Source organism: Hylobates moloch, unplaced genomic scaffold (genome assembly GCF_009828535.3).
Source record: "Hylobates moloch isolate HMO894 unplaced genomic scaffold, HMol_V3 SCAFFOLD_9, whole genome shotgun sequence".
Lineage (NCBI taxonomy): Eukaryota > Metazoa > Chordata > Mammalia > Primates > Hylobatidae > Hylobates > Hylobates moloch.
In genome coordinates, this window is record NW_026652284.1 from 83,723,007 (window position 1) to 83,867,185 (window position 144,179).

General features: G+C 38.5%; 4 protein-coding genes, 1 long non-coding RNA gene and 1 other non-coding gene across 48 annotated transcripts in view; 4 read left to right on the forward strand and 2 right to left on the reverse strand.

The window, feature by feature from the left end:
• Positions 1-209: 209 nt before the first annotated feature.
• Positions 210-11,369, forward strand: CTHRC1 (collagen triple helix repeat containing 1). 2 transcript variants are annotated; one of them, XM_032760233.2, is made up of 4 exons: positions 210-536; positions 4,467-4,688; positions 6,770-6,986; positions 11,212-11,369. In XM_032760233.2, exons 1-4 carry the CDS (start codon positions 387-389, stop codon positions 11,352-11,354), a joined length of 732 nt encoding a protein of 243 aa, XP_032616124.1. In that variant the 5' UTR covers positions 210-386; the 3' UTR covers positions 11,355-11,369. The 2 variants fall into 2 exon arrangements, with proteins under 2 accessions (XP_032616124.1, XP_058299867.1); XM_058443884.1 differs by lacking the exon at positions 210-536 and adding an exon at positions 2,282-2,311.
• On the reverse strand, positions 6,819-43,918 carry SLC25A32 (solute carrier family 25 member 32). 2 transcript variants are annotated; one of them, XM_058443883.1, is made up of 7 exons: positions 43,765-43,918; positions 36,538-36,688; positions 33,695-33,780; positions 32,082-32,242; positions 30,856-30,969; positions 30,434-30,579; positions 6,819-6,944 (listed from the first exon to the last, which is right to left on the reverse strand). In XM_058443883.1, the coding sequence occupies exons 1-7, from the start codon at positions 43,916-43,918 to the stop codon at positions 6,896-6,898; spliced, it is 861 nt and encodes a 286-aa protein (XP_058299866.1). In that variant the 3' UTR covers positions 6,819-6,895. The 2 variants fall into 2 exon arrangements, with proteins under 2 accessions (XP_058299866.1, XP_032616123.1); XM_032760232.2 differs by lacking the exon at positions 6,819-6,944 and adding an exon at positions 27,568-29,464.
• On the forward strand, positions 13,680-13,786 carry LOC116814072 (U6 spliceosomal RNA). The gene has a single exon (XR_004371157.1). It is a non-coding gene; the product is annotated as a U6 spliceosomal RNA (small nuclear RNA).
• Positions 43,919-43,971: 53 nt separating the features above from the next.
• On the forward strand, positions 43,972-71,947 carry DCAF13 (DDB1 and CUL4 associated factor 13). Its single transcript, XM_032760231.2, is given in 12 exon segments — positions 43,972-44,076; positions 44,078-44,498; positions 49,183-49,382; positions 49,894-50,001; positions 54,974-55,063; positions 56,013-56,168; positions 59,581-59,658; positions 61,665-61,747; positions 64,632-64,796; positions 69,126-69,261; positions 70,448-70,611; positions 71,778-71,947. Coding segments are annotated over 12 exon segments (1,794 nt in total). The 3' UTR covers positions 71,866-71,947.
• A 3,785-nt stretch (positions 71,948-75,732) lies between these two features.
• LOC116813503 (uncharacterized) lies at positions 75,733-130,684 on the reverse strand. Of its 2 annotated transcripts, none has more exons than XR_009214816.1 (3): positions 130,242-130,684; positions 119,668-119,788; positions 75,733-76,729 (listed from the first exon to the last, which is right to left on the reverse strand). It is a non-coding gene; the product is annotated as an uncharacterized LOC116813503 (long non-coding RNA). The 2 variants fall into 2 exon arrangements; XR_009214815.1 differs by lacking the exon at positions 75,733-76,729 and adding an exon at positions 109,198-115,292.
• Positions 130,685-131,968: 1,284 nt separating this feature from the next.
• RIMS2 (regulating synaptic membrane exocytosis 2) overlaps positions 131,969-144,179 on the forward strand; it is a 748,462-nt gene continuing 736,251 nt past the window's right edge. For 6 of the 40 annotated variants that reach the window (XM_032760178.2, XM_058443850.1, XM_032760182.2 and 3 more), the window contains exon 1: positions 131,973-133,178. In XM_032760178.2, the coding sequence (XP_032616069.1) occupies positions 133,003-133,178 (176 nt within the window). In that variant the 5' untranslated portion in view covers positions 131,973-133,002. Of the gene's footprint in view, positions 133,179-144,179 lie in introns of all 40 variants that reach the window. The other 34 variants (XM_058443861.1, XM_058443856.1, XM_058443855.1 and 31 more) reach the window with 11 other exon arrangements.

The following is a 144,179-nucleotide window of genomic DNA, read 5'->3' on the forward strand; positions in this document are numbered from 1 at the left end:
GCGCTGTGTTCCCTGCGAGAATCCCCGACCTGCGGCTCCTGACCACGGGCCACCCCACCCCGACCCTGCAGGCGGGCTCTCCACCGGGGTCTGCGCGGGCCCGCGGGGGTCCTGACAGGCAGAGCGACTGCAGTAGGAGGGGGCGGGCCTGGCTCTCGGTCCGCCCCACGCCGGGCTCGGGGTGGGGGCTCGGGGCCTATTACGGGATGGAAGCTCCGGGTGTCGCGGGGGCGGGAGGAATTAAGGGAGGGAGAGAGGCGCGCTGGTGAAAGGCGCATTGATGCAGCCTGCTGCGGCCTCCGAGCGCAGCGGGGCCAGACGCTGACCACGTTCCGCTCCTCGATCTCCTCCGCCTCCAGCTCCGCGCTGCCCGGCAGCCGGTAGCCATGCGACCCCAGGGCCCCGCCGCCTCCCCGCAGCGGCTCCGCGGCCTCCTGCTGCTCCTGCTGCTGCAGCTGCCCGCGCCGTCGAGCGCCTCTGAGATCCCCAAGGGGAAGCAAAAGGCGCAGCTCCGGCAGAGGGAGGTGGTGGACCTGGTGAGTCCGAGGGAGCCGAGCCGGGACCGCCGCGCTGGTGGAGGGGACCTGGCCGCGCGCCACACGGGCAGGGCGTCAGTCTGGCTGTTGGGGGTGTCTGTCTGTACAGCTGTGTGTCGTGTGTCTTGCTGCGCCGGGGTGTCATGCTTTTTATTTACAGGTAAAGAAGGACCTGGTTATGCGTGCAGTGAGTCTTGGAACTCAGAGGGGAGACCAAAATGGGAGGCCATCGTGGAGCGGACATGCGATATGGGCCCGGTGGGTCTCCCCGAAGTACAGGGAGTCCCCCAATAATTTCTGGCCTCAGGGGGACCCCTTGGTAAGGGTGGGAGGGATAGGGCAGCAGTGAGAGTAGAATGAGGAGCTTGGATAAGTCCGAAGTGGACCTGGGAAAAACCCTGGCTTCTCTGATCCCATGGACCTGGGCCTGGGCCAGGGCGGTGCAACGTGTCCTTTGTTGGGGCTGGTGGCCACGTCTGCCTGCGAGAGAGAATAACAACCCCCACAAAGCATCAGTCCAACTCTTTGTAACTTGAAGACTATGAGTCACGTTGGGTCATCTTCCTAGGGAGTATGGGCTGCAATTTGCTTTGTTGGACAACCACAGCTGGGGCTAGGAATGGTTCAGAGGGTTTAAGGCCGGAAGGGAGATGAAGGGGCCCGGCGCTAACCCTCTAAGGACCTGTTTTGCTGCTTCTGTTTAAACCAAATGGGCAGTCAGTCATTACACACACCTTCGTATGTGGCCGCCAGGTAGGAGCATCACAGTCAAGCTATGGGAGAAAACAGTTTCCAGGAAACTGGAAATGAACGTCCCGAGTGCTTTCCAGGGGCTCTTCTGTGGGAATAATGTTTGCTTAAAATCCTTCCCTCTAAAAATCAACAAACCCAGTGGAGGGCGGAGAGGTTCTCTGCCCTGTGGTATGAGGGCGCCTTTCAGAGCTACCATAGTCCTTGGCATATCATAAACTTCAGTCTCACTTGCAGACAAACATGATTTACAGGCATTGCAAGACATAAGTTGGGGCATTTTTTTTCATTAAAAAGAAATTTTTGAATTTGTTAAGCTGCCATTTTAAACTGAGCTAATATACCAAGTTCCCTGGCAGCTAGTTCTATATTGGATTCAAAAGTGCTGGGGAAAAAAAATCCCCCCATTTCACACAGCACTTTTTGGTGGTAGACTGTAATTTTGATCCACAAAAGGGGACTATGTGTTCAGGCAACAGTTCTATTTTAAGTGTCCAAATTATTAAAACTGTGCCAAATGAGTATGGTTCATGTGTAGTTTGCATTTTATGAGTTTGTAGTTATGATACACAAAATACCCATTTTTCCTGTGAAGCTTGCCATTTTCCCCCCTTCAAGGATTTACAGTACCTGTGGTTTCCCACAACTCTAGCCAGACTTGGAAAAGATTTTGCAGTCAGGCTCAGGTGCATCCTGTAGGTTGGATTTGGTTTTGCTGACAGAAAAAGTCCACAGTCATTAAGGTTTCAACAGATTCTATAAAGCAACTTCTTTGTATAGGATCTTTCAAAGCGTTCCTTTCAAGCTTCCACCAAGCTCTGCCCCCTGGTGGCCAGTGAAAGAAACAGGGGCGTATAAAAGTGCGTTTCCCTTCACATTTTTTTTTTCATTCCACAGACATTTATTGAGAGTACTAAGCACGTGTTGGGTTAGCATTTTAAAGTAGAAGAAGACTGATGTAACACCTGCGGAATCGAGTCAAGTAAAGTTATATAGTCTCTGAAATGTATCTTTTAGATGAAAAGGTGAATAAAAATTCCCAATATGGCACAATGGACATGTTGGGCCAGATAATTCTTGTGGGGACTGTCCTGTGCATTGTAGCATGTTTAGCAGCATCCCTCGTTTGTACAGACTAGATGCCAGTAGCAATCCCCCTCCCAAGTTGTGACAACCAAAAATGTCTCAAGACATAGCCAAGTGTCCCGTGGAGGACAAATTGTCCCCAGTTGAGATCCACTGTTATATAATGAAGTAAAATTTAGTCTGTGTAGCATCTTGCCCTGAGGGGAATAATAGTGAAAAAAATCAAAGAATATCAGAAGCAGTCTTATTCCCATTTGAAATGTATGTCTAAACATTGTATATATCTGCTTGTGAAAGTGAATTAAATTACTAAAATAAAAATAAAGGCTAAAACACACCAAACTATTTTGAAATATTTTGCACTTTTAAAATACTTTATTTTGTGTGTCTTTGAATACTTTTGTAATTGTTAAATGCTTTTTCTTTTTTTTAAAACGATTTCTCTGACAGTAAATAAGTAGTAATGTCTTTTTCTTCTTACAGTCAGGAAAATGGCAATGTCAAAGACTTAAAAAATCATTTTTCAAACCAAAACTCAAACTGGCTATGGAGACACAAATTGATTAGCAAACACCAGTCTAATTATATAGGATTCTTCCCAGACAACTATTGGATTTTATCATCCAATCCCAGATACTGTAGTCAAAAGATAAGCTTTGAAGTTACTTTAATATCTAAGAAACTTTGTTTTTTGTTTTCACTGGAAAGTATAGTTATACAGAATAATACTAGGCAACTTACACAAATAGAGGAAATGTTAGAGTAAACATTTAAATGGATTGCGTTGGGTTTCGGAGTGTCTAATAAATGGCACCTTTATTCCTAGCTGAACCAATTCAGGTGTAGACACAGGAATTAGACAGGTGGGGCACAGGATATCACCTTTACCACTGATCATACAGCATTGGCGTGTATGGCTTATGTGTGCTAGGCTGGTGGGTTTGCTAATGCTCTCTTCCCCAGGTCTAGACCCTGAAAGGTCCACCCAGGGCAGTAGACACACTTACCCAGAGTCGCGGCCTTGCACTGGTCCTGGGGAATCATAGGAATAATAATGGCTGACACATGCAGTGTTTACTGTGTTCCAGGCATTGTTCTAAGCACATTTTATATATTATTCACTTAAATCTCATACAAACCCTATAAAGTAAGACTAATTATCCACATTTTACAGATAAGGAAACAGGCACCAAAATGTTGAGTAACTTGCCCTGTCTCACAGAGCTAATGTAAGGTGGAACCGGGATAAAATCCAAAGAAACTGGCTCTAGAATCCATGCATTTAAATGCTACAAGGTATCCTTCTCCAAAAGAAACAGAGAATCGTAGTCCTTACAGACAGTTTGACAGATTGTGGATGGTTCCCTATTGAGAACTAATGGTCACTTGAAACTAGGTCACTTACTGCTTCTCCTTGAGGAGGAGGGGTGGGATGAGAGGCCAGAAATGTTATCCAAGCACTGCTTCCCCCACTTAAAAACAGGGAGAAGCAGGGATTTTCATATCCAAGTTGGAGATATTGCCAGTACAAGGTAATTATTGACTCTTAAGATTTTATTTTATAATTATGTCCCTAGGAATTTATCTTAAGGAAATAATTCAAAAGAAGAAAAAGGCTATATGGATATTTTCATTACAATAATATTCATAATAAAAAAAGTAGAAATAAACTATGTATCCAAAAATAGTGCAATGTTTGCATAAAACTGTAAAAATCCAGGTCCCTTTGCAAGATACAGAGTTAGAAGAAAAAAGCAGAATATCAAATTATTTCCACCTTGGAATACAGCTATTTAAAATTGTATATGCTTATAATGAGCAGTAGAAGGGAGCAGGCAAATGAAATAATTTTGTCCTCCTCTGATGTGTGTGTGTGTGCGTGTAAAGTTTGTGCACTAAAAAATATGAAAGAAATCACAATATTTTAGAAATAATTTGAAAATGAATTCTCTATAATAACTCATCTAGAACATGGGCATGTGGTATGATGGGATTCTTGACTCCAAGGGCTCAAAATAAATGCATTTCTAATCATACTGAGTCTTTGACTCTTAAGTGGTGAGAGTTTTCTTCGCCTTTTCTTTCTCATTATAGTATAATGGAATGTGCTTACAAGGGCCAGCAGGAGTGCCTGGTCGAGACGGGAGCCCTGGGGCCAATGGCATTCCGGGTACACCTGGGATCCCAGGTCGGGATGGATTCAAAGGAGAAAAGGGGGAATGTTTGAGGGAAAGCTTTGAGGAGTCCTGGACACCCAACTACAAGCAGTGTTCATGGAGTTCATTGAATTATGGCATAGATCTTGGGAAAATTGCGGTAAGTAAAGTTTGAATTATTTTAAAATTGAAGCAAGATTTAAGGGTTTTCATATTTTAGTGTTAATTTTTAGGTGACATTTTATTATCATTTTTTAACTAAAAGACTTAAAAAAAAAGAAGTAGGTAGCATGTGACTTTTAAAACTAATGAAAAAGTTCATAACATTTCAGAATTAATTTCATAACGATATTTCTAAGACAAATGCTTATCATTTTAACCATAGTATCTAAAATAACATACTTTTTAAAAATGCAAACAAAAGAGAGCATATGTGTCTGTGTTGGACAGTAAGCAACTTTCCAATCTTATCCTAAAGTAAATTTAAATTTAGTCTAAGAAATTCTGCCCTGGCTTCAGACATAAAGGTGGGAAAAAATTTCCAAGAAATTATCATGTTGATCTGGAAGCAGAAGTCCATTGGTGTTTGTCTTTATTTAGGTAGCATGCCCAGCTTAAAATTGCTAAGCCTAAGAGAAGTGAAATGGGTTAGATGTGAGGTACTACAGCGATTATTTTAAGTTATTTTGCAACATTAAGGCTGAGTGGCAGAGAATTACTCAAAATAGCCTGTCTGGTCATGTATTTTGACTAATGTTTCAGTCACTTTGATTAGTGTTTGCTTCAAAAGTAATTGGCAAGTCCATTGGGATGGAAGAGAGTTGAAGAAGTTGATGCTATTTATAAGCCTCTTTTCTCTTGTTGACAAACTCTGTACATGGTTCCATATTCACAACATATTCATGATTTTACTGCTACCATCAAGTAGTTATAAGAAATTTTGTTTCATAAAACTCTTAGATTTTAAGATGCACTCTGTATATAATCCCTGTTCCTTATCTCACTCTTTCTGCTCTATTATCTATAAGAGTTTGAGACTGTCTTAATTGTTTTGTGATAGAATTTCCATGTAGCTTCCATAGTTATGATGACTATGACCTTTTCTGTGTTCATGTGTGTTTCTAGAAAGCATTTTGTTAAAATGTTCCCTAGTTATTTAAACATCTGACATTGATAGACTGGTTGTTTATTTATAGTTGTTCATCAAAAGTTACTGAGTTCTTTCTAAAAGCTATCCTTGTGGGTTCTGAATTATTAATATGTTTTCAAGTTCCTTTTAGCAATGGTCAGGATGGGTATGGGAACCTTCTACGAGTAAAGGATAATAGGTCCATGAGCCAATAGACAGACAAATTTGCAAAGACCAATGAGAAAATAAGCAAACAAGAAACGTGGGCCTTATCATTGTGTCATATAGATAAAGACTAAAAACCTTGCCTATCCTTTACTCCCCATACTGTTTGCTGTTGCTCAAAAAGAAAGGGGTCAAGAGTGAATACGAATGGACAGTACTAGTCTAGAATGTAAGTTCCATGAGGGTAGGGATTCTGTTTTGTTAACTGCTCTATCTGTACCATTTAGCACATAGTTGGGGCTCAGTAAATATTTTTTGAATGCAAAAAAAAGAGGAAATATATAAATTGATTTTATCAAAAGTACTGAAGGCTAGCCTTTTTTTGTAAAACTGAAAGATACCCTCAGTGGGGTGAAAAGTTCTAAGAAAGCTGCAATTTGATTTTCTTAGAGTTCCTGTATCAAAATCTCTTATCTAGCTTGCAGAAAATCTCCCTCCCTCTATAAAAGTTAAGCTTTATTTTTGTTTGTTTTAATTTTTTTGAGACAGAGTCTCACTCTTTTGCCCAGGCTAAAGTGCAGTGGCACAATTTCAGCTTACTGCAACCTCCACCTCCCGGGTTCAAGTGATTCTCACGTCTCAGCCTCCTGAGTAACTGGGATTACAGGTGTGCACCACCACACCCAGCTAATTTTTTGTATTTTTAGTAGAGATGGGTTTTGCCACGTTGGCCAGGCTTGTCTCGAACCCCTGGCCTCAAGTAATCTGCCCCCCTCAGCCTCCCAAAGTGCTGGGATTACAGGCATGAGCCACCACGTCCGGCCGAGTTAAACTTTTTAAATACATTTTGGGGAAAAGGATAGTTAAGTAAAATTCACCAGTCTCAAAAGCTCCTTTTAATTAAAATAGAAAATGTTAATTAAATCCCATTTCTATGTTTGTGACAGGAGTGTACATTTACAAAGATGCGTTCAAATAGTGCTCTAAGAGTTTTGTTCAGTGGCTCACTTCGGCTAAAATGCAGAAATGCATGCTGTCAGCGTTGGTATTTCACATTCAATGGAGCTGAATGTTCAGGACCTCTTCCCATTGAAGCTATAATTTACTTGGACCAAGGAAGCCCTGAAATGAATTCAACAATTAATATTCATCGCACTTCTTCTGGTATGTAAAATTGTGACATTGCAAGATGTGCCTCAGATCTAAGTAAGATTAGTTTTGAGTCCCACTATCATATTGGTTCACTAGCCTACTGTAAAGGGACCTCTAGCAAGTTTTCAATGCATGATTCTCCACCCTGGGTTGTACTTCTGCATTACCTCTCGATCTTTTAAAAATACATAGATGCCTGGGCCCTATCTCTGATGAACTGACTCAGAATCTCTAGCAGTAAGACCACAGCTTCTGTGTTTTTTAAAAGATCCCCTGGTGATTCTGATATGCCCCAGGCTTGAAAATCAGTGGGTTAAATGACATGGCAAATAGCCAGTAATGCCATAGAGCAGGGATCTTTCAACCTTGGCTACATATTGGGCTCAGTTTAGGAACTTTGGGAACTTTAAAAAGAAATGCCTATCCCACCCTTCCAGGGAGTCAGATTTAACAGGTCTGGGTGCAGACTTGGCAATGGGACTTTCGAAATATCTCTTGGTAGGCCGGGCGTGGTGGCTCACACCTGTAATCCCAGCACTTTGGGAGGCTGAGACGGGCAATCACTTGAGCCTAGCAGTTTGAGACAAACCTGGGCAACAGGGCGAAACCCCATCTCTACAAAAAAAATACCAAAAAATTAGTCCCAACTACTAGGGAGGCTGAGGTGGGAGGATGGCTTTAGCCCAGGAGGCAGAGGTTGCAGTGAGCTGAGGCTGCCCCACTGCACTCCATCCTGAGTGATGACAGAGTGAGATGCAGTCGCAAAAAAAAAAAAAAAAAAAACAAAAAACTCCTGGTCATTCTAATGTTCAGCCAAAATTGAGAACCACTGGCTCAGACTAATACGAAGACTGACTGATTTTTCTGCCTTATCCTTTAAAAGGGTGGATACTGTCTGCTGAATTTGTAAAATAGAAAATTTTTATGCTGTTTCTGTATTCTCTTTCCACCTAGTATGAGAAAAAGACATTCAGTGGTCACTTAAACTGTCAGAAAAATATCATTGGGTTGTTTTATGTACTTATGTATTTGTTTGTTTATTTATTTATTTTCGAGACAGGGTCTTGCTCTGTTGCTCAGCCTGGAGGACAGTGGCAGGATCATAGCTCACTGCAACTTTGAACACTTGGCTTCAAGTGATCCTCCTGCTCAGCTTCCCAAAGTGCTGTGATTACAGGCATGAGCCACCATGCCTGGCCTGTTTGTTCTATTTTAAGATTCATTAAAGAAAGTTTAGAAAATACCAGAAAATAGAAGAGTTAAAAAAAAAAAAAACTATTAATCTCATCCTCCAGAGACACCACTATCAATATTTGGTTGTCAGCCATTTTGGTTTCTTGAGTTGCAGTGGATGGCACACCATGACAGTACAGCCTGGTAGCATCAGAAAGTGTACATACTGTTATATTCATATGCCTTTTCATAGAAGAAAAATAAGAAACTGTACATATGGTTAGCATCATTTCCTTGATTTCTTGAAGAGATTTTTCACTAATCTTATACTTAAAAATGGTTGAGGGGAGGGAGGAGATAATTTCACTCTTCCCTTCCCTCAAAATAACATTTCAGCATTCTTTGGGGCTCCAAGTCAGATACTGAACCCCAAAACCAATTTATTCCTAAGCAATCAAGGGCATCCCCTCCACATTTTCCCTCAGATCCCCACAATATCCTTGAAACATAAAGAAGAGATTTTAACCCCTTCTCTTTGCATATTGAGAAACCCAGGGAAATACAGCGTCTTACACAGGACAGTAGAATCAGCGTTCAGGAGAGCAGAAACCAACGCCCTGTTCTCTTGGCTCCCAGTTCTCTTTGTAATCAGATTAAAAACCCTCTTCACTAAGTACTTAGTTACATGTGCTGGAAAGGAAGAAGTACTTCCCATCTAAGAAACAGTCTTTAAAATAAGAAGAATCTAGATATTAAAAATAAAATTTGATTAGGAAGTGATATGTTTAGACAGTAGTTGATATAAGCAACTTACATTCTATTCTGTTATCTTTAAGGTGTGTTAATATTTTGCTAATGTAAGCCCTTAGGCCCAGGAACTGTGACCTATACATACATATACTTTATAAATAATTTAACACATTTCCCAACCATTGTGTGCAAACTCATTTGGTGTGATCAATTGGGTGGAGTGTCACAAGTAATTTGTTATTAATAACAGCTTTTGTATTATTGTGGATTAAAAGTTACCTCTGTAACAGAATCACTTTCTCTGACATACTGATAGTCTCTCTTAAGGGAAAGGAAAGGGGTGCACTTATAGTTAGCATATCAGAGGATGGCTTAAAGCCTTGATATGCCCATGGGAGTTTGACAAACAGTTGTCATCTGTTACATGGTGTAGGAGGAAAACAGGTCGATAACTCCCAATCCAACATACCGTTTTTACTTAACAAGCTATCATACTACATTATCACAGCAAAAATGTTCATTCAACATTTTTTCATCTGCTAAAGACCATGAAGTGACCATTTGACTGTCTTCAGATGAGGCTGATGCAAGACCCAAGCTTGTCTGACGTCCTTAGGCCGTAGGGGGAAGTGAACAAGTTTCTAGGCCATGGCTGTCAAGACCTTGGGAAAACATGAGCATTTGTAGGCATTTCCACTTGGCATGGTACTAAGAATACCAGATTAAATGGGATTGTGGGCCTACTATTTAGTTCCCCCAACTTGGGAAGGGGCCTGAACCAGAGACAGGTCCCTGGATTCTGAGAGACTTGCCCTGGATTTACTCCTGTGATAGTTTATGTAAGCAGATTGCTTCAGATCTACATCCCTGGGTCTCAGCAGGAATGCACTAACCTCAATCAAATAGGAAGCCTAACCAGTCACATGAAGTCATCCACTACAGTGCTTATATATCAGGATTCATTTTCTTTTTTTTAATTATTATTATACTTTAAGTTCTAGGGTACATGTGCACAATGTGCAGGTTTGTTACATAGGTATACATGTGCCATGTTTGTTTGCTGCGCCCATTAACTCGTCATTTACATTAGGTATTTCTCCTAATGCTATCCCTCCCCCAGGCCCCTACCCCACGACAGGCCCAGGGTGTGATGTTCCCCGCCCTGTGTCCAAGTGTTCTCATTGTTCAATTCCCACTTATGAGTGAGCAAACTATCACAAGGACAGGAAACTAGGATTCATTTTCTTATAGAATCTGCCAACCTACAGTTTCTTCTCTAGCTTTACACATACATCAAAGGTACCATGTCTTTTTGCCTGCTAAAATGACACTGAGGGATTTTTTTTTTTTTAATTTAGAAGACTTTGGTAAGATGGAATGCAACTTGTATTGTTAGTAGGTGAAAGTCCAGAGGACATGTGAAAAGGTGCATAATTATAATGCATAAAAACACAGAGGAAAAGCAGGTTTTTTTTTTTTTTATGTTTTTTCACTATGAGGAAATTCTGTGTAAAATGGGATTCCCAGATTGAAGGACTGGTGTAATGATTATGTAGAATTTCTTTTAATGTTATAAAAGTTATTTCTTCTGGCTGGGCGCAGTGGCTCATGCCTGTAATCCCAGCATTTTGGGAGGCCGAAGTGGGCAGATCATGAGGTCAGGAGATCAAGACCATTCTGGCTAACACGGTGAAACCCCATCTCTACTAAAAATACAAAAAATTAGCTGAGTGTGGTGTCGGGTGCCTGTAGTCCCAGCTACTCAGGAGGCTGAGATGGGAAAATTGCTTGAACCTGGGAAGCGGAGGTTGCGGTGTGCCGAGATCGTGCCAGTGCACTCCAGCCTGGGCGACAGAGCGAGATTCCATCTCAAAAAAAAAAAAGTTATTTCGTCTACTTGTCTAACCTCACTTATCAGCAGATAAGTGTTGGAAAGGGCTTTCTTTTTTAAAAAAAGACTTGCATATCAAATGAAAGTCTTGGCTTTTAAAAGTATATATAGCCTTTCTTTGTTTACTCAAATAAATTGCTTTTTTGTTTTTAACTATACAAATTCTGGTTTTATGCTTGAAACCTGTAAGAACACTGCTTGTTAAACTTATATCATAGAATGGATATGTATACACGTTTTAAAAATATTTATGTACCAATTTAGAAAAAGAGGACATTATAAAAACCTTATCATGTATTAAAATTTTTAAGTAGCATTACATTAAACAGAATTACAAACTAGCTTTCTAAAGTTATAAAATTTAACTAAAGGATTTTGCTCTTTGTTCTAAAGAAAGATGTAACTTTCATCTTTGTCTTGCAGTGGAAGGACTTTGTGAAGGAATTGGTGCTGGATTAGTGGATGTTGCTATCTGGGTTGGTACTTGTTCAGATTACCCAAAAGGAGATGCTTCCACTGGATGGAATTCAGTTTCTCGCATCATTATTGAAGAACTACCAAAATAAATGCTTTAATTTTCATTTGCTACCTCTTTTTTTATTATACCTTGGAATGGTTCATTTAAATGACATTTTAAATAAGTTTATGTATACATCTGAATGAAAAGCAAAGCTAAACATGTTTACAGACCAAAGTGTGATTTCACACTGTTTTTAAATCTAGCATTATTCATTTTACTTCAATCAAAAGTGGTTTCAATTTTTTTTTTTTTTAGTTGATTAGAATACTTTCTTCATAGTCACATTCTCTCAACCTATAATTTGGAATATTGTTGTGGTCTTTAGTTTTTTCTCTTAGTATAGCATTTTTTAAAAAATACAATTTTTGTACAATTTGTAAATGTTAAGAATTTTTTATGTCTGTTAAATAAAAATTATTTCCAACAACCTTAATATCTTTAAATTAATTGCCACTAAAATTGGAGTTTCTAGTACTGTATATTTGAAAAGTTTAACATAAATCCAATTTGTATTTATTCATTTAACATTCTTTTATTGATTTTTAGTACATGTATAATACGGTTCCATTTTTAAAGGAATACAAAGAGAAAGTGGTATTTATATGTCAGGAAATATATCAGCACTTTAGGAATTTTATCTTTATTTAACAAAGAGTAACAAAGGATGGATTCTATCCTCAAATTCCTTACCATTTGGTAGAGAATATCAGACATATATAGAAATAACAATAAAAGGTTAATATGTTGGTTACTATAAAAGTGTTGAAGTGGGTGATGTGGTTCAAAGGAAGAGTAAACATTTCTGGCTGAGGTGATCAGAAAAAAATCCATGAAGGCAGCATATATGTAAGATTGGTGAAGTTAAGTAAATTCTCGGCTCGAATTGGAAGTACTGGTATGAATTCATAAAGTACTTTATCTTAAATAAAGCTACAAAACAGTAACAAAATCTAGCTTTGTTTACTGAAAAGGCCCAGAAACAATTACCAATCCAGTAATGCCCAGAATGTGATCTCTACACTCCCATTTCCTACTAAAAGGAACTAAAAATCCTTGAAGAAATGGGAGATTTCACCTATGGGGCAGGAAATGTACAATATGAGCATGCAACATTTTGTCATACTGGAATACAAGGCAGCTATGAAAAACAATTTAAAAGGATCCAAGAGCCAACATTTGAATTGGTTCTCACTGTTAAAGATGATACAATTTAAGCATCAATAAAGAGAATAACTGCAATGGTTTAAAACATCAAATATGTTTAAATACATGAGTTCATAATATATTAAAACAATTGGTCAACTTACAGTATGCCAGCAAACCAACTTGTTACTCTGAAAATTGGTAAATAGAACCAAACATTTCTTCTGCTTTCTCTATCTATACTGTATCTCTGAGTAACCAAATTGTTGATGAAGGGAAATTTCTCTTTCTAAACGTATATATATATATATATATACACACACACACAACATTATATGTCTTATAGTAACATCACATGTTGGTGGTATAGCTTGTAAATGAAGAAAGAATGATGAAATTCCAATATTACCTTTTTTCAACCCCTCATGAAGGGATCTAGTAATGTACATCAATGACTGATAACATTCCCAAAAGAGATAGACCAGCTATGTGCCTCTAATGAGAGTATATAACAGCACTCAGGAAGTAGTTTTCCAAGAAACAATCAAGCCAAGATCTGATTTAGCCTCTAGTTCTCACCATTAATTTGTGGGAAATACAGGGGATAGAAGAACATGTTCATTGACACCACAGGGATATAATCAGCAAAATCCAGACTGTGGGAAACTTGAAAGACAATTTGGTTTCTTTAACAAATAATTGTAAGAAAAGTGAGGGAGAAAAAAACTTATAGATTAAAAGAAAAGATCATATCCACCAATTGCAATGTTTGAACTTTATTTGGATACTGATTCAAGCAAACTATAAACACAAAAACAAAACTTCCTTGAGATAGTTGCGGACATGTGAACATTGGCTGGATAGTTGATGACATTAAATAATTATTATTTATGCCTGATAACGGTATTGTGGTTATTTTTAAATAGTGCTTTTATCTTTTAGAGATACTGAAATATTTAAGATAAAGTGATGTGACATCTTGAGTTTGCTTCAGAATAATCTAGAAATGGGAAGTAGAAGGGAAGTCTAGATGAAATAATATTGCAGATAGGTAGATGTTAACCAAGATGGGTAAAAATTTTGACAAATGGGGATAGTTGTTAACAATAGTTTTGGTAGAGGCAAGAACATTAGTAAAAACACTGGGGTATTAATAAAATAGAAATTATATTTTTAGGTGGGTTGAGCTTAAGTAATGTGTGTAGAAACAGTAAGAGACAAATGTGGTGTGCTCATTTCAGCAGCACAGATACTAAAATTGGAACGATACAGAGAAGATTAGCATGGCCCCTGCGTAAGGATGACATGCAAATTCATGAAGCATTCCATATTTTTGCTGGTACCATTCCTTCTGAAACCATTCCAAACAATAGAAAAAGAGGGAATCCCTCCTAACTCATTTTATGAGGCAAGCATCATCCTGATACCAAAACCTGGCAGAGACATAACAAAAAAAGAAAATTTCAGGCCAATATCTCTGATGAACATCAATGCAAAAAATCCTCAATAAAATACTGGCAAACCGAATCCAGTAGCAAATTAAAAAGCTTATCCATCACAATCAAGTAGACTTCATCCCTGGGATGCAAGACTGGTTCAACATATGCAAATCAGTCAACATAATCCATCATGTAAACTAAACCGATGATAAAAACCACATGATTATATCAACAGATGCAGAAAAGGCCTTTGACAAAATTCAACAGCCCTTCATGCTAGAAACTCTCAATAAATTGGGTATTGATGGAACATATCTCAAAATAATAAGAGCTATTTATGACAAACCCACAGCCAATATCATACTGAATGGGCAAAACATGGAAGCATTCCCTTTGAAAACTGGCACAAGACGAGGATGCCCTCTCTCACACTCCTATTCAACATAGTATTGGAAGTTCTGGCCAGGGCAATCAGGCAAGAGAAAGAAATAAAGGGTATTCAAATAGGAAGAGAGGAAGTCAAATTGTCTCTGTTTGCAGATGACATGATTGTATATTTAGAAAACCCCATCGTCTCCGCCAAAAATTTCCTTAAGCTGATAAGCAACTTCAGCAAAGTCTCAGGATACAAAATCAATGTGCAAAAATCACAAGCATTCCTATACAACAATAACAGACAAACAGACAGCCAAATCATGAGTGAACTCCCATTCACAACTGCTACTAAGAGAATAAAATACCTAGGAATCCAACTTACAAGGGATGTGAAGGACCTCTTCAAGGAGAACTATAAATAACTTCTCAAGGAAATAAGAGAGGACACAAACAAATGGAAAAACATTCCATGCTCATGGATAGGCAGAATCAACATCACGAAAATGGCCATACTGACCAAAGTAATTTATAGATTCAATGATATCCCCATCAAGCTACCACTGACTTTCTTCACAGAATTGGAAAAAACTACTTTAAAGTTCATATGGAACCAAAAAAGAACCCACATAGCCAAGACAATCCTGGGCAAGAAGAACAAAGCTGGAAGCATCATGTTACCTGACTTCAAACTATACGACAAGGCTACAGTAACCAAAACAGCATGGTACTGGTACCAAAACAGATATACAGACCAATGGAACAGAATAGAGGCCTCAGAAATAACACCACACATCTACAACCATCTCATCTTTGACAAACCTGACACTAAGAAGCAATGGGGAAAGGATTACCTATTTAATAAATGGTGTTGAGAAAACTGGCCAGCCATATGCAGAAAACTGAAACTGGATCCCTTCCTTACATCTTATACAAAACTCAACTCAAGATGGATCAAAGACTTAAATGTAAGACTTAGGATCATAAAAATCGTAGAAGAAAACATGGGCAATACCATTCAGGACATAGGCACGGGCAAAGACTTCATGTCTAAAACACCAAAAGCAATGGCAACAAAAAACAAAATTGGTAAGCAGGATCTAATTAAACTAAAGAGCTTCTGCACAGCAAAGGAAACTATCATCAGAGTGAACAGGCAACCTACAGAATGGGAGAAAATTTTTGCAATCTATCCATCTGACAATGGGCTAATATCCAGAATCTACAAAGAACTTAAACAAATTTACAAGAAAAAAACAACCCCATCAAAAAGTGGACAAAGGATATGAACAGACACTTCTCAAAAGAAGACATTTATGCAGCCAACAGACATATGAAAAAATGCTCATCATCACTGTTCATTAGAGAAATGCAAATCAAAACCACAATGAGGTATCATCTCACGCCAGTTAGAATGGCAATCATTAAAAAGTCAGGAAACAGGCTGGGCACGGTGGCTCATGCCTGTAATCCCAGCACTTTGGGAGGCTGAGGCGGGGGATCACGAGGTCAGGAGATCGAGATCATGCTAGCCAACATGGCGAAACCCCGTCTACTAAAATACAAAAACTTAGCGGGTGTGTTGGCACGTGCCTGTGGTCCCAGCTACTTGGGAGGCTGAGGCAGGGGAATCGCTTGAACCTGGGTGGAGGAGGTTGCAGTGAGCCGAGATCACGCCACTGCACTCTAGCCTGGTGGCAGAGGGAGACTGTCTCAAAAAAAAAAAAAAAAAAAAAAAGTTAGGAAACAACAGATGTTGGAGAGGATGTGGAGAAATAGGAAGGCTTTTACACTGTTAGTGGGAGTGTAAACTAGTTCCACCATTGTGGAAGACAGTGTGGTGATTCCTCAAGGATCTAGAACTAGAAATACCATTTGACCCAGCAATCCCATTACTGGGTATATACCCAAAGGATTATAAATCACTTTACTATAAAGACTCATACACACGTATGTTTATTACAGCACTATTCACAATAGCAAATACTTGGAACCAACCCAAATGCCCATCAATGATAGACTAGATAAAGAAAATGTGGCACATACACACCATGGAATATTATGCAGCCCTGAAAAAGGATGAGTTCATGTCCTTTGCAGGGAGATGGATGAAGCTGGAAACCATCATTCTCAGCAAACTATCACAAGAACAGAAAACCAAATACTGCATGTTCTCATTCATAAGTGGGAGTTGAACAATGAGAACACATTAACAAAGGAAACATCACACACCAGGGCCTGTCAGGGGGTGGGGGGCTAAGGGAGGAATAACATTAGGAGAAATACCTAATGTAGGTGAAGGGTTGATGGGTGCAGCAAACCACCATGGCATGTGTATATCTATGTAACAAACCTGCACGTTCTGCACATGTACCCCAGAACTTAAAGTGTAATTATATATATATACACGAAAAATAAATGTATATCAGTGCAAAAAAAAAAAAAAAGAGTCAAAGCTGGTAAAGGAGGTTGAGAAAATACTGTGGAGGCCATGAATGCCAGAGTTATCTGTAGAGCCGTGGAGAGCTATTGACAGTTTGGTGTAGAATAACATTATATAACAAAAACTCATTCTAACAGCCGAGTTAAAAAACAAAAGTTAGAGGTACAAAGAGTAGAGGAAGGCCAGCTAAGAGGCTGTTAAGACAACAAAAAGACAAACTACTTAGTCAAAAGATGTGCAAAAGAAATGAATAGGCATTTTTCCAAAGAAGATATATGAAGAGCCCACAGACACATGAAAAGACACTTAACATCATTAGTCATTAGGATAGTGCAAGTTAAAACTATATTGAGATACTACTTTACATCGACCAAGATAGTTATAATCAAAAAATGGAAAATAAGTGTTGGCAACGATATGGAGAAAATAAAGTTCTGATACATTGCTAGTGGGAAATGTCAACACAATCCAAATGTCCATCAACTGAAAAGAACTGATAATCAAAATGTGGTGTATGAATACAATGGAATATTATTCAGCCATAAAAAGGAATTAAGTGTCAATACATTCTTACAGCATGGATGAACCTCAAAAATATTACACAGACAGACAGAGAAGGCAACATGTGGTATGATTCTATTTATATGAAATGCCCAGAAAAGGCAAATCCACAGAGACAGAAAGCAGATTAGTGATTGCTAGGAGTTAGGGGAGGGAAGAATGGAGAATGATTGCTTATTAGGTATGAGATTTCCTTTTGGAATAATATAAATATTCTGGAACTACAGAGTGATGATGGTTGTACAACACTGTGAATATACTAAATGCCAATGAATTGTGCACTTTAAAGTGGCTAAAATGGCAAATTTATGTTAGATATGTTATCCACAATAAAAAAAAAAAAAAGAGTTACTGGAATGGTATGGGCTTTGGTGATGACCAAAGGAATAAAAGAGAGAATAGATTTGAGAAACGTCAAAAGCGCCGCTCTGAAGAATACACCTCTGCCTCCTGGGTTCAAATGATTTTCCTACCTCAGCCTTCCCAGTAGCTGGGATTACCAGTGTGAACCACCACACCTGGCTAATTTTTGTGTTTTTAGTAGAGACCTGGTTTCACCATGTTGGCCAGGCTAGTCTCAAACTCCTGACCTCAGGTGATCCATCTGCCTCAGCCTCCCAAAGTTATTTCTTGTGTAATACCCTAAAAGCACAGGCAACCACAGCAAAAATGGACAAATGGTATCACATCAAGTTAAAATGCTTCTGCACAGCAAAGGATACAATCAACAAAGTGAAGAGACAACCCGCAGAATGGGAGAAAATATTTGCAAATTATCTATCTGACAAGGGATTAACCAGAACATATAAGAAGCTCAAACAACTTTATATAAAAAAACTAATAATCCAATCTAAAAATGGGCAAAATAATTGAATAGACACTTCTTGAAAGAAGACATACAAATGGTTAACAGGCATATGAAAATGTGCTCAATATCACTGATCATCAGAGAAATGCAAATCAAAACTACAATGTGATATCACCTCACCCCAGTTAAAATGGCTTTTATCCAAAAGACAGGCAATTAATGAATGCTGGTGAGGATGTAGAGAAAAGGGAACCCTCATACACTGTTGGTGGAAATGTAAATTATTAGAGTCACTATGGAGAACGGTTTGGCAGTTTCTCAAAAAGACTAAAAATAGAACTATCATATGATCCAGCAATCCCACTGCCAGATATATAACCAAAAGAAAGGAAATCAGTATACTGAAGAGATATCTGCACTCCCATGTTTATTGCAGCACTATTTATAACAGCAAAGATTTGGAATCAACCTGTGTGTCCAACAACAGACAAATGGATAAAGAAAATGTGGTACTTACACACAACGGATCCTGTCATGTGCAACACATGGATAGAACTGGAGTACATTATGTTAAGTGAAATAAGCCAAGCACAGAGAGACAAACTTTACATGTTCTCACTCATTTGTAGCAGCTGAAAATTAAACAACTGAACTCATGGAGATAGGCAGTAGAATGTTGGCTACCAGAGGCTGGAATGGGTAGTGGGGAGTGGGGGGAGACTGGGGATGGTTAATGGGCACAAAACATAGAAAGAATGAATAAAATCTAGTATTTGATAGCACAACAGGGTTACTACAATTAACAATAATTTATAGTACTTTTAAAAATAACTAAAAGAGTATAATTGGAATGTTCGTGACACAAAGAAATACATGCTTGAGGTGACGGATGCCCCATTTACCCTAATGTGATTATTACGTGTTGGTATGCCTGGATCAAAATGTCTCATGTACCCCATAAATATATACCTACTATGTACCCTTAAAAATTAAAAATTTTTAAAAAGTGGTTCCCTGAGATGGAATCTACTCCTGGTGAAGATGCTGTCAATATTGTGAAATGACAACAAAGTATTTGGTATATTACATAAACTTAGTTGATAAAGCAGCAGCAGGGATGGAAAGGATCGACTCCAATTTCAAACAAAGTTCTACCGTGAGTAAAATGCTATCAAACACCACCACAAGCCACAGAGAAATCTTCCACTAAAGCAAGAGTCAATCGATGTAGTAAACTCCATTGTTATCTTATTTTTAAAAATTGCCACAGCCACCCCAACCTTCAGCAACCACCAACCTGATCAGTCAGCAGCCATCATGAGGCAAGATCCTCCACCAGCAAAAAGATTGCAACTCACTGAAGGCTGAGATGATTGTCAGAATTTTTTAGCAATAAAGCATTTTAAAATTAAGCTATGTACAAGGTATTTCTAGACATAATGCTATTGTACACTTAATAGGCTACAGTATAAAGTCAACATAATTTTTATATACACTGGGAAATCAAAAACTTCACGACTCATTTTATTGTGATATTCACCTGGTTGCAGTGGTCTGGAACTGAACTATAAAAATATCTCAGACATCTCAAAGGTATGCCTATATACCTATAAACCTCTTAATAAATGAGAGGAAATTTATTAGGGGAGTTGGCTCACCCAATTACGGGGGCTGAGAAGTCTCACAATAGGCCATTTGCAAACTGGAGAACCAGGGAGGCCCATGGTGTAATTTTCAGTTTGAGGCCGAAGGCCTGGGAACCCAGGGCAGGGGGTGTGCTGGTATAAGTCCAAGTCCGAAAGCCGGAGAACCTGGAGTTCTGATGTCCAAGGGCAGTCAAAGAAAGGTGTCCCTGCTCTAGAATAAAGATCACATTCACCTTCCTCCCTGCCTTTTTGTTTGAATGCAGCCCTCAGCTGATTGGACTGCATCCACCCACACTGAGGGCAGATCTTCCTTACTCAGTCCACTGATTTAAATGCCGATCTCTTCTGGAAACACACTCATAGATATACCTAGAAATAATGCCTTAAAAGCTAACTGAGTAACCCCTAGCCTAGTCATGTTGACATCTAAAATTAACCATCACGGACTTATCTCACTATTACACCTAATAACCGGCTTACAGACTTTTTGCTTCCTGTCCTGGCAACTGTGAGTCTGCTGGTTTGGAAGTCTTAGTACCCATGAGGGGAACAAAATAGTGGTTCCACTGAATTGTAGGATGAGACTGGTTATCAGTTTCCTATTGGTTGCATAACAAATTACTACAAATTTAGTAACTTAAAACAACACAAATTTATTTATCTCATGGTTTCTGTGGGTCAAGGGTCTGGATACAGGTTAGCTGAATCCTCTGCTCAGTGTTACCAGGCTGAAATTAAAGCATTGGCTGGGCTGTGATCTCATCTGAGACTTAGAATCCTATTTCTAGCTCATGTGGTTGTTAGCACAACTTGCAGTTGTGATTAAAGTTCTTGTTTTTTTTTACTGTTAGCTGAGGACTGCTCTCAGCTCCTAGAGGTCACCCTCAGGTCCCTGTGGTCCCTACTTTCACAACAGGCTGTTTTTCTTCCAGACCAGCAGGATAACTCTTCTGCTTTTAAACAACTTGCCTAATTAGATTATATCTACGCAGGATAATCTCCCTTTGGATTATAGTCAACTGATTAGGAACCCTTTGCCATACAGCATAATCATGGAGGTGCTATCCAATTATATTTACAGGTTTCAACCATGCTCAAGGGGAGATTACACACGGTGTGTATAAGAGAGGGAAAGTCACGGCATTCATCTTAGAGTTCTGCTTATCAGACTGCCACCTGGTCTTATAACACTTAACTAACGGATGAAAAAGAGGGGGTTAATTTATTGGCTGTAGTGATTGACCTCAATTTCCAAGGTAAATTGGTTTGCTTCTACAAATGGAAGCAAGGAGGACTTTCTGGAACCCAAGAGATGTTCTAAGGTGCCTCTTAATACTTCCATGTCCAACTGTAAAGGTTAAATGGAAAGCCACAAGAATCAGAAAAGGGCAGGATGATTGAGGATTCAGACCTTTCAGAAAGGAAGGTTTGAAGCACTCTACCAGGCAAAGAACCCAGAGCAGCTGATTCTGACTGTGGGAAAGGGAAATATAGAGGTAGTTGGAGGTGGAAGCTATAGATATCAACCATAACTTTGTGACCATTACAGAAACAAGAACTGTAATAGCTCTGCATATTTTCTCTTTGCTTGTAAGCATGTATTTATTTTTATTTTCTACTTTCCCATTCTCCCTATTTTTATTATACAGGTTGCTGAAGGTCAACTTTACAATTCAGTCTTAACAGAAAATTAGGTGGCATGATGACTGAATTGAGGAGTAATTAATACAGCCAGCAATGAATCCAATGACTGTTGAAACTTTGTGTCTTATTTTGGGGAACAGCAAGAGCTTCAGTTATCAGGATAACTGTATCTTGCTAGGCCAAAATATAGTTAGTTGCTCTGTTGTTGTGCAGGAGTTCAAATACGTGTAGAAAGGTGCGTATGGAAGCTGAGCAGTCAAAGGGGCTGACTGAGCCCCCTTGTCAATTTATCACTTCTCAGCTCCAAATTAATCCTTCAGTATCTACTCTGTGGTAACAGATTGAACAATAAGCATTTCTCCTTTAAAATGAGAATAAGTAGAGGACGTTGGAGGGGCACTGCAGGAGGAAAGGAATTTCTCTTCCTAGTGTTGGTGTGCTCATTTTTTTTTCTTTTTTGCTCCCACACAAGGTTAGTGGTGTATGCATCTGGTGGTGTTTTGCTCCAGCTGCACACAGAATATACAGTCCACCTTGCAGTCCCAGCCTAGGAAGCCTAGTGACCACCTTGCTGCAGCCCTCTTGAGATGCACCCCACATGCTCCTGGCCTTGTACCTGTAGCAGTGTCCTGACTCTGTATGCCCACCCGTCAATCTCAGCTTTCCTTTCTCCTAAAGGTTGGCTTCTGAGGTCCTTCCAATGTGTGTAAGTTCTGCCCCAGTTTCACATCTGCAGAAATGTCCTAACTCTCTCTGCAATCTGCTCACTAGCCTTGGCTTGCCTGTGTCCCAGAGGACCATTTCCTGTTTATCAGACAATTCTAAACCGGCTCTGGCCCGAGGCATGCCAGCAAACTTACACATCATCCAGTGGTCTGCAGCCACAACTTCTCCAATAAAGTCTGAACACCAGAGGGGACTCTCTTCCAACTTCGCCCTTCTTTGGCTACTCACCCTCAGCCCTAGAATAGTTGAGATTCTCTAAACATATTTATATTGTTCTATCACAGCATCATAATCCTTTAAACTTAGCCTATTTAAATTACGGTGTGTTCTGTCTCCTGGTTGAACCTAGATTGACAGATGTAATTGACTTGATTCTTAAGTTTGGGATAGGGAAGTGAGCGTGAGTAGCACTTTCTTTCCCTCCTCTCTTTGGAAATAAGCTGCTTACAGAGAAAATGCATTCTGCCCCATTCCTCCTTGCTGTAACTTTAACAAGATCAGGCCATAAAATAGTCTTAGTTCAGTGTTGCCTGAGGTTAGATGAGTATATGATTCTGGGGCTTGGTATAAGGAAACCTACTTTTACACCTGTATAAGCCTCATTCTCTAGTTTTAGCTTTATCATTAATAAATGCAATATCCCATGCTCCCTCTACCTCTTGTCTATGTCTGGATTGGCATGGAACTTGGGTGGGAAAGAGATCAATGTGAATCACTTAACAAAAACAGCTTGCTGCTTTTCCTTTTGTTATGTTCAACGTCAACTGGTTTTATAATTTCCTAGCCTTAGAGTGGTACAAGTCCAATATCATAATATTGAAATTTAATACTACACACAATTCTGGAATATTAGATCTCAGAAAATCCACCAGGGAGAACTTACAAATCATCCAACTTTTGTACAGTTGGACCTTCCACCATAAGCATATTTTATTTTTCTATCAATCTTCTACCTTTGTGCTTTTCATGAGCTGAATAATCTCTTTAACTTATATAAATATCAAACAATGTTTTCCTATAAAACTGAACACATTTTAAAGAAACTATGTGACCACACAAGGGTCCCAAAGTGTTCAGTTTTCATAAAGGTGACTTCAATTTCCACAGAAACAAGAGTCCACCTAGATCAAAACAGCTGATGGGGAAGTGACATACAGAATTCAGGGTATAACAGATTCTGTGTCATCCGGGAAGTTTTCAGTTGCAGCAAGTGATAGAAAAACTAAACTGAGACTAGCTTTAAAAATACAGGAAGTCGGCCGGGTACAGTGACTCACAACTGCAATCCTAGCACTTTGGGAGGCCAAGGTGGGCAGATCACTTGAGGTCAGGAGTTCGAGACCAGCCTGGCCAACATGGTGAAACCCTGTTTTTACTAAAAATATAATAACTAGCAAGGTGTGCCGATACACGCCTGTAGTCCCAGCTACTTGGGAGGCTGAGACAGGAGAATCGCTTGAACCTGGGAGGCTGAGGTTGCAGTGAGCTGAGATCATGCCACTGCACTCCCACCTTGGCGACAGAGCGATACTCTGTCTCAAAAACAAACAAGCAAACAAACAAACAAAAAAAGCCCCAGGAAATCTACTGGGTCACCCAGCTGAAAACTCCAGAACTACATGCTACTAGGGGTAAGGGTTTATCCAGAATCCCATGCAACACAACAAAGTACCTAGTTCATTTCTTTCAATTTCTTATTGTTACTTCCTTGGTGCTGACTCCATTTTGGACAAACTCACTCTGCTTAATCTATGATTCTAAATTGGCTTTGAGAAGCTCTAAAAATTAGCTCTAAGTTCTTTCACCTTGAGTATAGTGACATAAATTCTCTCTTCGTTGTTTCATGAATGAGGAGGTTCCTCTGTCACCCCTAATGAGGATTCACAAAACAGCAAAGAGAGAATTTATGTCACTATAATCAGGGTGAAAATGTCTTTAAGAGTCACTCCGATCAGACCAGCTTAAGTAACTATGCCAATTCCAAACCACTCATTATGAATAGAGATGGAACATCCAGGTCGGCTCTGTTTATTAGGGCCTATCTCTAGCGCAGGTGAGGGTGATCCCATCTAAATCACAAAACTGAGAATGGAGGGAGGGGGTAGGTTCCAAAAAGAAATTCAGGGGCCAGGTGAGGTAGCTCATGCCTGTAGTCCCAGTTATGAGGTGGGAAGATCCCTTGAGTCCAGGAGTTTGAGCCTGCAGTGAGCTATGATCACGCGATCACGCCACTACACTCGAAACTGGGTGACAGAGCGAGACCCTGTCTCAAAAAAAACAACAACAACAAAAAAAGAACTTTAGACTACTACTCCAAGAAGGAAGAAGAGACACGGATGCTGTGCAGCCAATTAACAGGTATTCATTACAGGTACTTCCAGAGTTTTTCTCCTATTTAGTCCTTTAGAATGAAATTTAAGACTTTAACCCCAAACTTGACATAATTTCTGCATGTTACCTAACACATCTTTTGAAAACAGGCGTAAAGGTAACTAAATCATCTCACAGGATTTTCTTTCTATAAGCTATTTTACAATAGCTAAAGAGACCTTGTTACAAAAATGGTAATAATATATACTTCATCTGGAGGATTTTATATTAAGTGAAGTGTCCACATTCAAAAGAAAATATTAACTCTGATGACTCATAAATTCCAACATACTTTTTAGTTGATATTCCTTTTTTAGTGTGTTTAGAAGACATGACTTTCTAAATATTGTCAGACTACAAAAGCATGTATTGAAATGTGATAGCCTTCTTTTCACAAGGCATAGTACCCATCATTGTCCATTGACTTTGATTACATTCTCTGGTGCACAGCTCCAGCAAGTTGGGTTTTTTTTTTTTTTTTTGAGACGGGAGTCTCGCTCTGTCGCCAGGTTGGTGTACGGTGGCGTGATCTCAGCTCACTGCAACCTCTGACTCCTTGGTTCAAGCTATTCTCCTGCCTCAGCCTCCAGAGCAGCTGGGATTACAAGCACGCACCACCACGCCCACCTAATTGTTGTATTTTTAGTAAGTTTCACCATGTTGGCCAGGATGGTCCCGATCTCCTGATCTCGTGATCCGCCCGCCTCAGCCTACCAAAGTACTGAGATTATAGGCGTGAGCCACCGCAAAGTGCTGGGATTATAGGCGTGAGCCACCGTCCCCATCTCCTTAGCCTGTATCTTTATCTTCAAGGGTTCTCCCTACCGCCATGTTCTGGTTTTCCCTTTGTCAACCTCTCCTACCTACACTCCTTCGTAGAACTGCAGTACCTTTACAAGCTAAAGTTCTTTACCCTTCCTTTCATGTGCCAAAATCCAGGAAAGAAGAGCCCATAGTGAAATAAATACTTACAGTCACCCCATTCCCTAAGTTGCTTGCAATGTGTCATTAGCCTCTATAATTTGAATATGCTTTATCAGTGGCATCCATCTTCATCCTACTGAAATATCTATTGGTTGACTAACACCTTCTGTTTCGAATTTGTTCCTCCTATCTGACCAGTCTTCCTGTGTCACCCCTAAGCAGTAGCCATGTCTCTCTGCTCTAATTACTCTTACTTCTCTTTTACCCAATAAAGCCCACATAGGCTGTCAGGCTCCGAGAGTTCTCATGTCCTGGTCCCAATCTTCCAGCTTTCTCTTCCTTTTCCTTTTATTATCATATTAATTGACAACTCACTGTTCAAGGAAGGTCACCTGTGCTTTCCTTTTTCCATGGTTCCCTCTGGAATCTTCATTCAATGCCCAGCTTAAATGTTTCCCCCTCCATGAACCCTGCTCTCATTCCCCCAAGCTATAAATCACCACTTCAGACTCCATCAACCAGGTCCAAGCTGCCACCTGCTCATGACTCGACATTTGTAAAAGCTTCCTAACTAGTATTCCTGCTTTTTTGCCTTTCTCCTGTTTCCTCTATACAATCACCAGAATGATCTCTCAATCGAAACTCTTCACCATGGCCTACAAGGCCTGGTCTCTGCTAACATTTATTGGCCCAGGCACACTAAGCGCCTTTTAAAAATTCATTAATTTAATCCTCTCAATAATCCTACAGCTATGTACTTTTAATATCCTCATTTGCAACAGATGCTGTTGGTGACTTACCCAGACCCCTTTTACGGGACTGGTGCACCCATACCCTAGCTGCTGTAGGTGTTAGCTGGTAAGAGCTGACACCTCCGCCCTTATTTGGAGGATTGGCCTTGGCTGACGAGAGGTACCCAGTCACTCCTCTATCCTTTCTCCCTGTAGCCAGTGGTCAGTGACGGCCTGACGTGGGAACCTAATGGCTCAGCCCCTTCACCTCTGGACAGGACAACGCTGTGGCCCAATTCATTCAGCAGAGTGCCCTATGAGTCAGGCTGAGGCTACACTACTCCTGAAACTCTTCTTCCCCGGCCTTATCCTGCTTGCTTTACTCCATTACAGATTTCTCCTGAAAGTGCTCCCTCAACCACTTGCCCAAGAATCCCCATCTCCGGCATTGTTACAGAGGAAGTGATCTAAGACACCATTTTACAGATCAGGAAACCTAAGACAAAGAGGGCTGGAGTGATCTGCCTAAGGTCAAACAGAAAATGGGAAAGCTGAATTTTGAAGCCAGAGGGCCTGGCTGTCCAACCTCAGCTCTTTCCCACCATAATGCAGTGGCCACTTCTCCAACCTCCTCTCTCTCCTCACCCATCCCCTCTAGCCAACTTAATTCCTGCCTCAGGCCCTTTTTACTTCCTATCCTCTCTGCCTAGAATGTTTCCTCTCATTGTGGCTCACTTCCTCACTTCTTTCAAAATGTTCCAAATACTATCTCAGAGACCTTTCCTGACCCCAACCATACTACCTAAGATAGCGACACTATCCCTCAGTTCCGCCGTAGTTTTATTTATAGCATTAAATACCTGAAATTATATTATGCATATATTTCCTTTTCTGTCACTTACACCAAGATGAAAATTCCCTGAGAGCAGGAATATTGTCTGGCTTATTGCTATATCCTCAGTGCTTGGTGACATACCTGGCAAAGAGGAGGAGTTGAGTGACTATTTGTAGTTGAATGACTGAAATTGAGTTCTCTTCTCTCAGAACTCTTACCAGGCTTTGTAAGATATTCCTTACAAGTTCTTTTTTTTTTTTCTTTTTTTTTTTTGAGACGGAGTCTTGCTCTGTCGCCCAGGCTGGAGTGCAGTGGCGCAATCTTGGCTCACTGCAAGCTCCGCCTCCCGGGTTCACGCCATTCTCCTGCCTCAGCCTCTCTGAGTAGCTGGGACTACAGACGCCTGCCACCATGCCCGGCTAAATTATTTTTGTATTTTTAGTAGAGACGGGGTTTCACCGTGGTCTCGATCTCCTGACCTCGTGATCCGCCCGCCTCGGCCTCCCAAAGTGCTGGGATTACAAGCGTGAGCCACCGCACCTGGCTCCTTACAAGTTCTTAATCTATAGCTGTAATTATTTAATGCATATTTATCTATCACACAAGCTTGTATGCTCTCAGAGGACAAGAATTATGTTTTATTCATTTGGGAGTACATAGGCGGTATTTAAATAATGGTGCTATCTTAAACACCAAATATCAACTGCAGTTCATTTTTTCCATATGGGGACTAATATCAAGATTCCATATGAATTATAGTATAATCCAGAAGTATGAAAAAATACATCACATTTAGCTTATAAAGCATTCATCTGCATGTTACAAGATATTACAGTAAATACAATTAGGTACTTATCATTTTATCTTTACTTTAAAAACAATGCCTTTTCCAAAATATAAAAAAATAGACCTATTTTTAAAGAACTATTTAAAGATGGCTTTGAAAACAACACTGTTTTATTTACAACAAATAGATGGTAGTGCAACAGCACTCGTGGATGTTTACAATAAATAAAAATTCTAGTATTCTGGCATCCTTTGGGAACAGGCCCTTTTATATTTATAGATGTCTACAATGACTCATAAAAGTAAAATCAATAAAGGCTATTAATTTGTATTTCAACCTGAATTTGAGAAACCAATGAAGATTAATCATTTATTTGGGATCTAGATCCATATATCTGAAAACTAAAGTATAAAGTTTCTCATTTCCATTCACTTTGTCAACAAACACATCCCAAACATTTCAGCATCTGTAAAAGGTTATCTATTTAGCATCTGTAATAAGTGATTTATAGCTATATATGCTAAATAAAGGTTGACACAGCTGGATCCTAGAAGTTCAGATTTTATAAATTTAAAATAGATTAAGTATTTATGCCAAAAAACAAGAACTGGATCTAGGATTTTATTTTAAATTATGGAAGTCTCTGGGGAAAAAAATTAGCAATGGAATGACAATAGATGTCAGATATTTCTCTGAGAAGTATATAGTTTCTCAATTTTCGCTAGGTAGTGCATCCCAATTGAATTAAAACTAAAGCATAGTTACAGTGCATTTTTTCTCACTAAAATTTCCCAATTCTAAAATGGTCTGGCCAGGCACGGTGGCTCACGCCTGTAATCCCAGCACTTTGGGAGGCCGAGGCGGGCGGATCACGAGGTCAGGAGATTGAGACCATCCTGGCTAACACGGTGAAACCCCGTCTCTACTAAAAATATAAAAAAAAGTTAGCCGGGCATGGTGGCAGGTGCTTGTAGTCCCAGCTACTCAGGAGGCTGAGGCAGAAGAATGGTGTGAATCCGGGAGGCGGAGCTTGCAGTGAGCCGAGATCACGCCACTGCACTCCAGCCTGGGCGACAAAGCAAGACTCCATCTCAAAAAATAAAAAAATAAAATAAAATGGTCTGGATTTGGTCAACATCTTATTCAGTAAATCCTTAATTTACCTTGAGACGCACAAAGACATTCTTTTAAGGAGCCATTTTCTTGGTATTGCACAAAGGTTAATTTTAAAGCAATCCAGGCAAGTAAGCTCACAAAAAAGAAGTACATTCATCTAATCCATTTAGCAAATGTTGCAAATCAGCTTCCACCAATAAAACATAGAAATCTGTGAAACTCTACACTTCGTGTCAGTTTTAACATTGTGTTGATGGCAGCCATTTCAGGCAGAGGTAGCCAAGTTCCATATATATGGGGAAGGCAAAAAGCAGAAAAACATTGCAGAAGACTTAGCAGTTCTCTGGTTTCTAATGACTATAGACCAGTTTCGAATATGAGCCATGTTTCTATGCAGAATTCTTCTTTTATGCCTTAAACACAAAACAGCTTGTTGCTGCCTTGGGCAGATATACTGGAATTGTCCTCTTTGAGCTTACTTTCTCTTTTCTCTAAGGTCAAGTAAAAAATATGACACGTTTTCATATACCACAAAGGTAATACAGCAGGCTGGAGTCACTCTAATCAAATTAGGAGCAATTCCCTTGTAAAATCCACCGATGCCTTCTTTCCTTTAGAGGGAAAAATAGATAATGCTTAATGTTGTATAGAGCTAGCTTGAAAACACGAAAGTTTTAACTGACACAAGGCATGGAGCAAGCAGCAGTCAAACCTCACTCTGACTTAAGTTCATGTTTTCAATGCCCTAAAGTAATGTAGTTTATAAGCCATTTGTAGGGATTTACATTCCTTTTATGGATGGACTGAATAAGAGAGGGTAGGGACATCTCAAAACTGAACTAAAAAGTGCTTTCAATTAGCTATCTTTCAAATGCTTTTAAATGTATGAACAGGCAGGAATTTTAATTGACCTAATGTAGGCATTAAAAAACCTCATAGCTTGGATAAATGCTAGCCAACATTAAATACAGACATACAAATATAAAACTTTATTTCCTTAATGCCAATAATATGGAATATGGCCTAGAAATTTGTTACTTAGGTGCTCATTAAATATTTATTGAATCGAATTAAATTTAAACATCCTAAATGTTCTGCTCTGTTCCTTTAGAATTAAAGGGAAATATGGTGATGTCTGCCTGTAATAATTTAACTAGTCTCATACTGAAGAACAAACATCTCTTTCATATATGGAAACAAGTATTTGCAAAAGTTATGGTGGCAGTAGCAGGTGTGGAGCCTTCTTGAATGTATTAAGCTAGGCTTTTGACTTCTTACATTCAATACCATTCAGGTATTTTATAACACCTAAATTTTATTTTCCAAAACATTTTCACACATTTAATTTGATTCTTATAACAACCTATTAGTCTAGAAAGTCTTACTTTACAAATGAAGAAATTAAGCCTCAGAGAGATTAAGTCCATGGTCACATATGTAATAATTGGGAAAGCAGGGACCACCAATCATGTTTTCACCACAGCAACTGGACTTTGCTATAAAACTAGTATCAACAGGATGGTCTTAAGATATGCAAGGTAACTTGTCAAAGCAATTTTTGATATAGCACATGCTCTCACCTCCATGTCTTTGTGATTACGTCTATTACACCACTGTAAAACATGTGTTGATCCTGAAGACGAGCTCTTACGACTTGATATGGGTATGTTGCTGCAACAGCAAATATTTTGGATAGTGCTGCAACAGATATATATTCTACTGTGCTCTAAAATGGCAACACAAAACAGTTTTTTCTTTAGACAGGATTTCTTTAAAAATACAGAAGTTAAAATTCTATACAAAAAACATTTAAATGAATCTTTAAGGGATTCTATTTTTGACATTTGTGTGGCTTTGGCCTATAAATATTTAACTATAAATTAAATCAGTGGCAGAGCCAGTACTCATCATCATAGTACTACCACCAAAGTAAGCATGACAAAAAGTTCTACCTATTAAATATCCATAAAAGGAAATGATATTTTTACAAGAACCATCTTACCAACTGGGCTTCTGGTAATCTATTGATATGCTGGTTGTACTTCAACTTCAGCAATTCATATGCCATAAACTGAAGGGCACCGTGTGATGTTCCAAACAGCCCAGGAACAAATCCCTACAAGGGAATTATTTTTAAAAAGCAAAACAACATACATTTGAAGAACAATATATTTAAGTAAAATACTTTCTCTTCTCTCTCATTACAGCATTTTAAGCAAATTCATTTAATTTTGCACAAATCACATTTTTAAAATATGGGGTTAAAAACTTGTAGTAATATAAAGAAAGGGTAGTATTCTCTTCTACTTTATTTTTAAAGGTTTGGATGTTCATATATTAGTTTTTCTTTAGACAGTATACATATAAAGAAGACCCACACTGTCAAGATTTGAGGTGTGAGTGGGAAACTAAATTCCGTAAAGTTAAGAAACTAAAGGTAATGGTAAATCAATGAACTCAGCATAGGTATTCTGAAAGAATAAGGCAGAAAGTGATGAAAAAACATAAAATTAAGTAATATATTTATAAAATTCTTGCTTATAGGTCAGTAAAATCATATCAGCCTTAAAATGATTTTAAAAGCTATTACTCAATTCTTGAAAAACAAACTGAAATTCAATGTGTCTAATTTTGATTTTAACCTATGTATGCCTAAAAATTTCTTTATGGGCATAAGCAATAGATACGAATAGAAGGTAGAAAAGGGGAAAATAAAAAGGAGTTATAAAATCAGAAAACCGATCTGATACTAGGAAGAAATTTTTTTAATATTACAACAGGCAAAAGGCTGGGTTTGATTGTTTTGTTATTTTTAAATTTACGTAAGATTTGAGATGAATAAAAAAACTCAGTAAAATAAGATTCTGTTAGAACTGCTAATGTCTTCTCCAGTCTACATTATCCCAGGTTCCCAAGAGACCACAGCTTCCAAAGAATGGAGTAAGGAATAAGTGACCTGGTTGTGTAACTTATCAAATAGAAACTTGACAAAGTTTTAGACAGATCTCATGCCCACCAATGTCATGATGATACATCCTATGTTAATGGGGACAAACAGCTTAAAGTACAATTTCAGTATTATTAACTATATTTCAGTTTTCATTAAATTGTTTTTTGCCTAAGTGTGGCTTCTTTTTAGGACTTACTACAGGTCATTCAGAACTAAGGCAACAGAGCCAATGGAAATTCAAATTTTCAGTTATTTAAAATATATTGATAATTTGTTACCTTATATAATCCACGTACACCTTCATACTTATATATTTTCACAAGTGTATCAAACATTCCTTTATATTGTCGGTGTGGGGAGTTAACAACAGCATCATACTGTAACATAAGGCGAGTTTTTGTTACCCATAATGGGTTTGTAATGCAGAGGGTCATGGCTCCTAAAATGAGATTTCAATAAGATTATTCAGCATACAGATACTTTTGCACTTATGACAACCCAAATTAGAAACAGTACATTTATGTAAAAAAAAAAAAAAAAGATAATGCACAGGACCATATCTGAAACTGTGAAATGTAGTTTCTGAGGCACAGTCTTAGGGTCAAAAGGTAGACATCGTTTTTGGTCGTCATAAAAAGTTCCTCATGCAGTTAGCAAGAGGTAAATTAAAAGGGAGATGGAAATGTGAAATGCTTTCTCTTTGAAGTGTAAGGATAGCAAAAATGTCTTGACTCCTAAACAACGTGGCCTGGTGCAGAGAACAGATGGTAAGCAGATACAGACCTTAGGCGTAGCACATGGCATAATCCCAGAGGGGTTGAAGATAGGCGAAAAGGACCAGGAATCTGGCACCCCAATAATCTGTGCATGTGACACATATATCTACCCCAACTTTATCACAATCTTCCTCAAATCCAAAGTAACTACTATCCTTCAAAAATTAAATAATTATGTAATAAAGTAAGTCACATTTTACATCCTTTATAGAGTGACAATTTTATAAAAAAATTCATCTGATTAAGTTTTTCATTTGCCAGGTTTCCTAAGTAGTCCTTTATTCAACAAATATTTGGTCCTGTTATGACTCAGGTTTTTGCTACTGGCTATGTGTTAAAAAATGATTAAGTAGTTTTTGACTAATCAAACATTAAGAAATCAAGGTATTAACGTAGGAGTTATAAAGACTTATGGCTCTTACTGTTTTTTCCTTCTGGATAGTATACATAAGTGAGGCGATTAAACAAGGCTACTAAATTGTATAATTTGAAAACTAAAATTATACTTTAAAGAAACACTATACCAAATCATTTTAAGCCATTAGGGATTCATAACTTTTCTAAACTTTACCACTCTGTCATAAGTAAAATTCTTGAAATCTGCACAGAGTAATCATAAGAATTTCTGCTAAGAAATTCCATATAACAGCCAGGTGCAGTGGCTCACGCCTGTAATCCCAGCACTTTGGGAGGCAGAGGCGGGCAGATCACGAGGTCAAGAGATCGAGACCATTCTGGCCAACATGGTGAAACCCCGTCTCTACTAAAAATACAAAAAATTAGCTGGGCGTGGTGGCATGTGCCTGTAGTCCCAGCTACTCGGGAGGCTGAGGCAGGAGAATCGCTTGAAACCAGAAAGCAGAGGTTGCAGTGAGCCGAGACAGCGCCACTGCACTCCAGCCTGGGCGACAAGAGCGAAACTCTGTCTCAAAAAAAAAAAAAAAAAACCAAAAACCAAAAAACAAACAAACAAAAAAAACAGAAATTCCATATAACTGATTTAATATAGTTAGATGGGCATATTTAAACTCAGGTGTTCAAAGAAAAAAATCAAAAACAAAAACTGAAAATTAAGTTTCGAAGGTGACATTTTTATATTTCACACATTGCCTTACCAGCTTCAGCAGCTGAGACAAGGTATCCTGTTGCCTCTAAACGTTCAGCTCTTCCTTCTGTCTTATATGACTTGATGGCATTGTAACTAAAAGAATTAAATGTGAGCAGTTTAATTTGAATAGGTGTCATTAAGTCTGTTTTAAAGTGTATGTAAGTCAACAGCAGTACCCCAAAAGCAAGTCAATGCATAATGCAACCATAAAATGAGACCTTTTTCAAGAATGAATTTGCTGGAAGTGGTTTGCTGCAAGATTATACCACCCTTCCCTCTCAAATGAATATGGCTAGCAATACAAATGTAAAATATTTTAATCAGACACTCATCAATTAATTTCAAAAGACAGGGAAACTGGGAGGAGTGGAGAGTACAGTAGTGGTACACAGACTGGCCATAAAAGACAAAAGGGACCAAAGAAGGGGTACCTAACAAATATATACTGAGCACCTATGTCCAGGTACTATAGTTAGCTTTCTAATAGAAGATAAAAATATAAACAAGTGATGAAGTTTTCTTAACAAATTAATAAGGACTATTAAATGGCACACAAATAATCATAACAAAAGACAACACTGACAATAGACAAAATTCAGGAATTATGACTGAGATCACAGAAGGCTTTGTGTAGGAGGTAGTATTGAGCTGGGTATTGAGACAGGCACAGTTTCAACAGGGAAAAAGATGAGCATGGTGAAAAGTAATAAGGGTGGGTGGGAAGACAGGGAAAGTTGGCCACACTTGAGTGGTAGATTGAGATTTGCATTTTATTTGGTAGAAAATATCCATTAAATGTTTCAGAGTAAGGGAGTCAAATCAGCCTATTTCCTTTAATGCCAATTTCTACTTTTCTCTTGGATGACGATGTCAAGTGAACACATTATTTCTTTTTTTTTTTTAGAGACAGAGTCTCACTCTATCACCCAGCCTGGAGTGTGGTGACACAATCATAGCTCACTGAAACCTTGAATTCCTAGGCTCAAGCAATCCTCCTGCCTCAGCCTCCCAATTAGCTAAGACTACAGGCATGCAGCATCATGATGCCAGACTAATTCTTTTTTAAATTTTTTGAAGAGATGGAGGTCTCACTACGTTGCCCAGGCTGGTCTTGAACTCCCAGACTCATGTGATCCTCCCACCTTGGCCTCCTAAAGTGCTGGGATTACAGGTGTGAGCCACTGTACCTGGCCCAAGAAATTCTTATCACAAAAATTTTATATGGCTTGCCCTTAGAAGCTGTCTTGAAGAATCTATACAACTCAAATTCATGAAGTATATGTGTGTGTATATATATATGTACATAAACATAAACATGTCAATATATACATATATACATATCTATATACACACACGCACATATATATATGTCAAGGGGTGTGTGTGTGTATATAGTTTCACACACACCTCTCTAAAGAGAAGAAAAAGAGAAAAAATATTTAAACAATTTTAAGGCTGAATTTTATTTTGCTTTCACTTAAAAGATATTTTAAGATTGGTTTGGATACTGCCATAAACTTTTGGGAGATCAAGCAAAATATATGACACAAAGAAGACAAAGGCAAATACACTAGATACTGATGTTTTCCTAAAAATGAAACCTGTTGAAGCAAAGAAAAGCTTCCTAATTCATGGTTTCAGTTTCACGGAACAGAGGCATGCTCAGAGCAGCACATGCTCCTGCAATACAGTGTGATGATGCTTTGTGACCATGCTCTTGTTCACTAAATAAGCTGAATGTGCCTGCCACAGGAACTTTCTATGGTTTCTTCAGGAGGCAGGTGAGAGCAGTTACTTTGAATGGTGATGATATCTGACTGGTGAAGGAGTAAGGAAAGGAATGAGCTGGGAAGATGATAGGGCAGGTCAAACAAGAAGAAACAATTTGCCTCAAACCCTTTCGGCCATGCACTGGCTTTTGCTTTCTGTTCCCAACAGGGCTTTCCTGTGGTACCTATTTATATGAGGACCCTAAGGTCTATCCTCTCTGCTTTTCCACCTTCATCATAAACAAATGTTTTTTTGTAAGCCATCTCAAATATTTTGGGAATCTGGTTGAGGATAAACAAGTAATTAATGATACTTCAGTATTTATAAAATTTTCTATTTGGGACACTCTGGAACTAATCTCTGATAAATGGAGAAAATAACTTAGTTATTTAAACAATCTTTATCAAAATTGAATACCAAAGAGAGCTGAAATCCACAGGATTCATTTTGGACAATAGTTGCAGGCTCTTCCAGTCTCTACAACACTTTCCAAAACTACTAATAAATAACAAACTGACTGATTCAACTTTTTCTAATCTAGTAATATTTTGACTCTAATTAGAAATGCTCACGAGTATGTACTGATATGGCCAAAACACCTAATACAACACTGAAGGGGCCCTACAATTTCATTGTGAATTATCTGGAGTTGGCTGTTTTTCAAATGGCTTTAACTAAAATAAAAAGCTCTCTTTAATATGTATTTAGCTTACAAAAGTAATCAGTTATACATTTCATCTTCCTGAATGCACCTCACAGAAATGGCTTCTCTAAAAGTATCATTCCACCTCATCTCTTCGCCTTTTTCCTGTTAAGAACTTCCTTCCAGACCAAATAATGCCTCTGATAATAGCTAATAAGCCATTAGCTATTAATAGGCATCTGATAAACTAATAAGCCATTTTGAATCAAACTAATCAAATAACTAATAAGCCATTTTGTTCTTTCTGATCCTTCCAATTCAGAGAAACTGATTAAATGACTCATCTTATTTCATCATTTTACATTTACATGTAAAAATCACTAAAAACAAAAATTCCTTTTTTATTTAATACTGTAAAATCTCCCAAATCTACTCACAAGAAAAAGTAGAGTCCCCAGGATAAACCTGCACCCCATACATTTGGGGTTACTCCTTGATAAAGTCCCCGTAGTCCATCAAGTTTCCAAATGGTAGTCAAGCAATGTAAAATTCCATTATATTTTGGTCTCAGTTCCAATCCATCACTCACTGCATCAAGGGATACACAAAGTCAGGTAAGAACAAAGTTCTAGCTCTGTATCACATATAAATACAGATGCTGTACAATTGGTTATCTAAAGGAGATAAACTTGGAAGAAAAACTTTTTTAGGTAGAAAAAATTATTTTCCAGGCATATATATATATTATATATATTGATATAAATATATATATAAAAATATGTAAAACATATATTTTTGCGACAGAGTCCCACTCTATTGCCCAGGCTGGAGTGCAGTGGCACGATCTTGGCTCACTGCAATCTCTGCCTCCCAGGTTCAAGCAATCCTCCTGCCTCAGCTCCCCTAGTAGCTGGGATTACAGGTACGCACCACCATGCCCAGCTAATTTTTGTATTTTTTTTTTTTTTTTTTAGTACAGACAGGGTTTCACCATGTTGGCCAGCCTGGTCTCAAACCCCTGACCTCAGGTGACCCACCCACCTCAGCCTTCCAAAGTGCTGGGATTATAGGCATGAGCCACCATGCCCAGACCAGGCTTTAATATTTTAAAACTACTACATTCATGAATTTATTCAAGTGTTTATTGAGGGCATACTAAGCCTAGGTAACTAGGCTTAGTGTTTATCGAGGGCATATTCAAGTGTTGAGGGCATTATTCAAGTGTTTATTGAGGGCATACTAAACCTAGGTAACTAGGTTTCGACACTCAGGTTTTGTTTTTGCTCCAAGGTTAAGGATTTGAATGTTAAAAAATATTACTCAAAAAATAAACTAGCTAGGAGCCTCAATTTATATCGAATACTAGCAAGACTGAGGAGTGGCAGGAAAGAAAATGCAGAGGATGGGGTAAACTTTTTCTCCTTGAAATTCTTTCTATCCTCCCCACCAACATACATCAAAATCCAAGTAGAAAGTAGAAAAGCATTTCACTTGAACATATCCAAAATTGAACTAGTTTTCCCCATTCCTTCTGAAGCTGCTCTTACTTGAGTGTTCCATATAACTCAACGAATGCCATCATCATCTACATAGATGCCCACACCAGATACCTGGGGACTATCCATGAACCCTCCTCCCTCCCACCCCTTTTTATCAAATAACAAGTCCTTCTGATTCTACATCACAAATTACTCTTGCACCTTTCTATGTCTCAGTTCACACTGCCATCATCCTACTTTGAGATACCATCAGTTTTCAACTAGCATCATCAGCATTTAAAGTAGTCTTCTTGCCAATTTTGTAAAAAATATAATCTAGATTATAAATCTGGCACTTTTTCATTTCATCTCTCTGTAGGAAACAGAAAGCACATTCAAAATAGGGTAACTCTAGGGCATGAGGGGTAGTTAAAAGGACTAATTACAAAGGTGTGAGCAGGTTATAGAAAACCACAAGGAATAAAACAGTATCAATTATTTATTTACTGCTTTGAAAAATCACTTAATTCTATAAGTAGAGTATTAAGTATCTCAGTAATCGGCAACAGCATTCTACATTATGCATACCATTCTACATTATACTACAGGATATCCAAACTTGTAATTTTACTATATATAATTTTGTATACAGCTTTGTTTTCCACTCAGGATTATTTGTGAGCATTCCCCCTTGTTATTCAACAGATTCCCCGAAATAAGATTTTAACATATGACATTATGGTTTTCCATCTTACAGATATCCCATGATTTACACAGTCATTTCTCCATCTGACATACGAATTCTTTTTTTTTTTTTTTTTGGCTATTATAAAAAGTCCTCTAAAGAACATTCCGTACAACAATTTGCATGAACGCTTATTACTGCCTTAGAATTAGTTATTAGAAAGGGAACTGATATGGGTCAACGGGTATAAACTTAAGTTACAAATACGTATTGAACCTGCCTTCCAGAAAGTTTATGTAAATTACACTCCACTAGCCATATGAGCATCCCTGGTTCACTGTCCCCTTGCCACCACCTCACTGTGTATAATCCAGCCTGGCAAGGAAGAATCACTATCTACCACTGCCAGGCAAAGGGGGAAAAGTCAATTTCTTTCATCATTAACCTGCCAATGTTACAGCATGAAGGGAGATTAAAATACATCAGGTTTTGTCAGAAGACCTGGGTTTCATACGTAACTTCCCTAATTTGCTACATGGTCTTACCCTTTCTGAGCTTCAGCATCCTCACTTATGAAATGGGGATAAGTCATGTACCTCACAGGGTTTTTTGAGGTTTATATAAGACAACAAGTTTAAAGGCAGGCAGCAGAATGACAGGCTCTTGAGAAATGTTTTCCTGCGTAATTTATAAACTTTCTGATGCTTCCCCTGGATTCTGTGTGTCTCATTCTTCCGTATAGATCCCTTTTTCTAAGAACTTTCCATTTTCCTCTCAATAAACTCACAATACCATTTCTCTCTTGAGGTAAAAAGCAAAACCAACTATAAAAACACTACCTGTTCTTTTCATAGGTATAAACCAATGCTGAACTATAATCTCCCTAACGTAAAATTAAAATTGTTATATAGATAAAACACAGTAAATTTTTTTGGTCTAAATCAGGGGTCCCCCAACTCCCGGTACCAATCCAGGGCCTGTTAGGAATTGGGTCACAGCAGGAGGTGAGCTAGGTGGGCGGAGTGCGAGCGAAGCTACATCTGTACTTACAGCTGCTCCCCATTGCTTGCATTACTGCCTGAACTCTGCCACCTGTCGGATCAGTGGTGGCATTAGGTTCTTACAGAATCTCGAACCCTATTGTAAACTGCACATGCAAGGGATCTAGGCTGCACACTCCTTATGAGAATCTATTGCCTGATGATCTGAGGTGGAACAGTTTCATCCTGAAATCATCCATACCTCCTCCACCCCCATTCATGGAAAAATTGTCTTCCATGAAATCAGTCCCTGGTGCCAAAAAAGTAGGGGAACAATGGGTGGCTTAAATGACCCCTTGATCGTTTTAAAAACATTTGCCACTAACAAATTAGTATGTAGATCTAAGTACCTATCAAATAACTTACAATGGCCTATCATAGCACTAAAAAAATGCCAATGGACACAAGCTGAAGATAAAAAGTTTGGTGTACAGAAAGGATCCAAGACAGGACACTAATCTTAAATTCATTTTCAAAGAAAGACAATATAATGACTTTAAAAAAATTATCATCTAGCACTATCACCCTAACACAACCTGTTTCATTTGCTGGTTGTTAGTTTTACCCCTCCTTTCCTCTGTGACAACTCTGTGACAATTAAGAGTTTGTCTCTCTTAATGAAATTAATCTCCCCCGTACCTGTGCTCTATATTGGTGTTTTTAAAACTGCAGATGAATCAAGAAACCAATTGAACAGATTGCCAGTATCTTTCTTTAAAACCAGACTAGAATTGAAAACAAATATAAATGACATTACAAGTAGTAAGGATAAGTAATGTTTCATGAAACTTGTGTTTCAGTAATGTTTGTGTGTGGATAGCAAAGGTAAAATTTATTTCCTACTAAGCGTTCTGGTCAAAAAGGCTTGTTCTAGATCCTGCTTCTTCAGATAACCCCCCTTAGTTAGACACCTTACTCCTTATCCTCCTGCCTCCATTTCCCAATCTCTTCCTTGATTTCAGTTCTTTCCCATTAGTATTTAAATAGACTTAAGTCTCTCCTAAGTATTTCCTCTTTGATCCCAGTGCCTCCTTATCAGGTAAGCGTCTGCAATGAGAAAACCAGCCCCTCCCTGGCCCCCAGACAATCTCAGCAGGGACTCTCTCACCCCCACTGCAATCTGGTTTGAGCTTTACCAATTACTGCAAGAGCTCTAATTAAGAACCTTCAAGGCACTTTGGAGTCCTCTCTTAAGAACCCCTTAATACACCTGATATCGTGTAAATCCCTCTCTTCTGGCTCATTTAACACCACATTTTCTTGAATGTCCTCTTGCTTCTTCGCCAATAAATTTCCTTGGCCCCCTTTTCTCTGCCCATCCTTAAATGCTGATTCATAGGCACAATTTCCACCAAACAGGGGTGGTGTCTCAACCATTAAGTGGCTTCAACTGCCATCCCTGTGCTACTAGCCCTGATCTCTCATTCCTAACAACCTGCTCTACTAAGGGTTGTGGTTCTACTGCCAGTTTCCATTTTCACATGGCATAAAAGATAACGTCAATCTGGCAGCTTAACTTTCTGGAATCATTCTTTATTTTCATCTCTAGCATTTTAATTTACCCTTTAGCTATACCAAACTACCCACTCATGGTTTCAAACTAACAGCATATGTTATGGAAACAGACTTTCTGAGCTTGAATCCTAGTTCTAGCAATTACTTTGCAACCCTGCGTAAGTCAGTTGATTGCTCTGTGCCTGAGTTTTTCTGTACCATAGGAAAAATGAACAGAACCTAACTCTGAAAATTACAAAGGATTAAATGAGTTAGTACATATAAAGCTCTTAGAATTATGCCTGACATATTGCAAGCACTCTATAAGTACTAGTTTATTTATGCTACTGGGTCTTGCGATACCACATACTTATACAACTTTATTCTGCACTACTGTTACTGAATTTTATGTTTTGGTTCCTTAATATTTTGGATATAGTCATACTGTCTACATTCTTTACAAAAGCTCACACATAACTTTAACTTGCAGATTAGGTTTTTGGGTATTTGAAAAAATTACTATTTTTATATCTCATTCTTTGTTGGGGCTCTCTCATCATTCTTGAGGGTTTAAAATTACATAGTAAAGTTAGAAGGAGCCTGAATAATCATCCAATCCAATCTTTCCACCTAATACAAGAATATCTTCTAACTTCTGTCATCCAACTACTATCTAAACCACTTCTGGTCATCATCAATTTCATTTCTGAGCACTACCACGTTGCCAAACCAAAATCTGCTTCCCTGTAATTTCCACTCAACCTTTGTCTGATCTTAGGATCAACCCACAATAAGGCAGCCCCCTTTCCCACATGGAAGTTCTCTAAATATCTTGAGGTTTTTTTCTCTCCCGAGCTAAACTAGTTCCTCCAGTCGTTTTTCATATGAAGTAATTTCTAATCTTTCTACCACTCTAGACACCTCTGAGTTCCAATTAATACTTGAACTCACAGAAAAATTCCAGGTTTGGTTTAATAGCACATGCATTCAGAATTAACCCCCACACCCTGTCATCATTAGATTTTAACTTTATTAAGTGAGTTTAATTACATGGAAGCATAAAAACCATAGTATGTTATTCAGCATTGATGTTGATAATCAATAAATTTTTATTTCATTATTCATCTTCTTAAATTTTCCTCCTTTCTATCACCATTTCACAGCTACACTGTAAGCTTTATTATTACAAAGTCCTGCTTCCACTCCTAGATCTTTAATTTAGGCCTCCAATCCAAACTCAATCCTTTTATCTGTCACCTCAGCCCCATTAGTCTCCTAATATTCTTCCCATTTCATCAAGACTATTAATCTTCTCAGGTACCAAGAATTCCCTGTCCTCAGGAATGATATGCTTCAAAGCACTGTCTAAACTCATCAGGCCAACCACACTATTCTTCAATGATCACCTCGACTATCACCTCTTCTGCTCCTAGATAAAATGCTACTGAAGAGAGACACCAAGTCATACACGCCTGCACCTGCAGCCAAGTCTAAAATTCTTCTAATGTTCAAATCATTGTATAACAGGTACTTATAGAAGTAATATGGTGATGGGTTAAGTGCCAGAGGGTTCCAGAGTTAGATTACCTGGGTTTAAATCCCAGATCCATCTTTACAAACTTGTGACTTGGGCAAGTTAGTCAACTTCTGTTATCCTCATCTGTATAGCAGATATCATAAACTCACAGGATTGTTCCTGTGAATAGATTTACAGGATAATAAATGAGATAATGCATCTAAAGCATAGTTCACTGCCTTGCTCCTAGTAAATACTCGATAAAGATCACTTGTCAATAACATAATTATTTGTGCATGCATCATAAAACTTCATGAAATTATATGCCTTTGTGGTGTTTTTTCTAGAGATAATACTCCATAATTTTCGATGGTTTTCCTTCATAGAACGGCTTCTTGCTTCCTCTCCAGCTGTCAAAATATTAGCCCTTCTATGGGAAACCCCAAGCCCCAATCTTCCATTGAACCTTAAAGATACATATGGCCATCAGCAATGTAGAATTTTCTTGACAGTTTACCTGTATTTATATTTTGTATTTGTATTTCTTGATTTTATATTGTCTAGAATTATCTTTCATATGACTAAGTGTAACGCCTACAATTAAATTCTAAGTTCCCTGAAGGCAAGAACTTTATTAGATACTTCTGTAGCCCATACGGCAGTCTACAAATATTAAGAGAATATAAATCAAGTGAACTGAATTACCTAATGCTAAAATAATTTCTGTAGATTTAATTCTCAAGGCAGAACTTGTAATAACTTTATTTGGAAACTATTTTCTGCAATTTCAGTTATCAAAGATCATCTTTGAAACTCTTTCCAGAATTTAGTGTTGAGTTTAACTCCTAAAATGCTTTGTTAATTTCAACATACTCAATTCATCTAATACACTTAAAATAGTATTTCGATTCTAGCTACCTATTTTTTCACAGGAACTTGTACAATTCTATAAACGCCAAAAAGCAAACATTCAAGGGAATTCTTTTCCAAATCTACTCCCAACCATTCGCTGAAGATTACGCTCTATCCCAATACTAGTCGAGCTGCCAAATCACGTGGGTATGCTAAGATTTCAAAGTTCCTCCAAGAGTGAATGATTTGCACGTGTGAGGACTAAACCTTAAAATGTGACAATCCCTTCTTTATTTTACAAATCAGGCTTTGAATCCCATCTTCTCTGCCAATGAGGATGTTTTTTCTCAGACTTCTCTACATACACGCCCCCTCTCTTAGTCTTGAGGAGCGGGGAAGATCGCAGGCCGACCCCTCTACCAAGCACGATTTCCTCAAATCTAGTTCAGGTTAGCCGACGCGGACAGCACCCCCTTCAATGCTCCTCCTCCCCCTAGAACGGAAAAGGCGGAAGAGATCCAGGCCTCCTTCTGAATCTTTACCACCCAGTTCGGGCTGACAGTGAGAGGATGCAGCCCGGTGTCTGAGCGGGCTCTTACCGGCGAAGCGGATCTTCACGAGGTCGAGCGGGTGCAGCGCAAGGTTGGATAAGACGCCGCCGCTCACGCCTGCTATCAGGTTCTCATACCGGACGTGGCGGAATACCATGCTCCACGCCGACGATCCGGACGCCGACTGGCCCTGGCCAGTCATAGGTTCGGGGCCCGCCGACACCACGGCGCCCAGGGCCGCGGAGGTGGGACGCGATGCAGTGGCCGCCACCGTGGCGACGGTCGCCCCCTGTGAGCGCAAGTCCACCTCCGGTACCAGCGAGAGGACTCTTATGCCCAAGGCGCGTGAGCGAAGCCGCGAGACTCTAGTACTGAGGGGGCAAGAATGGGTCACAGCCGCTACGTCACGCCGGCGGAAAGCGCGATGGAGGGGAGGTGCCAGCCTCTCCCGAGTCTCCGCCCTGCCTCGCCCACAAATGCTTCAGCCCACACACGCGGAAGCGACTGCACAGCTAAAGAACCGCCCCTTGCAAACGTTTGCCGGCAAAACTACGGAGCGCCGCAGGATCCAGTTGAGCCAGCCGGCCGCCGCTCCGCTAGTCACGTGACTGGAAGTAGTCTGGGAAAAACGGAAGTCGCCTGTGGGAGGAGGTGGCGGTGGGCGGAACTCGTAGCGAACAGCTCGTGGAGTCCGGCCGGAAGAGCAACCAAGATGAAGGTGAAGATGCTGAGCCGGAATCCGGACAATTATGTCCGCGAAACAAAGTTGGACTTACAGAGAGGTAAGATAAGTTGGTAGGGAGAAAGAGACGCTTTCCGCAAGTTCTTGGGTCTAGCCTCGGCTTTCGCGGAGTAAAGCCGAGGGAGGCTGGCACTCCGGTCTGGTTCTTTCTTGGTTACCTTTCGCTAAGGCAAACTTTGTGCTTACAGAGTCGCTGCGGAACTGAATGGATAGCAAGTAAAGTCTGTTCAAGTGCTTATTCTAAGAATTTTCCTCTAGTGGTGAGTGGGAAATAGTTGTCTATAGTTGAGAAAAATTCTAGCTGCTGCTCTGGAATTGTCTTCAGGTTCCTGTTACTGGAAAGTGGACTTGAATGAGCCAACTCGTGGGTTGAAGGGCTAAGAGTTGAACAGGCTTTTAAAACCTTCCTACTGCTCTTCTTGCCACTTTACTACTTCACATTAGTTCTGGATGTTGGAAGAGACAGATGAATTTAAAAGCATCAGTTTTCAGTTTTCTATTACCATCCCTTAAGTTTGATGAAAGAATGGTTAAATGAAGTTAATTTATCCTTCCTGATCTGTTCCCCCGTTAACATGCTAACCACTTATAAATTGTACCTTGTGATACCTAAATGACAAGGGACCAACCATGCATAAGCAGATTATTCTAAGTAAAGAGAATAACAGGAGCAAATGTCTTCAGGCAGGAATGAACCTAAGGCATAGAAGGGCTGTGTCAGTTTGAATGAGGAGTAAGCGAGATGAGATGAGGCGAAAACATTATTTCACTATTTTGGTTGCTAAGAAGTCTCTGCTCAAAAGATGTTTACAGTTTGTCACAAGGCAGTAATGTTTCTAAAATATAAATTAGATTTGTCACTTGGATTTGGCATCATTCCCAGTCCTTGAATCTCTGGTCCCACCTTCCTTGCCACTTTCGTCAGTCACTACGTTTCCCACAAGTGGTTTAGTATTCACCCTTGCAAATCTCAGTGCGTTTCAGTCATCTTTTTTAAGGCCTCCTGTGACACACACCCTTACCCAGTTTAGCCGCTTTCTCTGGAAAACTTTCACCGAACAATAATCTATTCCTGCTTACCTCCTGCATGAGCCCCGCCCCCTTCAGCACCCGTCTTCTGTGATGCTATCACTTCCTCACAGTGTTTATTACATTGTCTCATGATTATTATTTTGGTTTAATAGTCTTTCCCATCAGACTTAGCCTCCAAAAAGGAGAAGAATCATGTTCGTGTATGCACTATGTTTAGACAGCACCTAGCACATAATAGTTGCTTTATAAATGTCAGTTTCTCCATCTATAAAGATTCATTTTTGCCCACATGAAGAGATTTAGAAACAAAATGATCTATCTTGTTGGGGTTTTTAAACTTTTGTTGAAATTATTAAAATGCTAATTTTAGTTGTAGGAACAGCTGCTGACATCAGAGTAGATAGAAATTTTCTAGACTTCAAAAATAATCTTTGCAAAACTGATGGATGAGACTGAAAATTAAATGTATTAAATAAACGTAGCCAACTATGGACATTATCATTTTGGGTATGCTTTCTTTGTGAAGTACAGGCGTTCTGCACTTTGCACAGTACCATATTAACTGAACCAGTCCCACTCTTTAAGAGGTTTACAGTGATTGAAATCACATCTGTTAACCACTAAACTTTGCAAAGTGGGGAATTGATTCCAGTATGCATGTCGTCCCGTTAATACAGTGCTGTGCGAAAGTGAGTACTGCTTGAATTTTTTTTATAATAGTAGCCATTAAAACCAAACATTGAATTAAGCTGAAATTAGAACCTTTAAATCTATCACAGTGTTAAATCAAGATTTTTCTTAAAAAAAGAACATCTTTGGCCAGGCGTGGTGGCTCACGCCTGTAATCCCAGCACTTTGGGAGGCCGAGACGGGTGGATCACGAGGTCAGGAGATCAAGACCATCCTGGCTAACACAGTGAAATCCCGTCTCTACTAAAAATACAAAAAAATTAGCCAGGCGTGGTGGTGGGTGCCTGTAGTCCCAGCTACTCTGGAGGCTGAGGCGGGAGAATGGCGTGAACCCGGGAGGTAGAGCTTGCAGTGAGCCGAGATCGCGTCACTGCACTCCAGCCTGGGCGACAGAGGGAGACTCGTCTCAAAAAAAAAAAAAAAAAAAAAAAAAAGAACATCTTTAATTATACACTCTCATTAACATACACATATGTTGAGAAGGGATCTGCTCAAAAACTGTTGTTAATGGGGCACACAGAAAGTTTGAAGACTACTATATAGGGAGCCTTTGGAAGTTTTAAGCATGGGAGTGACATGTAAAAAGCTGTTTTAAGATGACGTCTGATAGGCTGGGCGTGGTGGCTCACGCCTGTAATCCCAGCACTTTGGGAGGCCGAGGCAAGTGGATCACGAGGTCAGGAGATGGAGACCATCCTGGCTAACATGGTGAAACCCCGTCTCTACTAAAAATACAAAAAAAAATAAATAAATAAATAAATTAGCCAGGCATGGTGGCGGGCGCCTGTAGTCCCAGCTACTCGGGAGGCTGAGGCAGGAGAATGGCGTGAACCCAGGAGGAGGAGCTTGCAGTGAGCCGAGATTGCACCACTGCACTGCAGCCTGGGCAACAGAGCAAGACTCCATCTCAAAAAAAAATAAAAAAAGATGACATCTGATAATAGTGTAAATTGCCACCAAATCAAGTAGGGATGATATTAAAGTAGCCCAAGTATAAGATAATGAAGACCCAAACTGCCTGGGGATGCAGTGGCTCACACTCATAAATCCAACACTTTGGGAGGCAAAGGTGGAAGGATCTCTTGAGCCTAGGAGTTCCAGAGTAGCCTGGGCATCATAAGGAGACCCCTGTCTCTACAAAAAAATTTAAAGATTAATGGGGCATGGTGGTGCATGCCTCAGGTCCAAGCTGCTTGGGAGGCTGAGGTGAGAGGCTAAGGTAGGAGGATCACTTAAGCCCTGGAGGTTGAGGCTGCAGTAGGCTGTAGTCACACCACTGCATTCCAGCTTGGGTGACAGAATGATACCGCATCTCAAAAAAACAAACAAAACAACTAAGTTACTAGAAATAAAGAGTTAAAAGGAAACATGAGTAAGTGTTGCAAAGAGATGATGAGTAGGACTTTGAGTTTTGGTAGTAGGGAATATGGAAGCTGGAATACCTAAGAATGACCTAGGCTAGAGCTTTGTTGAATGTTAGATATAATACCATTACCAGGGAGTCAGAAAGAAACAGCAGGATGAAGTCATGGGGTAAGAAGATGCATTTACTTTTTATTCACTGAGTTTTTTAGTCATACGAGCTTAAAATTATTTTCTAAGCATAATTATATATATACATATATGTATATATATATATATATTTTTTGGGATGAAGTCACGCTCTGTCAGCCAGGCTGGAGTGCAGTGGCACGATCTCGGCTCACTGTAACCTCCACTTTTCAGGTTCAAGCGATTCTTTTGCCTCAGCCTCCCGAGTAGCTGGGACTGCAGGCACGTACCATCACCCCCGCTGGCTAACTTTTTGTATTTTTAGTGGATGGGATTTCAGTGTGTTAGCCAGGATGGTCTTGGTCTCCTGACCTCGTGATCCGTCCGTCCCGGCCCCCCGTAGTGCTGGGATTACAGGCGTGAGCCACCATGCCCGGCCCTAAGCATGATTATTAACCAAGACAATGTGTTTAGCAGCATATCAGGACAGTTAAAACATAGATTCTGGAGCCATACTGCCTTGGTTTGAATCCTGGCTCCGTGTCATATTCAAGTTACTTAACCTCTTTATGCCTCAGTTTTCCCATCAATAAAGTGTGAGATAGTAATAGAACTTAACACATAGGATGCTGTAGAGATTAAACGGTTAAGGTTTTTGGAACAGTGCCTGGCACTTGGTGAACTCTTAACGTGAGTCTTTTTTAAGTAAGTAAACAAACATAGAAAGTGGTCAGTAAATAATAACTATATAATATCATCATAATCACAACTTCGTGTGTCTATCAGCACAGTATTTAGCACCAGAGATTAATAATGTTCCCTGCCCTACAGGAAGCTTAGAGTTCTGTTGAGCAAACATCTTGCACGTGTTTTGTCCCAGAAACTGTGCTAGGCATAAGGAAATACAAATGAAAAGTGTATTGGAAGCCCTGACAGTGAACACTTACAACCCAGTTGAAGAGTGTACTAGGACATATAAAAGGGAGGCTGGGCACAGTGGCTCATGCCTGTAATCCCAGCACTTTGGGAGACCGAGGCGGGTGGATCATGAGGTCACAAGGTCGAGACCAGCCTGACCAACACGGTGAAACCCCGTCTCTACCAAAAATAGAAAAATTAGCTGGGCGTGGTGGCCTGTAATCCCAGCTACTCGGGAGGCTGAGGCAGGAGAATTGCTTGAACCTGGGAAGCAGAGGTTGCAGTGAGCCAAGATTGCGCCACTGCACTCCAGCCTGGTGACGGAGCGAGACTCCATCTCAAAAAAAAAAGGGGGAAAGGCTGCATGTATATATATCTAGGATCTAATTGTTTTGCAAGATATATGCATCCCATGATTTTCCAGTAATTTCAGAAAGATTTCTGAACAGCAGGTCCTCTACTTTTGTATTCTTAGTGTTAGGCATAGAACAATGTCACTAACTGAATGCTTATTGAATAACAGAGTGATTAGCTGAGGAAGACTGCAGGAAATATTAAGTGTGAATTATTAAGAAGAATCATTCTTGTTTCAGTTCCAAGAAACTATGATCCTACTTTACATCCTTTTGAGGTCCCACGAGAATATGTAAGAGCTTTAAATGCTACCAAACTGGAACGAGTATTTGCAAAACCATTCCTTGCTTCACTGGATGGTCACCGTGATGGAGTCAATTGCTTGGCAAAGCATCCGAAGAACCTGGCTACTGTCCTTTCTGGGGCGTGTGATGGAGAGGCAAGTGGCACTCTAGATGATATTTTCAACTAAAAGTAGTTATATTACAAATGTTTTTTCCTTTAGTTTTTAGTTACTGTAGGTTTTACTTCATTGGATTTCAGTTTACTTCTCAAGACTAAATTTTGCTAGGAATACTGTTTATATTTTCTTCTTTAAACCTAAGAAATTATAAATGCAGTAGTTTAAGGATCAGTTTGACAGTCAATTAAATAATCATGTTTATAATTAAAGTATTTAAGTATGAGTTTTTTCACAGATGTTGTCAACACTTAATTTCCTACTATGGCAAGTGAAAAAGTTTTGCAGCACTTTAGAATCAACAGAGTATTTGCCAGATTATATTTTTTGCTCGTCAATATACTTATCCATATGCATTGCATTGTTTTAATCCAAAGGATTTTGGTTTTAGGTGCCCAGTAGAGTGATTCGTAGCCTTGTCAGTGTTGAATTTATCCTGAACATTTTACATTTATAGTTCACTGAAATTTCCTGGTATGCTTTATCATAGGTTAGAATTTGGAACCTAACTCAGCGGAATTGTATCCGTACAATACAAGCACATGAAGGCTTTGTACGAGGAATATGTACTCGCTTTTGTGGGACTTCTTTTTTCACTGTAAGTGTAATACCATTAAGTCATTAAATTTGATCAACATGGGTAAGAATAATCTAATTGAATACATTTTTTTCAAGTTCATTTATTTGTTCCTAGGCCCTTTTGGAGTTTCACAATGCAAAATAGCTTATTAAACCTTGAAAATTACTAGTTTTCTTTATATAATTCAGCCTTCCCCATAACTTAACATGATTAAACTAATACTCAATTTACCACAAAAGTGGAATTAATGAGAGGTGAGTCTAGAAAGAGTTTGGCTTACCCTGGAGGATTTTTGATGCTAAGATGAGTAATTTGTACTTTCATTAGTCAGATAGTAAGGAATCATCGAAGTTTTGTGCCTGTGTGTGGCAAGATATCCGGAACATAAAATTTACTCTCTTTTTAAATATACAGTTTGGTGGCATCCAATATATTCACATCACTGTGCAACCATCACCACCATCCCATCTTCAGAACTTTTTCATCTTCCCCAGCTGGAACTATAGTCATTAAACAATAACTTCTCTTTCCCCTCAGTCCCCAACCCCTGGTAACCACTATTTATTTTTTGCCTCTGTGATTTTGACTATTCTGGGTACCTCATATAAATAGAAGCATATTTTAAAGAATTATACCATTTTGTGTATGTGGAATAAGCCTTTTGTGTCTGGCTTATTTTACTTAACATAATTGTCTTCAAGGTTTATCCATGTTGTAGTACATGTCAGAATTTCCTTTCTTTTTATAGCTAAATAACATTCCATTGTATGTGTCACATTTTGTTTATCCGTTCATTCATCAATGAGCATTTGATTTGTTTCCACCTTTTGGCTATTGTGAATAGTGTTGCCGTGACCATTCGTGTACAAATACCAATTCAAGTTCATTGAAGGTCTTTCTTAACAAGGGGAACGACAAAATCTGAGCTGTGCTTTGAGTTAAGTAATTTGACAGCAGTTAGTGATCAGTTTGAAGGCCATTTTAATAGTTTGGCAGGCAATAATAAGAGGCTACCTTATTATGGAGACTGAAAACTGGAAATCAGTGGTTGACACTTTGGAGGATTGACAGGTTTGACAACTGAGAGGTACCTGGGAAGAGGTTGGTTCCTGTTGCTGAGGAGTACCAGCAAGTTTGGAAGGGTGGCAATGGGAAGGATATGATGTGACAAACTGGACTGCTAATGGGCTGTTGGAGTGAAGATGTCTATCATACCTTTACAGATGCAGGTCTGGAGCTCAGGAGGGAGGTCAGAGCTGAACTTGACATCATCAGTATAGAACTAATCATTGAAGCCATAGTACGGCATCATTGGGAGGAAACGAAGAGGAAAATATAGAAATACAAAGATGTCAAGGAAGTAGCCTTGGGGAATGCCCATCCACCTCTGGGAAGTGGGAAAACTCTGGGAGTAGCCAGAGCTCAAAGAATCTGTGAATAAGCATAGTTCCTAGGAGGAAGGAATAGTCAGTTTTGTGAACTACTACAAAGAATAATGAAAAATGAAGACTGAGGAAAACATTTTAGAAATGTAGAGATGTAAAAAATAGAAAATTAAAGATTGCGTAATTCTAGTCTTTCACTTCTAACACCATTAGTTTGGTGTATGTCTTTTCAAGTATTTTGACCTACCTATACAACAGTTTTTGTATACACATGCACTAATCAGTCAAATAGGTCTTCCTTATTCTTTATTTACTGGTGACTTTTTAAAAAACAGGTTGAGCTGAGTTATAAAATGTAGGTTGCAATCCAGGTTGGCTGGGTGCAGAAGCTAGATTGCAAGAGAATAATAAAGGGAAAAGTTGACTTCTGGGAAACCTGATAGCTACAATTTGAAAGATTGTCATGTGAAAAAGAAAGTAGACTAATTTGTTGCTCCATAGAGAGGCACTGGAAATAGGTGTTAATGTTAAAAGATTTGGTTTTAGTGTAAAAAAAAAAACTTATTTGCTGTCAAAAAGCAGAATAGGCTACCTTGCAAAGCATTCAGTTACTTTTCACTAGAGGGGTGCAGATAAGCTGCCTGACCCTGCAGGCCCAATGTTGTGCAAGGAATTGATTGGCAAGTGGGAATGGATGGCAACTAAGGCTTCTTACACTTGGTTATTCTTTTGGATATATTGATTAGTAGCTCAGCCAGAGGACTTAGTGTATTTTTTTTAATGCTTAAAATGAATAAAGGCTCATTTGCAGCATTATTCACAATACCCAGGATATGGAATCAACCTAAAGTGTCCAGCAATGGATGAATGACTTTAAAAAAAAAAGTACACACACACACGCACACAGGAATAGTATTCAGCCTTCAGAAAGAAGGAAATCCTGTCACTTGCAGCATACATGAATGAACCTGGAGGACATGATGCTAAGTTAAATAAGACAAATACCACATGGTCTCAGTTGTGTGGAGTCTAAAAAAGCCAAACTCATAGAAATGGAGTAAAATGGTCATTACTAGGGGCTTTGAGGGAGGGAGATTGGGGAGATGTTGGTCAAAAGAGACAAAATTTCAAAGAGATAGGATGGATGTTGTATAACACGGTGATTATAGTTAACAACATGCTCTCTTGACAATTCCTATGAAAGTGAATTAAATGTTCTCACCACAAAATAATAAGTATGTGAGGTAACAGATATGTTAATTAGCTTGGTTTATCCATTCCACAGTGTCTACGTATATCAAAACACAATGTTGTACATCATAAATATATATAACTTTTATTTGTAAATTAAATAAAAACATTTTAAGAGATGAATAAAGACTGAAAATGTTTCATATTCACCACTTATTCCCCCCACTTTATTTTTTTAAAGAGACAGTCTTGCTACGTTGCCCAGGCTGATGTTGAACTCCTGGGATCAAGTCTGTCTCAGCCTCCCAAAAAGTGTTGGGATTCTGTAATCCCAACATGAGTCACCATGCCCACCTCCCTTTTTCAAAAAGATTTTTTTTTTTTTTTTTGAGATGAAGTCTCCCTCTGTCGCCCAGGTTGGAGTGCAGTGGCATGATCTCTGCTCACTGCAAGCTCTGCCTCCCGGGTTCACGCCATTCTCTTGCCTCAAGTCTCCCAAGTAGCTGGGACTACAGGTGCCCACCACCACTCCCAGCTAATTTTTTAATTTTTTTTCTTTTTAGTAGAGACAGGGTTTCACCGTGTTGGCCATGATGGTCTCGATCTCCTGACCTAGTGATCCGCCCGCCTTGGCCTCTGAAAGTGCTGGGATTACAGGTGCAAGCCACCGCACCCAACCAAAAAGATATTTTTGAGTAATGTGTGCTTTGTCAGAGATAAGACACATGTGAAGACTACTTGCTGGTACAACTTTAAGAATGTTTTTAAAAATTTTAGTACACGGTGTTGCAAAACACGAACTTTTATTACCTAAACTTCACTAAGATATCCCAGTTTGTAATACCAACAGTTCCTTCTTCAGCATAACCAGCCTGGAGATGAGATGTTCTAGCCAGGCACGTATTCTTGTTCGGTTACTCATTTCTATAAAATGAGAAAACATTTCCCAGAATTGGTGGTCCGCTGAGGTTTGTACTCGGTAGACTGCAGAACAGCTTGGTCATTTACAATGAAATTCAGTCTTGAGCTTGCAGACACTATCAGAAACTTGATGGAGGGATACTGTCTTCAGGAACGGGGTGCTCAGGAACACAGTTTATCCTGTATTCTGTAAGTGCTAAAATGTCTCTTTGGGTCAAGCCAGATCAGTCAAGACCTGGTACCAGATTACATTTTAACGTTCTCCCATTAGGATCAGGTTTCTAGAATTGAGTTTTAGTATAGTGCCAGTGGCTCAGATTCAGAGTGGTTAATAAGATGTAGCCCTATTAAATACTTTTTTGTCTATCATAAGGATGTTGTTAAGGATTCTCTTCATCGACATCCTCAACAAAAGACATCCCTGTGTAATCTTAGTACCAAAACCTTTCCTGATCACTTACTGTTTTCATCTCATGGGCACTGTAAACTGTTTTGCAAGAACTGTTTTCCTTTTTGAATTTGCTGTCGGAAAAGAGCTACATTCATACTCTTCCCATAGATAAATATATCTTTGTTAATGTTTTTATCAAAAAGTGGATATAGATTGCATCTAACATATAAATGTAAGATTTTAAGTTAAAACTAGCAGTTTGGTATATATGCAGTTATACAGTACCACATTTATGATTTTGTTTTCAACCTCAAACTACATTATATGTTCTGTTTTGTAGTCTGTTTCACCTGATAGCGTAAACGTGTCTGCCAAATACTCATGTCTAAATTACTATAGTTTGTTGCTTTGCCTTGATTTGGGCTAACGTGCCAACAGTTCTGCTCACTGTTGCTTTTTTACTATTTGTGCAGCTGTCAGCACAGTGAAAAGACAAACTATGTCTTTACTAACATTATGAAAATAGTTTTGACCGCGTGGACCCTGAAAAGTTCTCAGGGTCCTCCAGAGGCCCAAAGTTCACCGTTTGAAAACCACTGACTTAGTAGTTTCTGCAGTTCATGCAGAAAAGGACTTTGTCTATTTCAATATTATAACAATGGTTTCTCTCCAGTATTTTCATGTTTTTCATTCTATTTTTTATATTTAAAATTACCTGGAATTTTATTTTCACATAAGGTATCAAATTGGCTCAATTTTTTAAAATGACTAACCAGATATTATAATACCATTTTTTGTAATCCATTTTTTCTCTAAGTTGAAATGCCATGTTTATCACAATATGCATGACCTAACTTTGCCCCTGTTCTTGTTTTTCTTTTGCTCTACTCATTATATTTTTAGTTTTATGTACTTTATATATTTGTCACAAATCTTTACTAAAACAAGGTGGGATATAAATGCATCAATAAGTATAATACTGGAATGATATGGTATGTTATCTGTTTTAAACAAGATAGGTATAATTTGATATAAGTGTTGGCAAGTTTTAATTTGTAACTGTTGTTCATTATCATCATCATAATAAAACAAATATTTCTAGGTTGGTGATGACAAAACTGTGAAGCAGTGGAAAATGGATGGGCCAGGCTATGGAGACGAGGAAGAGCCATTACATACAATATTAGGAAAGGTACAAAAGTAAATTGACTAATAGCTTGCCTATTAACATTGTTTTATTTAAAATTATTTTATAGTTATAATGTCCAAAGATGGGGAAGAAGATGCAAATAAGAAACAAAAGACTTTAGGCTGTAATTGTTGACCCATTTACGCAATATTTAATGCAGCTAAAGTCCTTTGATGCTAAAGAATTTTAACAGATTTTTTTTTGGTATTCATTGTAGTAGAGTTTGATTTTTGTTTTTACCTAGAGGATACAATGAAACATTTCCTATAGCAAGACCATGGAGAAAAAGATAGAAGTTCAGAAAATGCTTCAGCTTGTCTAGTTTATGTCATCATAGATCTTACACAAAACTCAGAATTTCTTAGTTGAAAGACTCCTTTAAGAAATGAAGAAATTTAATAGTATTATGCATCATGTGTAAATCTTATTAATGTTTCTACCAAATTATTCTGCAAATCAGGTGATGGGTGGTTTAGTTTTAGCATGAGAATAATTTAGAACATTTGGCCTATCCATGTTTTATAATGTTTACATTTTTATATTAAGCAAACAATTCCAAAATTAGATTTAATCTTTAAATTAAATATACCTTTTAAAAATCACTTTGTCATTTCAATATTATGGTTAGTATATAATATTTAGGTTCTGCTTTAGGTTTCAAGAAGTTCTAAATGTTCTTAAAGGGATAGGGGAATGGGGTATGAGTATGAGGTAGAGATAATTTGTAGTTGGAAACACGTTAGTAATTTCTAAAACAAAATTGGTTTCATTCTTAAAATGTCTTGTCTCTTTATGGTATTGTTTCCCCCTTTAAGTAAGGACTTCAAAGAAGTTTCTTTGTGAACAAGGCTTTTCTCAAAAAAAGATAGTGTAGATAAATATATTTAAAATATTATTCTGCAGATTTGAATTTGTAATGAAAAAAATCCTCTTAACCTTTTTGCTTTTAAAGACAGTGTATACTGGTATTGATCATCACTGGAAAGAAGCTGTTTTTGCCACATGTGGACAGCAAGTAGACATTTGGGATGAACAAAGAACTAATCCTATATGTTCAATGACCTGGGGATTTGACAGTATAAGTAGTGTTAAATTTAACCCAATTGAGGTAATTTTTTTTTTTAAGTATGTTTTGCTTTTTGTTTCCTTATTATGGCTTAATAATTTCAGTTCTGTTTAGGAAACTTTTGAATGTATGATAGAAACTTCTGAATTTTAATGGTGTTTTGGCATTTTGTCAATTTTCCCAACTGTAAATGAGTTCTGATACCTTTGCTCAAATCCCAACATGTTTCCCAGCAGTTTAGTCCCAGATACTAGAGTTAAGCATTGTTAGAGGAGTGGTGTGTGCATTTGCCCATTGGGGTAAAATCCAGGTAAATACAGTCTTGTTTTAACTTTAGTTTTACTCATGCCTTCAATCTCATGTTCCATAGATATGTCATTGTACATTTAGGAAAATGTTAATTTTTCTACCTGCCTTGGAGGTCAGAAGGAGGAGCATTGGACATCATTTTGTCTATTTATAATTGGTAAGGTACCAATGCTTCATAAAAACATTTGTGATTATTGTTGAACTACACGGTAATTAGTTATAGTTATATTTTTCTTTGCTCAGAAGTCTGAATTGTGATTCCCAGTTCCTCTTGAATTATGATTCCCAGTTCCTCCAGGCCTCAGGGAAGAGTTGGAGATTGGCCACTACATGTTGTCTTTTTAGGTCTGAATTTAGAAATGGAGGCTGTCCTGAAGGCTAAGCTAGCCCTTGGACTCCAGATCTTTCTCTGAACTTTTTCTTAATACATAACAATAGGTGAACTGATTGTCCAGAAGACTCAGTAGGGATACTTTTTTCCTGCTGAAAGAAAAGGCAACCATAGCATATATAAGCCAATTTTAGCAGTTATTGCGAGGCTACCATTTTAGGTAGTATAGAGAAAAATCCTAATATGCAAGTGTTATGCTCTTAAAGACCCAACCTGACAAAAGGTAGGAAGTAAGGTTGAGTCAAAATAGTAAGGTATAAAAATTGTTTGTATGATGTACTGGAAAATGAGATGCTGCAGTGTGATGTGAGCTTGGCCTTGAGGAATTACTGAGAAGTCAGAGGACACTCTTCCTGCAACTACCACATACTTAACACACACCACACACACTTTCTAGAGAGGCTACAGGTCTAGAATAGGTTGGCAAACTAGTCTGTGAGCCACATGTGGCCCACTGCCTGTTTTTGTAAATAGAGCTCTGCTAGAAGACAGCCATGTTCTCTTGCATACATATTGTCTGTAGCTGCTTTTGTGCTATGATGGCAGAGTTAAGTAATTGCCATAGAGACCATATGGCCCACAAAACCTAAAATACTTACTCTCTGGCCCTTTACGGAAAAAGTTTTCTGATCCCTGGTCTGGAGTATCTGTGTCTATTATATCTTTCTCACTCCATCCTCCATCTTCCTTCCTTATGTTTCCCTTGGTTGTAGAAGAGAGAAATGGCATGAAAAGGCAGCTACCCTTGCAGAGCAGGACCAAGTGTAAAAGTTGATAACATGTGTGAACATTTTGTAAAAGTGCTATCCAAATTCGAGATGGTGATGGTATTACTTACTAAAAAAAAACCACACAAACAAAAAAACCTAAGCAGACACTGGTTCTTACTATTTAGAGGAACAAAAAAATCTTTTGCTTCTCTGCTTTGGTGAACATCTGTGTCAGAAGAGCTGATCACCAATTCTAAAATCATAATTATTAGGGATGACTTAGTGACCATATTTTTCAAACTTGCCTGTATAACAGCTGTATTTGTTCAGCTGTTTTTTTTTTAATTACTATTAACCTTATGAACTTAGTGGTAAAAGTAAATGGTGTGCATGTCTCTTATCCTATTTTTAACTTAATGGAAAGGGCATGTTACTGTGAACAAATGGAGTGTATTTGTATTTGTCTCCTCTAATCATTAATGATTAATTTTCTCTTAAAATATTGATGCCTAGAATTCTGGTAAAGCCAAAAGTTTATGCTGATCATTGGCACGTTTTACAGTGTGAAAGGTGGCATTTGGTCTAGGTAGATTGTTTTGCTTTGTTCACATCAAAGTCTTCCTTTTTAGAAATGGAACCTGGTCAGACCCTGAGGTGACATAATGAGAAGCCAAGAAAGGTTGAGGGACCTCACTAGGGAAGTCTCAGAAAAGCAGCCATTAAGATATCAGGCTTTCAGAAAGAACTGAGAGGAAATCATGATCATAACATTAGCTTTATGGTGTGTTATTTGAACTGCGTACAGACAGTAGGAGGAGTTAGCTGGCCATGCAACTAGTTAGTAAATAGCTCTTCTTGCTGCCCCCACACTTGCAGTAGGAAGTAGTTGTAGGCAGAAGCCAATAGTTGTGAGTGTCAGGAACCATGAGTAAGGAGGAATGATGCTACAGAGAGAGGGTTTCAGGGATCCACTGGATGATAGAGGGCTTATTTTTACTTAATGCCAAGGGGTTATGTGAGTACCTTGCACATTTATAATTGACTTACAAATAAAATAATTAGAAAAATCTTCAAACAGTTGGACAAAAGACAGGCCTAATTTATGGAGAGTTAACAAACACAAAGAAACATTTAACTACTAATAAAACAATTTATGTAGCTAGGAAATACTGTCATACAGATATTGACTTTTAAATGACAGTACCCAGTGCTGCCCAGTTGCATTAAAATGGACATATCCCACATTGTAGTGTATACACTGGTACAGCTCTTTGGAAAAATAATTAGCCCTAAATATCAAAAGCCATAAAATTGTTCATACCTTTTGATTCAGTAATGTCATTTGTGAAATTTTATCCTAAGGAAATAATTCAAAAGAAGATCTAAATGTTGGGGGGGAATGTTTATTGAAGTATTACTTATAATAGTAAAAAACAGGAAACAAGTCTTAAGTTGAAGAGTAGATAAGTAAAATATGTTTTATTACAAATTAGAACACAGTAATATCTGTACATTATCATCCCTGACATCTAAAATACATGCATGGGGGCCAGGCGCAGTGGCTCATGCCTGTAATCCCAGCACTTTGGGAGGCTGAGGCAGGTGGCTCATCTGAGGTCAGGAGTTCGATACCAGCCTGGGCAACATGGTGAAACCCTGTCTCTACTAAAAATACAAAATATTAGCCCGGTGTGGTGGTGCACCCCTGTAATCCTAGCTCCTCCACAGGCTGAGGCATGAGAATTGCTTGAACCTGGGAGGTAGAGGTTGCAGTGAGCCAAGATTGTACCACTGCTCCAGCCTGGGCGACAGAGCAAGACTCTGTCTCTAAATAAATAAATAAGTAAAATACAAGCATGGGGATTTTACAATGAAAATACTTGGTTTAAGTTCCTGAGATTATGGATGATTTATTGTACCCTCTTAAAATGGACTTTGTTTTTTAACATAAATATTAAGGGCAATTAAATCATTTGTTTACTGAATGGATGTGGTTTGCTGCCAGGTCTGGCTTTTAACTGGTGATTATTATACTTGTTTTTAGACATTTCTCTTGGGAAGTTGTGCATCTGACAGGAATATAGTACTGTATGATATGAGGCAAGCTACTCCTTTGAAAAAGGTGAGTTCCAGTTTTGACTTTTGCTTTATACAGTTGGCATTATGTATTTCTCTCTAAATAGAATGACTAAAAATATGGAGCAAATATTTTCTCAGAATTAAAAAAATCTTTTATACAGGTGTTCTTAGATCTCTACATGATGATAATCGTGTTCTTTCAGCTCCCCATTGCTTTTTAGAGACTCTTAAATTTCTGCTAGGTTTTGTATCCTAGTCACCATCCTTGTGTCTTCCATGATGCCAGTACATTTTAGGCCTCTAATTAATACTTACTGAATTGAAAGTTCTTAAAGGTATTGCATCCCGTTACTTAACAGTGTAATAATATTCAAATAATATTCAATAAAATTCAAGCCCCATGATTATCATATGACATGTACAGTATTTTATTCCAGAAGGTTTTAGAACTCATTCACATAACCAGCTTTATTTGTTCAGTTACATGCTGATCAATACTAGTTTGACATTTAGGCAAGCACTATCCTGTTCAAAGTAACAGATTTCCTAACAATTCTAAAGTAGTAATTTCAGCACTTACATATCAAAGCTAATAATACAACTTTAAGCTAACTCTGAAGAGGAAGACAGATACTGTCTGTAAGTAAGGAAAGGAATGCCATTGTAAGTAAAAGGGTATAAAGTTTATTTCAGATACTAGAATTTTGAGTGACAGAAAGGGCTGGACATTATTGAGATGCCACAAGTCTGTTGTCATAGTCCACATACAAAAGAAATGCTTTTAATACTTGCTTTTGTTATTCCTAAATCATTTTTATAACGTAACAAACTAGATATTAGGAGAGTACATTCATTGAAGTTTGAAATAGATAAATATGATAATCTTTCCAAAGTACCACTTATATCATTTCACTCATTCATGTGATTTAATGGGAAGATCCTATATGAACTTTGGTCTCAGACTTTTAAGCAAGTTAACCTAAAATGTGTTTCTCCTGTAAGGTGGTGGTATTAATAACTATCTCACAGCACTTTGCTGAGAATAAAACATGATACTTTAAGCATTTAGCAGAATGCTGACATGAGGTACTAGTTTAATGAATGGTCGTTTCTGCCCCCTCCCACCTACCTAACACTCATTCTGTTTTTTTTTTTTTTAATTTATTTTTCATTATTACTGCCTCCTGCTTTGCACATTCTCAGTTTTTAATGGAGCTCCATTAATTTTAGGTTGAAGAAAATGTAGCCTGGCTTTCAAGGTGCTCTGAAATCTGGTTCTAATTTGCAACTCATTTATTTCTTTTAGTCAGTAAGGTAACATTGAATTGGAGTTTGTCACATGCAGGTCACTTTGATAGATGTAGGGATTGTTAGACACTGCTACTTTCTATTGCTTCTTTGCTCCATCTACTAGTCTATCAATGTTTCTTTTATCCTTTCTCTCATAAATGTAGTAGTTCTCAATCAGGGGTTGTAGTCCCCTACCAGGTACAGTTCTGGGAATGCAAGAGGGACATTTAGTGGGAGGTCCCTGAGTGGCTAAGCATCCTACAGTGGATAGTCATACAGAACAAAAGATAATCCTGCTCAAAATGCCAATAGTGTTCCCGTTGAGAAACACTGAATTACTGATCCTTCACAGGTCAGTTCAAATCATACTTGTCTTTAGAAACAGTTCTTTATGTTAACCCTAAGCTCACCATTAATTTTGCCCCTAATTTGATACTTAGTCATTTGTTACTTTTTTGTTTATATTTTAAGTTTTATTATATGTCACATTTTTCTGACTAAACTATAAGTTGTTTGAGATTAGGGGACTGGGAGTTAAGCATTTCTATTTTTATATTTACTACTCTGCCTGGGTATTTAAGAAGCAGTTACTGATTGATTTCTCTTCCCATTGCACTGAGCTGAGTACTGTACACATAATAGGTGTTTATGAAATATTTGCTTAAATCAGTGGGGAAAAAAGGAAAGGAAGTGGGAAATTCATCCATTTTAGAGGTAATAATTTCATGGTAATGGGATACTATATGCTTCCTTTCTCAGGTTATCTTAGATATGAGAACAAATACAATCTGTTGGAACCCTATGGAAGCTTTCATTTTTACAGCAGCAAATGAAGATTATAAGTAAGTTTCCCTGTTTTAAAAACTTGTGTATTTCTACCAGGAATGGCTTAATTGTGTAAGTCATACTAATAAAATATATACCACTAGGTAGGTATACCTATAAAGTTTGAAAACTGTCATTTGTTTAGCTTTAAGAAGTTTTCCAAATTGGAGAAGAACTTCTTAGAAAAGTATTTATTTCGTCAGTATTTAGAATGATGTAGACCAGGGACAGTAAACAACTAGTGGACCAAATCCTTTCTGTTGCCTGTTTTTATAAAGTTTTGTTGGAATATGGCCACACCCACTTACTTATTTATATATTGGATATGGCTGCTTTTGTGCTATAATGCCTGAGTTGAATAGTTGCAGCGGAGACCTTATGGCCCACTTGCCTGAAAATGTTTACCATTTGGCCCTTTACAGAAGAAGCTGGCTGATGTTTGATGTAGATCTTATAAATAATGACTGAACCATACATGTTTTAATGGAAATGAAAATATCTGCCTGCAATGTTTGTATTGCAGTGAGTATCAGATAGCTGATACTCATGTAGTCATGTTATCAGCTATCACTATACAGTCAGACAGAAGAAAAATTATAGTTATCTTTTCAGTATCCATATGAGGTAGGTGGGACACGCATGTTATCCCCTTTTTAAGATATTAAAGCGGGGAGATTAGTCTCCCAGGCAGGAAAGAGTGTCTTATCTTTTTTTTTTCCCAAAGCATTTATTATAGCGCTATGCCTTTGATAGATTCTTAATACATGTTTTTTTTTAAGAAGGCAGAAGTTTGTTGGTGGATTGAACTTTAGATCTTCTGTATTGTTTTATGTTCCACTATATAGATTTGAAAGCAAAAAAGTAGTAGTGTTAGCTCATAAAAGGATGTATTATATGATGTTTTAGTGGTACCAACTAAAAGCATCTTTTATGACTTTCTGCTAAAAAGAGGTTTAGTCCAGGAGTTTGAGGTTACAGTGAGTTGTGATTGGGCCACTGCACTCCAGCCTGGCCAACAGAACAAGACCCTGGTGTCTTAAAAAAATAAAAGAAGCTCAATTAGACTCTCATTAACTAGCAATACCAAACCACAGTAATTGAAGCTTTTTTTTTAACCTTTATTGATGTTTTGAAATTAAGTGGCATTGTTCCAGTTAAAGGCAATAAAAGACAAGAGTAATACAGCATTATTGTGACCAACCTCGTTAAGGTTTCTAAAGAATGTTCTAATAAGCTATTTTAGCAAAGTACCATTTTTCAGAGTGTCCTTGGAATTTCTCATTCCTTGCCTTGAAAAGAATTACATATGCCACCTGAAACAAAGAGCATATCCCTTATAATAAGTGACTGTTGGAGTATCATAATTGCTCTTTGAAAATGATCTTGCTTTTGTATCCCTTTTCTATATTTGTAAGTATTTTTTTCTTTTATTGCCCTTTAGATATTCTAATCATTCTGAATTAGAAACCTAAGTTCAAGTCTAGGCTGACCAGTAATTACTGTATAAACTTGGGCAAGTCATTTAAACTAACTCTATATCATGGTTTCAGCATCCGTAAGGTGAGGGTTAGAATAGATGATCCCTAATGAATCCTATAATGTGGAACTTTGTTTATTTAAAGGTTTTCCATCTAAACAAATTGATATGCTTAGAATTGGAATTCTTATCATTTTTCCCATGTAGAAATTAAAGCATCTTACTAAAAAGCAGTTTCTGGAACAAAGCAAACCTAGTTGAAAACCATTGCTTTTAGGCAGGAACTGTAAAGCAGTTGTCAGTATCTTACTACTAGTAATGTTAACCTTGATCATTTGGTTAGGGTGGTGTCTGCCAGGTTTCTCCACTAAAGAGTTACTTTTTTTTCCTTTTGTAATTATTATATATCTTTGGGGAGATACTTTGAAACTGAGAAGTGGAAACTTCTCAGACTTCTACTCACTAATCTTAGCATCTTCAAATATTTTTATATTAGGAACTTGGTCACAATAATGCTGTATTACTCTTGTCCATTGTTCATGTTGGTTCATTTGAAGCACTATTCTTTTAGCCATTAGATTAAGAATTTTTGAATCTTGAGACTCATGAAGTCATTGTGTTTACCAATTGTGTATAAAGTATAGTTTCTCATTTTGATACACCCTTTGAAAAGCCGTGTTGACTCTTACATATCACCAGTAGGAGTATAAATTAGTGCAACTTTGTTGGCAGTGATTTGGCAACTCAAATCAAGCCTAAAAATGCTTATGCCTTTAAACTTAACAATCCTACTTGTAGGAATCTGTCCAGATTTAATTGAATCTATCCCATTCAGTTAAAGATTGAATGTTAAAAATCCAAACATTGGGATTTTATTAAGCATTATATATAATAAAATGTTGGAAACTTAAAATATAGGGAAATAAATTACTTGAACTTACATATACAGCCATTAAAATATTTTCAAAAATTGTTTAATAACATGGGTAATGCTCATTAATGTGCTACGTGAAATATCAGAATATAAAGCTTTACATAGTATTTCAATTTCATTAAAAGTATGTATTTAAATAGTATGGTGAAAAAGGTTTTTTAAAAAATCGTGCTGCACTAAATAACTGGCCTCTGGGTAGTAGAATTAAAGGTAATTTTTGTATTCTGTACTTTTTTTGAAATTTCCACATTTTCTACAATGAGATTTATAAGGAGGAAAATGTGTTGGTATATATGTAAGTGGAGTCTTAAGGAATCATAAAAACTGTTGAAATTTTTCCTTATCCTTCACCTGCTTGTGTACAGCATTGAGCTTTTTGTTTAGATGTGCATTGTTTTGCAAATGGGTCTTGTTTTCACTGGTATCTTTTAGTACTGCATATGGCATCTTTCCAGAAATATGTGTCAAATATTTAAAAATTCTTTTACAGCTTATATACTTTTGATATGCGTGCACTGGACACTCCTGTAATGGTCCATATGGATCATGTATCTGCAGTGCTTGATGTGGATTACTCTCCCACTGGGAAGGAGTTTGTGTCTGCTAGTTTTGATAAATCTATTCGAATCTTTCCTGTAGACAAAAGTCGAAGCAGGTATGTGCCTACCAGTAAGCCATTTATATTCATATGTCACTTAACAATGGGGATACATTCTGAGAAATGAGTCGTTGGGCAATTTCATCATTGTGTGAACATCATAGAGTGCACTTAAACAAAACTAGATGGTATAACGTGTTGCACACCTAGGGGTCATATGGTATAGCCTGTTGCTTCTAGACTACAAATCTGTTCAGCATGTTACTGTGCTGAATACTGTGGGCAATTGTAACACAGTGGTATTTGTTTATGTAAACATATATAAACATAGGAAAAGTACAGTAAAAATCCAGTATTATCTTAATGGACCACTGTCGTGTATGCAGTCTATCACTGACCAAAATGTCCTATGACTATTTTTGTTTCATTTTTCTTTGTCCTGATTATTATTTATCTTTTCTGAGAGGGTACCTGAAGTTTAATAAAGTTTTTTGCCCCAATACAGTTTAAGAAGAATTAGTAATAATACCTTACATTTGTTATTTTTTACTTAGTCAAATCCAACTCTGTATGCCAAACCAAAAATTAAAAAAGAAATAAAAGTAAGTTTAAATTGTCAAGACCGTTCTCCCTCTATTTTACTTTAGTAGGTATATGGCTTGGTTGATGAGAGGTTGAGAGGTGGGAGATTTGAATACTCAGCTGTCCCGTAGTCTTGTGTGTGTCTCATTCTGTAAGCACATTGAGTGTGATTCTAATATTTAAGATTTGTATTGTGTTTTGTATAGTTTGGCCCTTTACTACATATTATATATTATTAAATACAGTATCTATTTATATCGTATTTTTGTAAAGAGGTAGTTTACAGAAAGTGATGACATTTTAAGGAGTTTGCAAGGGGAATTTTGTTCTCGAGTTTTCACTTTACAGACTGACTTTAAAAACTAAGTCCTGTATAGATACAGCCCTCTGTGTAGTGAATTATGGTTTACAAAGAGCTGTTATACACATTCCCATTGTTCCTTAGTAATGCTTTAGATGTGTTCCTGGAAGCATGCATAAAATAAATCCAAATAAATGGAAATAGTTTTTCTCAAAAAATTATGATAATTGGATGATTACGGTCATAGCCAATCTGCTTATCTAACTCTTTGCTCTTTTACTTGTGATATTTGTGTCTTTTTCCACTGTAATTTGAGGAAGCCATATGGATTTTTAAACCATGTATCGTCATTGTCAGCAGATAATTATCATCATCACTGTTTATCTGATTATGAAGGTACTTCAGTTAGAAGCATACTGACAGGAGTCTTCTGATGACTTTGATCTTCATTTCATCATTTCTGTTGTAGAGGTTCTGCTGTGTGTTCCTATGTGACTGTTGCTTCCTTTGTTGCTGCCTTGATATTCTCCAAATTGTCATGAGTGTTTTTTTTGAGATTATTCATTTAGGCTCAAGGCAAGACTAATAGCTTCCATTTTTCTCTCACCTCTGGAAAATATTGAGAATCAAGAGAATATGGTCATCCATCATTTCTTGGCACCACAACTTCCAAATGTAGTAGGATAATATTTTTCCAACATAGTACATAAGTAGACACAAAGAATGAAACCAGAACAAAGAAAAAAACAGGACTGTGTAGTACCTGTGATCCCAACGGGCCAGCAGCTGAGTTCAGGCTGAATTATTCCAAAGCTAGCGTGGACAGCTAAATGTAGGTCTAGCTAGAAAACTCACATTATTCCAAAATTGTATAAAAGGGTTCTTATATTTCATTTCCAAGGAATTGTCTCCTGATGTCATTTGGAGGTTTTGTAATCACAGTCTTAATATGTGTTAACGTCCTGTTGTGTTTAGATATAAATGATGTTCCCTCTGACCTTTGCCTTTATCTGCTTGAAAGCTAGTTCTAATTTGTTTCTGTGATTTGTTTCCTATCATTATAAACATCAAATAACTCATGCTTGGGTGAATAATCTGTATTTAAAAAATATTTTCCTTTAAAAGACCTTAAAATGGCTAAAGCGTAGTATTTTTAAAAGAAATTTTGGGTAAATTTTTTAAAACTACAGTTGTCAGTATATGACAGTAGGCTTCTGTTGGAAGTTCATTCAGTATTTACCAAGCAAACAAGTAAATTAATAGTGTTCACATGGAAAAATTAGTGTGACTGTGTATATAAAGAATTTAAGCGGCCAGGCACAGTGGCTCACGCCTGTAATCCCAGCACTTTGGGAGGCCGAGGCGGGTAGATCATGAGGTCAGGAGATCGAGACCATCCTGGCTAACACGGTGAAGCCCCGTCTCTACTAAAAATACAAAAAATTAGCCGGGCTTGGTGGTGGGCGCCTGTAGTCCCTGCTGCTCGGGAGGCTGAGGCAGGAGAATGGCATGAACCCGGGAGGCGGAGGTTGCAGTGAGCTGAGATTGCGCCACTGCACTCCAGCTTGGGGGACAGAGCAAGACTCCGTCTCAAAAAAAAAAAAAAAAAAAAGAATTTAAGCCTTTAAAAATGTATTTATCTCCTAATAGTAGAACTTTTTGTGAGCTTAATAAACTTAGCATATATGCAGACATAAACATATCTAGAAGTTAAGAACTCAGCATAGTTTACCATTGGGGAGGATTCTCAGTTACTTAAGTGACTAACCATTGGATTTGACTGGTCTACTGCATGAACAGATTATGTTTAATGGTTACGGAAGCCTGATTAAATTTCCCTACTTCAAACGCATTATAATGCTTTGGAAAAAAGGGCTTCTGAGATATGTGGAGATTACAAGAAATGAGTCTTCAAAAGCAGAACACTGAGGGGGAGAAGAAAAAGCAGTCTATCTCATCTAGTTTTCATTTTAATAGGACGTTCTTTTTAATCATCCCGTCTTTTAAAAATGAATTTCTTATGGTTTATCAAAGTGCTTAAAACATACCTATCAGAAACGGTGTAAAAGACTAGTTTAGTGAGTATAGTCGAGAGATTTTTTTATTTTTTTATTTTTTGAGACAGAGTCTGGCTCTGTCAGCCAGGCTAGAGTGCAGTGATGCCACACGGCTCTCTACAGCCCCTGTCTTCTGGGCTCTAGTGATCCTCCTACCTCAGACTCCTGAGCAGCACCACACCTAATTTTTAAAATTTATCTTTAGTAGCTATGGGGTCTCCCTATGTTACTCGGGCTGGTCTCAAACTCCTGGGCTCAAGTAATCCTCTCACTGAAGTACTGGGATTACAGGCATGAGCCACCACACCTTGCCTACTTTAGAGATACTTTTTATAGATATGAATATTTGATTTAGTCATTCTGTTTGAGTTTTCTTTTACTGTGCATAGTTTATTGAGCCTGTTTCCTTCCTCTTTATATGCTCTGCATTTTGAATAATTTAATCCAGATACAGAAAATTTATTTCTCCAGAAGTTTCATCTTTTTCTGACCTTGTATTTTACTTGCTTTTTAATGCCCTTCTTAACACTTACTAATATAGTGTCACCTGTGAATTCATCTAGCATATTTCACAGCCTTTCCAAATAGGTATGATATTTGACATCTCCGTTTGTTAAATGATTCTTACCTCAACTTATCAGACACTCCTGTAGTCCTCCCTTTCTTTTCACACATGTAAATCATCAACTCACTTTAATTAAGCTTTTTTTTTTGAGACAGAGTCTCACTCTGTCACCCAGGCTGGAGTACAGTGGCACAATCTTGGCTCATTACAACCTCTGCCTCCCAGGTTCAAGTGATTCTCCTGCCTCAGCCTCCCGAGTAGCTGGGATTACAGGTGTGCGCCATCACGCCCAACTAATTTTTGTAATTTTAGTAGAGACAGGGTTTCACCACGTTGGCCAGGCTGGTCTAATTAATTAAGCTTTTTAAACAATTTAACCAAAACAAAATTCTGGCATTAGATTCAGCATATCAGGAGGTACTCTTTGAAGAACATTGCATTTCTTTCTTTTTCAGTAAAATGAAGGGGAAAAAAAGTGTGTTGACCTGAATTGATTTGATATGAGGAGGAAGCCTTTTAAGATCAAGTCCTTTCTTTTTGTTACAAAGTTACCTTGGTTGAACATCATATTTTATTTGCATTTTATGCTTTTAGTTATTCTGTGAACTTTTCTGTACATCTGGTTTTGCTTAGTTTGTTCATATTTATTTCTCTTACTAGATAGTAAGTTCTCTGAGAGCAGAAATTTGTTTAATACCCCAGCACTTAACACAGAACCTTATTAGTTGGATTCAATAAAAATACATTGACAAGAATTTGAGTTTTTATTTTATACTCCTATAGGACTCAGAAATGGTATCCTGATACTTAATAGGCAGTGGTTACTCAAAGAAAATCTGTACCAAAATCCAAAGGGTTTTAACTTAATTCCTTTTCTATAGGGAGGTATATCATACAAAGAGAATGCAACATGTTATCTGTGTAAAATGGACTTCTGACAGCAGATACATTATGTGTGGATCTGATGAAATGAACATTCGCCTGTGGAAAGCTAATGCTTCTGAAAAATTGGGTGTGGTAAGAATTCATTTTCTTTCATTGTCATAAAGCTGATTTCTAATTTTATTAGATATTATTACATTGTGAAAATTTACTTTTAGGTATTTTTGGGTATTTTGATTAAATTGACATAGCTGTGATAAAAAAAGCAATAAATGTACAAGGTTGTATTGATAATTATTTGCTTCATTCTGATCTATTATTGTAGACACTGTACATTCAAATTGACATTTAAGACCTTCAGAATGCCATTGTTAATTCAGATGTTTGATAATATTGAGTCTTACTGGTTTTTTGTGTTTTCCTTGAGGTAGGGACAGAAGATGCAGGAACTAGAAGCTCAGAACTTAGAGCTCATATCTCTTTTGTTAGAGAAATAGTCATCCAGCAACTCAAAGGCTGCAAGTCCCCGGGAGATCTTGTAATATCAAAGACACAATGGAACATTTAATAAATACAGAAAGCTTCAGACTTTAAAAAAGATTCCATGAAAAAATAGCAGTTGTTATCATTGGCTGGTTACCTCCAGGATAGGGGATTATGGTTGATTTTGTTTTGTTCTTGATGTTTTTCTAAATGTCCCATATTTTCTATAAGAAACATACAGAGTGCTTATATTAGAAATAAATATTAAGTTTAAGAAGGAAAGAGTAAGTGTGAATTATTTTCTACTTAGTCCTGATAGGAAAATCAAAGGCAATTCTGTTTTAGGTTTAATGATTGATAAGTATTGCATTGTGCCTAGGTCCATCATTAAATGTTCCTCTAAATCGTATCATCCTTAACATTCGTTAAACAAAGGCTAGTTCTTATGGAATTGGGTACTTATTTTTTCTTTTCTGTTTCACTATGTTTAACTCACCTCCCTACCCACCCTCAAAATTTGAGTGATTTAGGTGTTTTTCTATGTTATTGATGCCTAGGGAAGTTCCAACTCAGTGATCCACATGGCCCTATTCCTTCAGCACTGCTGCTTTCTACTGGGTGGCATCTATCTACATGGCGAGTGTGTTGCCTAAAAGGAAATTCAGTGCTTGCAGAGCTAGTGTTACTAATACAACCTTGTAAAGTGCAGAATTACATTGGCAATTTTGGTTGCATATCATAAAAGTTTAGGTTTGGGGGAAAAGGGTGCTTTCTAGCTTTTTTATACTGAAGCAAAACAACACACTATTCATTAAGATACCAAAATGTGTATTTTCAGCTTACATCACGAGAAAAAGCAGCCAAGGATTATAACCAGAAATTGAAGGAGAAATTTCAGCATTATCCTCATATAAAACGTATAGCTCGTCATCGACATCTACCAAAATCTATCTACAGCCAGATTCAGGAACAGCGCATCATGAAAGAAGCTCGTCGACGAAAGTATGTTTTGAGGCATTTGACTCTATTACCCTTTTCTGACTTCTGCTCTCATCTCACCAAAAACAAACAAACTTAACTGCCATTCAAGGGAGTGGTTTATGTGCTATTATTTAATAGTACATTAGTGATGTGTTTGAAGACTTCTACAGAAGGCCTTTTCTTTTTTTGAGACAGGGTCTCGCTCTGGAGTGCAGTGTCACAATCTTGGTTCACTGCAAGCTCCGCCTCCCGGGTTCATGCCGTTCTCCTGTCTCAGCCTCCTGAGTAGCTAGGACTACAGGCGCCCGCCACCATGCCCGGCTAATTTTTTGTATTTTTGGTAGAGACAGGGTTTCACCATGTTAGCCAAGATGGTCTCAATCTCCTGACCTCGTGATTGCCCACCTCGGCCTCCCAAAGTGCTGGGATTACAGGTGTGAGCCACCATGCCTGGCCCAGAAGGCCGTTTCTTTTTCCTTTTCCCAATAACGGGAAGCAATGACTATCTGAGAATGGGAGAACTTCCATTACCTGTTTTCGAGAATATGTTTAAAGGACAAACAATGAAAATGAATTACCAAAATAAGAAAACACTTGCTCATTTTAAAAAATTATTGTAAAAAATGTTTTAAAAAATAATTTCTGATGTAGCTGGAATTAAGAGATTTTGTGTATTTTCCAAGTTAAAGAATTAATCTGTAGTAGAGCTCTTTTCTTAAGTAAAAAATGTTCTAATATACTTTATTATAACATGACATCTATCATTTTGGATATAGAGCAGAGCTACTACCACCACCACCATTTCCCCTGTGAAATATTCTTCTCTTTGAAATACTTGAAGTCATGCATGAAATTCTAAGAGCTCTTTATTTTCCAATTAGAATATACAAATGGCTGTTATTTTTCTGTCTTTGGGTAGATGTTGCAGTAGAATCACTTTTAGAAATTTTATTAACTGTGGCAGGTTTTTAAACTTAGTAAAGGACCCTATTAGGTAAATATGATAAGAAGCAAATAAGTAAAGTTGATTTCTTGGTACTAGCTTCCTTTTACCTATTGTCATTGTGAAAATATTTTTTTAAATAGGTGTTTTTCTAGTGAAAGAAAATGCTTTGATTTTTCTGAGAAAGTTTTCTTTAAGATGAGTTCTCATAAACTTGCTTATATTTTGTATATTTTATTTCTAGGGAAGTGAATCGTATTAAACACAGCAAGCCTGGATCTGTGCCAATCGTGTCAGAGAAGAAGAAACACGTAGTGGCAGTTGTAAAATAATTGGTATTCCTAACAATCCTTATGTATAATTATTTGTTACTTTTGATTTGAGAACTCTACAAATAAAAGTGCTGGGACTAGATTAATTGCAAACATTTTAGTTATATGTGTAGAGCTTTATTGTTACTCCTTTTAGTTACCCTGAAAAATTATCCTTAAAGGTGGCCTAGTTGATAAGACTGTTTTATCCTTAATCTGCATGGTAGAATACAGTATTTGCAACTCATTTTTTCTTGTTTTTATTGCAGATATACTTACTTTCTCTCTGATCTATTATTGTACACACTATACATTCAAATTGACATTTAAGACCAAACATCTCTTATGTTATCTTTAATATTACTTTGAATAATGATTGCAATGATGTTTCTTCCTGTGATTCCACATAACATTTAGAATAATGATGTCAATTTTTTACAACTGAATTTATTTCTAGTGCTTTACTTATATTTGGCTTTTTGACTCTTTTGAAACAATCAGCCTGCATTTATATAACTTTTATAAATAATATTATAATTAGGGTCAAGTTAAGATATTAAAAGTTCCTTTCAGCATTGAAATTTTGGCCTATTTTTGGTAAATAATTTTCAATCTCAATAAATCCTAAATAGCTCTGTGTAACATAGGTTTTTCCTTTTTTAATCATCAACTTAGTAAGCTTTATTATAAATATGTATAAATCCAAATTTTAGGAGATGTTAAGTAGAGATTTTAAAATCCAAAGAAAAGAATGTGTTAAGAATATAGTCATCACTCTGTATCTGTGGGAGATTGATTTCAAGACCTACCATTGATGCCAAAATCCATGGATGCCCAAATCCTTGATATTAAATGGCATAATATATGCATATAACCTCTGCATATCCTCCCAAATACTTAAAATCATCTCTAGATTACTTATAATACCTAATACAATGTACATGCTAAATAAATAGTTGTTATACTGTATTGTTTAGGGAATAATGATGAGAAAAAAAGAGTCTGTACATGTTCAGTACAGATGCAGTTTCTTGTTTCCAAATGCTTTTGAGCCACAGTTGTTTGAGTCTATGGGTGAGGAACCCACAGATATGGAGGGCCGACTGTACACATCATTTATAGGAAAAATGTGAAGTGTGCATGGGAATGATAAAGATCAAAATCTGAAGAGTGGGAGGAGGATGCAGTCAGGGTGCAGTACACAGGAGATTTCAACTCTTTTGGTAACATTTTATTTCTTAAGCTGCATTTTTTTTTTTATGCTTTCTTGGATATCGGAAATATATTTTTCTTAAGGCTGGTAAGGGATCAACCATAGTTTTTAATTCTGGTGATTTGTTTTTTGTTTTGTTTTGTTTTGAAACTAAGTTTTGCTCTTGTCACCCAGGCTGGAGTGCAGTGGCACAATCTCGACTCACTACAGCCTCTGCGTCCCAGGTTCAAGCAATTCTCCTGCTTCAGCCTCCCAAGTAGCTGGGATTACAGGCACCCGCCACCACGCCCAGCTAATTTTTGTGTTTTTAGTAGAGATGGGGTTTACCATGTTGGCCAGGCTGGTCTCGAACTCCTGGCCTCAGGTGATCCACCCACCTCGGCCTCCCAAGGTGCTGAGATTAGAGGTGTGAGCCACCATGCCCAGCCTGATGATCTATTGTAGGACTCAAATTACTTGAGTTTTAAGGTGAACCAAGTTCACTTTTGCACCTATATTGCTGTTAGTTTGGGTGTGGTTTCAAAGAATATGCAAATACTGATCCATAAATGTGAGCTCCTCTGTCAGTTTGAGTCCTTCAAGAAACAGATGACTAGATGGTATTAGACATGCAAGAGATTTATTGGAGGAACTCACTTGTGTAGGACAAAGCGGAGGGAGTAGGAGTAGGCAGGAAGAGCCTTCAGACTACCATAAACCTAACACCTGTGGTGAGACAGGGAAGGAAGGAGGATTGGGTAGGAGGAACCTCAGATTGTTGGTGCAGTCCTACAGAAGGTTGGGCCAGGCTGATGGGGAGTCCTTGGGCCAAAGTTGCCAGCCAGAGGAGTTTGTGTTGTGCTTGCACTCATATCATCACTGTGCTGTCCAAGGCAGGGAGCAGCCCTGGGGCCTTGCAGCTAATGTGATGAATCCAGAGGGGTGGCATCTAGGACTGCCAGTCAACTAGGCTTCCTGTAGTGAGTTCTCTTGAAGAAATTCTAAGAAGCACATTTCTAGATCTGCCACCATCCACCTTTTTGCACCACATATATCTGTCTCTTGCAGGTTTTGGAAGCAACTCTTCCATGGTTCCATGTACATTTCTTAGAAGGTGGAGGTTGGTCATGTGATCAGTAGCCCTTTTCCCTGAAGGACCACAACAGATACTCATCCTCTTTGTCTTCCACTGCAAATTTTGAGCAGCTTATAATAAATTAAGGGGAAATAATTCCAGGTAGGAAAGCTGTTTCATCATGTGGCACTGAGAAGAAGCCTAACAGAAAAGAGCATCCTTCTCTTAAAGCCTTCCCTTGAGTAATCAATTCCAGTTACTTGGGCCAGTTTTCAAGTGATTTACAAAGTTGGTAGAATAGAAGTTTACCTTACTTTTTTTTTTTTTTTTTTACCTTTCCCTTTCACGACTTCACTCTGATCTTTCTCTTTTTCTGCTTTTCCTGCTCAAGTTTTGGCTCATCTAAAATCTGAGTGTACCTTAGCCCAGTTTATATACCACCTAAAAAATGAATGGACTGTAGTTAAGATGTTTGCCTGGCATCTTGTCAGGGCATTTGGTAGTACTGCCTTGAAGTTGTTCCACCTGCTGAGTCACTGGCACTACCTCCTGCTACAACCTGTGGTTTCCATAGTGATGTCTCAGTGACTTTCACACAATAGAACCTGACTGGTTAAAGACCTGAGCTGTTTTCTATAATTCAAGTCTTTTACTAATCTAGAAATGGGAGCATGGTTTTGATGATTTTGAAATGCAACTTTACGAGTAAAAATTTTATGGAATAAAATGTACAGATATGTTTTAAGGACTGAGGTTGTTAGGGTAGAATCCTGAGGAAGAAAAGGAGGGGAAAAGACTTAAGGATTATCATGGGCAAGAAGAGTTAATCAGGAAATCAAGACATCTCGTTCTTAGGTAACATTCATGGTCAGCTTGAATGTTTGAACAATAAATTCAAAATTGATTGCTACCCAGTGAACATCGGTAATTCATACAGGGCCTTAAAGTCCCATATTAGAAAATACCAAGTCAGTACTTAATTCGAGGATTTTGAAACATGGATCAGTGTTTTCCAGTTTTGGGGTATTGTGACACTCCTAGTAGTGCTAATGGTGCATACATTTTAAAGTTAACATTGTTTGCTTTGATTCCTTTCCCTTAAAATTACTTAAATAGATTAAGTCAGGGCCAAGAACCTGGATGAATTAATGATTTATTGAATGAGCATTTTTTCATTTAGTCAACATGTATTGAGTCCAAGCTAGGTGTATATGTTTTTTTAAGTCAAAGGCAATACCAGCTTCGTGGCCAGATGTCTTCACAAGCACTGAAGCCAGTATCCAGAAATGAGCTCATTATTTTGCTCCAACCCCTAAATTTCATCTCCTGTGTTCCCTGTCTGCATGACACACCATCCACAGAAATAGCCAAGACAGAAACCTGGGTGTAAGGGTGCAAGTTTTATTAAATTAATACTAGTAACAGTAACAGCTAATGTTTATTGGACATCTACAACACTACAAATGCTTTACATGCACTTAATTTAATTCTCCTAAGAACCACAAAAGGAAGGTCCTATTATAATCCATATTTAGTCTCAGTACTGTGCAATGAATCTATAAAAGATTCTAGAAGAGCTCAGTCTCAAAGGAAATAAACATGAAAACAAGTAATTGCAGTACATTATGATGTCTTAGCAGGATAGTATAGGAGCGCCTAAGAGGAAAGCCTGACTTCCTGCTGGGGAAAGAAGCCCTTCAGAGGTAAATGGCATTTATCAAACACCATTTGTTTCTGGGATATTGCATGAGTGAGTAGAAATACAGTAGGGCTGTTTTCAAAATCTGTGATCCATCATTCAGATATGGCACTATTAATGAAAGAAAATTCCAGCAATCTGTATGAGAAAGTCCTTATCTTAGGTCAAGTAATACACCTTTGTCCCTTGTATACATGGAGGATGGGTTCCAGGACCCTACAACCCTGTCCTGCACATACCAAAATCCATACATTCTCAAGTCCCGAAAGTCAGTTCTCTGGAACCCCTGGGTATGAGAAAGTTGGGCCTTTGTATATGCATGTTTCGCATCCCATGAATACTGTGTTTTTTATCTGTTTGAAAAAAATTTCTGCATAAGTAGAGCTGTGCAGTTCAAATCCATGTCATTTAAGGGTCAACTATAAGATTTGGGCTAATATTCTCCAGAGAGACTTACGGGATAGAAGTTTCATTAGGGTACTTAAGATTAATGGATCAGAAAGCACAAAATATAGATCTAGGGGGTCTTAGGGCAGAGGAAAAAAGGGCAAGTATTAGGTAAAAATGAAAGCGGGTATGAGAAATGGAGGCACGGAGCCAGAGCTGAGTGTGTTGCAAATCCTGTGGATGGATGGGTCCATGGCAAGATCAGCCGGCAGTGACAGAAGTAGGCTTACAGCAGGTGCACACACATGCCTGTGCATACTGAAAGGAACAGAGGGCAAGCCAGCAGCAAAATATGTACACTGTAATACACACACACACACACACACACACACACACACATCTTCTGCTCTTTACCCGCCATAATTCATCCACCCAAGGAGAAATGTATCTGTAGGGCCAGCTTTAAAAATAGGCCTGGATGATTTTATGATTCCCTCTTCTGCCTTCAGTGAATAAAACATCTTTGCTGCAACTGAACACAAAGATTGAAAATGCAATGGTTAGTTGAGTAAACAGTTTTCTTGTAGACTGGGGATCATTTTGTTACAGGGAATGATATTTTCCTCAAGGCATTTCAAGCAGTTTGTGAGCAGGAATCTCACACAGAAACCCAAGTACAGGAACTCCAAGACAGCTGGGCCAGACATCCAGGACTCTGGCACTGGACACTAGATAGCCACAAAATGAGACTTTTTGTGCCTCTATTCTGTACATTTTCTACTAATTATCTTGTCCTTGTTCACAATTTCTACTCTTCCATAGCTTCAGCTCTTCATGTCCCAAAATGGCTACCCCAGACTGACTTGACATGACTTTGCAGTTCCAGTGCCCCATCAATTATCCACTTACCTCTCTGTCTTTCAATTTCAGTTCCTAAGAGAAGAAAACTTAGCTAGAAACGTGTATTTAGGGGCAGGGTCTTTTGTAGCAGAGTTCCATCAGAGGCCCTGGTTAGCAGCTTTCAGATGTCTACCTTTGACAGCTGTCTTAGCTTGGGCTAGAAGTAGGGGGTCTTCAAAATGAGCTGTGGGTAGGCAAGCCTATAAAATGCTTAGTACATATCAGTTAATCATCAAAATAAATAGTAATACCAAATCAGTATTTTCACATGGGGAGGGAGGTGAAGAAACTAAGAAGAAAGCAGCACAGGTGGCCCCGAGCCAATAAAGGGCACTGGAAGAGGGGCAAATCTTAACTTTATTTCCACTGCCTGTTTTCCTAGATCCATAATCCTAGGCCTCCTGACATACACCCCAAAAAACAGCTCGTAGGCTCAGTCTTACCTCTGGTGCTACTGAATGAAACAAGAAGTATAATGAGGGTTTGGAATCCAGTTAAGCTCCCTAGACCCTCAGTGTCTCCCAGGTCTGGGTGTAGACCCCAATTGCCATCTTTTCTCCAAGTGGCTCCCCCCTGAGCCCCTGTGTTGAGTAGTGTCATGGAACCCTGACTAGCTCCTACCAAATCTGCTTCCTCATGGCTGCCAGCCATGCCTGGCTTATTACTGGCATAATGGACACTTTGGTATATGTCTTTTCTGGTTCCTAAATTGAACTACCACACAGAAACCCTCCCTCTGTGCTCTGGCCAACCACCAATGAACCCCTGAATTCTGCCCAAACTTGCAAAACCACACTGCTGAGAGTACTGCAGGCATTCCCAGTAAATGTAACCCTTAATTGACCAAGCAAGAGCTGAGGTCTTAGCATGCATTGCATCTGAGAAGAACACAATTTTGCAGACTTCATAATTATCTCAAAGGGAATTTTATCTTCACTTTAGCAGGGATGAAATAGAAGCTTTATACAGAAGTGTTGCTCTCCAGCTAACACATTCAGGAAGCCTTGCTTTGCATCGTTTATGAAGGTTTTTGTTGGTTTTAACACCTTGAACTTCTTTATGAAGATACTTGTTTCCCTCAAGGACTTATTAATCAAAACATCACACAAAAGTTTCCTTAAACAATTAGAATTGGGAGGAAGATAAGCCCAAATATTGCATTTGGCATGACAATACATGTTCCTCAAAGCTATTCTCAGTATTTCTAATTTTAATTTTAAAATCACTTGGATTTACATGTGTTATCACAGCATATAGAATCCCAAATATAAGAGTTTCAAGCTCGAATATAAGTACTAAGTAATTAGAACAAATATATTTGAGTTTAGTTTCAACTCTGTAAGAAAATAGTTCAGGAAATTAATTTGTAAAAAGCAATCTTGTTAATTAGATTTCTTTCCAGGTGAAATATGAAGCTTTGAATAGCATTATCCAATCTGATTTATACTGAATGAATTCAATTTCAGCTGTAACAAAGAAATTTCCTATGTATCCATCTGGGACTTGCAAATCACTATTATTCATTTTATGAGAAAAATATGTGAAATATTTTCTAGAGGAAATACATATCTTAAAATACTTCTACTAATCACGTTTTGCTTAAGTTAGAGTAAATAAGGTAGATGAAATTAATTGCTCCAAATCTGTTGGTATTCTGTAATAATCAATTATGTCTCTAGTAAGGGATTGTAGGGCAAAACACCTCTGAAATTCAGTCATGTCTTATGTCAAATGGGTATATGAAGGTAGGCACACCCACATCTTTGGAGCTGAGGATTTCTAATGAGACAATGCTGTGCCCTAGGCAAGTAGCAATCTTGACAAAGATATCTGCTTCAAGATCTAAGAATCAAAGTCAAGGGTAGGCCTGAGTGGTGTTTGTTATTTGAGTTGATCAGTGGAGGTAACTCATGGGCAGAGCTCTTTTGCTGCCCTTAAAAACATTTCTGAAATCCTTGGCTGAAATTCTACCCCTTTATTACCATAATACTTTTATAAATTATCATAAGCAGTGTGCATGAACATTTGTCCTTTCCCTGGCTGCACAGCATCTATTTTGATGGAATCCGTACTATGTAATTCTTGGAAATGATGGAGTTAGAGACTTCCTTTCCCCACTCCCTTAGGGGCAAAGCCAATTGGATGTTCCTGCCCAGGACTTTGCATCTGGGGTTAGTGAAGCCAGTGTGCTGAGACAGCTTTGAAGTGACAGGGAGGTGCATCTAGTTACAGCAGTGGCAGTTATGTCCATTGAGACATCCCAAACAGATCATTCCTGCAGTAGGACCTTGGCCTGGTTCCTTCTCCCTGGCCCCTATCACATTTCTAGCCTTCAAATCCAGCCTTCCTGTGCAATCTGTGAGCCATCCTATACCTTTGCAACAAATTCCTTTTCTACCGAAGTTAGCAAAAGTCAGTTTCTGATGCTGTAACCTAGATGTGTATAGTCCTTGGCCAATTAACTAGAAACCTACCTTTTAGAAGTTACATTAGAGAGGGTTCTAACTAATTAGCTTTTCTTAAGTAAATCTTGCCTTCCTGAGAATTATTTTTCTTAAAAAAAAAAAATTGGTGGGGAATGCTGCAAAGAAGGTAAGCCCTGTAACTATCATGATCTGAGTATTTTGCATTTGAGCTGCTTCTTCTGGTTTGGATAGGAATTTTTTTCCTCCTATTGGGACTACATTTCCTTCTCTCTCTCTCTCTCTCTTTTTTTTTTCTTGGTAACTGTGTCTTGTTCTTCCCAAGACCATTTTTTTTTTTCTCATCTCCTGCCCCTTCCCACATTCCTACCACTGATGCACTAGTTAGCCCCAGTTGGCGAAGGAAGGGGGATTCTGCAGATAGAAGGAGCATGAAAGAAGGGAAAACTTTAGTCAGCATCTGGGAAGGGGAGAAGGGGCAGGAAGGAAAGCCTGTCACATTTTTATTTTAGTAAATTTCACTATTCTACATTCCATGCCCAATTTCTGCTTTCCACTTCTTAGGATAAAGAAATAAGGAAAGATAGAAGAGGAATGGAAACCTTCTTGTCACAACTTCCTACCCTTAGTCCCTTATTTTCAGCTAGACTACAGGGGACTGCATTGCTTATTGTTAAGTTCTCAGCACATAAACAGCATCTACCACATCATGTGCTCAGTTGAGTTTATTCAATAATTGTGATGGATCTCTTCAGCATGAAGAGGTCCACCAACATTCTTCCCACTGTTATCTCAGGCCGTCAATCCCTGCCTTTTCCAGCTGTCATACAGCCTACCTGCCCCACAACACAATAGCATTCAGCCTCTCCCACCTGCCCTGCAACACGTACAAATTCCTATTCTATTGTCTTTGTCAGTTTTAAAAGAAAAAAGAAAGGGGAAAAAAGAAATTCCTATTCTAACTGCATTAAGGCTTAAAATAAGTTCTTGTGAGCTGGTTTGGAAATTTATCCACAATTTATATCTTGTTTGTTCATTGGAAAATATAGGGGCCTGGTGCAGTGGCTCATGTCTATAATCTCAGAGCTTTGGGAGGCCAAGGTCAGAGGATCACTTGAGGCCAGGAGTTTGAGAACACCCTGTGTAACATAATGAGATCTTGTCTCTACAAAAGAAAAAAAATCCTAGGCGTAGTGGCATGCCTGTAGTCCTAGCTGCTACTCAGGAGGCTCAGGTGGGAGGATTGCTTGAGCCCAGGAGTTTGGGGCTGCAGTGAGTTCTGATCACACTACTGGACTTTAGCCTGGGCGATAGAGTGAGATCCTTTCTCTGAAAAAAAAAAATATATATATATATATTATATATAATATATAATATATTTAAATATATAATATATATTTTTTCAGAGAATATATAGAATATATTTTATATTTTATATATGTGTATATATTTATGTATGCCAGGAGTCAAACAGTGGTCTTACAAATAGTCTCTCATAAGGTAATTTCAGGTAGGTTGTAAACTGTCTTTCCAGAGGAAATCAAGTAGAAGAGTACTAATGTCAGCAGTGATGACTTGTTAAGTAAAGGGGACTTCAGTTTAAAGTTGATTTGAGTTTTGATGAAGAAAATATTTTTATTTTCTTTATATTTGTATTATATTTATAATTTATTAATATATCAATGTACTAACAACTATTCTCCATTCTTCAAATTCTCTATTCTTTAAATTCTGTCTTGAGCAGTAAATCTGCACCAGATAGCTGAAATGAATTGTAGTAAAATATTTAAGTATTTTTGAAAGTGCTAAAGAAGCTTTAGGGGCCCCCCCAGCTTGCAGACTCTGCCCACAACCACCAACATTCTTCCCTTCTGTCATCTCAGGCCATCGATCCCTGACTTCTCGTACTACAGCAGCCATATATTTTACCTGCCCTGCAACACAATAGCATTGCTCTACTAATTCACTTAGTTATTACCCAGACAGTAGACTTATACCTTTGGATGTTCTTGGCTGTCCCTTCATCAAGTCACAAGGTCCTAAACATCTTCTAAACATCTTTCAATCTTTCCTCTTCTCTTCATCACCACTGCCAACACCCCAATCTAGCTCATCATCATCTCTCATTCAGACTATAGCAATGGCCCCCAATCTGTCTTTTTATGCACATTTTGCTCCCTTTTAATTTGTTCTCCACTCTTTAACCAAAGTGATCTTTTTAAAAAGCAAATTTATCTCACAACTCCAACTCTCCTGCTTAAAAAAATCTTTCACTGGCTTACTATTGCCATTATATTAAAGTCCAGAGTTTTTAACATGCATTATCAAGGCTCTACTCTCTCCATCAACATCTTGGGTTCCATCTCATGCTACACTCCTCCTGTATGTCTGTGGCGGATTTCTCTTAATTCTTTGATCACATTTTATTTTCTCCTGCCTTGAGACCTTCCACAAATTGTCTCCTCTGCCCTCAGGGCTTGTCTCACATTCTTCAGGTCTGCTCAAACATCATTTTCTCAGAGGAAACTCTCTTGACCCCACAGGGCAGGAATGTCTTTGTCACATAATCCTATGGCACTTCTCTGCTAACTGCGAGCCCTAAGAGGACATGGACTATGCCTGTCTTATCCTCATTGGTATTCTCCAGTTCATGACCTCTCTACTTTGTCACATCCACCAAAACTCTCCCTTTTTCCTATACCCTGAGGAGATATTGTGTTATTATTTTCTCATTTCAGATTCCCTTAGAGAAAAATATCCCACATTTAACACCCTACAGCCCTGAGAGTCATGAGAGAACTATCTAATCAACCTATTTCAACATTCCATTTTGGAGAGGTGGAATGGTATAGTAATTAACATAGTGGTCCCTCAAGTTAGACCTTGAGTTCAAATCCTGACTTTGCTAATGACGAGGAGTGTAACTTCGAGTAGATTGCTCAACCTCTAGTCATAACAGAGTTTCCTCATTTGTAAGACAGTAGAAATACTTACCTTAAAGGGTTGTTAGGAAAATTAAATGAAGTAATATATGTCAAACAGAACAGCACCTGTATATAATACATGCTATGCAAGTATTTGCTATTATCATTTTGAACACAGACTCTGTGCCACATAGACTAGCAAAGAATTCTATGACGGTAGGGCTTATGGTGGCCTTGTTTATTTTGGTTTACTCAATGACTAGCACAGTGCCTTGCATTAAATAGTTGTACATTAAATATTTGTAGCAGGAATACAGAATGAGTGAATGAATGGTCATCATTCATTAAATATCATCATAATGGATAATAGCAGAAAAGATACCTAACCCTTATTAAGAAATTTCCATAAACCTCCTGTCCTTATCTGAAAAATGAGGGAAACAATAGCTTCTTTACAGGACTGTTATGAGATTTCAGTGACAATAAAGTATGTAAACTACTATACCAGTGCCCAGCACACTAAGCTCAACAATCACGGGCTTTTCTCTCTGGACTCAAAAGTTAGTAGGTCTGACTCTTTCCCTGGGTTCCAATATTAGGTTCTCAGTTTGGCGTCCTTGGCTGTCCCCTTTATTATGGCATTTGTGACAAGATGATCTGTCTTCTCAACCTCCTACTGTTGTTATAAAATCTCTATGAAAGGCAGCAGCCTCCTCTGCCTTCCATATTAACCAGCACTTTCCCTGTCCAGAAGTTATTCCATCTTACGGATATTGAGAAGATAAATGGAAGTGATTAGAATGTACTTTCCAAACATAAAACATTGTACTGTAGGAGTTTGTCAAAGGGGATTAATATTACCACATATCTGTAGAAGAACTTTATGAAGACCCTGTGTATCTCTCAACCTTAATGACTAAGATTGTAGATATGATAGAAATCTGTAAATAGCATGGAAAAGCAAATTTATTGAAGTCTAGGACAACTACATTACCCAGCTGTACACAGTGTGTTCTTTCTTCAGAGGCTGCAATAAATGAAAAAGATGGTTGCCATAGAGATAAACTGTGCCCTTTGGCTAGCTGATTAGAAGACCATTTCAACCTACTTTAAGAGAATATATTTTGCCTGTCAGTGGTATTTATAGATAATTTCTATCACAGTTTTAACCCAAGTTTTTAAAGCTGAAATGTTAAATCTATAAATGTTGAATTCCATAAAGGCTTTTGTTCCTTTGGTAAAACTTATTTTAACATTTATGTGCTTTTTGCCTTGGAAAATGTGTTTTTAAAGTTCTTCCCCCTAGGATACTATAAAAGTCTTCCTTGAAATCTACTCTACCACATAGTTGGCTTCATTTTCTTTAAAGCTAATATTTTATTTTTTGAATCATTTGTCAGAGGCAATATGCAGTATCACAAAAGCTGCACCAACACAGGAAATGCTTATGAAACATGGAAAACCCATTTAATAATAACTCATAGTAATCAGTTAGCACAAAGATTTGTGGATGGTAATATTCAGATCCTTATGTAGTCATTTAATCTGTTCTTCAGAATTCAGAAAGTAATTACAAATACACAGCTGGGAAAATCTGCCAGTTGATGCAAGCATTTGCTGCAGGGAGAAAATTTGTCAAGGTTAAGCTTATTTTGTCTGGTCGGGTAAGATAGGTTCTGTGGATAACAAAGAGGAAGCTGGATGATTTTATAAATTGAATGAATTTTATGTCATAAATCTGACCACTGTTCCCTGAAATATTGGTGCATAAATCCAGTTTTTAGGTGTGATAAAAGAGATTTGTATTCCCCAGGGAAATAATAATTTTCCTGACATTGGGGATTCAGTCACAACCTTAATTTGCCCAGGCCAACGTTTAGAAAATTGCTTTCTTCTCCTATGCTGTTGGTGACTATGTTTATATCACTTTGCATGTGTGTGTGTGTGCGTGTATTTAACTGGGCATTTAAAAGTAGGGAGAATAGTAGAGAAAGAGTGTCTTATCAAATATCCTGGATTCCAAATCATGACCCCTTAAAGTTCTAAATTTAGGTGAGTAAATGGTCATGTAGCTTGTTTCTCATCTCCCCCATCCACAACCCACAGTGTCTTTCTCTTAAATGTGGTAAAACCAAATAGATCAATATACATCAAGATCTTTTAGGACCTGAAAAGTAAGGCCACAAATCATTAAGGGTAGAATGTCAGTTTTCTTTTTTCCTGTGATGTAGTGAAACTTAAGCCACTACATACTTCCTAGGTTGACAGCTGAAATAAAAGTCACAACATTGTTCATGTTCTTGTTTATTAGGCCTAAAATCAGTTATTTTATTTCTTCATCTAAGAATCTCTTTTACATTTGTACAAGGAAAAGTGTGGTAAATAGTGAAAGCTGGCTAGCCTAAAGCCCATTCCCAGCCCTCTTTATCTGCAGTCCTCCACTAGAGAGACTGAAAATGCTGAATATTTTTTTTCTACCTCCCTTGCACCTAGGGGTGGCCATGTGAACCTGTTCTGGCCAATGTGGCATAAGCAGAAGTCTACTGTGAGGTTTCTTTTTCTAGGAAAGCATTTCTTTCTTAATAAAGGAACAGATGTTGTTGGTGCTACCTCTTCCCCTGCCACTTCTTTATGCCTTAAATGTGAACCTGATACCTGTTACTGTGGTGACCATATTGTGACCATGAGTCCAAAAGAATAAGGTGAAGGATGGTGGAATGAAAAAATAGAAAAGGCCAGGGTCTTTTAGGACATCATTCACCAGGAGATCCAACCTGCTGTCTCCTGTCTTCTAATTATAAGAGACAAATAAATTACTTTCAGCTTAAGCCAGTGTTAGTTTGATTTTCTGAATACTTAACAACCAAGAAAACATCCTAATGACAAGACTTGTTTTTAAGTTTCAGTCTAAAAGCCACCCCCCACTCCAAAGGGTAAGTGAATACTTTCCATTTCATTTCTTATCTATCTTAGGTGAGATTGTTCTATCTGTAATAATCATTATAACTTTTCTTTGATTCAGTAAGTAAGCTGGACCTTTCGAAAGGATGAAAAAGAAGTGATAGTTTGGTATTATGCAAACAGTAGTTCATTATCAAGATGTGCAAGTAACACAGTTCAGGATCATCCTCTGGGTGATAATAACTTTTAACCAGTTTGGAAATGAGGCCGATTACAGACCATGAAGGGGCAGGGTTCAGGTGGCTTATCATATCAAGGCATTTTCTTTGGAAGGTAATGAAACTGACTTCTATAAAGCGGAAAGCACATCCTCTCTGTAAGGATTCTTAATCCTTCTACCTCAATTTTGTATTGAATAGATACAAAATAGAACTCGCTCTCTTGACAGGCTCCTCTGTTTTTAGGAGAATGAGGTACAACTCTTCCAAAGCACCTTTTTTGTGGACTCTGTCTAGTCCTAATAAGTACTCCAGAGAATAGTAGATGCACTTCTATAGTTTCTAAGCTATCAGCTGCAATGCCATGTATCTATCAGCTTTGTCATCTGACACTATCAAGCTCCCTATGATCTCGCAGTCATTCAGATAGCCAGTCTAGTTCGTTAATGCCACCTGTTCTGAACCAATTCTCCATCAATTGTTCACTGATTCTGGCTTCAAATTTGCACATCAGATCATTCAATAACAACCATCAACTGCTTTTTGTTTTAAATTGAGGTTAAATTCACATAACATAAAATCGTCCAGTTTAAAGTATACAATTCAGTGACATTTTATATATTCACAATGTTCTACAACCACTAACTTACCAAGTTCCAAAACATTTTCATCACCCCAAAAGAAAACCCTGTACATATTGGCCAAGTGTGGTGGCTCATGCCCGTAATCCTAGCACTTTGGGAGGCCGAGGCGTGTGGATTGCCTGAGCTTGGGAGTTCGAGACCAGCCTGGGCAACATGGTGAAACCCCATCTCTACTAAAATACAAAAGAAATTAGCTGGGCATAGTGGCGTGCGCCTGTAGTCCCAGCTACTTGGGAGGCTGAGGTAGGAGAATTGCTTGAACTCGGGAGGCGGAGGTTGCAGTGAGCTGAGATCGCACCACTGCACTCCAGCACTCCAGCACTCCAGCACTCCAGCCTGGGTGACAGAGTGAGACTCTTATCTCTACAAAAAAAAAAAGAAAACCCAGTCACTCAAAATTATTCTCTCCTTCCAGCCTGACACAACCACTAATCTGCTTTCTGTCTCTATGGATTTACATATTCTGGATATCTCAACTAAATGGAATCATATATGTGAACTTTTGTGTTTGGCTTCTTCTACTTAGCATACTGTTTTCGAGGTTCATCCGTGTCATAGCATGTATCAGTACTTCATTTCTTTTTATGGCTGAATAATATTCCATTGTGTTCATATACCACATTTTGTTTATCCATTCTTTCACGGACATCTATGTGGTTTTCACCTTTGAGCTATTGTGACTAAGTGCTGCTGTAGACATTCATGTACAAGAATTTGAGTACTTATTTTAAATTTTTTTGTCTATATACCCAGGAATAGAACTGCTGGGTCATAGGGTGATTTTATGTTTAGCCTTTTGAGGAACAACCATACTGTTCGTTGTATGTAAATGGTGTAGCAGCTGCACCATTTTACATACCCCCAGCAACATACAAGTGTTCCAGTTTGTTCACATCCTTACCAATGCTTATTTTGCTTTTTACAGAAAATGATAGCCATCCAAGTAAATATAAAGTTGCATCTCGTTGTTTTGACTTGCATTTCCTTAATGACTAACACTGTTGAGCATCTTTTCATGTGCTTGTTGGCCATTTGCATATCTTCTTTAGGGAAATGTCTATACGAGTTCTTTGCCTATTTTTTTTTTTTTTTTTTTTTTGAAATGGAATGTAGCTCTGCTGTGCAGGCTGGAGTGCAGTGGCACGATCTCGGCTTACTGCAACTTTCGCCTCCCGGGTTCCAGAGATTCTCCTGCCTCAGCCTCCCGAGTAGCTGGGATTATAGGCGCCTGCCACCACACTCAGCTAGTTTTTGTATTTTTAGTAGAAACAGGGTTTCACTATGTTGGCCAGGCTGGTCTCGAACTCCTGACCTTGTGATCCACCCACCTTGGCTTCCCAAAGTGCTGGAAGTGCAAGTGTGAGCCACCGCACCTGGCCTCTTTGCCCATTTTTAAATTGGGTTGTTTCTCTATTGTTGAGTTCTGTATATATTCTGGAAATAATTCCTTTGTCAGATATACGGTTTGCAAATATTCTCTCCTATTATATGAGCTATCTTTTCAATTTCTTGATAATGTCCCTTGATGCTCAAAAGTTTTAGATTTTGAAAAAGTCCAATTTGGTTTTTCTTTTGTTGTTCATGCTTTTGGTGTCACTAAGAATTCATTGCCAAATCCAGGGTCCTGAAGATTTACCATTATGTTTTTTTCTTCTAAGAGTTTTATGACATCAAATACTTATGTGAAGTTTTCAGCATGACTAACTGAAATGAAATGTTGAAAAGGAATATAGTTTATGCAATAATCTGCTCCAGAGAGCACTTACCTAGTGTCAAAGACTTTTTGTTTTCATTACTATATAATTAGATGTTGGTCCTGAGTTCTGCTACCTAGACATCACATTGTCCTCTTAGCATCTAATTAACGGAGAATGTTAACTGATGAGCTAAGTGAGAAAAAGACAATTTAACAAGAAGGTCAACATATCCCTTGGACTTGGAAGATAGACAGATGGTTCAAGGACAAGGTGCCAAGCTTCTTACCAAATGAAGACTTGCAGCACAAACCAGTCTTTGCTATGTTGAAAATACTTTACCTGCCCCATAAACTCATTTTATTTCTTAAACAGCTTCATTAGTGAATAGCTTTCATTGAATATCATGACAGAGCCTCCACCAGTAAGATGTAAGTGATAGCTTTGAAATGTAGTAGGACTGCCCTCATAATGATATCCAATAGACAAGGCCAGCCTTTGGAAAATTAGACTAGAGATTAAGTTTGTCTTTAGTATCTATTGTACTTACTGAAGTTTCTTTTTTCTTTTTTTTTTTATTATTATACTTTACGTTTTAGGGTACATGTGCACAATGTGCAGGTTTGTTACATATGTATCCATGTGCCATGTTGGTTTGCTGCACCCATTAACTCGTCATTTAGCATTAGGTATATCTCCTAATGCTGTCCCTCCCCCCTTCCCCCACCCCACAACAGTCCCCAGAGTGTGATGTTCCCCTTCCTGTGTCCATGAGTTCTCACTGTTCAATTCCCACCTATGAGTGAGAACAAGCAATGGGGAAAGGATTCCCTATTTAATAAATGGTGCTGGGAAAACTGGCTAGCCATATGTAGAAAGCTGAAACTGGATCCGTTCCTTACACCTTATCAAAAATTAATTCAAGATGGATTAAAGACTTATATGTTAGACCTAAAACCATAAAAACCCTAGAAGAAAACCTAGGCAATACCATTCAGGACATAGGCATGGGCAAGGACTTCATGTCTAAAACACCAAAAGCAATGGCAACAAAAGCCAAAATTGACAAATGGGATCTAATTAAACTAAAGAGCTTCTGCACAGCAAAAGCAAGTACCATCAGAGTGAACAGGCAACCTATAGAATGGGAGAAAATTTTTGCAACCTACTCATCTGACAAAGGGCTAATATCCAGAATCTACAATGAACTCAAACAAATTTACAAGAAAAAAACAAACCACCCCATCAAAAAGTGGGCAAAGGACATGAACAGATACTTCTCAAAAGAAGACATTTATGCAGCCAAAAAACACATGAAAAAATGCTTACTGAAGTTTCAAAGAAAGCACATCCCTCTGACTAGACTGGGCCCCAAATACAAGTGATGTAAATTTTCTTGGTAGAGGAATCATTGACTTTTTGCTTTCTGGGCTGAAAAACTAGATTTTTTTTTTTTTACTTCCTACAAAGTGTGCAAGTTTAGGGGGAACAAATTCATTCTAACTTAACTCACAAAAGGATGCTTTGTAAGTCAGGAGGCCAATTTCAGAACTTACAGGAGGCAGAATTTACATCTCCCCAGATGCCAGTATTGGCTATTTGCTACAACTTCTTTCTCTTAGTGGTAAATCCACTTGAGAGAACAAATTGTTGGTGCTGCTCTATGGTGAAAACAGTAGAAGGGTGTGTGATGGGTCCAGGTAGGAGGGATCTTCACCTGCCTCTCAACTCACAGTATGAGTGTACTTGCATAAATATTAGTTGATTTTCCTCAAAGAGGTCTGTCTTTCAATAGGTACCTGTTCATTCCCATATAGCTTTTCTGTTTTGTAGCCCTGATAGAAGTATATTCAGAGTATCTATCTAGGAGTATCTATCTAGGAGAATCTATCAGGAGACCTATAGTTTTACCCATGTCAGAGAAGATAATGCTTTTCTCTTAATCTAAAGCCCAGTTACCAAATTGCTGCTCCTCTAGAGGGCTTATACTTCAAGTAATCCAGCAGTTTCAATAACTTAAGCTCTGGAGCCATCCATGTAGGAGGAAGTTAGTGATACTTTATTTTCTCCTGCTTTTTTTTCTCTCAAAAAAGCAAGATTGAGAGGCTGGGCGCCTTGGCTCATGCCTGTAATCCCAGCACTTTGGGAGGCTGATGGGGGCAGATCACCTGAGGTCAGGAGTTTAAGACCAGCCTGGCCAACTTAGTGAAAACCCATCTCTACTAAAAACACAAAAATTAGTGGGTCATGTTGGCGCGTGCCTATAATCCCAGCTGCTTGGGAGGCTGAGGCAGGAGAATCGATTGAACTCAGTAGGTGGAGGTTGCAGTGAGCCAAGATCGTGCCATTGCACTCCAGCCTGGGCGACGAGTGAAACTCCATCTCAGACAAACAAAAGCAAGATCAAGTCTGAAGCAAAAGTGAAGTGAGTCCTAAGTGCATTTAATACTTCCCTTCCTGCACTCCAAACTACAACATTACTGTGGACAAACAATATATATTTCAGGGTTTCTCAGAATGGGATCTTGGTATCACCAGTAGTACATAGGTTGATTTTAGCTTTTACCCAGGTGAAGAGCTTTTATTTTTAAGGTTATACATTTATGTTAATGTGTGTTAGCAAAAGACCTAACTAGCTTACCAAACTCCTGGTGTCCTAGATATTGTGGCTTAGAATGAAGCTAAAGTGTAAAATTTTTTAAAATTGTTTTAAAGAATTATATTATGCAGATAAGAATGGTATGAGAATATGGCAAAGATGATGAAGGTAGAACTCAAAGACTAAAATTTGGGAATTTATTTCTCACCTTATATTAGTAACAAAGTTTTAGCAGCATTTACACAATGTGTCTTTATAGCTGATTTGACCCATCCAACGAATCTCATTCTATTCCCTATCTCCTACTTTATTTGACTGGTTATACTCATAAATGCTTACCCCTCCATCACTTGACATAACAAAGCATCAACTTCATTTGGAAAAATGCTTACTATGGCAACCTCTCCATGGGACATCTTCTCTCAATTTTCCTCTTCGCTCAAGCATTCAGATTCAGCATTTATCTACAAATGCACTCCTTGTGATTATGTCTCATCCTAACGTTCTCTTATCAGTAGGTCACCCTTGCCTTTCTCCAGCCTTTCTTTCTGTTCACCCACTCCTGAGCTGCATCTCTCTTGAAAACTTCCATTTGGGAATTTATTTCTCCATCTTGAACTAAATAAATGTGCATTATTTTCCTCTCCATGACATTCCTAGGCACTCCTTTACCTAGTTCTCTCTGCATACTACAACACTTGATGAAAATAATTACAACAAAAATAGTTAGATATAATTACTGGCTATTTTTATAAAATTAAATGTAGCTTGCCCTGGTCTATTTTAGGTATATTCTTACGTAGACATCGACATTGGTCTTCTAAAGTGAAAGTGCCCTTCCCTCTGGAAAGGCTGGATAAAACTAGTATCAATTTGTTTTCTTGCATTTCTTTTCTCCTCCTGTATGGCAGCACAACAGTAATCTGAGGCATTTGACAATATCACTGAGTACACTACAGCTTTTTGAAAAATCCAGTGACTTCCTTAATTGGACTAAGAGACAGTGGCTCTATTTGAGCTTGTTTATAAACCACTTAATGGGAGTTATTTCTGCAGGTGCTTCTAATTTTTATTAGTTTTACTATCAAGTTAACTTTTCCTTGACTTTACCCCCAAATTATATATAGGATATATAATTATATATAGGATAGCTATATCCTATTTGGAGCCTTAATGAATTACTACACTCTTCTATGCAATTCCTCAGCATCTCTACTCCCTGGCTCTAGTCCATGCCCTATAATAAGACCTTCTTATCTCAATCAGGTGCTCAATTGTAATGTAATTGTTGTTGCTAACCAGGTTTTGGTTGATTAAAACTTGTGATTCAAAAAGATAACTCTTCCCTCAATGAGTGTGTAGATTTAAGGATATAGTACTCCTGTCTATATGGAGGCAGTAATAATTGAGATGTAAATGGGCTTTATGTTGTACCAAGTGGTATAGGATGAAGGTTCTGAAAATACTGACAAGAGAAGACTATGAGAGAAAAGGATGGGTAGAATTAAATCTGGATGTTACTTAGAGAAACACTTGGGAAAAGCTCAGGAAGCATGGAAAACTGGAGCAGAGACAGGAGGTTGTAAGGATGCTTGGAGAGTCCAATGAGAGAAGGGCATAAGCTTTATACAGATCAGTTATCTAGAAAAGCCTTGAAAAGAAGCAGCAGCTTCAATCACTTCATCTAAGCAGACTGAAGGAATCTTGAGATGAGAAATTTGATAAAGAGCTTTAGGATGGAATCCAAATATTAAATACAACTGCCCAAGCAATATCCGAAGGTTGCAGAAAACATTTTGTCTTCAACTGGGAGTGAAAGCAGTAACTGGTGGCCAGGACTAAGCTGAATTACCAGCTGACCTGGCAATGAATTTTGAGGAACAATCTATTAAAATTGGGTTTAGTGAGTTAAGAAGCATCAAAGCTGGTTTAAGTAGCCAGACTGTATTCCTGTGACTCTGAATATTCTGAAATTTCCTCACTGTAGAACAATGTCATATTAAAACCCAAGTGACTGGGCTGAAATAACAGAAGCCAGAAAGCAGAGAAAGCAAGAGACATACAAGGATAATAAAAAGAAAAAGCCTTGGCCCATAAGGTGGTGACAGGGAAATTTACCAGTCATGGAATTCTAGGAAGATTCTCTCTAGGGGTTGCTCTGATATGTTTTTGTGCCAAAGCATAAAGATAATTATTTTGGGTTGTGGGATATTTCTAGTACCCTTCAAATCATGCCCATGTCTAGTACTGAGGATGAACTGAGGTAGGTCAAGGTGCACTTAAAAAAATGCACATAGAAATCCCATGTATAACTGAAGTATAAATGAAATACTTTCATATATGTTTTCTTTCAAATCAAATTTACTCCATATTAAAAGTTAAATTAAAAAACTGCATGGCTAAATTCTCTAGTCTTCACTTTTCTGCCACAATTCCTCTATTCTTCCCTGCAGTCAAAGATTCGTGTTATCATTTGGATTTGAGGAGCAATAATATGTTTTTGATTGCTTATGATGTAAGTTTCTTTTAACTTGTTTTATTTTGGATTTGATAAAACCTCAAAAATTTTTCTCAGAGCCTTTTCCCTCAAAATACCAATTCTATTATACAATAGGGTGTGTTTATTTTTCTAGTTTTTAAAACAAAGCTGCTAATTGACCCCAGTGGTTAACATAGGCAGCACAAAATATTGATTTTGGAATGTGGAAAGTTTATTAAAATGAAGTGGCTTGGGTGATAGAGTCAGAACTGTACCAACAAAGAAAAACATGGCATATGACACTGTGCTTCCTCAGAAATGGGAGGCCCATGTCAAGTGTTAGGCATAGCTTGCATCTGGCACAGGGACAGCCATCAATCAAACCTGGGGATACTCTCCTGGGCTATTTTGTGCTTCGATCCATGCACTGCAATGGGGTAAAAAGTTAGTGCAGGCCAATCACTCAAGGGGAGAAAGAGATGATCTATCAAGGATTTGACATTTGCACATGCAAGACCATGGAAGAAGCTAGGGTAGATGGGGATGATAGATAAAACGTTTTTTGAGAAGGGAACAACCACATTAAAAAGCTGCCACTCCTTGTCTTCCTGCTCTACCATTTCTCAGTATCAATTTCACTCTGCTTCCTCTGTGTCCTTCCATCATGACACTAACAACTGCTATGTCTCATGTTAGATATTGTTGAAGAGTCACACTATGGTTGACCCCTAAAACCCTTCATTTCCAAGGTAAATTAAATGAGAATTCATGTTCCCCACCAACTCCTTCATGTTGCTTCCCAAACACAAACGCATATGTGCCTGATGTTCAGGTTATATATAGTCTTCTGTGACATTTTTTTTCCTCCACTAAGGTGTCCTTGGTTTTCACCTGTAAATGTTCCCTGTCCCTGTGAAATGGCTCTGTTTAGACGCCATGTGCTCTCCACTACACATATTTTGAGCACCTATTTACTATATACCCCAAATGGATATGCACAGAGAAGAGCCTTCAAGTAGGTATGATTTCCCTTTGTGTCTGCAGCTTGCAGGGATTCTAAATTCTCTCACTAGCTCACACTCAGCTTTTAGCAATATCCTTAAAAAATGCTTGTATTCTTCTTATCTGTTTGCATGGCACCTGGGGTTTCTTCCTCCTAGGCTGTGCCACAAGTGAATCAATATTCCCACTTTCACTCCTTGGAAGTTTCTGTCTCTCTTTGGATTTCAGTATACTTTGTTGCCCTGTGATAGCAGATCCTTGATGGGTTTAAGAAAAGTTATGATTATGTTGATTATCTGCTTTTTCTTTTTGTTAGGATGGAAGCAAACTTCTTTCCAGCTTTCTACATTCTAGATGGGAGTGGAATTATGTTCACTTTTTTTTTTTTTTTGAGACAGAGTCTTGCTCTGTTGCCCAGGCTGGAGTGCAGTGGCGTGATCTTGGCTCACTGCAACTTGCACCTCCCGGGTTCAAGTGATTCTCCTGCCTCAGCCTCCTGAGTAGCTGGGATTACAGTCACGTGCCACCAAGCCAGGCTAATTTTTGTATTTTTATTAGAGATGGGGTTTCACCATGTTGGTCAGGCTGGTCTCGAACTTCTGACCTCGTGATCTACCCGCCTTGGCCTCCCAAAGTGCTGGGATTATAGGCGTGAGCCACCGCACCCAGCTGTAATTATGTTCACTTTTAAATATAATTGATTTGGGCTGATGGCAGGATAAGGAAGCAGATATTTCCAAGAAGTAGTTGCAAATAAAAGACACAAGATACACAAATTCAGATGTCTTCTTGTTGATGAAGAGGGTCAAACTCTAAAATATTTGAAGAGATTTATTCTGAGCCAAATATGAGTGACCATGGCCTGTGACACAACCCTCAGGAGGTCCTGAGAACATGTGCCCAAGGTGGTCGGGATACAGCTTGGTTTTGTATATTTTTAGGGAGGCATGAGACATCAATCAAATACTTTTTTTTTTTTTTTCGAGACGGAGTCTCGCTCTGTTGCCAGGCTGGAGTGTGGTGGCACCATCTTGGCTCACTGCAACCTCTGCCTCCTGGATTCGAGCAATACTCCTGCCTCAGCCTCCCAAGTAGCTGGGATGGCAGGTGCGCACCACCCCGCCTGGCTAATTTATTTTTGTATTTTTAGTAGAGACGGGGTTTCACCATGTTGGCCAGGATGGTCTCAATCTCTTGACCTCATGATCTGCCCTCCTCGGCCTCCCAAAGTGCTGGGATTACAGGCGTGAGCCACCACGCCCGGCCTATTAAATACATTTAAGAAATATATTGGTTTGGTTCAGAAAGGCAGAACAATTCAAAGTGGGGTGGTGGTGTGGGGGTTTCCAGGCTACAGGTAAATTTAAACATTTTCTGGTTGACAATTGGTTGAGTTTATTTGAAGACCTGGGATTAATGGAAAAGAATATTCAGGTTCAGATAAATGATTGTGGAGACCAAGTTTTATTGTGCAGAGGAATCTCTCAGATAGCAGACTTCAGAGAGACAGCAGGTCGTAAAATATTTCTTATCAGACTTAATAGAGTGCCTGGCTCTTAGTTGATTACCTCCTGGATCTGGAAGGAAACAAAGGAAAACAAAGGAGAAATCCACATTCTCTATAGAATGTGGATTTTTCCCACAAGAGACTTTGCAGGGCAATTTCAAGGTATGGCAAGGAAATATATTTTTGGGTAAAACATTTTTTCCTTGTCTCGCAATGTTATGCCAGAGTCAGATTGAGGCTGGGCGCAGTGGCTCACGCTTGTAATCCCAGCACTTTGGGAGGCCGAGGCCGGCAGATCACGAGGTCAGGAGATCGAGACCACAGTGAAACCCCATCTCTACTAAAAATACAAAAAATTCTCTGGGCATGGTGGCGGGCGCCTGTAGTCCCAGTTACTCAGAGAGGCTGAGGCAGGAGAATGGCGTGAACCGGGGAGGCGGAGCTTGCAGTGAGCCGAGATTGCGCCACTGCACTCCAGCCTGGGTGACAGAGCAAGACTCCGTCTCAAAAAAAAAAAAAAAAAAAAGAAAAGTTAGTCACAATATACAGGGTCAAATAAAACCCATCTGATGAGAATTTATGGTTTGTAGGGCATGACTCCCCAGACCCCTTAGATAGGAATTTAGGCAAAATAAAAAATCAGAGCTTAGTCCTTAATATGTAGAAGTGATAAGCAAAGCTGATAGAATAGATAATATTTTAGGAAAAAAATAAAATGAAAAAAGCCCTGATGATTGGAGACTCAATTAAATCACTAAACTTACTGCATAAAGGATAATATTTGTATGTATTGTGTGTTTGATGGGAAGCAGATGGTTTGACAAAATAATAATTATACTTTCCTTGTAGTCTGCTCTCATTCCAGTTTTCTATCTGATTTCCAGCTATCTATGCCTTTTAGTTAAGCAGAACTGTTCCTAGAGAATCATCTGAAGGGTTTTCCTCTCTTCTTTCTCAGCAAGTTAATATTGATGTATTTGGGCTGTTCAACAAAGAAAGAAATTACTATTTAATTTTTTTCCTTTGAATTCCTTTCATTATTTAAAGTGGTGATGCTTCAAATAGCTAAAGACTAATTTAAAAAAAAAAAGGTGATTCATTCATTTCCTCCACCAGAGCCACATCTCAGCCTCAGGGCTCAAGGATGGCAGCAGCATGAGGTTAATTTTGGACTCACAGGCTGCTTGCTTGAAAACTGTTAGCTTCACTTCTCATCTCCTTGTGGGTAGGGAGCTGCCACTGATTGCATTTACGGAATAACAAATGAGGATTAAGCTTTCTATTTGGGAGATATTTTGAGCAAAATTAAACATGGTGTAGGCAGAGTGGATTAGATTGAAATGATCCCCATTCTAACAAAGCCCTTACACACACACACACACACACACACACACACACACACAGCCAGTATTAACCCTCAAGAACAAGGTAAATCACAAAACATCTGCAGTGTCCTACCAAGTTTTCCAGTAATTACTATAGAGTATAATTAAGGTAATTAAGTCTATAGACTCTGTGTTTAAATGCTGGCTGTACCACCTGCTAGCTGTATAATCTTGAAAACATATTTGGTCTCCCTAAGTTTCAGTTTCCTCCAATGTTATATTGGGATTAATAATGACAGCTAACATTCATTGAGTATATATCATGCCCAGAGTGTCCATTCACTTATTTATTTCTGATGTAACAAATTGGAAGATGAGTCAGAAGAAAATACTCAAACTTAAGCCCAAAGTTATGGAAATTACAGAAAAGATAGTAAAAGATAAATTGACACAGCAAATAGGTTTAATACATGTGCATCTGGAGTCCCAGAAGAAGATGTGAAGGAATATGGAGAAGGTTATTTTTTGCCAGCCACTGCTTTAAGTACTTTACAGATATATCTTATTTAATCCTCATAAAATCTCTCTGAGGTAGGCACTATTCTTGCCACACCCATTTTACAGATGAGGAAACCAAAGCACCAAGTTAGGTAACTTGCCCAGGGCCACACAGCTAGTAAGTGGTAGAGCTGAGATATAAACCCAAGCAGTTTGAGCTGTGTCCACATTTTAAACCAGCCTTATTCTGAGGACCATACATATGTAACTCATTAAATGCTCACCAATAAGTCCTATGAGTATTATCATTATCCCCATTCTATAGGTGAAAGAGGTTAGGCAATTTGGCCAAGATTACATAATTAGGTAATGATAGAGCTAAGATACAATGCCAGACAAGTCTGTCTCTAAAGCCCACAATCATAATTTTTATGCTATATCCTCTGTCAGTAATAGTACCTTTATCATAGAGTTCTTTAGTCCAGTCCTGGCATACACTCAGATATTGTTATCATTTACGATTACTATTACTGATTGTCCTCTGATAGCTGTAGCTCCCTAAGAGCTCAAGTTGCAATCACAGTGAGGTGGGAGTAGCAGGAATGTATAGCACGCTGCCTGAATATGACACCCTGCTCTCAGCAGGTTCCTAAGATGAGGAAACTATTAGAGTTCCTAAAATGAAAGTCCTCACTAGAGATTCCATGTATTTCAGTTCATTTACTCCCATTGCCTAACTGCAGTATAGAAGGTGACTGGATACCAGAAAAATTGTAGGGAAAGAGGAAAGGCCTTTAATCCTTTGCTGGGAGTTTTAAAATTTGATAGAATTCCAATCTGTCTTGACTGACAGCAAGCTAGCACAGAATACCACATCACACTCCCTAAATGATGCTAAGGCATTTATAATAGTAGGATTTTTTTTTTTTTTTTTTTTTTTTTGAGATGGAGTCTCGCCCTGTAGCGCAGGCTGGAGTGCAGTGGCACGATCTCAGCTCACTGCAACCTCCACCTCCTGGGTTCAAGCAATTCTCATGCCTCAGCCTCCCAAATAGCTGGGATTACAGGCACATGCCACCATGCGATAGAAACAAGTCTGTGATTACAGGGCAACCGCGCCCGGCCATATATTTTATATATATATATATTTTTTTTTTTTTTTTTCAACTACTTTTCCAAGTGCACATGTTAATTTATGTGTTCCTTAGAAAAGCCCTAGGAGATGCATAATATTATCTGCCCACTTTATGGATGAGGAAATTGAGGCCTGGTGTTCAAGGCCACACAGTCAGTAAGTGATAAAACTGGAATTTGAACAGTTTTGCCCCAGAATCCAAGATCTTATGTTCCTTTCACTTCAATACTAATTTTTTTTCTGAGATGGAGTCTCGCTGTGTCACCCAGGCTGGAGTGCAGTGGCATGATCTCTGCTCACTGCAACCTTTGCCGCCCGGGTTCAAGTGATTCTCCTGCCTCAGCCTCCTGAGTAGCTGGGATTACAGACATGTGCCACAACGACCGGCTAATTTTTGTATTTTTTAGTAGAGACGGGGTTTCACTATGTTGTCCAGGCTGGTCTCGAACTCCTGACCTCAGGTGATCCACCCGCCTCAGCCTCCCAAAGTGCTGGGATTACAGGCATGAGTCACTGCACCTGGCTTCCAACACTAGTTTTAATACTCTTCCCACATTACTGATTAGCCCTCTATCTCATGAATGAAACTAAATATTAAATATATAATTATAAAAGTACAAGGTAATTTTCATGAAGTTGTTTTGTGGTCCTCTTAAAAATGCTTCCCATCTCTCACCATTACATTGTACTCTGCTTTTTTTTTTTTTTTTTTTTTTTTTTTTTTGAGATAGGGTCTCGTTCTGTCGCCCAGGCTGGAGTGCAGTGGCGTGATCTCAACTCACTGCAACCTCTACCTTCTGGGCTCAAGTATCACCTCTGCCTCCTGAGTAGGTGGGACTACAGGCGTGCACCATCACACCTGGCTAATTTTTTTGTTTTTTGTAGAGACGGGGTTTTGTTATGTTGCCCAGGATTGTCTCGAACTCCTGGGTCCACATAATCTACCTGCCTAGGCCTTCCAAAGAACTGGGATTACAGGTGTGAGCCACTGCCCCCAGCCCATTGTACTTTGATTCTTTTGCCTGCAATGTTTTCAGCCCTTCGCCAAAGGTGAGATTTTTGATAATACAAAAGTTCTGAATCCATTTGACAGGGTTTACTTGTCAACAAAGTGGATACAGGTATCTTCTTCTTGTCCACAGCCAAACCTTGTGGGGATAGTCAGATAGTAGAAGGTGGTGGTGGGGGATGTCTACTCTGCCTTTTTCTTTTTTTTTTAAGGAGATAGGATCTTGCTCTGTCACCCAGGCTGGAGTACAGTGGCATGATCATTGTTCACTGCAGCTTCGAACTTCTGGGCTCAAGTGATCCTCTCACCTCAGCCTCCAAGTAGTTGGGATGACAGGTGCATACCAACATGCCCAGCAAATTTTTCTTGTGGTTTTTTAAGAGATGGAGGTCACACTGTGTTGCCCAGGTTGGTCCTGAACTCCTGACCTGAAGGGATTCTCCCGTCTTAGCCTCCCAAGTCACTGCAATTACAGGTGTGAGCCACTGTGCCTGGCTCCCCTCTGCCTTTTGTTACCTTTCCTAAGGCAGGAGTTGTTGGCATATACTGGCACCAGTGCCCAACTTTGTTTCACTTTATTTGGATCCTAAAAAATTAATTTCTCCTCAATTTATTTATGAAGAAATATATCTTATCAAAAGACCAAGGAAGCAGGATTTATAAACAAAGAAGATTTTGGGAATTTGTAGGTTTTACATGTTCTTCTACCTCAGATATATAGCTTACTCTTTTTTGGGAAGGGGCACAGAAAAATTTATGTACCCTTTAAATAGCAGTAGACAATAGTTACAGTCTGCTAGCTCCATCTGCTTCTCATGAGAAGAAAAAAGGTCTACAAAGGCATTGTCTGGGAGGTTTTTGGCCTCTTGTAAGAGATTTTCCTGAGGTTTTTATATAACCAAGTGTTTTGCTTATTTACTACTTTGTGGCACTGGATCAAATAATGTATGTTGATATATAATACATTGATTAATGCATTTTCCAAACTTACGACCAGCTTGAAATATATTGGTGTTTTTTTTTTTTTTTTTGAGACAGAGTCTCGCTCTGTTGCCCAGGCTGGAGTGCAATGGCACGATTTTGGCTCACTGCAAGCTCTGCCTCCCGGGTTCACGCCATTCTCCTGCCTCAGCCTCCCAAGTAGCTGGGACTACAGGCGCCTGCCACCACGCCCGGCTAATTTTTTGTATTTTTAGTAGAGACGGGGTTTCACCATGTTAGCCAGGATGGTCTGATCTCCTGACCTTGTGATCCGCCTGCCTCGGCCTCCCAAAGTGTTGGGATTACAGGCGTGAGCCACCGTGCCCGGCTCTATTTCTTTTCTAATCTCTATCAATATGATGTCTTAATTACATCTGCAAAGATTCTGTTTCCAAATAAGACCATATTCTAAAGTTCTGTGTGGGTATGAATTTTTGAAGGACACTTTCCATTACAACAGATACTGGTTCTACACTAACAGTTGTAGAGGAACAGCTCCATGCTGGCACTTAATGACCTTCTATGTATCCACATAGGCCAAGTAGGCAAGTTGAACTGCAGCCGACTTGACAGGATACTCGTGATTTTGCCTGAACACAAGAGAATGGGAGGCTTGTGAGTTGTTACAAGGCCATTTCCTACTTGCCTCCTACCTATCTACCAAGGATGGTGTCTTCAAACAGTTTCTCATCACTTTCTGGGTTTTTATAAGGTATGAGGGTTTTTGCCTTGTTCTTAGCCCCTACTTAGGGCACAGCTGCACCTTATAAAACTACTTATCTGCAGTGTGGCATTGGTTTCTCAGCAAGAGGTGTCTCATCATTTGTATGGCAGTCATCTGGCTCCCTATGTTTTGGTGTTGCCATGCGAAAGGTCTGCAGGGACCTGGCACCTTATGATACTCTTCCCTTTGCCTATGTAGGTAACAAACTGTTTGAACCTAAAAAGGACTTGTTCCTTTTATTGGCAAAATCTGGTAGTCAGACCTTGCTTTTTGCTTCACAATAATAATTTTAAAAAGGCAGTTAATTTATATGTATCCTAAATAAGTTTAAAAAAAAAAAGAAGAGACAAATTATTCAATGAATCATTTGGGGAAAACTGGCTAGATACTGCATCTCTACCCCATTTTAACTTTTATTGAAAAAAATTTTTAGGGACAAAGTCTCACTTTGTCACCAGGCTGGAGTGCAGTGGTGCGATCATAGCTCACTGTAGCCTTGAACTTCTAGGCTCAAACAATCCTCTTGCCTCAGCCTCCTGAGTAGTTGGGAATACAGGCATGTGCCACCACACTTGGCTAATTTTTTTTCCCACAAATGGCCCAATAAATCTTCATTATTCATAATTAATGAATGGAACATTAAAATAGCAATATTTTTAATCTACTAGATTATTAAGATGAAATATAACTGTAATATCCATGCTGGTGAGGGTGTGGAAAACAGCACTCTTGCCTGATTGGTGGTGGGAGTATAAGTTTGTGCAAACTTTGTTGGAAGACAGTATTTGGCACTCATTTAAAATTGTATAATACAACCTACCATTTGACCTAGTAATTTCTCTTCTAGGATGTACTTTCATGAATACATGAAGATATGGAAAAAAATGTTCATTTGATCAACAACTCCCTATTCACTTCCTCCGCTAGCCCCCAACCTCTGGTAACCAACGTTCTACTCTCTACTTCTATGAATTCAACTTTTTTAGATTCAACATATAAGTGAGCTCATGAGGCATTTGTCTTTCTGTTCCTGAGTCATTTAACTTAGCATAATTTCCTCTAGGTTTATCCATGTTGTTGCAAATGACAGGATTTCCTTCTTTTTAAAGGCTGAATAGTAATTAATTGTGTATATGTACTACATTTTCTTTATCCATTCATCTATTCATGAACATTTACATTGGTTCCATATCTTGGCTATTGTGAGTAATGCTGCAATGAACATAAGAGTGCAGATATCCCTTTGATGTATTGCTTTCAATTTATTTGGATGGACACTGAGAAATGGGATTATTGGATCAATGGTATTTCCTTTTTTAGATATTTGAGAAACTTGCATACTGTTTTCCATAATGGCTGTACTAATTTTCCTTCCTGCCACCAATGCACAGAGTTCTCTCTTTTCTACATCTTTGCCAACATTTGTCTTTCATCTTTTTGATAAAAGCTGTTCTAAAAGGTGTGAGGTGATATCATGGTTTTTAATTTGCATTTCCCTAATGATTTGTGATGCTGAGTATTTTTTCATGTACTTGTTGGCCATTTTTATGTCTTCTTTTCAGAAATATCTGGCATTTGTCCATATTTTAATTGGGTGTTTTTATCTTGCTATTGAGTTGAGTTCCTTGTATAATTCGAATATTAATCTCTTATTATATGTATGGTTTGCAAATATTTTCTCCCATTCTGTGCACTGTCTCTTCACTTTGTTAACTGTTTCTTTTGCTGTGCAGAAGCTTTTTAGTTTGATGCCATCCCATTTGTCTATTTTTGCTTTTGTTGTGTGTGATTTTGGGGTTACAGCCAAAATGTCATTGCTCAGATCAATGTCATAGGGCTTTTCCTCTATGTTTTCTTTTAGTAGTTTTACAGTTTCAGGTTTCATATTTAGGTATTTAATCCATTTTGAGTTGACTTTTGTATATGGTGTGAGGTAAGGATCAGTTTCATTCTTCTGCATGTGGATTTCCCAACATCATTTATTGAAGAAACTTTCTTTTTAACATGTGTGTTCTTGGCACTTTTGTTGAAAATCAATTGATTGCAAGTGTTTGGGTTTATTTCTGGGCTTTCTGTCCCGTTCAATTGGTTGATGTCAATGTTCTTATGACATCATTGTGCTGTTTTGATTATTATCGCTTTATAATATGTTTCAAAATCAAGGAGTTACCTCCAGCTTTGTTTTTTTCACTCAAGGGCACAAAGTTTGAGACAGATGGGAGAAATAAAGTAGGGACTTGAGATCTATTAATGTATATTCCAAAATAACTAAGAGTAAATTTTGAATGTCTCACCATAAAAACAGTATTTTTTTAAGAACAGAAGTTTTCAATTTTGATGAAGTCCAGTCTATGAGTTTTCTCTTTTGTGAACTGTACTTTTGGTATCTTATCTAATAAATTTTTGCCCAACATGAGGTCACAAAGGTTACCTCCATAAGTCTAACAGTTTTAGAGAAAATATTTGCAAATCATGTATCTCATAAAGACTATGTAGCTAGAACATATTTTAAATGCTCTCAAGAATCAATAATACAAACACAAATATTTTAAAATTGGGCAAAATATTTAAACAAACATTTCATCAAACAAGTTGCACTGTTGACTAGTAGGCACACTGATAGAAAAAGATGCTAATATCATTAGTCATTAGAGAAGTGCATATTGAAACTAAGAGATACCACTACATTTATACTAAAATGGCTAAAATTAAAGCCTGACTATACCCAGTGTTAAGAAGAATGTCTCACATACACGCAAAATGGTGTGAGTGCTTTGGAAATCAATTTGGGCTTTTCTTAAAAGTTAAATATCCACTTACTATATGATCCAGACATTCTACTCTAAGATACAAAGATCTGTAAACTAATGTCCACAGCAGCTTTATTCTAATAGAAAAAAAAGAACAATCAACTCCAATGTCCCTCAACAAGTAAATACACACACATATTTTGATATGTTCATACCATGAAATACTATTCAAAAACTAAAAAGGAACAAGTTATCAATTAATGCAACATCATGGATGGATCTTAAAATAATTATTGTCAGTTATAGAAGACATATCCTCCCTCCCCACTAAAAAAAAGGGAGTGTGGACTATATGATTCTGCTTATATAAAAGTATAGGAAATGCAAACCAGTGTATAGTGATAGAAGGAAGACTGTGGTTACCTGTTGCTTATGGTCGCTTGGGTTTATGAGAGGGAGAAATAACAAAGGGGTATGAGGAAGCTTTGCAGTGTGATATATGTGTTTATTATTTTGATTTGGTAATGGTTTCATGGATATATATATATATAAAATTCAAAATTAACCAAATTTTATACTTTAAAAATGAAGGCTTAATTCCGTGTCAGTTATACCTCAATAAAACTGTTAATAATAAAAGGAAACAAAAAAAACCAAAATAGTATTTTTTAAGCAAAGTATGCAAAGCTGATGAATATGTTAATTACCTTAATGATAGGTAAGCAAAGTGATGAATATGTCAATTAGATTAATCTAATTAGCTTTGTCTGCATATATCAAAACACTGGGCCAGGTGCAGTGGCTCAAGCCTGTAATCCCAGCACTTTGGAAGGCCAAGACACATGGATCACCTGAGATCAGGATTTTGAGACCAGCCTGGCCAACATGGTGAAACCTCATCTCTACTAAAAATACAAAAATTAGCTGGGCATGATGGCAGGCGCTGTAATCCCAGCTACTCAGGAGGCTGAGGCAGGAGAATCGCTGGAACCTGGGAGGCAGAGGTTGCAGTGAGCTGAGATTGTGCCACTGCACTCCAGCCTGGACAACAGAGCAAGACTCTATCTCAAAAAACAAAACAAAACAAAACAAAACAAAACAAAACATTGCATTGTATCCCATAAATGTATACAATTATAACGTGCCAATTAAAAATAATATTAATAAAAAAGAACATAGGAAATTACCACAACACAGAATATTCAATGTTTTGTGAGAAACCAAGATAGAAAACTAACCATAATAACACAGACCAGGTGTGCAAGTGATGTTCCATGGATCTGAAATCTAACCCCAGTGATTCTGCAAGTCAATAGAACCTACATCTGGGTTACTTGGCAGAAATGATGATCACAAGTGAACAAACAAATCAGGTAATTGATCAACTGGTGATGATTTAATTCAATTGTCTTCTAATATTACCTAGACTTCTTTAGGTAGGTTGTCCAGGAGACAGTATTTGCTGATAATTGTGCCTCCAAGAATGTACATATGTTTCTATGATAATAATGCATAATTTGCAATATGATGGAATGATATAAATCTAGGGAGCCAAAGTCCTGTATTAGTCAACCCTGCATCATTTTTCAAGTGAAACAATATTTATTGAGCACATACTATATACCTGACCAATTTGGATGCTGGGAATACATCAATGCACAAGACAAAACTCTTTCTGTCATGAAGATTACATTCTGGTAGGTGAGAGAGATTAAAAAAACTATAAACAGAAATATATGTACAGGTTGAGCATCCTTAATCCAAAAATCCAAAATCCAAAATCTTAAACGTTTTGAGTGCCAACATGGTATGACAAGTAGAAAATTTGATGCCTGACCTCATGTGACAGGTTTCATTAAAAACTTTGTTTCATTTACAAAATTATTTAAAATAGTACAAAAAATTACCTTTAGGGTATGTGTATAAAGTATATATGAAACATAAACAAATTTTGTGTTTAGACTGATTTCACCCCCAGGATATTTCATCATGTATATACAAATATTCCAAAATCCACAAAAAATGTGAAATCCAAAACATTTCTGGTCCCAAGCATTTCAGATAAGGGATACTCAACCTGTAATATAAATTCAGATAGTGAGAAGTTCCATGAAGAAAAATAAAGCGAATCAAGGATATTAAGAATGACAAAAGGCAGGTGACCTAATTAGAAAATACGGTAAGGGACGGTTTCTCTGAGGAGGTAGCATTGAACAGAGACCTGAGACATATGACTCTACAAAGCAAGAAGCTTCCAGGCAGTGGATGGAGTGTCCCCGAGACACAAGTTAGCTTCATACAGTATATATGAGGAAGAGTGAGAAAAGGCCAGTGTTCCTGAAGTGGGGAAAGAGACAGAGAGAGTGGTAGTCAGGACCCAAATCACATAGGGTTTTGTAGTTCAGATTGTATTATGCATATTTTGGAAAGCTTTTAGAGGCTTTGGAGCAGAAAAGCAACATGATTCAGGCTACATTTTGAAAATATCACTATGGGGAAGAGATCCCATGGGAGACAAGACTGAAAGGAGGTAGACTAGTCAGGAGGCTACTGCCATGGTCCAGGTAAGTGCTGACAATAGCCTGGGCCTATTGTGCAAGTTGTAGTAATGGTGAAAAGTGATCGGATTCTATATATATATAGAGAGAAACCATATATATATAATGTATATATACACATACATAATTTATATATATATATATATTCGTTGTTTTTTGTTTGTTGTTTATTGTTGTTGTTGTTTTTGAGATGGAGTCTCACTCTGTCACCAGGCTGGAGTGCAGTGGCGTGATCTCGGCTCATTGCAACTTCTGCCTCCTGGGTTCAAGCCACTCTCCTCCTCAGCTTCCCAAGTAGCTGGGACTACAGGTGCATGCCACCACGCCCAGCTAATTTTTGTATTTTTAGTAGCAGTGGGGTTCTCTTGACCTCGTGATCCGCCCACCTTGGCCTCCCAAAGTGTTGGGATTACAGGCGTGAGCCACTGCGCCCAGTCCATAATATATTTTAAAGGTCATGTTGGCAGGTCTTGCTGATAGATTGGCTGAGGGATGTGAAAGAAAGAGAAGAATCTGACCTTTCTTATCAAAAGATATCATAAAATAGTCATTAAAATTTAGCTGCATGAGAATATGTACTACCAGGATATCCTACACCAATGCTAAGGGGCATGATAGAGTTGAAGTTTCTCAAACTACTTAATCTTAAAGTAATCAATTAATGACTGAATTAAATCATCAGTTTCCAAATGAATGTTTGAATCAATTCTTTTTTATTTTATTTTATTTTATTATTATACTTTAGGTTTTAGGGTACGTGTGCACAATGTGCAGGTTTGTTACATATGTATCCATGTGCCATGTTGGTTTGCTGTACCCATTAACTCATCATTTAGCATTAGGTATATCTCCTAATGCTGTCCCTCCCCCGTCTCCCCACCCCACACCAGTCCTCGGAGTGTGATGTTCCCCTTCCTGTGTCCATGAGTTCTCATTGTTCAATTCCAACCTGTGAGTGAGAACATGCGGTGTTTGGTTTTTTGTCCTTGCGATAGTTTATTGAGAATGATGTTTTCCAGTTTCATCCATGTCCCTACAAAGGACATGAACTCATCATTTTTTATGGCTGCATAGTATTCCATGGTGTATATGTGCCACATTTTCTTAATCCAGTCTATCGTTGTTGGACATTTGGGTTGGTTCCATGTCTTCGCTATTGTGAATAGTGCCACAATAAACACACGTGTGCATGTGTCTTTATAGCAGCATGATTTACAGTCCTTTGGGTATATACCCAGTAATGGGATGGCTGGGTCAAATGGTATTTCTAGTTCTAGATCCCTGAGGAATCGCCACACTGACTTCCACAATTGTTGAACTAGTTTACAGTCCCACCAACAGTGTAAAAGTGTTCCTATTTCTCCACATCCTCTCCAGCACTACCACTCCTATTCAACATAGTGCTGGAAGTTCTGGCCAGGGCAATCAGGCAGGAGAAGGAAATAAAGGGTATTCAATAAGGAAAAGAGGAAGTCAAATTGTCCCTGTTTGTAGATGACATGATTGTATATCTAGAAAACCCCATTGTCTCAGCCCAAAATCTCCTTAAGCTGATTAGCAACTTCAGCAAAGTCTCAGGATACAAAATCAATGTACAAAAATCACAAGCATTCTTGTACACCAATCACAGACAAACAGAGAGCCAAATCATGAGTGAATTCCCATTCACAATTGCTTCAAAGAGAATAAAATATCTAGGAATCCAACTTACAAGGGATGTGAAGGACCTCTTCAAGGAGAACTACAAACCACTGCTCAGTGAAATAAAAGAGGATACAAACAAATGGAGGAACATTCCATGCTCATGGGTTGGAAGAATCAATATCATGAAAATGGCCATACTGCCCAAAGTAATTTATAGATTCAATGCCATCCCCATCAAGCTACCAATGACTTTCTTCACAGGATTGGAAAAAACTACTTTAAAGTTCATATGAATTAATTCTTAAAGAAATAAAATATATTAACCAGGTGTGGTGGCTCACGTCTATAATCCCAGCACTTTGGGAGGCTGAGGCAGGAGAATCCCTTGAGGCTAGGAGTTTGCAATCAACCTGGTCAACATAGTGAGAACTCATCTCTACAAAAAATAAAAACATTAGCCAGGCCTGGTGGCAGGCGCCTGTAGTCCCAGCTACTCAGGAGACTGAGGCAGGAAGATTGGCTGTAGTGAGCCAATATTGGGCCATTGTACTGTAGCCCCTCCTCCACCCAAAGAAAGTGCATTGTAGCATCGTTTGTAATAGCAAGAAAACTGGAAACGACTTTAATGACTATCACTAGGGGACTGGTTAAATAAAATATGGTACACTGATATAAATGGTAAAGTATGCAAAACATTAAGAATGATATAATTCTACAGTACTAATATAGAAAGGATTCCAAGATATATTTTAAAGAAAAGTGCAAATTGGTAAAATAATGTGTGTATAATAAACTCATTTGCCTTAAAAATTACATGTATATGCATAGCAAATTTCTGAATGATTTTAAAATAAATTATTAACACTGGTTACCTCTGGAGAGTGGGAGTGGGAATAGAGTGGCTGGAGATAAAGAAAGAAACTTTTGAATTTCTTTTTTGCCATGAGTATAGCATATTTTATTTTATTATTTAATTTAATTTATTTATTTAGAGACAGAGTCTTGCTCTGTTGCACAGGCTGGAGTGCAGTGGCATTATCCTAACTAACTGCAACCTCAGACTCCTGGGCCCAAGTAATCCTCCCACCTCAGCCTCTGGAGAAGCTAGGACCACAGATACACACCACCATGCCCAGGTAGGTTTTTTTGTTTGTTTGTTTTGTTTTTGTATTTTTCATAGAGATGGAGTCTTACTGTGTTGCCCAGGCTGGTCTTGAACTCCTAGGCTAGAATGATCCTCCCGCCTCAGCCTCCCAAAGTGTTGAGATTATAGGCGTGAGCCACAGCACCCGGCAAGAATAGTGTATTTTTTAAAAATCTATTTAACATAAGTTGTAAAAACTTACACTGTATAAGTACTCTATAAATGTCTAAATTTACACAAATCTCTAAAGATTTTTCCCAAATCACAGTCTTCAAATTTAAATTTCAGTTTTATTGTGAGTCAAAGCACTAAGAATAAACAAAGGCTCAGCACATTTTACATACTATTGGAGAAAAAAGGAGTTAAAAACATGGCCCATGTCATCAATTAGTTTCCAATCTTTCTAGCAAAGCATAAAAAAGCAAGTAGTTGTCTGCGCTAACTGTAAGGCCAGAGTGATTTCAGAAATATGAGGCATCTATATTAAGAGTTGGAATAACTGGAAAAAGTCTCATTCTGGCTATGGGACTTGAACCGAACTTTGAAGATGAGAGAATTTAGAGGGGAGGGAAGCAGTAAAGTCATTTCAGCAATATGCCAACACCTGTGCAGGCATTAAAGCAAGAATGTGCTTGGTATTGTGGGGAAAGTGCCTAGGTAGTTTTCTCTGCCTGAGGCAAGTGTATGTTTTAGGCATTAATGGGAAATAAAATTTATACATCTTTGGGTAGAGTTGGCTTACGGAGAGCTCTAGCTTCTCAGAAAGAGAAGCTTGGACTTGATACTCTAGGCAATGTAGATTCTTAAGCAGGATGAGTAGTGACATGATGAAAATCATGTCTTTCTTTATTATTAGAAAGATTAATCTGGTAGGCACATATAAAATAGATTGGAGTAGGATGACCTATACTGGGGTAGTAACAGTGAGAAGGAAAGAAAAAGAGTGAAAGTAGAGAGAATGGTTAAAACAGAAAGACTTAGGAATAGTATAAGTATAGGGGATGAAGTGGAGGACAGAGTCAAAGGTGCGTCTTAGTTTTTCTAGCCTACATGCCTAGAAGAATTGATAAAGTTGATAATGCTGTGCAAGACACTTTGCTAATTGGTTGATGCTAATGCAAACCATATTTCTCTACCCTTTATCTACCTCCTAGGTATCATCTTTGCTTCCCTAGTATATATAATATATATAACATTTTTTATATATTAGGAGTTTTTCCTTAGCCATTTATTTTATTTTTTCTTATTTATATTGGTAAATAACCAATCCCCAATTCTCCCTGTTCTCCATGCTATTTCTCTTTTATTTTTAACTTCTTGAAACTTTCCTCTAACTAAATTTTCATATCTTCTTCTTCTATCTCCCACTATTATTTCAAATCTGTTAAATCTCATATTCCCAATTATTACTTGAAGCCATTAGGGAGTTATCTTTGTACCGACCCAGCACAGCACAATGTGGAGTAGAAGTTAATCATCAGGTACCATGGGGATCTATAATTAAATTGAAGATGATGATAATAGTCAAAGATGTCCCCACATCTTTTGTCTTGTTTTTCTGACATTTATTTATGCCATCTCCTTCTCTTAGGGAAACTACATGAGTTGACATGCTTAAGAATGATCTTATAAACTTCATAAAAATATTATATGCTGAGCCACAGTGCAATGTCCTTTTCTTATAAAAGGTAAAACACAAAATCTTCTAAGGTTCATTCAGTGAAGGTTCTAGAAGAAAAATCTCTAGGAGGAGAAGCTGACTAAACTACCTTCATTTTTCCACCTTTACTCAGCTTCCCTTGGGAAGATTTGTGCCGTTACAATTTGAATTATGCTGGGCACTAAACTCTGGTCCAAATATGAACAATATTTAGGTGGTTATTTTGAAAACTTCATTAGATATTAGAATAAAAGAAAAATTAAAGAAAATAGCAAAGAAAATCAAGCATAAAAGATACAAGTTTTGATGATGAGATAATTATAACTATACAGCAACCCTAAAGAATTAATTCAATTTTGAAAGCGTGGTTTCCTTCCCTTTCATGTTCCTGCCTCCATATGACAGGGCATCTCATTTACCATCACAAAAGAACTGTTTTCTTGACATAATGACTCATTCTTGGGCCAAGGCTTAGGAGCCTGGTTTGAACTTCTCAGACTAATTAAGATCTTCCCACCCAGTTCAGGTTTTAGCCTGAGGTATACTACTTATCCATTGTGTTTTACTGGAATTACAGTTGACACAGTTATTTATCCAAAACTTTCTTACTGAGGTTAACAGATCTGAGCATTTCTCACTGAGGTTAACTTCTTGAGTATTCTGTGAGACAGTGACTTAAAGGACTATCATCATCATCATCATCATCATCATCATCATCATCATCATCACAAAATGGTATGAATCATTATCACCATAGTACATACACAGTGACAACAGAGTAGTCCTTTCATAGAAACACATAGGGAATGAAGAAGGAAAAAATATCCTGGGGTAGACAGTTATGACCTCCTACCCTCTGAGTTAGGAAAGTGTTTAATCATTTTTTATTTTTTCTAAAAAAAAAAGAAAGTTAAATTAAAATGTTCATTTGGGCCAGGCATGGTGGCTGACGCCTGTGATCCTAGCACTTTGGGAGGCTGAGGTGGGTGGATTGCTTGAGTCCAGGAGTTCGAGGCCAGCCTGGGCAACATGGCGAAACTCCGTAAAAAAAAAAGTTCGTTTGCATGTGAGCTAGAATGTGAAGTAATGTTTCATCGATTCACTTAGCCAGATAGATTTAAATTTTTTCAACATTTATGTTAAAAGCTAAAAGCAATAGAAAAAATTCTTCGACATTTTAAATGAAAATAATATTCCTATACCTAGATATTTTTCTTTCACATGTCAATATTTTAGGGTCAAAACATTGCCTGTCAATTGTAGGCTTATTATCAGGGCTTATTGATTTTAAATTAAATTCAACAAATATTCAGTGGTGTAAAAGACACTACGCTAAGAGAATAGACAAATATAAAGAAAAATAAGACATTTTACATATTTTATTTTTCTTTTTAATTTTTTTTTGAGACAGGGTCTCTCTTTGTTGCCCAGGCTAGAGTGCAGTGGTGTGATCTCGGCACACGGCAACCTCTGCCTCCTGGGCTCAAACTACGCTCCAACTTCAGCATCCCAAGCAGTTAGGACTATGCACCTCCATGCTTAGCTAATTTTTGTATTTTTTTGTAGAGACAGGGTTTTGCCATGTTGCCCAGGCTGGTCTTGAACTCCTGGACTCAAGGGGTCTGCCAGCTTCAGCCTCTCAAAGTGCTGGGATTACAGGAGTTAGCCACTGTGCCCGTCTGACATTTCACATGTTTTTAAGGAGTTCATAATAATCCAGTGGAAAAGACAGAACTACTATTAGAACTAATACTTTGGAATGTTATTTTTTAAGGTTTGAGAAAGATAAACTGTAGTAGTTATTTGAACACTTACTGTTTATTGAATCTGCTTTCAATAAAATCTGCTTTTAACATATTATTAATTATCACCTCTATTTGCTATGGTAAATTTAACTTTACAAAGATCCTTCCTTCCCTTCATTATTAGTAGTACGTTTAATAGAGAGAAAAATCAATAGATGAGTGCTAATGATCTTAATTTATAAATAAAATGTTGCATCATAGATAGCTGATTTTGCTTTCTTATTTTGCAGTGCAACAATTCAAGGATAATTTTTGTTAATATTTCAGGTCAATCATATTTGAATTAAAAATTTAAATTAAAAAATTAAAATGCCAGCCATCTGTAAATCTACAAACAACAGTTGTACTGTGAAGCCTTTATTATTAGAGACATATCAGATTACCCAATTTCAAGTCATAACATAAATTTCAAGTCATAACATATGTAAAATACATAACACTTGGTTTCCATTAATAAAATATTTTGTATAGAAATAGCAAAATATTTTTACATGAAGTAGTGGGTCTGTCATCACTTCCATTTGCAAGGGATGAAGACTGCCAATATTAAGTCAGGTTTACAAGAGCATCTTGGCTTGTAATAGTTAGGGAAGCAATAAAGAGGTCAAGGGAGCAGTTATAAAAGAAATGAATAGAATATGTTTTCCAAGGTGCCACTTGGGGAAAAACACTTTGATAGATCCAAAGGAAATAAGAAACTTAAATAGATATTTTCAAGGCTAAAAAAGCTACTGATGGAGGAATAAATATAATCATCAAACACAGCTATTAGAAAATCATATTGGAGGCTGGGCCGAGGTGGGCAGATCACCTGAGGTTGGGAGTTTGAGACCAGCCTGACCAACACGGAGAAACCCCGTCTCTACTAAAAATACAGAATTAGCCAGGTGTGGTAGTGCATGCTTGTAATCTCAGCTTGGGAGGTTGAGACAGGAGAATCGCTTGATCCAGGGGCAGAGGTTGCAGTGAGCCAAGATCAAACCAGCCTGGGCAACAAGAGTGAAACTCCGTCTCAAAAAAAAAAGAAAGAAAAAGAAAAAAAAGGAAATAATATTGGCCTCAAACTCATTCTGAAAGCAGAAATGGGATTCTGTGGGCTCTTGTTTTAGGGAGTGAAGTTGCTTGAGTGAACCCAGGGATTCATTGCTTATTTTGTTACTCTCACCTTAGGGCAATTCTAAGAGCTGTAATATTCCCTTCCACCCATCTATACACTTTTTTCAACCACCTAGTTCCACTTTCTAAATATATATCGCTGAATGCATGCTAAAACTATTTTATCCTTCATTGAGTGCTCTCTGTTGCAGCTCAGCACTGAGTATGAATCTAATGTCTTTAACTTCAAGAGACTTATAATATACTTAGGGAGGCAAGACTTATATCTATATGCATAAAACATACAGTAGGCCGGGAATGGCGGCTCATACCTGCAATCCCAGAGCTTTGGGAGGCTGAGGCCAGAGGAGTACTTGAGGCCAGGAGTCTGAGGCCACCTTGGGCAACATAGTGAGACCTCATCTCTACTAAAAATAAAAAATTAGCCAGACAGGGTGGTGCATGCTTGTAGTCCCAGCTACTTGGGAGGCTGAGATGGGAGGACTGCTTGAGCCTGGAAGTCCAACACTTCAGTGAGCTATGATTGCACCACGGCACTCAAGCCTGGGCAACAGATTGAGACCCTGTCCCTAAAAAAAAATAATAATAAATATTAAAAAACAAACAAAACAAGCAAACAAAGCAGGTCGAGGCAGTTTTTATAGAAACTGACATTGTGACCAGGTGCAGTGGCTCACACCTTTGGGGGCCGAGGCAGGCAGATCACTTGAGGTCAGGTGTTCGAGACCAGCTTGGCCAACATGGTGAAATCCTATCTCTACTAAAAATACAAAAATTAGCCAGGCATGGTGGTGTGTGCCTGTAATCCCAGCTACTTGGGAGGCTGAAGCAGGAGAATCGCTTGAACCTGGGAGGCAGAAGTTGCAGTGAGCTGAGATCATTCCACTGTACTCCAGCTTGGGTGACAGAGTGAGACTCCATCTCAATAAATAAATAAATGAATAAATAAACTGACATTGGTAAGAGGTTGTCTTTAGCTGGGCCTTAAAGACAATGGAGTGGACACTGTCTGTTGGCTCCATAGCTAACGTTCATTACTTGCCTTCCCATTACTAACAGCGTCCAGACTTTAACTTGGATATATATGCTTTACCATAAGCTGAAGTACTTTAGGGAAAGCTGATCCCACTTCAAACTTCATTGGGGGAGGGGGGGTTGGGGAGGGTGCTGTGGCTTAACATTGGTACATTCAATTTCCCCTGCTTACATCATTTTTCGGTTGGGGGTGGGGATGGGGAATGGGAAGGGGAGAACATGACCCAACCAGGGTAAATTTCAGGACCCTTGTTTGAAATGCCAGCTAAGAAATGTCTGGGAAAACACCAGGAAGAGAAAACATCTCTGTTCCTCCAACACCATGTTGTATGGATGTGAAGCCTGGAACCAATAGAGTCATTTTGTTAGATGTAAGCTGAGGGCCAAGGAAATATATGGAGGAGGTTACTGCCAAGATACCTGCAAAGAAACAGAAGTAGAGCCACTGGATCAAGCCAATGTGAAACCTGTCTTACTGCTGGACCAATATATTTTCTTACTGTTTAACTCAGTTTAAGTTTTGTTGGTTTGTTTTGTTTTATGTAGTTGACAGCCTTCTGATTTAGATGGGTACATTTCAAATAAGTAAAGAAGTTAGAGTGTTCCAGAAACAAGCAATACTCAAGAAATGCAAGTAAGTTAGAAAGCCCTGGAAGATAAAAAGTATAACAATATTTTGAAGATGGAGAGTGTATACAATGTAATGGTAAAGTGTAAAAAGTGTACAAAAAAAAAAAACTGGTTCAGAGGCAGATGCAGAAAAATGTAAAACTTGAGCTATGGATTTTGGACCTTTTGTAGGCAAGGTCAGTTAATGGGTTTTGACTGGGGAATGTAAAAACAATAAACATTTACTGACTACTTATGTGCTGGGCATGATACTTATCTCATTTAATTATTGCAATATTTAACAAAGTCCTATAATTTTTCCTGTTTTGCAAATGAGGAACATGCTTAGTACTGTGGCTACTAAGTAGTAGAGCTGACATAAAACCCCTGCATTTGACCTAGAGCAGGCACTCTTAACTAATGCTTTAGTCTGCCTCATAATAAAAGTGGTGTTTTTAAAAGATTAATTTGATAGCAGCATACCGAATAATTTGGAGGAGAAGGGCAGAAGAGATTGAAGCAAGGGAAAATAGTTCTGGCATAAAATTTTAGTACAACTGAAATATTACAAAGAAATAACTGATGTATTAATATCTGATAATTGATAGTATATAGGAATTGATTAAAAATAAGAAAACCATAAGGAATAATCATGGATGTTTTTGACATTCCTTCCTTGGGAGATTTGTGGAAAATGATGACACCAATGACAGAAAAATGGAAGTCAGAGAAAGAATTGGTTTTTTGTTGTTGGAGGAGATAGTGTATAAACTTTGTTTTAGATATATTCAGTTTGAGGTGATAGTGAAACCCTCAAGTATACGTGCTATATAGACAACTGGAAATGAGTAACTGAAAATGGAGATACAGTTTTAGATATTAGCTTCATTAAAATAATAGTTGAAACCATAATTTTATCATTAACCTTAAAGTGAAGGTAAAACAAAGTGAGGGCATCATCATTATTTTTTAAAAATTTCCTGCAACCTGCATCCATCTAGGGTCCTTTTGGTTGTTTGCAAAAACTTTTGTCATCTACTTGGGAGGCTGAGGCTCAAAAATCTCAAAAAAAAAAAAAAACCTTTTGTAATATTTATAGTGAACTTGGGTAAAAATTCTCCAATATTGTCTCATGAGTGAAGAAATGATAAGAAATAACATGTTTATGGTTGTACCTTATCATGGTCATCAAGTCAATACATGCTTATATATTATAACAGGAACTCTATTTACAAAGTAAATAATTCCTATGGATGTATTGTTTTAACAGTGGGGTGGTCAGAGTCCTTCTATTTCACTTTTGGTGCTATTTATTTTTTCAAAGATTCTCATCTATAGTTTTACGGTAAAATCTGGATATATCTCAATCGTCTCTTCGTAACATTTTAAAAATTCTATTTTCCCCCATTTTTTGTGACTACATTGAAAATATAAAATTTACCACTTTCATGCTACTATTTTTTTTCCTTATGCTATCTCTATGTTATTTTCATTGTGATTCTGAAATCAACATCATTTGCTCACTTTTACGCTTCACATTATATACATATATATTGAGATAGAGTTTCACTCTGTCGCCAAGGCTGGAGTACAGTGGCACGATCTCAGCTCACTGCAACCTCTGCCTCCCAGATTCAAACGATTCTCATTCCTCAGCCTCCTGAGTAGCTGGGATTACAGGCACGTGCCACCACACCTGGCTAATTTTTGTATTTTTAGTAGAGACGGGGTTTTGCCATATTGGCCAGGCTGTTCTGGACCTCCTGGCCTGAAGTGATCTGCCTGCCTTGGCCTCCCAAAGTGCTGGGATTACAGGCGTGAGCCACTGCGCCTGGCCCACAGCATTATTTTTTTGTGTGTGAAAAAAAGTACTTAAAATATAAAGATTTCAAAAATTAGTTGATGTTAACGAAAACTAAAAAATAATACTTTCTGTCTACCGACAGAATTAAGTATTATGATTACTTCCCAGCATCTATTTCACCCTTCCCTATTATGTGGCAACCATGTGGTTTTGTTGGGTCAAGCCTATCAAGTAATCCCATTCCCTTGCTACAGAGATAGTTTCAGGTTAGTCAGACTTAAGTTATCAGAGCATGGCCTGCCCTGGCCACAGAGATGAATAAAAGGTGCTCAAATCAGTGCACAGTTCAGAACTTCTATTGAATGGATACAGGAGTAGACTAGCTCAGATGTGGAAAGGCTCTGTTTTTGTCAGCCATATTATGTCCGTGAAAGGAATCACTGTTAAAATCAATACCATGGACAGCGAAGTACAGAACCAGAATGAAACTGAGTCCCTGACAAAACAACTAGGCTGCTGGATTAATCAATTCTGATTATCTATTTCTGAATTTTCTAGTTACATGAGCCAATAAATTTCCTTATTGTTTGTCATTTTATGTTGAATTTCCTTTATATGTTACTGGAAGTGTCCTAAGAGGTAGAACTTTCTTTTTCTATTGATAAGCTAACCGTTGTTATACAGGAAAGCCCTGTAGATTCCAACTTTACACCTCTATACTCAGTTCTTCCTTCTTGACTAAGCTACTCATGGCAGTTGCACAAGCCTTTGAAATTGAGCTTTATTTATCCCTTACTTACATGCGAGGAGTATGTCTGTTATCACTCTCACACTTACTTACAAATGAGCTCATTCCCTCAGGGGTGTTATGATCTTCTGGGATTTCCAAAGCATGATGTTGTTTCTTAAGAGAAAATCATGTTGTTGAGCCTGCCAAGATTTCCCTACCTTCAATATGGTTTACAAATATTTCCATTTCTTAATTCATTGACCATCACATTAAAAAAATTAAAGTATCTTACAAGAAGAAAAATATACATTTTAAAAGAAGTAAACAAAAAATAAAGACAATGGGATGTTTTCCATGTCAACTCCTTGCAATACAGATGCCTAACTAATCCTCTGTCAGTGCTGTTCAATAGAAATTTCTTCTAAGGTGAAAGTATTTTATATCTGCACTATGCAAAATGGCAGCCAGTAGTCACATATAGCTATGAGCACTTAACATGTGATTAGTGTAACTGAGGAACTGAATGTTTAATGTTACTTAATCTTAATTAACATAATAAATTAATATATGTTTAAATTTCAATAGCCATATGTGGTTAGTATGGCTATGGCTAGTGCTACCATGTTAGACAACACAGCAGATCAACCCTAGAATATTGCAGGGTTAAATAAGTGGCAATTGAATGCTTTAGCCTAAGAAGTGTACTTCTACAGTTTTTTTTAATCCTTGAGATGTTGTTCAATGTGCATTTAATGAGGTTTTGTTTTGTTTTCTTTCTTTTTTTTTTTTTAAGAGACAGTGTCTCACTATCTTGCCTAGGCTGGAGTTGAACTCCTGGGCTCAAGTGATCCTCCCATCTCAGCCTCCTGAGTAGCTGGGACTACAGGCGAGAGGCACACCTGGCTTATTTAGTAAGATTTTATTAACTTAAATCAAATTGAGACTACTGGATTACTGTGTGGGCTCCTCTCTCTCCTTCACCTATCACAGGTGCCTGGTCACCATGTCCTATTCATCCTACATCTTAAATACCTCTTAAAGATATCCCTCCTTTCCATCTTCATCGCCACTGTTTACTTTTGATTGACCTTTATTATTGCTTCTAATATTTCTCTTTATACCACTCTTGGTTCTTTCCATTTCACTTCTATCTCCTCATAGAATAACCTCCTTAAAAACAATCTCACCATAACAGTTCCTTGCTGTAGAATACGCTTCCCCCATTCAAAATGTGCCCAAGACCAGTAGTATAGGCATCAGTTGGAGCTCCAGAGAAATGCAGAATCTCAGCCTCCACTTCAAACTAACTGGATCAGAATCTGCATTTTAACAAGATCTAAAAAGGTGATTATTTTGCAGATCCAAGAAGCACTGTTGCAGCATGAAGTCCAGACTCCTTAGCATATCTTGGAGGGTCTACATCATTTGTTCCATCCCTGTTTCCAGCCTCATCTCCAGCAACTGCTCCTTCTGAGCCTCTTCAAACCTACACTCTGGCCGGGCGTGGTAGCTCACGCCTGTAATCTCAGCACTTTGGGAGGCCGAGGCGGGTGGATCATGAGGTTGGGAGTCTGAGACCAGCCTGGCCAACATGGTGTGAAACCCTGTCTCTACTAAAAATACAAAAATTAGCCGGGCATGGTGGCACGCACCTGTAATCCCCGCTACTCGGGAGGCTGAGGCAGGAGAATCGCTTGAACCCAGGAGGTGGAGGTTGCAGTGAGCCGAGATCATGTCACTGCACTTCAGCCTGGTGACAGAATGAGATTCCATCTCAAAAAAAAAAAAAAAAAAGAAATTCTTACTGATCGCTTTATAGAGGATTTTTATTTTACAAGGGGAAAACTGAAGCCTTCAAAGTTGAATGACTTTTCCAAAATTATTGGCATGGTAACATTTTAGGCATCCCATAAAATATGCAGCTAATAAACATGATAAACTTATTTTTCTTTCTCTGGTATTGGGATGAACTAAATTTCTCCCCACTAGTAAGATAAAGAGTCTAATAATAAAGTTGGGTTATTTCTTGATTTCTTCTGCTAATCCTTTCTTTACTCTTCCCTTCTGGGAAACGACAGGGCTTTTTTCTATCTCCCTTTCACTTTAGTGTTATATGATGCTAATCAGAAAGATAGTGAAGTAATTAGGGATGCAGTACCATCAGTACACAGCTGATAGTAAGCTTTGCATCTCCTTTCATCAGATCTAGGATGAGGTTTCTTGAATTTCATAGTGTCTGGCAGAGTAAAGGACATGGAGGAAAGCAGTTGGATCAGGCACCATCTAGATAAGATTAAATCAATCCTCGTAGGCACAGGGAGACATTTGAAGCATACAGCAGTCAGTCACACTGTGGAAGATAAACCCACCTTTTGTTTCAGAAAGCCACAATTGTGGGAAATCTTGGATTGCAGGCTATTCCTAATTTCCCAGATTTTGCCCCAGATTTCTATAGTCACTTCCTATATGATTTTACATAAACAGTGATTACTTTTTTTTCCAGTTGGGAAGCTTGCTATGACTTTATCTTCTTGCACTGAATATCAGGCCTATGTTGATTACTTCTATATCAATTATAATGCTTTTCTTACAAACCCCTGGTAGTTTGACTCAATTTTTTTTTGCCATGAATCTTTATTAGAAGATGGGCTCAGTATTCCTGGTATTCCTATTGTTAATAGTTATTTCTGAATTCCAGCTGGTGTCAAAAATCTTTTCCTGGGGAGAATATCAGAGTGATTTATTCTTTTCTAGTGGGGAATTCATTAACTTAATTTCAACCAACATTTATTAAATGTCTACATGTAGTATTGCAATTACAGAATGGTCATGACATACACCTTTGCTTTAGGAATATATTGTCTAGATTTTAAAGGTTTTCTACACCCATTACATATTGTGCATCTGAGTCTAATTCATGTTACACTAAATTTAGCAAGACTATGTAATGTGAAGTGCAAACTGGGATACTGTGGGGAGTGAAAGGAGTTGTAATTAATAATCATACCTGATCAACAGATTAAATAAAGACTGCCTTGGGAAAACTGAGATAGTGTCAGACATAGTGGAACATACAGTCACCTTAACTAAATATCAGTTTCTGTTATACTTGTATTTTCACATTGTACGTATGAGCTATTAGGGACCACGTTGGGTTAAATACAACTACTTCATGATGCCTATTATATGCCAGGCACTACAATAAAAGTGTGCTCAGATTTTAGTTGGGGAAACCAAATATACATATACAATCATTGAGCAAATGCATATAGCGGAACGAATACTGGACAGGGAGCCAGGAGACCTAGATTTGAAAATTAGCCTTGAATTTGAAGCACTCCCTTTGGTCACATCATTTAACCCCTCTGAGGCTCAGTTTTCTTACCTGTAAAATGGAATGATACTAATTTTTCACAGAATGAGAAGGTAAAAAAAGGTGACAGCACTTGACACAGTATGTGTCAAATAATGAATGCTTGATAAAGGGTTATCTGAATTTGCTGATGTTCTAGTTTAATGAAAGGCAACCAGAAAGGAAGCTAGAAGACTCAATCTCTTTGTGAAAACTTATTATGCGATTTTTTTCTGTCTTCCATTGCCAGTCCTGCTAGTCATATTATTTTGAAGCAAATCTCAGATATCACATCATTTCATCCAGAATTATTTTAGTATTTATCACTAAGGATTTCTTATTTTTAATATCATTACAATACCATTATTATCCTAAAATTAACAATAATTCCCTATTATCCTCAAATACCTACTGTCCAAATTTCCAATTCTCTTATAAAAGTTTTTTCCAGTCTTTTAAAAAAATTCAGAGTCCATAGGCCAGGCACAGTGGGAGGCCAAGGCAGGAGGATCGCTTGAGACCAGGAGTTTAAGATTGGCTTGGGTAACACAGTGAAATCCTGTCTCTGCAAAAAAATTTTTTTAAAAATTAGCCAGGTGTGGTGGTACCTGCCTGTGGTTGTAGCTACTCAGGAGCCTGAGGCCAAGAGGACCACTTGAGCCCAGGAGGTGAAGGCTGCAGTGATGCAGTGAGCTATGATTGTGCCACTGCACTCCAGCTTGGATGACAGAGCAAGACCCTGTTTCTAAAAAAAGAAAAGAAAGAAAGCAAAAGAAAAAAATTCAGGTTCTAAATGAAATTTCATGAATTATTTGCACTTGGTTGATGTCTTTTAATCTTGTTTTAACTATATATCCCCCTTGCAATATGCTGAAAAAACTGGGTTTTGTCATGTAGAATGTTCTCAAGTGTTCCACAGACGGCAATCTCCTGGTGCAGTTTAATACATTCCTCTGTCTCCATTATTTCCTGTAAATTGATAGGTGAAACTAGAAGATGTTCAGTTTCAGATCTGATTTTGTTTTATTTTTAGCAAGACAACTTCACGGGGTGGGGGTGTTGTGTTCCTCTATCAGGAAGCATACAATGCCTGGTTGTCTATTTTCTTTGATGTTAACAGCTGTTGTTTAATCGATATTGAATATCTAGGTCCATTTGTTCATTAGGAGTTTTAAATTTATTTCTTATCTCATAAAATTCACTTGTTTTACTTCTGTAAGCAGTCAGAGTTGTAATTAAGATAAAGATGTAGAAAACGCTTATCCACCATGATCAATTAGGCTTCATCCCTGGGATGCAAGGTTGGTTCAACATAGCGCAAATCAATAAATGTGATTAATCACATAAACAGAACTAAAGACAAAAACCACATGATTATCTCAATAGATGCAGAAAAGGCTTTCAGTAAAATTCAACACTCCTTTATGTTAAAAACTCTCAATAAACTAGGTTTGAAGGAACATACCTCAAAATAGTAAGCGTCATCTATGACAAACCCACAGTCAACATCATACTAAACAGGCAAAAGCTGGAAGCATTCCTCTTGAAAACTGGCACAAGACAAGGACGCCCTCTTTTACCACTCCTATTCAATATAGTATTAAAAGTCCTGGCCAGGGCAGTCATGCAAGAGAAAGAAATAAAGGGTGGAAGAGAGAAAGTCAAACTATCCCTTTTGGCAGACGACAGGATCCTATACCTAGAAAACCCCATAGTCTTGGCCCAAAAGCTCCTTAAGCTGATAAACAACTTCAGCAAAGCAAAGTCTCAGGATACAAGAATCAATGTACAAAAATCACTAGCATTCCTATTCACCAACAGCCGAGAGCCAAATCAAGGAACACAATCCCATTCATAATTGCCAAAAAAGAATGAAATATCTACAAATACAGCTAACCATAGGTGAAAGATCTCTATAAGGTGAACTACAAAACACTGCTCAAAGAAATCAGAGATGATACTAACAAATGGAAAAACATTCCATGCTCATGGATAGGAAGAATCCTTTTGTTAAAATGGCCATACTGCCCAAGGCAGTTTAGATTCAATGCTATTCCTATTAAAATACCAAAGACACTCTTCACAGAACTAAAAAAAACTATATTAAAATTAATATGGAACCAAAAAAGAGCCCAACTAGCCAAGGCAATCCTAAGCAAAAAGAACAAAGCTAGAAGCAGCACACTATACCCAACTTTAAACTATACTATGCGGTTACAGCAACCAAAACCACATAGTACTGGTACAAGAACAGACACACAGGCCTATGGAACAGAATACAGAACCCAGAAATAAGGCCACACATGTACCTGACAAAATCTGACAAAAACATGCAATGGGGAAAGGACTCTCTATTCAATAAATGGTACTGGGATAACTGGCTAGCCATATGCAGAAGACTGAAAGTGGATCCCTTCCTTACGCCATATACAAAAATTAATTCAAGATAGACTAAAGACTTAAATATAAAACTCAAAACTATAAAAACCCTGGAACACAACCTAGGCAATACCATCTTGCACATAGGAATGGGCAAAGATTTCATGATGAAGATGCCAAAACCAATTGCAACAAAAGCCAAAATTGACAAATGGGATCTAATTAAACTAAAGAGCTTCTGCACAGCAAAGGAAACTATCAACAGAGTGAACAGACAGCCTACAGAATGGGAGAAAATTTTTGCAAACTATGCATCTTATAAAAATCTAATATCCAGCATCTATAAGGAACTTCAACAAATTTATAAAGAAAAAAACCAAAGCATCCCATTAAAAAGTGGGCAAAAGACATGAACAGACATTTTTCAAAAGAAGACATATATGTGGCTAATAATCACATTAAAAAAAGTTCAGTATCACTGATCATTAGAAAAATGCAAATCAAAACCATGAGATGCCATCACACACCAGTTAGAATGCCTATCACTAAAAAGTCAAAAAATAACAGATGCTGCTGAAGTTGCAGAGAAAAAGAAGCGTTTATACACTGTTGGTGGGAGTGTAAATTAGTTCAACCATTGTGGAAGACACCATGGCGATTCCTCAAAGACATAAAAAAAGAAATACTATTTGACCCAGCAATCCCATTACTGGGTATATACTCAAAGGAATAGAAATTGTTCTGTTATAAAGACATGGAATCAACCTAAATGCCCACCAATGGTAGACTGGATAAAAAAAAAATGTAGTACATATACACCATGGAATACTATGTAGCCATAAAAAAGAATGAGATCAGGTCCTTTATAGGAACAGGGATGGAGCTGGGGGCCATTATCCTTAGCGAACTAACACAGGAACAGAAAACCAAATACTGCATGTTCTCACTTGTAAGGGAGCTAAATGATAAGAACACATGGACACATACAGGGGAACAACACACACTGGGGCCTTTCGAACAGTGGAGGGTGGGAGGAGGGAGAGGATCAGAAAAAATAACTAATGGGTACTAGACTGAATACCCAGGTGACAAAATTATCTGTAAAACAAACTCTCAAGACACAAGTTTACTTATGTAACAGACCTGCACTTGTACACCTGAACTTTTTCTCTTTCTTTTTTTTTTTTTTTTTTTAGAGACGGAGTCTTGCTCTGTTGCCCAGGCTGAAGTGCAGTGGTGCCATCTCGGCTCACTGCAACCTCTGCCTCCCGGATTCTAGCAATTCTCCTGCCTCAGCCTCCTGAGTAGCTGGGATTACAGGTGCACGCCGCCACGCCTGGCTAATTTTTTTGTATTTCAGTAGAGATGGGGTTTCACCATGTTGCCCAGGCTGGTCTCGAACTCCTGAGCTCAGGCAATCCACCCGCCTCGGCCTCCCAAAATGCTAGGATTACAGGCATGAGCCACCACGCCCACCATACCCCTGAACTTAAAAGTTAAATAAAAAAGGATAAAGATGTAATTAAGAAAATAATAACATCAGTTATGCTACGTCTCTACCTCTAATAGAGTCCTATTTCACTTTACAGACGTGCTTATTGATTGCTAGGAGGGAAGCAAAAATAGAAACAACTTCATAAAGCTATAAATGAAAGATGAAGGCTGGGCAAGGTGGGTCATGCCTGTAATCCCAGCACTTTGGAATGCCAAAGTGGGTGGATCGCTAGAGGTCAGGAGTTTGAGACCAGCCTGGCCAAAATGGTGAAACCCTGTCTATACTAAAAATACAAAAATTAGCTGGACTTAGTGGTGGGCACCTGTAATCCCAGCTACTAAGGAAGCTGAGGTGGGCAACAGAGCGAGACTCCGTCTCAAAAAAAAATAAAAAGACAATTATTATGTTCCCACTTTTAATATGAATAGCTCTATGAGTTTTATGACATAATAATAAACTTCCTATATTGCTAAATACACAAAAAGTAATTAATAATGCTTACCTACACTAACATCCATTAAGTTTTTCATTATTTTTTGGCCTTGAATTCTAATAATTAAATTTTACTAATCTCTAGCTTCTTCTCCAGGAACAAACAATGTATGTTTCTCTCTGAGGTTGTGCTCTTTGGTCATCACTAATATAATACTATTATTTTCATTAAAATGAAATTATAGTCCTATAACCAATAGCCATATACTTTGAGTTGCTTCTACAATAATGGTGATTAACTTTGGATGAACCAGTCATATTCTCTCACCCAATTCCTGGTCAAGAAATAACATGTTGTCATCTGATAACTAGCAAAGATTAACAGTCAGCTGTGGCCACTGCACTGACTGACTCACTCAGGGATTTAAACCATGACCATGGCCTCATTATCATGCTGTTATAATCTACTGAGCAAAATAGCTACAAAAATAAACTCTGAAAGCAGGAAGCAAAAAGTTCTGTTATTTGTGTCTCCAGGCCCAAACCATTATGCATCTGTGTCCACTGAGTATTCTACTAGCAGGCATTTTAGACATGGGTGAAGAACTGAAGGCAGGATATCCTCCTGAAAATCAAGGCTGATCATGTCAGTTCTCTCACTAAAAAACCTCCACTGTCTAATGATATAAGTTCAAATTCTTCAGCACAGCATATAAGATTGTAGCATAATCTTATCACAACCAATTTCTCCAGCTTTATCTTTTGCTACAACTCTTTGCCTCCCTTTCTTCATACTCTAACAATTGTAATTTTCTCATTATTTTGTGACTGCTCATATATTTTTTCAGTATATATTTATTGAGTCTCTATAATGTATGAGACACTCTGATAAGCCCTGGGGAAACTGAAGTTGAAGGCACATTACTTGATCTTAAAGAATTCACGGTCCAGTTGAGGAGACAAACAAGGAAATAAATGGCCACAACACACTGTGACAAGTGCTATCTATAAGCACGGTAGGTATACTGGTATGACAGTCTAGGGAAAACATGTGGAAGAAAGGGAGAGGGAGGGATGAATATATGGTGAAGACAAAGAAATTAACTAAGAAAGTTATGAGAGAGGGAGTAGAAAAGGTGATCTAAGCTGAGGGAATAGAAAGAGAGATGAGACAATTCACATATTCAGTAAAGTGCAGGTAGACTGTCATGGCTGAAGAGGAGGATGTGTTTTGTAGGCTGTGTTGGAGGCAACACTAGAGAGGTAGACAGCAACTTAATCCTAGAGGAATCTGTACAGTTTGGCAAATACTTTAGATCTTACTTATTTGCACTGCTTTTCCCTTTTTTGAGAATGCTTTTTCCCTTTTGCTGCCCAACTTATACAAATATAATAATGTCAAATCCTCTTTCCAGAAATTTATTGAACAAATATTTGTTGGAACACCTACTATGTGCCATGTATTGTTCTAAGTGTTTGGGATACATTAATAAAATGCATACTCTGTCCTTGTGCTTATATTGAAGTACAAGGAAGTAGATGATAAATATAATAAACTGGTATATATTTAACTTGGAGTAAAAATACTGTTGTCAGAGAGAGTGGTAAGTGCTGTGGGAAAAAGAAAAAGTAGGGTAAGGTAAAGAAGATCATCATAATGACCAGGCAGGGTGTGGGGCAGGTAGGACTATTAAATAAGATGGACAACTGAGTAAAATTTGAGGAAGAGGGATTTAGCCAAGTGAGTATCTTAGTGAAAGGTATTCTAGGCACAGGGAACAGCTCGAGGAAAGCCTAAAAAGTACTAGGAGATGAAGTCAGTGATCATGTGGGACTTGTAAGCCATTTAAAGAACTCTTGTGAGTAAAGTGGGGAGCCACCTTGGGATTTTGACCAGCAGTGTTTTGACTTAATGTTTTAAGAGGCTTCCGGTTTGTGCAGTGTTGAGAAGAGACTATAGAGCTGCAAGCACAGAAGCAGGGAAACCTGTTATGAGAATCGATAGAAATGCCATTGAAGTATATTTACGTGCACTAAGGGGTGCTGCAATGATTCTGAGCATTGTGAAACACCCAGCTTTTGCAGCAGAGTACTAGGTCCTCAGTAAATTCTCGTGAGGTAACTATTTTAGTTTGTGACTTCAGATATACCTCCTAATACTTATTTACTAGATTACAAGTAGCCCTTACACATATGTAAAAATGAAAGTTCACAGAATCGTACACTTCAAGAGCCTTTAGAAACTGCAGAAAGGACTTGCCGTTTTTTGTTTGTTTGCTTGTTTTTTATTTTTTGGACTCTGTCACCCAGGCTGGAGTGCAGTGGCCTGATCTCAGCACACTGCAACCTCTGCCTCCCAGGCTCAGGTGATTTTCCTGCCTCAGCTTCCAAACTAGCTGGGATTACAGGTGTCTGCCACCAGGCCTGGCTAATTTTTTGTATTTTTAGTATAGACGTGTTTTCACCATGCTGGCCAGGCTGGTCTTGAACTCCTGACCTCAGGTGATCCACCCGCCTTGGCTTCTCAAAGTGCCGGGATTCCAGGCATGAGCCACCATGCCCAGCCTGTTTGTTTTTTATCTGTATTTATTTATTTTTTTGAGAGAGAGTCTCGCTCTGTTGCCCAGGCTGGAGTGCAGTGACATGATCTTGGCTCACTGCAACCTCTTCCTCCAGGGTTCAAGTGATTTTCCTGCCTCAGCCTCCCAAGTAGCTGAGATTACAGGCACCCACCATCATGCCCGGCTAATTTTTGTATTTTAGTAGAGACGGCATTTCACCATGTTGGTCAGGCTGGTCTTGATCTCCTGACCTCAGGTGATTCACCCACCTCGTCCTCCCAAAGTGCTGGGATTACAGGCGTGAGCCACCATGCCCAGCCAGCCTGTTTTTTAAGACAGGGTCTCATTCTGTCACCCAGGCTGAAGTGCGGCGGAGCAATCATAGCTCACTGTAGCCTTGAACTCCTGGGCTCAAGGGATCCTCTTGCCTTGGCCTTCCAAAGTACTGGGATTACTGGTGTAAACCACGGTGCCTGGCCAGGACTTGCATTTTGGGATTAGTTTATGGCCTGTCAAGACCTTGAAAATTCAGTGATGAAGACAGCTGTTACTTCTAAAGTTAAACAAGAATATTGGTTTTGACTCAACTTTAAATGTGTTCACACACCGAGGGACAGGCCAAAGTAAAAGATAGTGCTGTACAGGACAAAGTCAGATGTGATGAAGATTTTAAGTAAAACACTGTACCAAAACAAACAAAACACCTCTAAGATCCATACTGTAGAAAGACCGAAAGACAGAGATCTTGTGAATACATTTTACTTTCTTTAGTTCTGAGCCCAGCAATTTTATGTCAAACTGGGGCAAGTACTTTGAAAAGTAGTTCATTTACGCTAAAGCCAATTTAAAAATTCTATGATATATATTCTATGTATGCGATATATAAATACTGTGACAAATTTTTACTTCGTCTAGGTGTGTGAATAACAGTGGAAGATGGTTTAAAAGACTTCCTTCCACTCCTAAGTAGTCCCTTTAATAGGAAAAACACATCTAGTTGTAGTAAAAACTGTAGAAAGGAAACACCATAACAGTAACCCCACTCACTTCTGCTTCATTCCTGTAAAAAGTCATATGTTCCAGTGAAACTGGCTCATGCCCACTGTATTCATGAGCTGGCACTGTCTCCAGGTAGGCGAAGCATGGGTGGGGGTGCAGGGAAACACAGCCTCAGGCACCCAGCATGCTAACCATATGACTGCTAGAAAGCAGTGCAGGGCCCAGGGGGTGACCCTCTACTGTAAAGGAAGCCAAAATCGTCTAATTTGGACCATGAGTTTGAAGTTCACATTTTATAGACTCAACTAAGCTATTTTAACCTCAAAAAGCTTAAACCTCAGAGCAGTGTGTATATTCTGGCTTCTGGTTCTCCTTGGGTTGATAGCTGGGGGTGGGAAGTGGTGTTTGTTTTTTCTAATCTGGCACAGAAATAGTTGAATAAGGTAGACTGTTCCACCCATTCCTTTTGATTATTTTTAGTTCTGCTCTCCTTTCTTCTAAAGGAGCAGTTAGTGGATTTTAGCTGCACTTAGGTTTTCCTAAGCGAAAGTCAAAGATACACGTAATCACTGGTACCTGTCATTGCATACGAGAGGAAAGTATGGATAGTAAACGTCAATTTCAATTTCAGGTAAAAAATTATGTTCTCTTTAAAAGTGTTGGTTTTAGTTGTCGCTTTTTTTTTTCTTAGTTTGTCACTTTTTTTTTCCTTCTCTGTTATCTATTTTGCAATGCATATAGTGTAGTTCTCAACATTTGCTATACCTTAATCACTTGGGGAACTTTCAAACTATATTCACAGCCAGGGTCCTAACACCAGAGTCTCATTCATTTGACCTATGGGCCCAGGTGGTATTTTAAAAAAGTGACCCAGTGAATCTTTAACTCAGATGACTGGAAAAAAAAAAGTGAGCCAGGTAATTTTAGCGTGCAGCTAGGGTTGAAAACCAGCATGGTTTCAAAGTTGCTTAAAAATATCTAGGTTCTAGTTCCAGCCCTGCCACTTACCAGCTGGCTGTTCTTGGTGGTCTTCTGTTTCCCATAGGATGATGAGGTTGGATTAGAAATTCATAAAAATTGTTGAACTCTACAACAAAATGAAATAAACTTGGATTCATATAATTTCATCTGGTTTGCTCAGCTCCAAAGAGATGAAAATGGAATTATCTGGAGTATGAGAGTGTTGTTTGAAACAAGTGAATAATAACTTAAAAAACAGCTCTTAAGTAAACTTTTCCCTCTTCCCAATTACAAGGCATGGGAGAAAAGAAAAATAGACATTTAAGCTTAGAAATCACAGGAGACTTCCAGGGCTGCTTTGCCTGTCCCCAGCTCTCTTCAATGAGGGGAGCTAGTCAGATGGTACCTGGGGAACAGAGGGAGGAGGGAGAGCGCTTACTACACACCAAGAATGTAAATATAATATAAACCCCAAAGGCTTACGTTACTCATCAGACCACAATATAGCCTGGTACTAAGCAGCGCGCGTGTGGAAGGCTGGGTGGGGTGCGCACACACGCTCACTCGTGTGCGTACACACACACACACCCCAGCTCAGTCACCCACATTGCTCGCCCAGGGCGCCCGGAAGAGCTGGCGAGCCCGCCCAGCTCTGTTCACCCGGCCCCGCCCCGCCCGCCCCGGGAGGGCTCTCGGGGCGGCGCCGAGCCCCGCGCAGAGCAAAGGACGGCGGCGGCCACCTCCATTCTCCAGCCGCTGGTTTCTCGTCTTTCCTCGTCCTCTTTCATTGAACCCATCTCCGTGCTTCGAAAATCTGACTCTAACCCGATCTCTTCGCGTCTCCGCCTCTTCTTTCTAGAGTGAGCGCCAAAAAGGGCCTGACAGACATAAGCCTTTGGCCTCAGCACCGGCCCAGCCCCTGTCTCTAGACGATTCTTACTCCTTTCACCCTCACAGCCTCCAGTGGTCGCGTCATCTTCGCACCCTCCCAGCCAACCCTAACTCACCTCGTCTCTCTTCGCGCTGTCCCGCGTCCTCCCCTCAGGATCCCTCCGCACATTCTCAGCGTCCAGCGCGGTTTTCCACAACTTCCTCACGCCCGGCTCCCCTCGCCCTGTCCCCGCCCTCGACACCACCTGCGTTCCCCACTCGCTCCAACCTCCCTCCCCCGCTATCCCCTCTTGCGGGCCTACAGCACTCTGCCCCTTTCCTGGCCCCCATCCCTGACACCCCAGGGACCCTTCCTACCTCCTCACGTCCCCCCTCCTTCCAGGATCCCGCCCTGACACTTCGGGGGCCCTCCCGCTACGCGCGCTCTTTCTCCTCAGGTCCTGACACCTGGGCGCCCCCTCCGCGTCACCCGTCTTCAGCTCCAGCCCCGACTCTCGGGCGCCTTGCCACTCTTACGCTCCCCGCCCCGCCCCGGTCCCTCAGGCGCCCCCACTCCCCGCCTCTACCTCCCTACCTGCCACACCTGGCACCCCTGCCCCCACCCCTGCTCACACTCTTCCCCCCGCCCCCGACACCTCGGGCGCCCCCTCACACGCTCGTATTCTCCACACTTCCGTCCCCGAAAACTCGGGCACCCTCTCCCTTCACGCTCAGTCTCCCCTCCCTCCCCGCCCGGCCCCGGACCCAGCCTGGAGATCGCACTCGGGAGGGGCGGCTGCCGCCCGCGGGGCGCCCGCGGTGCCCGGGCCTGGGCGGCGAGGAGGTGACGCCGCCCCCGCGGGAAGAGCCCGGGAGGCGGAGGGGCGGAGGAGGTGCTGGCGGCGGCAGTGAGCGGCGGCGGCGGCGGCGCAGGGCGCGCGGGCCCTCCGCGCCGACTCCATGGACCCAAGGGGCGGCGGCGGCGGCGGCTGAGCGACCCTGGGCCGGGCGCGTGATGAGGAGGGGCCGGCGCCAGACCCCGCTGCACGTCGGAGCTCGCCTGGATCCGAGCGTTGGCAGCAGAAGGGCCCTGGCCCCGGGACTCTCTGCCGCTAGCCCCCGTCATATCTTCTCTGCTTTCGCTTCTCCACTCTAGCCCGGGGTGGGGTGGGGGTGTGGAGTTGGGGTCTCCGCGGCGGTTTCTGGCCCCGGGGCCCTCTCCCGGGTGTGCCTGGAGGAGTTCTCCCTCTGTGGCGCGCGGCAGCCCTGTGACGCGTCAGCCGGCGGGACGGCTGAGTTGCTTCTCCGGGAAACCGTCCCCGCTTCCTCACGACCCTCCCCGCTCCCGCCTGGGTGCCCCTCGGGCCGGCAGTACTCCGCCTCCGGGCGCTCGAAGCGAGTTCCCAGGGGGCTGGTTCGCAGGCACCCCTTCCCCTCCGAGGCGGCGCGTGCGCTCCCGGCCCTGACCGCGGCCGGACACACTCGCGCCCCAGTCCGCCTGTCACCCTCGCGCCCCGGTCCGCCTGTCACCCTCCCGCCTGCTCCCTCCAGTCACCCTCCCGCCTGCTCCCTCCAGTCACCCCACCCTTAGCTGTCCCCACCACCTTACTCCACCACCCTCCCCCGCCTCTCCGCGCACTCCGCGTCCCGGCCTCCAGTTCCCCTTTCCCTTGAACCGCTCACTTCACAGCCCTTCGCCCCCGGGAAAAAGAAACATTTTCCGAAGCGCACTCCTCAGCCCTCCCTCCCCACGCGCTCGCCCTCCCCTCCCCTCCCCCTGCTCTTTCTTGGGGGAGGGGGGCTGTCGCCTTGGATTGAAGGCCATTGATTTGTATGTATTTGTCCCAGCGCTGGAGGCTGCCCCAGCCGCCGCGCCGGTGCCGCCGCTGCCAGTGGAGTTGCCTCCCCGCTTCCCTAGAGTGGTTCGGCTCCACCAAACATGTCGGCTCCTGTCGGGCCCCGGGGCCGCCCGGCTCCCACCCCGGCGGCCTCTCAGCCGCTTCTGCAGCCCGAGATGCCTGACCTCAGCCACCTCACTGAGGAGGAGAGGAAAATCATCCTGGCCGTCATGGATAGGCAGAAGAAAGAAGAGGAGAAGGAGCAGTCCGTGCTCAAGTAAGGACCTGGCTCCATATTCCCGCCTCTCTCCCTGCCCTCCGCCCCCTCGGCCGCTGCCCTGCGGCCGCCTGCGCGCCCCAGTTCGCCGTCCTCCCTCCCGCCGGCGGCGCCCAGGCCACGAGGGCTGCGGCCAGCGCCGGCCGCCCGGGATGTTTTCTGGGTGTCTGAGAGCAGGGGTGTGTGTCGGGGAGGGAGGGCGCCTAGGCCGGCTGAGGTGAGGGTGGCGAGCCTTGGGGCGGTGTGATTTTCCCTGGAGCCTTTCTGGATTTCCCCGCTGGTCATCTTGGCTCCGGGGCCCCAGCGGGACTGGGGCTGAACCCAGGCTCTGCGCGTACCCTCTCCTTTCCCGCCGCGCTGAGGCAGTGACTGGGGCACAGAATCCAATATGGCCGTGCACAGGTGCTCCCTTGGCCGGACCCGGGCGAAGGCGCGCTGGCAGGGGATGCGGACGCCACCCTGGTCCCACGCCTCCGCGGGGCGGCTCTACCAGCAACGCGGGACAGAGCAGGGCTGCCCACGGTGGCTGCGAGCAGAGGGCGGCGGCGCGGGCGAGGGGCCTAAGCTCTGTAGCGTCTCGGGTGGGTGTGCGTCCGCCGCCATCTTCCAGCCCCTCCCCCTCGGCGAGTGCTAACACCCTGTACTCTGCTGCTGTTCCTGTTTGCAACTAGTAAATCTGTTTAATCCTGAAGAGACTCCAGTTCCTACCATCACTGCAGTTTGGGATGCTCCCTACCTTGTGAAATTCTACTATTCTTGCTCACAGTCTTGGCAGGCCGGGTTTTTCTTAGGGTGGGAGGAGTGAAAGCAGCACCCAAGCATCCGTTTACCGGCTCTGGAACTTCAGCACCAGGGAACTGTCCAGACGGGGTTATCTTTAGCTCTGAGACTCCTTTTCTGGTTAGTCTAGCAAAGAGATTTGTTTCTACAAGGTTTGCTTTTGAATGTTTTATGGTTATTTGATTTCTCAGTTACTTTGTGAAAGAGGTTATTCAGAAGATGTGTAACCTTTTTATGTTTTTCCAACTTGGCTTTTTTCTTTTTACTTGAAATGAGTTATTCAGATGATTCTTTTGCGTTTTATCAAGTATACGTTTCCCATATTCTCCACAGAAATATACAATTGAAAGTGTAGAGTTCCTCTATGAAGGAACTAATACACTCACCTCTATTCAGGTACATTTTAAAAGCAGGTTGTTGAATTTAGTAGTCTTTCATGTACTTATAAAGAAACATTTCATTGTCAATAGGTATATATTTTCATATTTTAATGAAAAATACCACTTTAATTTATAGTAGCAAACATCAAATATTCACAAATCTTAGAGAAAGATACTATTTCTCACAAAATATTGAGTGGCTAAAAGAGCAAATATATTCCTGAAATAACTGAAATTAAGAATGTCTTCATGAAAGCTAATTTCTGGCATTGAATACTTATTTGGGAATGTTATTTATTAACAGCCTTGGGATATGAAGAAATTAAGAGACTTAAGCAGTTTAATCCAACTAATAGAAGAATGAAGCATTATTTTTAGAAGCTTTTTGAGCATACTTCTTACTGTGCTTAACTTTTTTTTGTATACTAACAATGCCAAGCTTTTGATGACTTGCAGTTTGATATTTAAATATGTGAACTTATGCCTTTTACTATAATTGCTAAAAATCAGTGCGGCCAAACTGATGCTCCAGTAAAATGTAGTTTTATTTTTTTGACTTACCTGTTTAAATATAAAATGTGTTTTTATTTCTTCATCGTAGAAATACTATGTGGCTAGTTCACGTAGTTCTAAGTTTATTGTTTTAATATAGAAATTTAAGTGGACTTTCAAGTATTAGGATTATTCAAAATGAACAGTATGTTAGGAAGATGTTGTAAAAGGGTTTTTCAGGTAGCTACATATGTATATATTATATCTGTATGTAAACCTACATACTATTCAAATACATATAGTATTTACGTATTCATATTTCCATAGTTTAGATAGAAACAGATGTTCTCCAAATACATATTCATACAATCTATAAAATTACACTGATGAAAAATATATATTCAGATTTCTTTTAAATATTTATTTGCATTGCTACCTAACTTAGTCTTAGAAAGGAGTCGTACCTCAAAATGGCTTTCATGGTTTCACAATCCTTGTTGTATTTATTTTAACAAAAAGTTATTTGGAGGTTAAAGCATAATATATTTGGACATTTGGTTTTAAATGTTCTTAATTTTTTTTTAATGAAAGAGTAGGCAAGGAAATGAGGAAATGAATAGACTTTATAATGGAATTATGGTAATGAGAGACAAATCATTTTGAAGATCTTGACAGTTTACTAAATAATACATTATCAATATTGGGTATTAAATAACAAATACATAAGAAAAATAATACTAACATTCTTCAATGGTTACTATTTCCCATGAAGTTTTAGGGTTCACTTACCTAGTCATTACTATCCTTTGTTTCTTTTTAGTGCTGTTCATTACATTGGAAATTAACATATATTTTAAGAGTAGAGAGAAAAATAAACTGAAATTTAAATGCATGTCTGCTGCCTTTTAACATTTATGTTAAAAAATACGTTTGATGTGTGAAGATATTGCAATGGTTAGATAAAAGTATTTTTGCATGATTTATGACTTTCAATGTTCATATTAAGTATTCATGCAAAGTGGAGAAAAAGAATTTGAACCTTATTAATATATAGATGACAATACCTAGGTGCATATAATTTATAAGTAAATATGCATGTAGTAAAAGATTCATGCTTGAGATATTTTTAATAAGAGACTGAGTGATCAAAACTGAGACCATTACTGTTATCTCTCACCTTAGGAGGCTGAATAATTAAAAACTATTCCTAATTATTAGTAATTTCTTCAAAGTCCAGCTGAACATCCACATAGGAAGTCTATCATCATCAAATAATACCATTTTACATATGAGCGAGGTACTATAATTTTGGAAGCATTTAAAAATTTCAGTAGAATCCTAATCAATAATTACTTTAAAAAAATCCTTTCATGTATTCCTGTAGCAGTTTAAATTTGGCTAATTCAATTTATCAGTAAAATTTATAATGTCCTTTTACTGACTAACTTTTTTTCAATCTTCCAAGACATCTCAATGATTAATGTTTTTAAGTCTTGTCTTTCAAGATTGTAAACTTTGTGAGGGCAAGAATCAAAATTTACCCTTTTTTTGAGTTTGTGTTTTGCAGCATTCTTAACACTTGCACATAATAAGTACTTAATAAATTGTTTATTTAAATTGTAGTAATGTTAATGAGGTAGCTTATCAATTTTGTGGGACAATGAAGAATCAGTTCGAAAGAAAAACATAATTTATTAAAAGTTGAATTTCCAGTGGGTTTTTGTGTAATTGTGAAAAAATGTCTGAGGAAAGCAAACCCACTAAATCAATAGAAAAGCATTCAGTAAATACTGAGTTTCTAATATGTACATATCATAGCCTTTCAGATAAGCTTTTTGTAACACAAATTAGAAATTATGTGTTTCTTGATGTGTATATTTTCATTCATAGTTTAGATTTTCTGTTAAAGGGTTAATTTGCCCTCCAAATAAAGGAAGGCAATAAGTAAAAATTTTCCTGATAGATTAGGGTAACAATTAGTATATATTTAGCACATATATAGTGAGCAGTTCTCTATTTTTTAAAATAATTCAATTTTAAAAGTATTTTCCAAAGTTAATTTATAAAATTTTGAAATAAAATTTCTTTTTTTTCTTTCTTTCTTTCTTTCTTTTTTTTTTTTTCTTTCTTTCTTTCTTTCTTTTTTTTTTTTTTGAGATAGGGTCTTTCTTGCTTTGAGGCCCAGGCTGGAGTGAGGTGGCACAATAATGGCTCACTGCAGCCACGACCTCCTGGGCTGAAGCGATTCTCTCACCTCAGCCTCTGGAGTAACTGGGACCACAGGCAGGTGTCACGACACTCGACTAACTTATTTCTTGTTCTGGTAGAGATGAGGTCTCCCTATGTTGCCCAGGCTGGTCTTGAACTCCTGGGCTCAAGTGATCCTCCCTCCTTGGCCTCTCAAAGTGTTGGGATTACAGATATGAGCCACCCGCAGCCCCCCAATTTCTTAGCTACCTATTTCCCCCACCCAGAGCCAACTACTGTTACTAGTATATTTTATTGTATACTCTTCTAGAGACAGTCTATGCATAAGAATAAATACATGTGTATACATAATATTGTGTGTGTCTGTATATGTGTGTGCTCATACATGTATGTATGGATGCATGTAAACGTAAAAACACAGATGTGTCCTGCAGTTTGCTTTATAGGAGGTCAGTTCCACATCTGTGACTGTATAGCTGCCTCATTAACCTTAATGGATATAGGATATATACTATCCCTTTTAATGAATATTCTGTAATTTCTTTAACTAGTAACATATTTGTGGGTATTTAAGTTTCTTTTAAGTATTTTGTCATTAGAAATTTTTAGTATTTATCACAGTATTATCTGTGTAAATATATTATCTCATACATTTCCTACATGCATGAATGTATATTTGAGACAGATTCCTAGAAACAAAGTTGTTGGGTCAAAGGGTTAGTGTACTTTAAATTTAATAAATATTGTGAAATTTACTTTTGTAGAGGAAGTGTGTATAAGTGATGTGTACTAAGGGGACTTTCCCGCATCCTTGCCAACTCAGTGTGTGGCAATCTTTACCAATGTTTCAATGAAAAAGATGCCACTGTAGACTTATTTGCAACTTTCTTGTCAGAGAGATTGAGAGCCTTTTTAAAAAAATTTGGTTAGAGCCATTTGTATTCCCTTTTCTATTAGTAATTTTTAGTGATTTGTAGAGGCTGTCTTACATGTTATTGTTTTAGGACCTTGTTTATGCCTTTTTTACTGGTCAGGATTTAAAAAAATTGAATTTATTGTAGTTTTGTTCTATGGATTTTGAGTTTGTGATCTTCTTAGAATGATCTTCCCTATTCTAGTATTTTTAAAAACTACCAATTGAATCATGAATACTTTTAAATAAAAATTGCTTATGTAAACCACTGTTGCCATTGCCAAAAAAATGAAAAACTATAGTTTTTAAGGATTCAAAATGCATTCTAAAAAATTGATTGACATTTTATACGAAAACAAGCAAACAAAAAATTGACTTACATTTTATGAAAGAGTATCCAATAAATTTATATATATTCTATTTTAAAGTAAGGGCAATTAAATAATATCTTCCTCTTGACAATAGATTTTGATAAAGAACTAATTATATTGTGCGATGAAGGAAGAGATAGTGGAAGCAAGTGTGATGGACCAGATGAATTTTGACTTGACACCTTACTTTACTAATTAATAATGGTAACTTTTGCTTATATTATTGAACTCTGAGTTTCCTCATCTATACTGTTTGAGTAATAACACCTATTTTGAAGGATTGTGATTGTTATAGACTAAGTATCCTGGTATAACTAAGTTGTGCAATAAATAATCATTATTGTTAACTGATATAGATAGCACTCTTTAAACCTTATCATAGGATTGCTGGGTGAAATTTTCTTATTTTCTAAAAATTGAGAGATTATTTTCCTTGTCTATTATGAAGTCAACATATGCCAGGAGGGCTTTTAAGTGACTTCATTATTTGTTTAGAAGACTAGGGATGGGGAGAGGGTGGGTGACAACTTGAAAATAGTTTCCTCAGCAAATACCATTCTTAAGGAGCCTGATAACTAAGACATGGCAGTGAAAATAACACTGACATCAAGTTATTGGTAATCGGCAAGATGCTGATAGTCAAAGGTGAATTGAGGGGACTTACTTGTGGAAACTACTTTGTAATTGACTTTAGATTTGCCTCGGTTAAACTTTTTACTCTATTATTTAACTAAAATCTATATTTACTTATTTGTCTTATTCACATTGTATCTAAGAACCCAGAGAACCGTATTAGGTTAAGCTAATTCTGAAGTATGCTTATTGAGCTTAGAATGCTCATCTTCACATCGCCCCTCAAATACACTTAAGCTTTGTATGATTGCTGGTTTCTCATCCTTCTGGCTTAGCTTCAAATTTGGATCTTTAGAGAGCTCTTTTCTGACCACTCTTTCTTACGTCTCCGTTATTCTTTATAACAGTAACTTTTATATTTCCCCAATTATGCTTATCAAAATTTACAATGATTTATTTACTTGTTTATGGTCTGTCCACCCTGCTGGATTATCAACTCGAAGAGAGCACACACCATGTCTATTTTGTTCAATAATGTAGCTTCAACTTCTAATTTAATACAATGCCTTACACATAGTAGTACTCAAAAATATTAATCGGGTGAATGAACGCACATTGGGAATGAAATACTATGTTCATCTAGGTGGTACCGGCTTTCAAGGTGAACTCCAATAATCTTAAAAAAAGATTTGCTTGTGTAGTAGTGTCTTTATTTTTGAAATCAAATGTAATTTTTAAACATATGCCCAATTTTGCTTATTTTACATGGAAAGAAACTTACAGTGTTTGTGTATGATTGCAGTTTATCTTCCTTTTGGACTAAGATCATATCTTTTTTGACTAGAAACCAGAAGAACATTGTGATAGATATCATTTTTAAATTTAAGGAATGTTAAGAATTAGGGAAAATTTGGCTGTGAAAGTGATTAAGAGAATTAATACATTTCCATTGTGTTTAGCACAGCCGAGTGATAAAGAGTACACAGAAGACTTTGGATAGAAATAGTTCATGCCCTCCAGGGACAGACAGTCTAAGGCCAACCATAATCATATGAACACATAAAAATGTAAAGTGTCATGAAAAAATACTGTAAAGGTGTTTTTAGTACATTATAACCATGGTAAAAAATATGTCAGACTAATCTTACTAGTAGTTTATTGCCTCTGTGGTATTGTTTGATTATATTGTGTTATATTACACAGTGTCACATAGTTTGTCCTGTTAAAATATCTGAAAGTTTTACTGCTAGATATTAAAAACTTTTGTATTCTCTAGTCACCTAATGAAATACAGGTATCTCTGGGAGTTGAAATAATTTTAATCATTATCAGGTAATTCTTAAGGAGCTCATCGTAAGAAACATGATAAACCACATGAAAATTTTACATGGTAAGTGCCAGGAGACTACTGTGCACTACAGTGTATCATGGATATATTTTACAAGAGGAGCACCTGATGCAGTCCTGGGAAGATGCCATCTAGGCTGAATCTCAAATGATGAGTAGATGTTAGCTGGGCAGATTGTTCTCTAAGCAAAAATCTTAAAACTCCCAATTCCTCTTCGCCCCTAAAACCTTTCACTTGTTAAAAAAAAAAAAAAAAAGAAGAAGACTGAGGACATGGCCAAGAAGTTTGCTTGAAGTGGTTCAGAAGAGCACAGATTTAAATGGTGATGTGTCAATAGAGGAGACTGGGGAGATGGCAAGGTTCAGAGCCTAAAAAGCCTTCTATGCTATTCTTTGGATTTGGCAATAGGGAGTCATGGAGGGATTTTAAGCAGTGACACAATATAATTAGACTTCTGTTGGAACAAAAACCACTCTCATTTAATAGATTGGTTAGAAGGTTTAATACTAGAGATAAAGGCACTATTTAGGAGATTCTTACAGTAATCCAGGTAATAAATGATGAAGATATGAAATAAGGCAGTAGAGGTGGAGGTGGAGAGTCAAGACAGATTTTTGAAAAATTTAGGAGCCAAAATTGCCAGGATTTGACAGCTGTGTGTTAAGGGTCAGGTAAACTCTTATGATGCCAGACTTGCTTAACTGACTACTGTACATAACATATATCTGTCTGTATCTGCTTATCTCACTTATAGTTAGCTCTGTGAAGTCATCTGGTCCTAGGACCAGTGTTCTCTTGAGGGAGCAGTTGTGAAGTGACTTATTTTATTGTTTTAGTTATTCTAGAGAGTTTGCAACATTAATATGAGTAATACAAGTGACTATAACTTGGGATAATGGGATGGTAGTAAAAAGGGCCAAAAGGGATAAAGAAGAAAGGACAAAGAACAAAGGGGAGAAAGTAAGATTAGGGCTCTTGGAATCCATTCATAATTAGAAGGAACCCTTCTTAGTATCTTAGCTTATAAAATTTTTTCTACTGGGTATATTCATACCATGTAATCTTTTCAGAACTTAAAGACTATCATCCTTTTATTGAATATTTCCTACTCCCATTGATAACTTAGTCTCAATGAATTTCTCACCCTCTGGTTTTATTTCATTCTTCGTGTATTTTAAACTATCACACAATCTTTGTTTTATATGTTAGGCTTAGCAAGGACAAATTTCCTTCCCTGTGTATATTTCTGTATCACCTCTAAGGGAATTTTTGAAATGTGAATGTATTTTAGGAAAATATAGAGGGGAGATTAGTTATGGAAATGACATTCTGAAGTTGGTGAAGATTCTGTGCATCTTTATATTAGCTTACTGAATTATTGCAGAATTTCAGAAAATGCTTTTATTATAAAAGGGAGATAAAGTTTATTGGGTTTTGTGATGGGAAGCTCCAGAAATAGGAATTGAGGTAGGGTTATGGAAAGGGGAAAGTTAAGAAAAGGTTTACACAGGAGTAATATATTATTTTACCTACTTTCTTTCTAATACGGGTAAACTACAAAATTGAAGACAACTAGATAGTATAAATTAATTGGTCAAGAACAACTTTAATACAGTTTATATATTATGAACATATATCTATATTATATATACCTGTCAAAACTCTTACTTTTCATACAATACAGTTCTAGCTAAATACTTTTTAAAGCATTTGGAATTAACAACTTTTGTATGGTTATATGGTTATAAACATTTGGTATTTTTATATAATACAAATAATTTGATAGGTTCTGCTAAACAGAGGAACTGGATAAATGCTCCTTTAAGGCACAGGAGGAATGCCCTTTAGCATTTTTTTCTTCCAATCAAGCTTATGTTCAGCTCGAAGAAAAAAATAGTTTGGTAGTTTCTTGCATCCTGTAACTAGGCTTCTGGGAGGCTAAAACTAGGGGAAAAGGATACACTAAACAATATAACTAGGTAGTAGAATAACCACAATGGTGTTTGGTGCTTTGGTATTGTTCAGTTGACAGATGGAGGTGGTGCTCACATTCATCTTGTTTTGTTGGCATATGTGGTATCTATTATCATTTTTATAATAGTTTGCTTCCCAGGCATATAGATGAAAATCTGTTTTATCACACGTAATTCCTTTTAACTAAAAGCTGTCTTCAATCTGAAAGAATTAATTAATACTTTTATTAGCACACTTATTTTTCTCACTGGGCCAAAATCTAGGTGTAGGCAGGGCTGCATTTCTTTCTGGAAACTATAGGAGGATTGTTTCCTTGCTCATTTGGGTTGTTGAAAGAATTACGTTCTTTAAGTTATAGGACTGAGATTCTTGTTGGCTATTCGGCTGAGGGCTGTTCTTACCTCCTAGAGGCCTCTTTCTGGTACTTGCACATAGCTTGCTATATGTCTGAACAAGCAGTGGGGTATTTTGAATCTTTATTGCGATGCTGTCTCTCTGACCTTTCTTCTGTCATTGCATCTCTCTCTGCCCACAACTAGGAAAGATTTTTTCTCTTTTAAGAACTCATGTGATTAGCTTGAATTCACCCAGATATTCCAGAATAGCCTTCTTATTTTAATCATATCTGTAGAGTTCTTTTTGCCACATAAGAAAACATATTTATGTGTTCCCGCGATTAGGACAGAACATCTTTGGGGGGCCATTTATTCTCCTTATGACATTCCTCTGAAGAGTGCCAGTAGCTATCAATTTGGATATATATTTTTTATAAAGTAGATACTTAATTACTCTTATTTTTTTAAATGTATTTTGTATTCAGAGATACAAATTCCAGAATATCTCTGAAATAATATTTTACTATATATGTTTTACTATAGCTTATAATACTATATTGCCTTCAAATTACCGCCAATGTGCATTCCACTTTTTATTTACTTAACAGTTTCCTCCAGAGTTAAAATGTTGGTTTAACTGGGTTTGAGGTGGAGGGACTGGGGGCAAGAAGTGTGAATTGTTCTGTGCCCTGTACATAAAGATTAAGTACTATTCCTAAGCAGTAGGCATGTTAGTTAATAATTGTATTTATTTTTATAGGGAGAGGAGTAAATAATTTTACCATATGACTAACATAGTGAAGAGTCATTGAAATATTTTCATATGCAGTATTTTCATTATCCAATGGTCATGTTAAAAGACTCAGCATAACTTTATATTCCAGTATGAATAAGTAAATATTTGAATTTAATCTTTCCACAAGAAGTAGTTTCTTTTGGCATGTTGGGTTGAATAGCCATACTCTACATACGGGTGCCTTCATATATTACTTTTTTGTAATTTTTTACCCTAGAGTCTGGTTTAATGAAAAGATGCACAGTAGTGTATGTTAAGATTAAACTTCATGACAGGGTTTAGGATATAATCAGTTGTTTAACTTAGGCATGTAAAGATTAAAAGTAGCTATGAAATAAAGTAGAAAAAGAAAGTAATCCAAGATTTTTCTTTAAAACTACTAATATAAATTTATGTTGCAGTTGACAATATGTTAGGATAGACTAGATATCAGAGTCCAGTCATGATAGAAACTATAATAGTAATTTGAACAGGGACATTTTGATATAAAGTATTACTGCTTATAGCAAGGAGCAGCCCTCTTCTAGGGGTGAGATAGAGTACCTACGACAGAAACAAATTTCAGAGAAGCCCTTGCTGTGTGTCTGAGGCTGAGAGTCAGCCCTCATTGGAGGATGTGATTGTGGCCCACTGAGCTGTCTCAGGCTGTGGCAGGCAAGCAGGACATCATCTGTGGGAATGTTGGTGGGACTTAATGAGAAGCTGGCTGAGGTGCTTAGGAAACTCATTGGGAAGCCTCCTCTTGGGGTGCCAGTGAGACTTCTTGAGAAACTGTCTGCTGGGGTGCCACTGAAACTTGCTAGAAGGTTGACTAACACTGGGTGTCTATAA

Excerpts from the sequence above, each read along its gene's own strand:
- CTHRC1 (XM_032760233.2), top strand. The coding sequence starts at position 387 with ATGCGACCCCAGGGCCCCGCCGCCTCCCCGCAGCGGCTCCGCGGCCTC. Across the intron at positions 4,689-6,769 it reads TAGATCTTGGGAAAATTGCG|GAGTGTACATTTACAAAGAT; the intron begins GTAAGTAAAGTT and ends TGTTTGTGACAG. Across the intron at positions 6,987-11,211 it reads TATTCATCGCACTTCTTCTG|TGGAAGGACTTTGTGAAGGA; the intron begins GTATGTAAAATT and ends TTTGTCTTGCAG.
- SLC25A32 (XM_032760232.2), bottom strand. The coding sequence starts at position 43,918 with ATGACTGGCCAGGGCCAGTCGGCGTCCGGATCGTCGGCGTGGAGCATG. Across the intron at positions 33,781-36,537 it reads TGGGGACTCTACTTTTTCTT|TTACAATGCCATCAAGTCAT; the intron begins GTGAGTAGATTT and ends TAATTCTTTTAG. Across the intron at positions 30,580-30,855 it reads GATTACCAGAAGCCCAGTTG|AGCACAGTAGAATATATATC; the intron begins GTAAGATGGTTC and ends TTGCCATTTTAG.